The sequence below is a fragment of the Pleurodeles waltl genome, chromosome 7 (assembly GCF_031143425.1).
Source record: "Pleurodeles waltl isolate 20211129_DDA chromosome 7, aPleWal1.hap1.20221129, whole genome shotgun sequence".
Lineage (NCBI taxonomy): Eukaryota > Metazoa > Chordata > Amphibia > Caudata > Salamandridae > Pleurodeles > Pleurodeles waltl.
In genome coordinates, this window is record NC_090446.1 from 911,133,672 (window position 1) to 911,277,135 (window position 143,464).

The 143,464-nt window shown below is 43.8% G+C and overlaps 1 protein-coding gene across 1 annotated transcript; it reads right to left on the reverse strand.

Moving 5' to 3' along the window:
• Positions 1–47,851: 47,851 nt before the first annotated feature.
• RBM22 (RNA binding motif protein 22) lies at positions 47,852–110,396 on the reverse strand. The gene is made up of 11 exons (XM_069199560.1): positions 110,252–110,396; positions 91,742–91,795; positions 91,099–91,128; positions 90,815–90,947; positions 90,354–90,454; positions 89,981–90,156; positions 87,928–88,128; positions 74,394–74,558; positions 61,413–61,501; positions 49,921–50,055; positions 47,852–48,360 (listed from the first exon to the last, which is right to left on the reverse strand). The coding sequence occupies exons 1-11, from the start codon at positions 110,303–110,305 to the stop codon at positions 48,230–48,232; spliced, it is 1,269 nt and encodes a 422-aa protein (XP_069055661.1). The 5' UTR covers positions 110,306–110,396; the 3' UTR covers positions 47,852–48,229.
• Between the last annotated feature and the right edge of the window lie 33,068 nt (positions 110,397–143,464).

Consider the following 143,464-nt stretch of genomic DNA (forward strand, 5'->3'; position numbering starts at 1 on the left):
CCACTCCACCCTTCCCTCCTAGCAGAGATGGCTAATCAGGAAATACAGGTTACACCCCAGCCCCCTTTGTGTCACTGTCTAGTGCGAGGTGAAAAACAACCCAACTGTCAAACTGACCCAGACAGGGAATCCACAAACAAGGCAGAGTCACAGAATGGTTTAAGCAAGAAAATGCTCACTTTCTAAAAGTGGCATTTTCAAACGCACAATCTTAAAATCAACTCTACTAAAAGATGTATTTTTAAATTGTGAGTTCAGGGACCCCAAACTCCACATGTCCATCTACTCTCTAGGGGAATCTACACTTTAATCATATTTAAAGGTAGCCCCCATGGTATCTTATGAGAGAGACAGGCCTTGCAACAGTGAAAAACGAAGTTGGCAGTATTTCACTGTCAGGACATATAAACCACATTACTATATGTCCTACCTTATCCATACACTGCACCCTGCCCTTGGGGCTACCTAGGGCCTACCTTGGGGGTGACTTACATGTAAGGAAAGGGAAGGTTTAGGCCTGGCAAGTGGGTACACTTGCCAAGTCGAATTTACAGTTAAAACTGCACACACAGACACTGCAATGGCAGGTCTGAGACATGATTACAGAGCTACTTATGTGGGTGGCACAACCAGTGCTGCAGGCCCACTAGTAGCATTTGATTTACAGGCCCTGGCACCTCTAGTGCACTTTACTAGGGACTTACTAGTAAATCAAATATGCCAATCACGGATAAACCAATCACATACACATTTTACAGAGAGAGCATATGCACTTTAGCCCTGGTTAGCAGTGGTAAAGTGCTCAGAGTTCAAAATCCAACAGCAACAGGTCAGAAATATAGGAGGCAGGAGGTAAAAAACATTGAGGATGACCCTGCATAAGCAAAAAAGTCCAACAGATACAATTAGCAAAAAATAAATATGAATAAATACAGATGGTAATGCCCCAAAAAATAAATACCATAAAACCGGGAGCCCTACTTATATTGGACAACGTCTCCCATGATGCAAAGGAAAGGGGACTGATATCACAGGTCTATGTGTGAGAGTGTGCTGATTCTTACCTACTGAGAGATTACAGGCAAAGGACACTGCAGACAAGATTGAAAAAAAAGGCTCCGGTTTGTGGACAAGAGCCACTGGATCAGCCGTAGTGAATGTTAGGAGTAAATCAAACAGTTTCTTAGCCTTTTATGTTTCATCCTTTTAATTGCAGACCCCTCGATATAAGACTCACGCTGTCACTTAAGCACTAAGATGAAACTAGCTCACTAGGACTGGAACATGTGACAAAAAGATTTCACACAGATCCTTGTAATAGATTCATTTATCCACTGATCTATGCCACTATAAGTGGAAAGTGTATAATCTATACATTTACTCACAAATTGCTGCAGTAGGCGCATTAACCCACCGAGCTTTCATAATGAACAAGTGACCTGAGGGCTGCATAGATATCTGCAGCCAGTATGGTAGCCCACTGTGCCAAATCACAAGGACTAAAACTAGTAACTTGCAGATTACATTTAAGTCTCTACAACATGTACATTTTTCTCTTGTAATACCTTACTCACATTTTAGCAAGCAGCATACAGAGCCTGTCAAAACGTCTAATAGTGTTCTTTATATTTGTGTTCCTTTTCCTGTTTACTCTCCAAAGTCCATCTTGTCAAGCTCTGGCTCCCTTTTCTTTGCAGCATCTCCTTTCAGTTTATAAAACCTTTTTACATTTTGTTGATTACTCAATGTTCATTCTCCTTTTACACTATTATTTTACATTAACATTGTCTAGGTCTGCACCCTATGCTCGGAATACTCTATCTTTTTGATCTCTTAGCCTTCTGTGTTTTTGAGTTTTCTTTCTGTTGTCAAATCTTTTGCTTCCCATCCCCATTTCCAAACCCCTTTAAATCTCTTTTGTTTCTATTTTTCTGCTGTTGCTTGCTCTTGCCCTTCTTTTCTTAAAACAGGCTTAAAGCCCACTCATTACCTTCCATTACTTACCATTGGTTGCCTTCCAAGTCACTCTTAGTTCCTTGCTTCTCACTGATTAGTGCCCCCTCCTCACCTCCGGCTTCCTCCTGGGGTTTTGTGTTTGTCACTGTCATTGTGCATTGACCAAGTATGGCTTCCTGTCTGCAGCCAGTGTCCTTTCACTGGCTGCCTACTCCCTCAGGTACTCTTTTACATTTTTTTTTTACATGCACTCTAATATAGAGTGCAAGTGACTACAGTCCCTCTCCCTCACCACTGCACTCCTCTCATTGTAATGGCTCCCTTGTGTTGCTTCCCTTCAGCCCCCTCTTCCTGTCTATTGTTTATTCCTCCACTCCTACCACTGTCTGTTGTTTCTCTCCCACCTACCCCACCACGCTGCACGCTGTTTTTACATTATTTGGCACAGCATGGCAGGTTGCTGTGCAACATGGTTTAAAGAACAAAAAGGGTTATGACGCAGTCAACCCTGAGCGCATCATAGCATTTAATTTTCTTGCATAGGCAACACCTATTGGCTTTCCCAGTGCTTGTTAAGAATTGCTTACATTGCATTTATTCATGCAACTAAAATCTGCCTATACTGTTGCAAACATTCCTATTTTCTAATCATGAATCCATTGGCAAACTCCTAATTCGTTTTGCCCTTCCCTTCCACCTGCTTAAGAGCGCCCCAATTAAAATACCTTCAAAATTGGTGTTTTATGTAAGTGCTCTTTGTGCTCTCTGGCTAGCTTTGACTTTTATATTCTCCTTCTGACATCTAGTGTCTACTTTCTATATTTCACATTGCTAGGGCCAACATTTCAAAGTAACGTTATCTTTTATGAGATTGCTTAGTACCATAAAAATTACTTCCTGGTTAGAGTATTTTCATTTTGATGTCTTTCCAATGAAAGCAGTTAGGTTACTATCTGTTGAGGCTCTCATGGGGCAGTACTTAATTTGTAAATAAAAATGTGCAGTGTCCAAAGCTCTCCTTTGAAACACGCGGCTGCTGCCCAACGTTGGAAGGGTATGCTCAGACGTGGATCCTTTGCTCACTGTGCCACTGGATTCAAGCTAGCCTGGCTGATGAAGGAGTAACCGGTCCCAGTATGCTTGTTTCTGGTCCAGGGAGGACTTAGCCTGGCAATTCGGGCTGGACTGTTCCCATGGGGAACAGGGTCAAGACTGATTTGCATATGGCTGGGTCTAAACTAGGGTGCCATGGTGAGCAAAAGAACAATGGATTAAACCCAGAACTGTAACTGCGGGGTGAGTATTTGAAAAGATTCAACACTCCGTCCATCATCCTTTTGTGTTGCTAAAGTTGCCTTAATGGGGAAGGGTATGCCCAGACATGGGTCCCTTGCTCACTGCGCCACTGGGTTCAAGCTAGCCTGGCTGATGAAGAGTGATACCTTGAACCTGGCCCCAGGATGCTTGTTTCAGGTCCGGGGCAGACCTGGCCTGGCAGTTCGGGCTGGACTGTTAGCATGGGGAACAGGATCAAGACTGATTTGCATATGGCTGGGTCCAAACTGAGGTGGCATGGTGAGAAAAAGAACAAAGGATTAAACCCAGATCTGTGACTGGGGGTGAGTGTTTGAAAAGTTTCAACACTCTGTCCATCATCCTTTTGTTCAATTTAATGTGCGAGCACAAAATACTGAGGCAGATTAAACCTGAAGCCATCTCGGGCCTCTTTTATCCATTTACAGCCACTCCTTGCCCCTTTCGTTCACTCTCGTAGCTTTCTGCTTTCTCCCTGTGTGACACTTTTTCATTTTTCTCTTCCTCCGTCTTTCCCATGTGTCTTTTGCTCGCAGTAAATGCTTAAGGCAGAAAAATATGTGCCGAGCCCTGCACCGGAAACCACCTGTTCAAATTAAGTACTGGTTTTCAGCATTTCTACCTCAAGTTGCCAAGAATGTGCCATAATGCATCATGTTACGCCAAAAAAAAGTCGCTACAATCTTTGGCACGTCTTTTCTCAGTCTACCCAATCACATTGATTGCTGACTCAAACTTACCTGGATTGTGTGCCTGCTACTTTTCGCAGGTATCATGAATAAATTTCTGTTGTAAGTGGATGTAGAGGCTGCCACGTGCAACTTACCGAAAGAGTTGGGCTGGTATGAAGAGAAAATTAGATATTTCTTCTGCAAGGAAGGGCATGCGGTAGTGAAGCTCACATGTGAGCTTGTTCCTCCCATCCACATGACTGTGCCCTCACCTGACTAGCCATTCAGAGGACCGTACCTGTCGTGAAATTTCGAATTTATCCTCCTGACCATCCCACTTCCACTGACAAACATGGACCCTCTGAACCTGTGATGGCCGAAATAAGTTACCCACGGTCGAATACGCTGAAGAGCAATGGAGGTGGCAAAACAACCTTGAAAAGGAAAGCATTCCAAACCCATAGTTTATTGCTTTGAACATTACCTGGGCTTGAAGGTCACAGTGGTGCTTCAGGGTCACACCAAACCTAGTAGCACTAGCCCCACCAGGATAGTATCAGCCAATCAGCTCAGCCCAGGCTGCTTTGACACAGGTATTGACCTCTGGGAAGTGATCCTAGATAAGTACTGGCATGTTCAATATCTCTTTCAACAGGGCTGCCTCTTGCTTCGTAGGTTTCATGTTGCATTCGTAATATCATCAAATTTACCCCTTCCAGGAAGACCTCATATTTTGTTCTGATGAACCCGTCTACCTCCTTCTCTCCTAATTGTGCTCCTTTAACAAGGGAACTGGAAGATGCCCTGGTAAAATACTTAGATCCATATAACCCGACGCCGGTAAAAGAATGGTGCAGAGCTCCGCCCCGTCCCCTTCTGCTGGGTTAGACAGAACACTGGAGCATGGTCCTTGAGGCAAACTTCCAGGACTGTTCTGTGAAGAAGCAGAGCTGACCTTGGGGCTAAGACAGATTGCCGTCAGCTGCAGTAGGCAGGTTTAATTGCCACTGGAACCACCGGGCTGCAGGTGCCTTTTAAATGAAAGACCGCCCAAAAGCTCCAGTCTGTGGTCCTGTGACAGCCCTGGACATAAATGCAGTATTCGAAGCTCTGCATCTCTTGCATGTGACCTGACATTCCTTTGTGTAGTGGTAAATTAGCTCGCTATACTGGTTTAATCCTTGATGCTAGTGAGAGACCATCAAAAAATCTCATCCTTTGAGAGAGGTCCGCAGGAGGTGGCAACAACAAGCCGTCATGTCTAAAATAACTAGACCCTACTCTCAGATATTAGGCAGAGGGAGGGCCTGACCCATCAGGGGCCCCGGATGGATGAAACATGAGAAAGCTCTAGAATATGCGAAGGCATTGCATGTGCTGATTCACCCAGGACCACAGTGACTAGAGGACCTTTAGGACCACTTGTTGGATGGGTGACCCATCAGTGCAGGGTTAGACATGTACCTCTTCATGCTGCCAGCAAATCTGTTGCTGCTCCTGTGCCTTTCGGTTAACATCTTCTGCGCTGCATTGTTCTGATGATGTATCACCAATAGCACCAACAACAATCTCGTGACCTCAGGCCTGAAAGTGCCTGTAGGCATAATTTTTTACCACTGCACAGAAACTCCATCACTCTGGTATGAAAGACAGGGTCTGGACATTGGCCACTACTTTAAAGATGGACAAGGGCGTGTTATATCTGTATAAGTTCCGCATGACACCAAGACTTTGTTTACACGATAAAGCAACTGCTTTGCTTGATTTCTGAATTCATCAGGACCAGCTTACTACCTTGTAGACTTGGGAGTTTCAATAGATCTGCAAAGGATCCGCCTGCATGTTTTAGGGATTGACAGAGGGTTTGGACTGCAAAGCTGAAAGTCACGGGTGCAGAGGCCATGGTACATCTTGCTGCTCCTTTCCTCATCTTGATCTACATTTTAGGTTTCCCTCTGATGAAGGCTTGTTTTACAAGTCAGCTGTCCACCCGTAAAGTGCTATGCTGTCTTTTACAACCAGGTAACCTGAAGTGGTCCTTCTTTTAACATGAACTGACCATGACATAACTAACAGTTGGTGGCAGATGATTAAACGCCGTGGGCCTGTTAATCTGCCCCACGCCAGGAAGACTTCCTACCTGCCCTCACCATGTACGTTCATATAGCCTGTCATGCTTGTAGCCCATGACTGTTTGTGGTGTCTGTGAGCAGTGCTCAAGTACTTCAGAGGTGGGATTTCCTGAAGCAGGGTCTGCCCCGTTAGTAGGCTATAGCCCTAAAGGCTGTAGTATGTTCCATAGTCTTCAGTGCTCTACAGGGCTATGGTCTTCCCTTGTTCTCATCTCTTTTACACTATTTTTGACTCCCCGCAGAAACCATGATGCAGCCAAGTACATGTGTCTGCTTTGCAATCACATTCATTTGAACGGGTCCTTTCCTGTTCACATTCCCTGCACCAAGCCAGGGCCTGGGTCCAAAGAAGCAGAATAGAAACAACAGGTCATGGCCAAATGAATGGTCAAAGCCACACCCCTAGAAAAAGAAGATGGTCTTCTTGCTTATCCCCTACTCCCTTATCCTGGGCCCTATTCCTCCAAGATGTCAGGACCAAGCAAAAGCGTGACTTGGCAAAGGTCACATGGGACTTTATTACAGTAAAGGTGCACTGTCCCCGTTTGCTTCAGTGTACCTTTAACTCGGTGAGCTGTGAGCAACCACGGACAGTGTGCCTGCTATGGATAATGTGGTCCTACTAGAGAGCAGCGCATCGGGGAAAGACAGGCAGCAGCGATGCAGTTGCTCCACCTTTCACAGTAGGAGCGGCATGGCCTGAACCTTTAAGGAGGACAGAGATTCCCCCTACAGGAAGGAGCAGTGAGTGACTGCACCCATCTATAGAGAGATCTTTTGGGGGTTGGAGTCCATGGGACTCTCTTTTTCTCCTCCACAGGAGCGAGCGCCTTCGGTGGAAGCAGTGAATATGCAGCACCTCTTTGTGGAGCATGGTCAGCGCACCTCCCACTGGCTTCATTGCCTCTGTGCCCACATCAAAAATATAGTACAGCAGGGCAAAGTTTGTTGTTGGCAGAAAAGGAAATAGTCTTTTTATATATGTCCTGACTGAAGAAGAGATCTACAATTGAATGAATGATTCTAAAATTCTGGCAAGGGAATCCAGATAAAGGGCAGTTAGATGTACCCTTAAAACAGACTAATTAAACCATGAGCTAGTCGGATGGAGAAGATGGGGCAGAAATTGAAACGGGGGTAATGGAAGGAGAGTTTTCTTAGCTCATGACCACAGTGAAAAACAATTCCACTTAACAGCTAACAAAGCGAAGTGGTAGTGGAATGCGCACTGGCCTGTAGCATTTGCTTTTATTTCTCCAGCAGGCTTAGCAAACCAAATTCGAAGTCCTGAACAACCAACCTTAAACTGCCAGGATTGTATATTGTGATGAAAAGACTCTATTCCCAGCTGCTGATGAAGGAACATCTTTAACAGAATCAGTGGTTGTATCAATGTTGTCCCATGGTTTTGTAAATCAGTGTTGCTTTGCCTATGCTTGCACCACCAGAATCATTGTGCCCGGCCCCTTTACCATTTTGCACACCACACAGGTGGGAGAAACTTTGAAACCAACACAATTGAAAGTCTCTTGACACCCCAGACATCTCCTTCTCCTGGTGACAGGGACACTTGTATTTTGAATCATTGCAAAATGTTGTATTGAGGTTGAATATCATCAGGCGCTCTCTGCTGTCCATCTCCCATTTGAGATTGCTCTTGCACTGTCTGCTGAAGGTATCCATCCAGGTGTTGGTTACAGGAACCGGCTTTGCAGAAATAGCCACTCTGAACTTGAAAGGTCAGTGCCAAAGATCCCCAGCTTTCAGGGACAACGCAAGTGACCTTGTTGCTCACAGCTTACGAACTGAATGGTTGTTGTGTTGACTAGGCGTACCATTACGTGAGAGTTCTTAAGGGAGGCCTCACGGCACGTTGGACACCCGTACATCTAAGACTTTGAAGTGGAGTGTGGTTTCTCCTGTAGTCCAAAAACTACTTGCTCTCATGCAAGTCTTGGACATGAACATCACCAATCAATTAGGAAGGTAGCTATTGTGAGGGACAATTGAGTTGTGGATGCAGGCAATGAGTGGCCTGCAACGATATGGTTGCTATGGATCCATATCTTTGCAGCTATGGTGTGCCCGTAACAATATTGCTCCAGTATCTTCTGGCCTGTTGCCATTGCATGTTTAGCTACTGTTGGATTGGACGCATGGGACTGTGACACAGTAGAAGTAGCAGGATGCGGGACAACAAGCACCCTAAGAGCATTTTAAGTTTCCATTTGTGTCATTGGGTCTCTATGCTGACAACAAGAAACTTCGCATTGGTTACCTCTTTTGAAGGGGAGTAAGCTTGCCTTTCTGGTGTCACAATGCAGCCACCTATAAACATGTTTTTGAGAGATGAATAACGTATTTTTTGAGGTAGAGGGCAAAACTCAAAGTCAACAGAAGATGAGTGGCTTTCTGAATCTTCTTTACAGAAGACACTCTTTGCAAAGAGTCATCTATGTATGGATATATACCGCCAGTATTCATCTTCACAGGCGTATCACCACTGGTGCCGTGCATTTGGTGAATATGGATGGAACAATCCTCAGCCTGACAGTCTGAGCCTTCAACTGGTAGTGCTGCATGTTGACCAAAAAAGGAAAACAAAAGGGTGATGGGTAGAAAGCATGAATGAACCTCAGCCATGGTAAGTGCTCAGGCCGAATTCCAGTCCTTTAGTTTTTTGCCCAGTATGCCATTCTAGGCAGAAACCCGTGACATGCAAACCTGCCTTGGCTCTGCTCCACTAGGAGCAAAGCCAGATCTCTTCCAGATGGGAACACAAGTAACCCCCAGCAGGTTCCAGCCTGCTTAAGCCTCACCAGCCAGGTATAATGTGATTCGTATGGCACAGTGAGCATGAGACCACATCTGGACTTACCTGTCGCACTTAAAGCATCATGCTGAGAAAAACAATGAATTAACCTCAACCAAGAGAATTACTTGGGGCCACATTCAAGTCCATTATTTCCACTATGCCACTCTAAAGAGAAACCAGCCCTTGACCCTAAGAGAAACAGGACACCATGAACTTCCAAGCCAGGTCTATTCCAGATGCCCCAGATTGGATTGGGCCTACTTAAGCCTTGTCAGTGATATATAGCTTGATTTCTATGGCACAGTGAGCACAAGACCCATGTCTTGGCATACCTGTCCTACTTTGGGCATCACACAGAGGAAAACAAAAAGGTGATGTTTGGAGCACTTGAATTAATCTTAGCCACTGGCAATTACTCTGGGCTGCATTGCAGTCTGTAATATTTGTGCCCATTATGCCATTCTAGACAGAAGCTAGCACATTGACCCTGAAGCAAAGGTATTTCCTGGGACATGAATGGATGGTACTATCAAAATAGCCATCTTCCAAATCAATGGAAGCCAAGATGTTGCCACTGTTGATGAACGGTATCGTCGTCTTAAGTTTAATCAAGCAAAAACCATGTTCAGTCAGATACTTATTAAATTTACAGAGGTTCAATATTGGTCGCCATTCTCCAGGCTTCTTTAGAGGCATGAAGAAGCTGAAGTAAAAACCCTGACTATCATCACTTTCAGCACTACCTCTACGGCACACAATTAAGTAAAAGCTTAATGAGCTATTACAGCCACCCTTTCAGATATTTGTGAACCTTCACATCTGCAAGGCTTTTTTGAGGTGATCGGTGTGTGAATTCCAAGGTGTTCCCATGGTGGACAATACTGAACACCTGTCTCCCCGATGTTATGTCTATTCAGGGTCAGAGTGTAATTCTGAATCTTGCCACCACACCATCAGGGCCAAATGGCAGACATAGACAAGGGAGTCAAGGCGTGCTTTTGTCCTGCGACTAGGTTGGACTGTGCCATTTTTAGGTTCAGCATAGCAGCACGCAAGCGCTGCTTTTCCGACATGTTGGTATCTCTGGGGACTTTTAACCACACCCACCGCACGCCGTTTCACTTGTTCGTTGACTTGCCTTTCAAAAATCCTTTGATGACATTGGTAAATGATTTATGTTTGTCCCGCCTTGGAGCGATTTTGTTACCGCCTTGGACACCGACCCTGTTGCATGGATAATTGCACATTTGCGGATATGTTTGACTGAGGGCGAACTTCTTTTTCCGTTTGTATCTCTCCTTCGCGCACACGCTCATGGCGGCCATGGAACTTTGAATTGACTTGCTTATGTCAACTGTTTTACTTTACATTTTCAATTTAAGTGGCAAGAAAAGTCCAGTTAGGAATTTACTACAGTAATAGATCTAACTCGAGCAAACCCGAGAACCATTGCATTGCAAATGCTTGTTTCCCTGTTAGTTTATAGACCAGACTTGTTTTTTAAGGAGCTCTAAAGCCCCTGAGACTTGTTGATAAAAGAATAAGATCCAGAAGGCCCACACTGATGGTAGGACCAAAGAATTCACATCCTGATGTAGGTGACCTCCCAATGAGCTAAGTCTGTAGGTGGAATACACTTAGGGGCATATTTATACGCTGTTTGTGCCGAATGTGCGTCAAACATTTTGACGCACATTCGGTGCAAAGCTTACCCCATATTTAAACTATGACGCCCAACCCCGCAGACGTCAAAAAAACATCCATGTGCGTCATTTTTTGGATGCAGGAAACCGCCTTGCGTTAATGACATGCAAGGAAGGCGTACCCCTCCAAAAAATGACTTTAAGGCCCGTGCGCCTTATTTATACTCCTGCGTCATTTTGACACACAGGAGGGGGCGGCCTAAAAAAAAAAACTGCACACAGCCTGATGTGCGCCGTTTTTTAACGCCTGGGTGAGGGTAGTCGTTAAGGGACCTGTGGGCTCACTTCCATGGTCCCAGACCATGGAAGCAGTCCAGAGGTGCCCTTCCCTGCCCCCAGGGACACGCCCTGCCACTCTCGCCCACCCCAGGACACTCATGGATGGGGGGACCCATCCCAGGTAAGTACAGGTAAGTTGAGGTAAGTATTATTTTTTTATTTTTTAAAGTGGCGTGGGGGGCCTAATTTGGGCCCCACTACGTGCCACTGTGCCCAATGGCCATGCCCAGGGGACAGTAGTCCCCTGGGCATGGCCATTGGGCACAGTGGCATGACTCCTGTCTTTGCTAAGACAGGAGTCATTTCAATGGGGGTTGTGTGTAAAAAAATAGCGCAAGTCCGGTTTGACCCATGATTTTTGACTCAAACCTGACTTGCACCATTTTTTGATGCACAACCCCCATTTTGCCCTACGCCGGCGCTGCCTGGTTTGAGTAATTTTGTTTTTACTCTGACATGCCCGCAGCGCCGGCTAACGTCAATCCTTAAGTAAGGCGCCCGCATGGTGCATAGGAATGGCGTTAGCCAGCGGTAAAAAAAAATCCGCAAACCAGCACCGGTGCTGGTTTGCGTCAAAAAGTATAAATATGGGCCTTAATAGTATTGAAGTGTAACTAGGGACCAGGGAATTTTACGTCCAGTTGTATTGCCTATAAGGTGCTGTCAACCTGTTTTTCAAAAATGCTTTCACTCACAATTGGGTGTCCATGTTTCTTGTCTGGACTTCTGCATGGAACAAACAGTTTTTTGTTTTTTTTGTTGGTTTTATTTTACATCATCTAGAATTATGTACAACCGCTGCTTTGCCTTTAGGCTGAAAGCTATGCATCAATAAAACCATGTGTTGGCATGGGAATGTCCCCTGCAAGATAGATGGACGTGCACCTCTGTTCTAAGCTACCTAATTCTGAGTGATTCTGGTGTCTTGAATTTCTGTGGCTCCAACATCCACATAATAATTTATATGCACTGAGGCCTAGGCTTGAAATGACCCAGAGACCCGGAGCTTGGCTCCGATGTAATGTGGCAGGCACCAAAAGCATCCCTTTTAGGTGACAACACTACTTTCTGTGCCCCTGGGCCATGGGTATACCACCAGTCCTCACCTTCAGTGAGCAATGGTGCCATCATAACATTTCTGAGTCATTAGATGGGGGGGCAGGGCATTTTCCTGCTCCCAGAACTGTGTGATCCTGAACGTGTCATCACAAACAAAGAGGATGAAAATCCCATGCAGTCTCCAAGTCTCCTAATTAAACACCTAAATCACATGAAAGGGTGTTAAGTGACCCTAGGTAAGAGTATATATGGGGCACTAGTGTATTGGCCTGCAGGAATCAAAAAGATGTTTGAGGACTTGCCTCATTCACAACTTCTCGTGGCATGTTTCATCATTGGTGGTCCCTCACACCAGAGTAGGATAATACCACTCAGGTGGACTCAACTATACAGGGAGTTCTGCATATTCAGATTTTTCAAGACAAATACAGGGGTCCAGATCTAATGATTAAAAATACCTAATGGTGCACCTAAAAGATTTTTCTTTTATTAACAAGTGCCCTTTGTAGGATCAACATCTGCTTGGTTTAATGGTGAAATTAATGAAGAGCTAGTTTGCCCAAGAGTAAGCCAGAGCCACCCTGTGTGAACCTGAGCGGCTTCCAGTCCCATTCGTCACAGAGGAAATTCACCAGAGCCTTCTCTGATGCCATCACCACAGGGGAAGCTGAAGTACCGCTGCTGGCTATAAAATCACCATGGTTGAAGTCTGCATCACAATACCCTGGCCAGAGCGGAACAGACTTTCTACCACTGTCACTGGAAACTGTGTATCCTTTGTTGAGACCCTGTTGGCTGATGGAGAAAGGAGTAGTTGGGGGGGGTCACTGAGGACTGTAAGCACACCTGTTCATGCATGCCAAAGCACAACTGCATACATGTACTAAGACTCCCAGGCATGCATCGATGATACGTAATGGCAATGCCTGAGAATATTGACTAAGCTTTTGAAGCAGAATATTTCAACCCACACAACAGAACTGCTTAGACACAAATATGGACTGACCTATGGGACACAGATTGCAGGAAAGCTGCCCCATTTCAGTCATGATGAGCCTGTATTGTGATTAAATCGAACCTTTGTTCCGTTACTCTGTAGTATACCCCCATAGGTTCCATAATGATCATTGTAGGAGCATTTACCCTTTCTTTAAGATCCATATTATCTTTTGGTGGGGTTAAAGTACTTCTTGTTTCCAGAAGAAAACTACTGGTCTTGACGTTCACTAATTAGGTCTCTTGTGTTATTGTTGAGTTCTGAGTCTCTGCATCGAACAAAAGTAGTGTGAAGATGGAAGTTACTTCCTCGCTATCCTGAGAATCAAATATGGTATGGATGTACTTGCCCAAGTCTGCAGTGCAAGGCCACAAGAATTCAGTGGTCAATGAGCACCAACCACCCCATTGTTGCAGCCCAGTAACATGTGTGTCCCGTTGCCCCCAAAACACCATGGATGTATCAATTACAGCTGATGAAGTTAGTTCACCCTCTCCTGAGTACTTTTAATGTCAATCCTTTCCTCCTAAAGCAGTTTGTTGATGAATGGAGAGATGTTTGTCAATGAATGGAGAGATGTTTTGCCATAACTGCTTGCCCTACTGAATTACTGAAGCACTAGCAGCTATAAAAAAGAAAAGAAAAAAAAAGGAAACATGACTTCTCAATGGAGGATATTAGCAGAATACCTTTTGAGTATCCTTGCATAAGGTTGTGGGACAGGCCACTATCATCATGAGGGAAGACCTTAAGAAACGTCTCAAATCTTCATTGAATAAGGCTGCTGCAGGATGCTTGTAAGGTTGTTCCTGGTATTCATCATCTGTATACTCTCCTTTATCCTTGACCATCATCTTTGTGAGGAAAGCGGTTTATTACATGGTGTACTTGAGCAACCTGACCGTATAATAAACTGACTACCTCAACTAGGTCCAGTCAGATTCATTTGCTGAACCCTGGGTGGCTGTAACTCTGAGCAGTCAGGCTTTATCAAAGTAACAAGTGTAAATCGTTAACAAGTAACAAGACAGTTGAATATGAAGGAAATGCAACACAACAAAAGTTCGACACCAACTTGTAAACATAGGTTGTATTTTTACCTTTAAATCGATACCTTAATAGCCAAATTCCACAAGAGAGTTCCAGAGATATGAATTTTCAGAGGAACAATACATCACTGTTTTTTTTTCTTTTCTTTACTTAGCACAATAAATCATTGTAATGGACAACAATGGCGGTAAACTTTGTAAAAAAAAAAAAAAAAAAAAAAAAAAATTGTAAAAATTTAAGTTGTCAATTGCTACTTCAGTACACCTTAGGCAACCAACGCCAACAGTATGCAAGTCACAGGGCCCAAGGAGCGGCAGCTGGACAACTGACTCACAGTCAAAGCAGTCTCCAATCCAGTTCCAGGCTCTATAGGCGATCCATCATAGACTTTAATGGAGTGGTCCTAATACAAGGGATGGCGGATGCTGAAGATACTAAAGGATGTTGAGCCAGTGACAGGGTCTTCCTGGGGCTTCCCCTTTATCACGCATACTATGCACACTCAGCAACGGTCATGCATTCTTGGCTACAAACTCATCAACCAAATCAAACAATGGTGCAAACATGAGGTTCGATTATAGCACAATTAACTCCAATAAGGCATTCAGTCCTTATTGAAACAAGAATTAATCGACCAAGAATACATTTAATGCGCAAAATTTCAGCGTTGCCATCATACATTAGATCCAGAAGGACTCCACAGTCGCCCAGAAGGGTCAAACTCAACATTACAATAAACCCAAAAACACACTCTATGTTCACATAATTTACAATCTAGTCCTTATTCTCTTGTATCCTCTCCGTAATTCATGATGTGGGTGTGTCAAAATGGAGTCCAGACAAAAGTACACCCCAAAAGTAGTCAGTCAGGAAAAATAAAACCCCAATGTCCTCTATTTGTTTCTCCTCTTCGTACTGCCACATGGTCAGATCATTTAATCTTTTGTGGACTCCTCTAAATACTGTTGATGCGTTTCGGACTAGTTACATTCATGGCCTCCTCAGGATGTAACTGAAAAGAAAAGAGGCTATTTGCCCAACTCCTTCCCCCTGTTTACATGAACTTGCAATACCCTTGCCATGGAACTTGCTACAGTTGCCATTTGTGCAAAGGTTACTCAACCATCCAGTCCGGTTTAAAGCAACAATTCTTTCAATACCTTGAAGTATTATAAATAGTAGTCTAATTTAGAGGTTAGCACTGCTGGCTTGTCATGATGTAATCCTGTTCTCACCAATGAGGCTACTAACCTTTCTACAGTAAAAACAACAGTGTGGGGTTTTTACTGTCAGAATGTGTAAAAACATGTGTCCTGATTTTTAAAAGACAGCACCCTTCCTTAGGCCTACCTGAGGGGTGACATGATATATAAATATATATATTGTAGTTGAGTTAGTAGTGTAAAACTACTCTACCAGTCTGCAGTGGCAGGTCGGGAGGCATGCTTTACGTTGTCACACTTGTGGTGGCATAATAAGTGCTGCAGTCTATGAGGGACACTTTAACTTACAGACCCTGGGCACTCCTGGTACCATATAATAGGGACTTGGAAGTAAGAAAGTGAGGACAAAACTATTAAACATACACTTTTAAAGGTCAGGGTGCATGCACTGACACCTGGTCAGCAGGGCCCAGTGGGCTACCTTCTTCACACCAGTACCTGATAGCCAAAAAGGGGGGACATAAAGTTGGGGTGAACTTGCAAAAAGCCATTTCCTCACAATCCTCATCTTCATCTGTACCCTCTTCAAGCTGGCTTGGAGGCAACGCATGAGCAGGATGTTTGCAGAAGGCACAGTTGGGTGAAGAGGCTTTAGTTCTAGGGTAGGAAGATTAACTGTAGCAATAGTTTAGCAATTACTAACATTACTGAAAGAACTAACTGTAAAAAAAAAAAACGACAAGGTAGTAACTGACCTAGGGAAAACTGGTAGCAGAAAAGGAGATAAGACGGTCACTGTAGCTACTGACCGAGCTGCAACTATCAACTACCAGGGAAATGACAAGGCACACAGCTAAGAATGAAACAACAACACTGATGGTACCAATATCCATCCGTTACGATGTGGAGTTCCTCACGCCTCCTAGCAAAAATTGTACAGCCCCATGGACTCACTCTAGTGTCATATGCTGATGACACTCAAATCATCATGACCCTTACTCCCAATGTCAGCCGAACCGCCACACAATTCATGCCATTTTCTCTTCAGGAAGTCTATTAAGACATGGCTGTTCTCTATCTAGCCACCTCCACAGGCGTGATGTTTCGGCTTTGTGTCTCGTATAGACCAGTGCTGGGAAGCCTCTATGTTGGGGCAGCAATGCGCCTTATAAATCTTATAACATAACATGCAATGTTCTGCTGTAGCTCTCATTCTTGATCAAGGAGAAATAGCACAGTAAAGAAGCATCTAGGACTGCCATCAACTTTGAAACACAAGTCTGGCAGTGGGCAGCAACAATGGAGATGGCCACTGTCAATTTTAAAGCATATGTCGTAGAAGCCGGTTAGTCAGAAGACGAGGCAGCCAACATTGACTGTTTTTTCTTTTTGAGAGGAGCCTTTGGTGCAACGGGTAACACTAATCTTTTTGAAGACATACTATATGTATGCTTGTGAGACGATAACAGCACAGTTGTTGTCAGTACTTTAGTCACAGAAGTGAATGGGTGACCAGCAGTCTCAACCCAAGGCTCAGACTTTCCCACGGCCACCGTACACATTTGTGGGGGAGAGCACTTTTTTGCACAAGTTCAATTCAATTCAATTCAATTCAAGCTGTTTTTACATAGCGCACAGCTACACAACCGGACCTCCCAGCGCTTGTTGCAAAAACCCTCCCTGAAATACCTGCATGAACATATATAGCTAGAGCTCCCACTTAAAAAAAAGATGAGTTTTAAGAAATTTTATGAAGCAAACGTCCAACTGTTGGCTTCTAAGAGAGGTGGGGAGGGAGTTCCAAAACCTAGTAATAATATAAGCAAAAGAGTAGCTGCCACTTCTCACTTTTTTAACTTTAGGCACTGCCATAAGCCATTGATTGCTTGATCTCAGAGCCCTCCTTGGAGCATAGGGGGGTACTCACATACTCATGTTCTGGATAATAAGCAGGTAGCCCTTCTCATAGATGGCCCGATGTGAGCTAAAGAGAGCCTTAAACATGATTCTCTTTTGAACTGGAACCAGCTGAGAGCTACTAGGGCTGGTCTGGCTGACTGGTGTTTAGGTATTTTCTAAAGGACTCTGTCTGCTTTCTGGACCAATTGGAGTGTCTTAATCACGTATTTTGGACTCCATATGTAGAGGAAGTTCCCATAATCTAGACATGAGTTTATAAGATCCTGCACCGCTATCCTTCTGGTGGAATGTGGTAGCATGTGTACAAACCTTCTAAGGGATCTAAGAATGCCCAAACAAGATCCCCGAAGTTTACCAGTTCATCCATCTTGACCTATTGTTTCCAATAAAAAGTACCTCAGTTTTGTTGCCATTAAGTTTAAGACTGCTTGCAGACATCCAGTCTGTGACCTTAAGGTATGAATTGTTTGACTGACATCAGGAGTAAGGGCCATGATGATTTGAGTATCATCAGCATATGACACTAGGACGAGTCCATGTGACCGTACAAATTCTGCTAGGGGGAGTACGTGAGGAACTCTACATTGTAATGGATGGATAGTTGAGAAAAGCGAGCCTTCGCACACCTGGAAACTCTTGTTTCCTAATAAAAAGCTTCCACCACTAATAGAGCCCCCTGAAATTCCAACTTCCTTCATACTCTGGATGAGGGTAGGATGTGACAGTGTGGAAGGCTATGCTAAGGTCCACCATTATCTTTGTTCAATCTTAGATCAAGGTGGTTCAGTGACAAAGTTTCACTGTCTCTACCAATTGCACGGTCTCTGTGATAAGTTTAAGAGCAGAGCAACACAGAATTATCTTACACAAGACATGGTGTAGAAAATCTGACCTGTTTAGCTCAATGTTTCACAACCTCATTGAATGTAGTTGGGTTGCATAATGATCTGGACACAATACCATCATCAATCTGCACAGGAAGGAACACCACTAGCTTCCCTCCAAAACCATGTTTAAAAGAAGCCAGGCAAGAGGACATCCTCCCCCCCCATCATCCATCTTCACCGGAAGGGACATCATTGTATTTTACACCTATCTAAACAGAAAATATGAACATTTCCTGCCTTCTCCCTACTTTAGGCAACTCCTCAGGGTCTCTGCCACCTCTCCCCACCCCAGGCAGCACAGATAAAGGCTTTATCTGTTGATTGACAGACGCCTGTTCCCGTGAAACCTCCAAGGTAAGGTGTATTCATGTGCCTTACTCTGCATCCCATACTTTCAAGCCTGACAATCACTCACAGACCAAGGTGACACAAATACTTACATAGCATCCTCTCTACACATAGACCCACCTTTTTACATCTCACATTCACGAACACACACCCTCAAACTACAGATCACACTTCCCAGTGCTTGCCTCACCATCTCTCATCTTCTTGCTCCACATTCTACCAACACAGAGGGTCAACCCAAAAGAGAAGGCCACACCTTCATGTCCTTCAAAGAACTCTCCATTGACAAGCATACCCTCAACTCTCGCCGTACCAACACCACATCTGATGTCCTTCTAACAACCACAAAACTTATTTTGGAAACGTATGGGACTGTCCACGTTCCAACAACAAAACAAAAATAAAACACAACTGCAAGCCAAAACCTTCAACAACCTGGCACTCTAAAGACCTAGTCAGGAAATGCCCAGGAAAGAAAAGAGAAGAAAAACAGAACTCTCAATGACCTCATGATACTGAGGTCCCACCATGCAACACTCAAACAGCTCATCACATCAGCTAAAGCAAATTACTATACCATCACCATTACTGAAGCCATCAACAGAAGCAGAACACTCTAAGACAATCAAGTAGTTAAGGCTCAACTGCAAGCTCACACCAGTGCGGACTATCTCCAGTCTTTAGGATCAAATCCATGTAAAGTGGAAGCTTCACCTATTCTTATTTTTATGTCATCAAAGTATATTTGAAACTAACTTCCCCATTCAAATGTAACCTAATTTTTAAGTACATTCCTCATACAATGAGTTTTCTCTGAAAAGCTCAAATCTGGAACAGAACTCCACTACTCCCAGAAGCGGTTTGAGATCATATTTGGAATTAGGTAGAGGAACTTTCTTTATACATTTTAAAAACATGCTTCTTTAGGTTTAATACCATCACAAACATTTGCATGGCCAAGATATGTAACACGTTGTGCAGCAAACCTGTACTTGTTTAATTTAGTTTTTTTTTTTCCTCTAGAGAAACTAACACTTCCTTAGGCCTTAGATCGTGATTTTTTGCATCAAAAAAAGAATCCTGAATGCATACTGCACCCTGCATATCACCAAATGACTCCATTATAAGTCTTTGTAACACCACGGCAGCAGGCACCCGACCAAATGACATGCAGCAAACATCCAAAAGGATAACAAAAGCTGTTAATTATTGATTGTCAGGGTGCAAGTTCATTGGGTGATACGCTTAAGGTAGGTCCATAGTTGAAAAAAATCTAGCTTTCCAAGAGAGTGAAATCATTCATCAATCCTTGCCAACAGAAACTAACCACAGCAATATTATTCAGGCACCTCGGATCTACTGAGACAAACTGTCCCACTAGCCTAGTGTACCACAACAAAAGGAGAAACCCACTCTGATCGCTCCACATTTGAATTATGCTGATTTCAGACAATCTCATCTCTCTTATGTATGTTTTTTGAAACTGCATTGGCTTTAACCTAATACGAAGTGAAAACCCTTCAATTCGCCAATTCTGGTTTCAAAAACAGTAGGAAATTCTCTTAAAACATTTTTATCATCAATGTCACATTCAGTAAGAATGTGTTCATGACTACTTGGGTCTAATGCTATGTGAATACCTTGGTCTTTCCATCCAAGCACTGATGGACCATCTCAGTTGATATACAATTTGCAGGTGGCATTCCTATTCTTAAATTAGAAAATAATTACTCTATATAGCAGCATTTCTATAGGATCACCAATATAACTTTCTAGGTTAATATCAGTTGTTTCAAGAGAAGAACCAATTTCTGAATACAATTCTCTTCTCAAGCATGCTATACTAAGATCCACAATCTTCTGCTACTTGGAGCAGAAAGCCACCAAAAGTCATACAACACAAAGGTATACCCTTGCTACCACACTTTGTCCCTCATTATGACTTCGGCGCTCTTCTCAGAAGACTGCCGAAGCCACGAGCACCAGAAGACCGCCAGAACGACCATATTAAGAGTGCTGAAGGATTTCCGCCACAATTTGGGTGGAAATCCTCCAGTAGTCATGCTGGCGGTCCGAGGCGCATGGGCGGTTACACCACCGGTCCACACCGCCAAAAGGACTCCTCCAGTCGTATTACGACCTGTAATATGGCCTGGCGGTGTTCTGATGGCAGGGCGCTGCCGGCGGTGGAAGCGCCTGTTCCCGTTCCCTGCCGGATGACCTCCTCAGCGGACAAGGTAAGTCGATCGTCCAACAGGGAGAGAAGGGTGGGAGGGTAGGGCATGTTGTGTGTGAGTCGGCGCTGTCTGTGTGTGTGAATGTAAGAGTGTTTGAGTGTGTGTGAATGTAAGAGTGTTTGAGTGTGTGCGTATGGATGTTTGAATGCGTGTGTGTATGGGTGTTTGAATGTGTGTATGATTTTTTAAGTGAGTGCGTGTTGGAATGCAAGTATGAATGCGTGTGAATGAGTGCATGTATGGATGCGTGTGAGAGAATGTGTGCATGGATGCGTGTGAGTGAATGTGTGTATGTAAGTATTGGTGAATGAGTATGCGGGGTGCGTGTGGATGTGTGCATGTATGTGGGGTGGGGGAGCGGGTGCGGTACTAGAAGGGGGTGCTGTACTGGAAGGAGGGAGTGGGGTGCTGTACTGGAAGGGGGTGTGGGGGTTCTGGTATGGAAGGGGGGGGTGAGGGTGTATTAGGATTGCAGGGGGGATATGGGGGGGGGGGGGTAAGTCTGCTGGTGACAGGAAATACATTTTTATTCTTATGATTTCACCCGTACCCTTTCCGCCAGGGTTTTCGTGGCTGTGCTACCGCCGCGAAAACCCTGGTGGAAAGCCGACTCGTGATACCGCTAGCGGTCTTCAGTGGACTGCTGGGTCGGAGATGCTAACCACCGGCCCAGCTGTCCAACCGCCCTGGCAGTACAGGCGGGGATGTGGCAGTTGCCGGCCCGTCGGTGGTGAGATCACTATTGTGGCCCTGGCAGTCTTCAGACCACCAGGGTCATAATGAACGCCTTTATGTTTAACATCTCTTCCTTATCCTTTTTAACTACTTTACTGCTAGAAGAAATGCCATTCTCCTCTTTATCTGCTTATCATCAGTTGCACAAGTAATCACTTTTTTATTGCTCTTCCTCCGGCACCCATGTGCAAACTGACCAATCTGTATTTAAATCATTTTACACTTTCAACACATTTTATGTGTTTCACAGTAAATTGAATGCTTCAACATGACTGGATTACTGTTTTGTTATAACTTTGTGGATTTTTGTTCAAATCATGCTCACCGTTTTTCCTCTCTATACATTATTCGAGCTATAAATTTCTCTTCAATTTGAATTCAAATTTGCTAAAACTCTTCAATGCCAAATAGTCCTGCCAGAGAACTGTACACGAAATCTTCCACTCCTCAACTCACCAACAGCTGCCCACACAATCTCTGTAACATCCCACCACCTCACAAAGAATGTACATGAGTGATCATTCTAAAATACAGATAACATTACTAGATATTTAATCTTAAAGACACAATCATAAGAGACTCCCTCTCAGATAACCGCATCAAGATTCACCAATATGCGAAAAATGCACATCTCTACTTGAAGGTATTATCTGCTATAGACATTCCATACCCCAAGCACTGCCTGCACCTTATCAAGACATGGGTGTCCAGCACCTACCTGAAGATCAACCCAATCCAGATAGAATTTCTGTTATTTGCCAAGAACAAGCAAGAAATATTACAAACCTGACTCAATTATCTGTACCTTGATGTCTTAAGACCCAGGCTTTCACCGAATATCAAGCCACTTGGAACATATTGCCAAAAACAAAGATGACCTAGTACTCACTCTCTTTTCTAAAGAAAGTGAAACCACTCCTTCCAGAAAGCAATTTTAGAACAGTTATTCTAGCCCTCGCACTCACATCTGAATGATGGTAATTTCATGCTCCACGGCCTCTCCACAATTGCATCCCTTAAAGGCATTCTACATGCCAGAGCACGTCTCATCCCAGGCCAAAAGAAATATGCTCAAATCACCCCCATCCTAAGGGAACTCCATTAGCTCTCCTTTATGTCCCATACCACCTTTAAAACAAGCTGCATCATTTACAAAGTCATCATGACCAGTACCCGGTGCTTATCTTTTGACAAGCTCACCAGCTTTGGTGGCCCTCAAGTTCACCCGCAGCCAGACTGTCAAACTGTAGATTAAAAAGTGTAAAAAAGAAAAGCAAGGCAGCAGGCTTTTCCATCTGTGCACCTCGGTTACGGAATATTTTTTCATCCAAAAACTTCTACAATTTAAGAGAGTTAAAGGCACACTTTAAAAAAAAAAAAAAAAAAACTGCACCATAATGCGAATGCAGTAACAATCAAATAACCAGCTGCCTCGCCTATCGCTATTTGACTGTATGCTTGCATTTTTACGGTGCATAGTGGTCCACTGATATTTTGGCTAGGTTTGCACGACACAAGTATCACACACACAAATACAGACATTACATTTGGAGACTGTGTTCTTGTATTCAGCAGACAGGCACATCTGGAGGGAGCATTTGTAGCCGGTCTACTTGAAGCTGGCCCAGTTGTGAATTTACATACAGACATATGTGGCTAATGCAATGTTAAGTGGGTGTACATGGATACTGCTGTTTACATGTTGACTACGGAGGGTACACAGCCTGATGACCAGGAATAATTTAAGTTTGTGAACTTATGAAGAGTCCAGTGCTGGAGAAGAAGCATCCCAATCTAATGGTGTCTGGTATAACATGCACACGTAAGGAAGAAATCATTTGCTTGGTCTCTCTGGGATATTCATGTGGTTGTTCATCTTGGAATTATGTGAGGAGGTTCTACAGAGAGCTCATCTTTAGAATGTTTCTCTCTGGGGACTGCTTTGCAACGGTCACCCTCAGGAACACTCTATCCTAGTTTTCCTTAATGAAGAATTGTTCTATGGAACATTCGTCTTTGTGATGTTGTCCAGTCCTGTGCTAATATCACTCAGTATGCTGGGAGGAGGATCTATGTACAAGAAGTAGGATCAGACAGCCCCCTGCTGCCCATGGTGAGGTGCTTGGGACACCCACCTTAAAGGAAACCCCTATTCAGCCAGAGCCTTGTCAATTGTTTTAGATATTGGAGTCTAAAGGGTTGCTCACCACATTCTGCAGGGGACCACATCATTTTACATTATGCTACCGATCTCAGGCATTTTCAGGGCTGGTTATACTTCCTTAGGAGTACCTGGTGTAGTTTCCAGCAGTCACAGAATTATGGGTTCATATGCGGACGTTGAAATGGACAAAACCAAGGACTATCTCAGATCTGGAGAAAGGGAGAGAAGTCTTATAACTCTTTCAAGACAGGATACTTGATGTTATTGGACCGTTGCCCCTCAACTTCAAAGGTTTTTGACAAAGAGAGGTTGATTATTGGTGAGGGGTCCCAAGTCAAAAAAGATACTTCATAGTCTAGTGGGATTCCTCCGATGTCCTTAACACTGAAACGTGCAATGTCAACCAAGGACGGGAGTGGTGATGACACAGACGTCCATGACCTCAAGCCATCACCCATCCCACTAAGCTTCAGGTACTAGGAGAAGAAACAGTCCTCATGTGCTTTCAATGGCCATGAACACAGATGGGACTTTTCCCTTGTAAGTGCCCAATTCTCACAGCTTTGACCCTAGGATGATACTCTCCCAGTTATTCCACCTCTTGTAAAGCCTTTCCTAAAATATTTCACTCAATGATATACGAATCTGAGACAAACCATACAGACATCGTGTTCATCTTATCTGGATTTATCCACCAAAAAAGGTTCATGATTTAAAAAAAAAAAAAAAAATGAGCTAGTATGGTGGACACAGAACAGCGAGGGGGGGGTCCCCTCTTTAAAAAAAAGATGATGACATTATAAACTTGACAATTAAGACCTGTAACAACAACAACAAAAATGAGGTTTCAGTCAAAGAAACTCCTCGAAAAGGAAGGAATGTTCTGAGATCCTTGCTTCGTCAAAGGGAACAAAACAAGCACACACCTGCCCCTGCCAATGAAGAAGTGGCAGTACAATTCCCTGGAAGTGCTGTCTGTTCACATGTTAAACTCTGTGCTTAGGGGAACCGCAACCAGTGCTGCCTTCAGGAACATGTTCTGGGAAACTGCAGAGCAGTAGGCATCTTTCACCTTTAATTATTTCAGAAGAAATCCAATAATGACGACTCCTTAGTTTCTTGGCTATGAATAGGGTTTCAGTGGCGAGCAAAGTGCCATAAAACATTTTTTTCGATCTGACCAGAGACCCACTTGGGTACAAGACGACTCGGGTCAAGCAGCTTGTAAGGGCTTCTTGGGTATGAAACGGATAAAGAAGTTAAGACTAGACTTCATTTGTGCTTTGACAAAGGAATTAAGGCTTCCGCTGATTTGCCGAAAATCCTGTACCGAATAGTGCTGTAGACTCCATGTAAAGTAAAGTGGGCTATTTAAATGAAACATTATAAGTAGGACTCCCAGTATATTTTCCTGTCTACGTATTTATTTTCAAATATGAAAAAATAAAGAAAATAAGCTTTCTTTTGGGTGCTTATCAGCTACTGTCAATCAAGTGTTTTAAGTCAATGGCGGGAGAGTTTAAAAAAAAAAAAAAAAAAAAAGGACGTTCTAATGAAGCTTACACAACTAGCAGTAAAGCTTTTTACACTTTTCTGCAATGTAATTATTTCAGATGACTATCGTACTGTAAATGGCTGAAACTCATTCGACATTCAAACATGAGTAAACATTTGTTGGTTAAATAAACATGGAAATATACCCATTGCACTTCTATTTTTTATACTGAGCACAAAATAAGTATGGATATGGTTATGAGCAAAAAATAAAACCTGGATAATACAGACAAAAACATCAAAAAAGGTAAATACCATAAAACCGGGAGCACTAATTATATACTGGCCAGTCATTCACAACGTTAGAGAAGAACTCCTTAGAATCAGAGATTGATTGCCTTCGTAGAAAGAACCACTCTGGACACAGGGAGAGGCAAAGTTAGGTTGCAGGAACACTATTTCTACCAGTAATTTTGCAAAATACATTCAATAGGCGATGCCTTCAACTGCAAACCTTTGAAACTTTCTGTAATGTTCCTCAACAGAATAGGGGAAGCATATTTCCAGGAAGTATGAAAAGCACATCATACTTAATGTTGTTGTCCCTGCAGCTAAAATATGAGTAAGAGCCAAAACGAACAAGTTACTTACCTTTAGTAACACTTTTTCGTGGTAGAGACTATTTAAATGCAGATTCCTCACCGTAGAATATTGATGAGCTGTCAAACTGAATAGGAAAAAAAATCTTGAGTAGTACCTCTACATGTCAGTAAATGGCATTGAGCAGCTCAGTGACAATGGCATGCCCGGTGCCTATGTAGGTGCCACTCCAGGGTGACCTCAGTTTCTTTCACAACAATTTCCCCACTTAAAATGCGGGGCCATGACTGAATGATGGGTGACCAGTGTGCATAACAGGAGCTTTTGGGTGAAGGGGCCATTTTGCAGATCCTGGAGGGTCGGTCAAGATGCTGCAGTTAGTCTCTGCCAGAAAAAGTGTTACCGAAGGTAACTAACTTGTTCTTCTGGAAGAGAATTCTAACCGCAGATTCCTCACCTTAGAATAGATGCCCAAGCAATCATTCCCTGGAATTGAGCCTGCAAACTGGCTCAAACCAGGAAATCCTGGAGAACCAAACAGGTAAAATGCTAGTCTTGACAGATCCAACTGTCCATACAGTTCTGCTTTCTGAATTTGTGAAGTGACACCCACGTAACAGCGTGTCAGATGCGCAGGACAGGTACTCCATGAGCAAACACAGTTGTGGCAGCATTGGCCCTTTTGAAATGGGCCAGCAAGCCCTCAGGAAGCTGCTTCTCAAAGGTAGTGCATTGCAGATCTTGTTGCAAAGTACAACCCATAGAGAGATTGTTATATTCTGCACAGCCCTGTCTTTTTTTATGGCTACTGTGAATCCAATAAAAAATCTAATTATCCACCCGGTGGTCTTAGTACGGTCAATGTAAAAAGAGAGAGCTCCTTTTGGATCCAGACGGTAGAGCCTCTGCTGTGCCGTAGAAGGGTGAGAGAAAAATTTTTGACAGCATGATGTTTTGGCCAGCGTAGAATTGAGTCATCACCTTCAGTAGGAACAAGGCATAGTTTGCCCTGGTAGAAGCTGGTTTATTAAGGGTTCACTAGAACAGCTTGAAGCTCACTCACACTCAGGGCCAATGTAATGGCCACTAAGAAGACAGAAGAGTCAGAAGTCTCAGATGACAGGTGTCTAGTGCCTCGAATGGAGAGGCCATAAGAAATGTCAGGACCAAATTAAGATCCCACTGGGCATTAATAAAGGAGTAGGATTGTAAAAATGTTGCAGGCCCTTAGGTAAAAGTTTCACAACAGGTGACTTAAACAGTGAGGGCTGATCTACAACTACGAAAAAGCCTACATGGCAAGAGGCAACCTTTAACGGTGCCCAAGGTAAGGCCTTGCTTGGCTAACAGCACAAAGAACAGAATGTCAGACAGATGAAGAAAGTGGATCAACATGTTGTAAGGAACACCAAACCACACATTTGCCCAGTAGCAGGCATTTACAGTTTTTATTGAGGGATGCCTGACTGCAAAGATGACATTACAAATCTTGGAGGAAGATCAAACACATTCAACTGTTGCTGTTCAATCCCCATGCATGAAATTGAAGTATGTGCAGGTAGGGATACAGGAGCTTGCCCTGCCGAGTTCATCCCCAAAGGGCAGCCCGATCGGAGGACAGATGATCACGATCAGTAGTTCGGGATGCCAAACTTTCCTTGCCCTGTTCAGAGCCATTAACATTACTTGGGCTTCCGCCAAAGTTCTCCCCATTCTCGTAAGAGACCTTGCACCATCTACGGTTGTAGATGCCATTTGTTATCCACAAGGCATCGAAGGCTGAGATTTTCTGCCCTCACATTTAGCACTCCTGCCAGGTGCTGCACAAACAGGAAGATATCCTGGTGCCCCAGCCAATTCCAGAGGTGCAGGACCACCCAAAAAGGGTTCACAACCCCATTCTGTCCTGTTTGTTGCAGTACTACATGGCAGCGATGTTGTCCAAAAGACCAGAACCAGACTTCCCCTGATGGATGCGAGGAAGGCTTTCAATACCAATTAGAGAGCCCTTAGCTCCAGACAATTGATCTGGAGCTGAGAGTCTGCTGGAGACCAGAGTCCTCTGATCTCTACCTCTCCCAGGTGGTTGCCCTAGCCCAGAAAAGATACATCAGTCGCGACTGACAGCTATGTGTGGGGAAGAGAGAGAGGGGTCTGCTGCTGATCCAATCACAGTTTGTTAACCAGCACTGCAAATCTTTTGCACTCTCCTCCAAAATCTGGCCCGGTCGGAGAGATTTTCCTGGTGTGGTGTCCACTGGGACTTCAGATCCCACTGGAAATACCGCATATGCCATCAAGCGTGCTTCACCCAGTAGCCTTATCGAATTCCAGGACTGAGGTTAAAACATTGGGATCATATCCCGATTGTCTGGGACTTTTCGCTCCAGAGGGTAGGTGCAGAACTGCACCGTATCCACATCTCGGATGAAAGGGAGAGACTGAGAAGGCATGCTAATAGCCAGCAAGCGCTGAAGGTTTAAAATAGCTTGGAGGTGGGAGATGACTGCCTGCGGTGAGCCTGCCTTCAATAACCTATTGTCGAGGTAGGGGAAGATCAGAACCCCTAACCACTGCAGTTATGCTGCCATCATTTTTGTGAACACCGGAGGGGCAACGGTGAGGGTGAAGGAGAGCACAGCAAACGAGAAATGCTCCTGGCCTACCATGACCCGCAGGTAAAGCCTTTTGGGCCTGTAGTACAGGAATGTGGAAATATATGTCCAGGAAGTCCAATGCTACTAGTCTCCGGGGTACAGTGCAGAAAGAACGAGAATCAAGGTGCGCATCTTGAATTTCCCTTTCCATAGAAAGGCGGTGAACGGGCTGAGGTCTAGGATAGGATTGAGGCCTATGTCCTTTTTCGGCACCATAAAGTGGCGTGGATAACAACCATGCCCTAGTTCTGATGCTGGCACTCTCTCACAGGCTCCTTTGGCCAGCAGAGCCTGCACATTCTGACTGAGCAATATGAGATGGTCCTCTATCAGCCCTTCTGAGGATGGTGGCAGGGTAGGCAAGGATCCTAGAAACAGAATGGAATAACCCAACTTGTCTGAGGTTGTTGCTTTCCAATGAAGGACAGATAAGCCTGCTGGCCTAGGGGGTAAGGTGGGAATTGCAGACATACATGGGAGCCCCACTTGTAGTCAGAGAAGAGGCAAAAGGAGGATTGTTGCTGTTGTAGGAAACGGATGGAGAAGCCTAGGGTTCTGGCAGTGACGGGATTCTCCTTAAAGCGCTTAAGTGCCATGTTCACCTTCTCAATTAATAGGCAGGAACCGCCAAAGAGCATGCCTATCAGGAAAGAATGGACCGCCTGTGAATACTCTGTCGATCTCAGCCAGGCATGGCGGTGGAGTGCCATCACTGAGGCCATAACCCTGCCTAGGTGAGTTAATGGTGTCCAGTCCGCTTTGGATGGTGAACTTCGCTGCCTCCCAGCCCTCTATCAGGCCTGGTTGAAGATGACTCATCCCTCTTCGGGAAACATGGGCAGAGTCCAATAAGGTGTGAGTGTAACCGCCCTCTTTGACTCGCTATCCAATAGTGTACTAGGGACTGTACTTGGGCTATGTTTGGCCATTGGGGCCTGCACCACCAGGCTCTCGGAGAAGGATGCTTGGTGAAGAAGGCTGCGTCTCCAGGGTAGGGTGGTGGTAACGGGCAATCGCTCTGGAGCGAGACAGACGACTGGTGGGACAAAGCAGGTACTTAAGCAACCAGACGGTGGATACACAAGAATTGATTTGGCATCCTGTTTGTATTCCTTTCAAGTTGTACCCCAGTGTTATATGTAAATCCAACAGGTCTGTCAAGTAGAATGTGACATTCAAACAGGATTTGACACTGTGATATCAAAAATGGATGCTCACAGCCCAAACCTTTTCAAATGCTAAATGCCAATCCTTGAAATGAACAACAGAAAAAGAGCCTAAGGCTTCTACCTCCAGAAGAAGCTGAATTTGTAAGGGAACTTGTATAACCATCCAGGTCTAAAGAAGGGCTTTAATCATATTTTATCAACAGTGTATGCCTCTGCCCCATCCTATGAATTAAAGTAACCAGTCTCTCTAAGTCGTCACATAAAGCTAGCAATTCCTGGACATACACTTGCAAGAACCAGGATCTACCTGCTACCATTCCCAGCCACAATCTTAGAAAAAAATCATCAACAGAGGCCTCTCCGAATACCTTAGCGACCACCAACTCCTTGACAGCACTTTGTCTGTTTACAGACTCAACCACAGCATGCAAACTGCCCTCTATGCAGCATCTGAAACTGTATCCAACCCCCTGCAACACCTACATAATATCTGTAGGAAGGTACCCATTTTTGACATGGTCACCCCCACTTTTTGTATCATAATTGATGCAATTCTGACTGAATTCCCAGGTCCCCAGTGTCAGATTTCTTTCCCTAAAACTGTGCAAGTGTTATCCAATTGGCAATACCCTTGGCACCCCTGTAACTCCCTGGTACCTAGGGTATGGGTACCAACAAGGGTCCTTAAGGGCTGCAGCATGCATTGTGCCACACTAAGGGGACGACTCCCCCTCCCCCCACCTAGCACATGCAGACTGCCTTTGCAGGCTGTGTCTCTTGGCGCAGGCAAAAGTGAAAACACAACATCAACAAGCTGTGTGCCATGTCCCCTAACTCTGCGTGCAATATATGTAAGTCACCCCTACAGCAAGCCATAAAGCCCTAAGGCTGGGTGCATTATATTACATGCAAGGACATATTTGTGAGAGCAGATATGCCCCCACTATGTCTTTGTCGATTCTTAGACATAGGGAGTGAACAGGGAAGCCATTTTAAGTACATGTACTGGACACTGTTCAATACGAGTTCCCCCAGCTACATGATGGCTTCACTGAAAATAGGGATGCTTGGTATCAAACATCTTATATTAATAAACACTCACTGATGCCAGTGATGGATTTATTATTACATGGACCCAGAGTGCACCTTATAGGTGCCCCCTAAAAAACCTACCATTTACTTGGGGTGCTGGCTGACTAGTTCTAACTAGCCTGCCACCACTAGACAGGTTTATGACCCCCAGGGGTGAGAGCCTTTGCACTTGGGTGGACAGGAACAAAGCCTGTTCTGGCAGGGGTGTTAGCACACCCCTCCCGACAGGTTGACATGCAAATTTGCATTCCAAGGAATAGGGGCTTGAAAAAAGCCCACTGCCCTTGGTATGTAGATCTGGCTTCCCTCAAAGGCTAGGATGTGGACCTCCTGCCCCAGGGCCCATTTGGAACCTGCACAGGCGGGAAAATTAGTAGTCAGAGAGGCATACCCACCTTTCAGATCAGTCCCACCCCTAAGGTGAGCTGCCTGATGTGGACACAACTTTTGAAAGTCTGCCATCTTGGTGATGACCGAACTAGGAACTCTGGGACAGGGTTATACCCACTTCCCACAGGAAGTAGTCAGATAGGGGATGTAGCGACTCCAGTGGTAAGTAACCCAGTATTTAGGATAGCCCCCGGTATCAGGTAATAAGAGTCCAGCTGACCTACGTAGAAGGACACAAAGAGCCGCAAAAGCAAAGACTGAGGAAGAAGCATTTGATTTCGACCCAGCCCTGCTGGCTGGTCTGCTGCTCCTGACGGATTGCATCAAAATCATCTCGTCCTGGAAGCTGTTGTGCCTCCAAATGCCTGGGAGGACTGCCTGCCTTTAACAAGAACCCAGGAACTCCTGTGGTGCAGCGGGGCTGCTTCCCTGCATCCTGCAGGCACCCCAAAGGACCTGAGTGGACTCCGGACCGCAAAAACCCGAAACGGAAAGCACCACTATGGGTCAGCGGTGCCAACGTTGTCCCCCAGCACTCTGGAGACAGAGCACACCTTGGACTTGTCCACTGTGGATTCACCAACACAGCCTGCAGCCAATGTTCACAGACCCCCTCAACCGCAAGTGCTCCTGGTAGAAAAGACCTGATGCCTCAAGACACCTCTGCACCCGTCGCCCCTGGCCCTGGGAGAAGAGGACCTAAGGTGTCCCACATCCCGAGCACCTCAAGATTTGAACTCACTTGTTGATTCATCTCGACTGAACTCCCTGTCCAAACCTGCAGCCTCTTTTCAACCGGACCGATCCCCATTCACTAACACTGGGCACCTGACTCTCTACTGCACCACTGCACCCGGCTGCCCCAGTGCCACCCGGAGTGACCTGTTGATGTGGCCTTGGACTATGCCCCATACTCACCTTAAGTCCAGATCATCAGTCCCATAAGGTGCTTTACTATACTTGTATGCAGTTCTTGTTTTCCCGCGACAGGATAACATTGCCGCTTCTGAAAAATACAATAAGCGTAGACTTTTTGTAAAGAAATGGCTCCCTGTTGCAGTTACCCCCCACTTTTTGCCTGATACTGATGCTGACTTGACTGAGAAGTGTGCTGGGACCCTGCTAACCAGGCCCCAGCACCAGTGTTCTTTCACCTAAAATGTACCGTTGTCTCCACAATTGGCACAACCCTGGCACCCAGGTAAGTCCCTTGTAACTGGTACCCCTGGTACCAAGGGCCCTGATGCCAGGGACGGTCTCTAAGGGCTGCAGCATGTCTTATGCCACCCTAGGGACCCCTCACTCAGCACAGACACACTGCTTGCCAGCTTGTGTGTGCTGGTGGGGAGAAAATGACTAAGTCGACATGGCACTCCCCTCAGGGTGCCATGCCAACCTCACACTGCCTGTGGCATAGGTAAGTCACCCCTCTAGCAGGCCTTACAGCCCTAAGGCAGGGTGCACTATACCACAGGTGAGGGCATAGATGCAGCACTATGCCCCTACAGTGTCTAAACAAAACCTTAGACATTGTAAGTGCAGGGTAGCCATAAGAATATATGGTCTGGGAGTCTGTCAAAAACGAACTCCACAGCTCCATAATGGCTACACTGAATACTGGGAAGTTTAGTATCAAACTTCTCAGAATAATAAACCCACACTGATGCCAGTGTTGGATTTATAAAAAAAAAAATGCACGCAGAGGGCATCTTAGAGATGCCCCCTGTATTTTACCCAATTGTTCAGTGCAGGACTGACTGGTGTCTGCCAGCCTGCTGCTGAGAGACGAGTTTCTGACCCCATGCGGTGAGAGCCTTTGTGCTCTCTGAGGACAGAAACAAAGCCTGCTCTGGGTGGAGGTGCTTCACACCTCCCCCCTGCAGGAACTGTAACACCTAGCATTGAGCCTCAAAGGCTCAAGCTTCGTGTTACAATGCCCCAGGGCACTCCAGCTAGTGGAGATGCCCACCTCCTGGACCCAGCCCCCACTTTTGGCGGCAAGTCCAGGAGAGATAATGAGAAAAACAAGGAGGAGTCACTGGCCAGTCAGGACAGCCCCTAAGGTGTCCTGAGCTGAGGTGACTCTGACTTTTAGAAATCCTCCATCTTGTAGAAGGAGGATTCCCCCAATAGGGATAGGAATGTGACCCCCTCCCCTTGGGAGGAGGCACAAAGAGGGTGTACCCACCCTCCGGGCTAGTAGTCATTGGCTACTAACCCCCCAGACCTAAACACGCCCTTAAATTTAGTATTTAAGGGCTCCCCTGAACCTAAGAATTTAGATTCCTGAAACTACAAGAAGAAGAGGACTGCTGAGCTGAAAGACCTCTGCAGAAGAAGAAAAGAAGACACCAACTGCTTTGGCCCCAGACCTACCGGCCTGTCTCCTGCTTTCTAAAGAAACCTGCTCCAGCTACGCTTTCCCCAGGACCAGCGACCTCTGAATCCTCAGAGGACTGCCCTGCTTCAAGAAAGACAAGAAACTCCCGAGGACAGCGGCCCTGCTCCAAAACGACTGCAACTTTGTTACAGAGGAGCAGATTTAAAGACCCCTGCAATCCCCGCAAGAAGCGTGAGATTTGCAACACTGCACCCGGCGACCCCGACTCGACTGGTGGAAAACCAACACCTCAGGGAGGACCCTCCGGCGACTCCGAGACTGTGAGTAACCAAAGTTGTCCCACCTGAGCCCCCACAGCGACGCCTGCAGAGGGAATCCCCAGGCTCCCCCTGACCGTGACTGCCTGACTCTAAAATCCCGACGGCTGGAAAAGACCCTGCACCCGCAGCCCCCAGCACCAGAAGGATCGGAACTTCAGTGCAGGAGTGACCCCCAGGAGGCCCTCTCCCTTGCCCAGGTGGTGGCTACCCCGAGGAGCCCCCCCCTTGCCTGCATCGCTGAAGAGACCCCTTGGTCTCCCATTGATTTACCTTGGAAACCCGACGCTCGTTTCTACACTGCACCCGGCCGCCCCAGTGCCGCTGAGGGTGTACTTTTTGTGTGAGCTTGTGTCCCCCACGGTGCCCTACAAAACCCCCCTGGTCTGCCCTCCGAAGACGCGGGTACTTACCTGCTGGCAGACTGGAACCGGGGCACCCGCTTCTCTCCATTGAAGCCTATGCGTTTTGGGCACCGCTTTGAACTCTGCACCTGACCGGCCCGAGCTACTGGTGTGGTAACTTTGGGGTTGCTCTGAACCCCCAACGGTGGGCTACCTTGGACCACAATCTTAACCCCGTAGGTGGTTTACTTACCTGCAAAATCTAACAATACTTTACCTCCCCCAGGAACTGTGAAAATTGCACTAGGTGTCCACTTTTAAAACAGCTATTTGTGTTTTATGTGAAAAGTATATATGCTACTGTAATTATTCAAAGTTCCTAAAGTACTTACCTGCAATACCTTTCAAATGAGATATTACATGTAGAATTTGAACCTGTGGTTCTTAAAATAAAATAAGAAAATATATTTTTCTATAACAAAACCTATTGGCCTGGATTTGTCTCTGAGTGTGTGTTCCTCATTTATTGCCTGTGTGTATGTACAACAAATGCTTAACACTACTCCTTTGATAAGCCTACTGCTCGACCACACTACCACAAAATAGAGCATTAGTATTATCTCTTTTTGCCACTATCTTACCTCTAAGGGGAACCCTTGGACTCTGTGCATACTATTCCTTACTTTGAAATAGTGCCTACAGAGCCAACTTCCTACATTGGTGGATCAGCGGTGGGGTACAAGACTTTGCATTTGCTCGACTACTCAGCCAATACCTGATCACACGACAAATTCCAAAAATTGTCCTTAGAAATAGATTTTTGCAATTTGAGCTATTTTTCTAAATTCTTAAGTCCTGCTAGGGCCTTGTGTTAGTCCCTGTTTAGCATTTCCTTTTAGAGTTTAAAAGTTTAGTAAAAGTTTGAATTAGATTCTAGAACTAGTTTTTAGATTCTTAAAAAGTACTCCAACTTTTAGAAGCATAATGTCTAGTACAGATGTGAATGTGGTGGAACTCGACACCACACCTTACCTCCATCTTAAGATGAGGGAGCTAAGGTCACTCTGTAAAATAAAGAAAATAACAATGGACCCCAGACCTTCCAAACTACAGCTCCAGGAGCTGTTGGCAGAGTTTGAAAAGGCCAACCCCTCTGAGGATGGCAACACAGAGGATGATGATAGTGACTTGGAGGGTGATTCCCCCCTACCAGTCCTATCTAGGGAAGACAGGGCCTCTCAAGCCCTGACTCCAAGCATAATAGTCAGAGATGCTGGCTCCCTCACAGGAGGGACCAACCTCTCTGAAATCACTGAGGATAACTCCAGTGAAGAGGACATCCAGTTAGCCAGGATGGCCAAAAGATTGGCTTTGGAAAGACAGATCCTAGCCATAGAAAGGGAAAGACAAGAGATGGGCCTAGGACCCATCAATGGTGGCAGCAACATAAATAGGGTCAGAGATTCTCCTGACATGTTGAAAATCCCTAAAGGGATTGTAACTAAATATGAAGATGGCGATGACATCACCAAATGGTTCACAGCTTTTGAGAGGGCTTGTGTAACCAGAAAAGTAAACAGATCTCACTGGGGTGCTCTCCTTTGGGAAATGTTCACTGGAAAGTGTAGGGATAGACTCCTCACACTCTCTGGAAAAGATGTAGAATCCTATGACCTCATGAAGGGTACCCTGATTGAGGGCTTTGGATTGTCCACTGAGGAGTACAGGATTAGATTCAGGGGGGCTCAAAAATCCTCGAGCCAGACCTGGGTTGATTTTGTAGACTACTCAGTGAAAACACTGGATGGTTGGGTAACTGGAAATGAAGTGCATGACTATGTTGGGCTTTATAATTTGTTTATGAAAGAACACATTTTAAGTAACTGCTTCAATGAAAAGTTGCATCAGTATCTGGTAGACCTAGGTCCAATTTCTCCCCAAGAATTGGGAAAGAAGGCAGACCACTGGGTCAAGACTAGGGTAACCAAAACTTCCACTGGGGGTGACCAAAAGAAAGGGGTTACAAAACCTCCTCAGAAGAAAAAGTGGGTGACACTAGAAACAAAGAATAAGAGTCCTCAGTAGGCCCCCAAAAACCAGACCAGGTGGGTGGGCCCCGAGACACAACACAAAACAAAGGTGGGTACCAGGGTAAGAACTGGGATGCCACTAAGGCATGGTGCCATAACTGTAGACAGGCAGGGCACCACACCAAGGACACTTCTTGTCCCAAAAACAAACCCCCTAGCAAAATCCCAGGGGTGACCAGTGTAGCCATTGGGGATGACTCCTCAGATGAGGAGGTCTTCATAGCCTTCAACTGGAAAAAGGGCCCAACAGGTGAGTTGGAGATTCCAGAGGGAAGTAGACACTTCCACCACCTACTGGTGAATGGAATCCCAGCCACTGCCCTGAGAGACACTTGTGCCAGTCACACTATTGTGCATGACAGGCTGGTGTTCTCAAACCAGTACATCCCAGGTGAGATGGCCAGAGTAAGAGTTAGCCCAGACAGGGTCACTGATAGGCCTGTGGCTTTTGTGCCCATAGAAGTGGGTGGGACTTTTAGCTGGAGAAGGGTGGTAGTCAGTACAGACCTCCCCCTTGATTGTCTCCTTGGAAATGACTACCCAGATGTTAGTCAGAGCCCAAAAGAGGAACTGGTCCAGTGCCAGTCCTCTCCCAGGGATTCTGGAGGTGCTGCCTCTGCAGTAACTGCAAGTAGGCCCCAGAAGAAAAAGAAAAAGAAAACAGTGTAGGAAGGGTGGACAACCTTTAGCCAAGGTTCCAGCAAGCCAAGAAGATTCTGCTCCAGCAGGGGAGAACTCCAAAAGTGGCACTGGTAACGTCCAACCTGACCCTCAAGAAGTCCTGGCTGGTCAGGCAACTGTTAAGCCTGAGTGGGTGGCTCCTCAGCTAACAGAAGAAAGAGTGGAAGAAGGGTGTTTACTACAAGATGTGGTAACCCCCCACTCTAATACAGCAGACAGGCACCCTGAACCCAAAGAAGCCTGTAACTTAGCCCCTTCCCTTGTAGGTGAAGAGCTAAAGGTGTGGTTCTGGGCACTGACAGCTGTCAGTGGCCTCTGCTGGGTGTTAGCCTTTATGGCTGCACTATCCTTGGCATGGTGGTCTGACCCCATGCCAAATAGCAAGTTAGGCCCCCTGACCCTGTTGGTCATGGTGGGGTTACTCCAGCTTTGGGTAACCTCTTTAGGTAAGCTAGGGGTGACCCTGGCTAAGATAAGATTAGCAGAGGTGGATACCTCCAACCCCAAAATAGAGAGAATGGGTGGAGACATAAAAGACACAGACAAGAGGCAATTCAGACTAGGTCCTATCACTGTGGAAGTGGGTCAGTTCTCCAGAGGGAATGACCTGAACAGGAGGATGTAAGGCAGAGTAGGCCCTGCAACAAACCAGCCTATTTCCTCTACTCTTCCTCGCCTGACAGACTAGGAAGACTCTTCCAGCTTTGGCTGAGTCTCCTGGCCTGTGGGCTGGGGGGGGGGCTTGTGTAAAGAAATGGCTCCCTGTTGCAGTTACCCCCCACTTTTTGCCTGATACTGATGCTGACTTGACTGAGAAGTGTGCTGGGACCCTGCTAACCAGGCCCCAGCACCAGTGTTCTTTCACCTAAAATGTACCGTTGTCTCCACAATTGGCACAACCCTGGCACCCAGGTAAGTCCCTTGTAACTGGTACCCCTGGTACCAAGGGCCCTGATGCCAGGGAAGGTCTCTAAGGGCTGCAGCATGTCTTATGCCACCCTAGGGACCCCTCACTCAGCACAGACACACTGCTTGCCAGCTTGTGTGTGCTGGTGGGGAGAAAATGACTAAGTCGACATGGCACTCCCCTCAGGGTGCCATGCCAACCTCATACTGCCTGTGGCATAGGTAAGTCACCCCTCTAGCAGGCCTTACAGCCCTAAGGCAGGGTGCACTATACCACAGGTGAGGGCATAGGTGCATGAGCACTATGCCCCTACAGTGTCTAAACAAAACCTTAGACATTGTAAGTGCAGGGTAGCCATAAGAATATATGGTCTGGGAGTCTGTCAAAAACGAACTCCACAGTTCCATAATGGCTACACTGAATACTGGGAAGTTTAGTATCAAACTTCTCAGAATAATAAACCCACACTGATGCCAGTGTTGGATTTATTAAAAAATGCACACAGAGGGCATCTTAGAGATGCCCCCTGTATTTTACCCAATTGTTCAGTGCAGGACTGACTGGTCTCTGCCAGCCTGCTGCTGAGAGACGAGTTTCTGACCCCATGCGGTGAGAGCCTTTGTGCTCTCGGAGGACAGAAACAAAGCCTGCTCTGGGTGGAGGTGCTTCACACCTCCCCCCTGCAGGAACTGTAACACCTAGCATTGAGCCTCAAAGGCTCAAGCTTCGTGTTACAATGCCCCATGGCACTCCAGCTAGTGGAGATGCCCGCCTCCTGGACCCAGCCCCCACTTTTGGTGGCAAGTCCAGGAGAGATAATGGGAAAAACAAGGAGGAGTCACTGGCCAGTCAGGACAGCCCCTAAGGTGTCCTGAGCTGAGGTGACTGACTTTTAGAAATCCTCCATCTTGTAGAAGGAGGATTCCCCCAATAGGGATATGAATGTGACCCCCTCCCCTTGGGAGGAGGCACAAAGAGGGTGTACCCACCCTCAGGGCTAGTAGCCATTGGCTACTAACCCCCCAGACCTAAACACGCCCTTAAATTTAGTACTTAAGGGCTCCCCTGAACCTAAGAATTTAGATTCCTGAAACTACAAGAAGAAGAGGACTGCTGAGCTGAAAGACCCCTGCAGAAGAAGAAAAGAAGACACCAACTGCTTTGGCCCCAGACCTACCGGCCTGTCTCCTGCCTTCTAAAGAAACCTGCTCCAGCGACGCTTTCCCCAGGACCAGCGACCTCTGAATCATCAGAGGACTGCCCTGCTTCAAGAAAGACAAGAAACTCCCGAGGACAGCGGCCCTGCTCCAAAACGACTGCAACTTTGTTACAGAGGAGCAGATTTAAAGCCCCCTGTAATCCCCGCAAGAAGCGTGAGACTTGCAACGCTGCACCCGGCGACCCCGACTCGACTGGTGGAAAACCAGCACCTCAGGGAGGACCCTCCGGCGACTCCGAGACTGTGAGTAACCAAAGTTGTCCCCCCTGAGCCCCCACAGCGACGCCTGCAGAGGGAATCCCCAGGCTCCCCCTGACCGCGACTGCCTGACTCTAAAATCCCGACGGCTGGAAAAGACCCTGCACCCGCAGCCCCCAGCACCTGAAGGATCGGAACTTCAGTGCAGGAGTGACCCCCAGGAGGCCCTCTCCCTTGCCCAGGTGGTGGCTACCCCGAGGAGCCCCCCCCCCCTTGCCTGCATCGCTGAAGAGACCCCTTGGTCTCCCATTGATTTACCTTGGAAACCCAACGCTCGTTTCTACACTGCACCCGGCCGCCCCAGTGCCGCTGAGGGTGTACTTTTTGTGTGAGCTTGTGTCCCCCCCCGGTGCCCTACAAAACCCCCCTGGTCTGCCCTCCGAAGACGCGGGTACTTACCTGCTGGCAGACTGGAACCGGGGCACCCCCTTCTCTCCATTGAAGCCTATCCGTTTTGGGCACCGCTTTGAACTCTGCACCTGACCGGCCCTGAGCTACTGGTGTGGTAACTTTGGGGTTGCTCTGAACCCCCAACGGTGGGCTACCTTGGACCCAAACCTGAGACTTGTAAGTGATTTACTTACCTGATAAAACTAACAATAACTTACCTCCCCCAGGAACTGTGAAAATTGCACTGTGTCCACTTTTAAAACAGCTATTTGTGTTTTATGTGAAAAGTATATATGCTACTGTAATTATTCAAAGTTCCTAAAGTACTTACCTGCAATACCTTTCAAATGAGATATTACATGTAGAATTTGAACCTGTGGTTCTTAAAATAAAATAAGAAAATATATTTTTCTATAACAAAACCTATTGGCCTGGATTTGTCTCCGAGTGTGTGTTCCTCATTTATTGCCTGTGTGTATGTACAACAAATGCTTAACACTACTCCTTTGATAAGCCTACTGCTCGACCACACTACCACAAAATAGAGCATTAGTATTCTCTCTTTTTGCCACTATCTTACCTCTAAGGGGAACCCTTGGACTCTGTGCATACTATTCCTTACTTTGAAATAGTGCATACAGAGCCAACTTCCTACACTTTTGAAACCTGAAAGTATTTTTCTTGCAAAACGTACTTATCTGATCGTATTGATTCTGGTACCTAAGTATATATAAAGATACTTGTTATTTTTGTAAAGTGGTGTGGATCTCCTTATTGAGTCATGTGTCTCATTTATTAAATGTATGACTATGGTAAATGTCGACCATTCCGCTCTCTGATAAACCTAGGGCTGCTCGGCCACACTATACCCTAAAAGAGCGCCTTGGAATTGCTTGAGCAGAGGTCCACTAGGATCCTGCTTGAACCAGACCCTCTTCAACGCCTGCATGACCTCTCTAGCCAACATGTCTGCTATGATGACATAAATGTCCTCTTTTACGGTGACATATAACTTATTCTCTCCCTCACAAACGAAATGCCCAGTAAGAGGATCAAGTTCAATGCCTGCAAGACTGAAATCGCCCACTGGATGAAGACCAACTATCTGAAGCTGAACACCGACAAGACCGAAATAGAGATGTTCGGGAAGAGCATTTCACCAGGGGACTCCACCTGGTGGCCAAAAAAGCCAGGACTGACAACACCAAGAACCTCAGGATCGTCATCAACAGCAAACTCAACATGGCAACTTAAGTCAACACCGTCATCGCCTCCTACTTCAACACCCTGAAGATGCTGAAGAAGAATTTCAACTGGCTCCCAATCAGTACCTGGAAAACTGTCACACAACTCTGTCACAAGCAGGCTGGACTACGGGAACACCCACTATCCTGGGATCGATAAAAAACACGAAACTCACCAGAGGGCTGCAGACCATTCTGAACTCAGTTGCAAGAATCATTCTCAACCACCCATGCCACATTCACAACATACTATGCCTGAAGGAGCTCCATTCGCTACACATACACAAACAAGAATAATTCAAACTCCTCACCCACACTTTCAAGGTACTACATAACATCTGCTTTAACAAATCTTCGACAACTACACACCTCCAGGCTCCTGCTTGCACAAATCCCATACACAGGGAAAACCAGAGCTGGTGGTCGAGCCTTCCCCTATGTCGGTCTTAAAAGCATGGAATGACCTGACTCTATAGATGACAGCCTTTGCCTGACTTCTTGAATTCTGCAAAAAGCTGAAGTGCTGGATTTTCCAGAGGTCACGCTAGGCCCTAGGTGTGGCCAAACTCACACCCGTTCAGCACCAGAACACCCTACTAGGCGACAGCACATTCAACAAATCTGAGTAACAATTTCCACATGGGCACAAAAGAGACAGTTACTAATTAGGTCCATAGTTCCAATAAGTCTGACCTACCATTAACAGAAAAGGACAGGTTTCCCCCTTATTCAGAAGGGGTTACACAGAGAAAGTAAGGCTGAATTTCTGCATTCAAACTTCTTTTTCTACTCGAGGGTTTCACTCAGAAAGGAGCATTTATTAATGACTTGTGCCACCAAAGCCAAAAGCATTGGAATTTGAAGAGAATAAACAACTAGGATGGGTCTAGATTGTGACTAAATTCTGGGTGGGCATTTTGGTAACATTTAAATCATTTTGGGTGTGATATTTTGGATTTCTTCATTTAATTTATTTGTGATAATTTCAGATAATAAGCGTCAATTGTAATGTTACTGGATTGATTTTTACATATCTTTACATTTATTTACATGCCATTTATCTGGAAGGGTTTTGAAGGGCAAGGAGAGGAAGAAGTGAGTGATGTGGCAAACCTAACCTAATGTTCAGTCCCAAAATACCACCTCATGGCTCGACCTTGACCTGCCTTTGTGGCCCCATTTTATTTTTCAATCTTAACTTTACAAATTCCTGTAACAAAAAAACAATAATGTCTGCTGACCTTGTGCTGGCTGGGAGAAGTGTTCAAAGGAGGTCAGCCATATTAACCCATATGTCTGACCCACGAATAAAGTATTGCAGAGTAGACATTTTTAGATGAAATGTTCGCCCGTGAATTGTACATTTTCAGTCATGTATTGAGTGAACTTTAAAAAGAGATAAAGAGAAATTCAATGTTCAAAATATTAGATATGTTCAGTTTTCAAGGGGCTCCCTATCTTGATCTACTTGCAGCCAGTTCCGGTATTTCGGGTAACAGCACACCGTGTTTAATAGCATTTAATAGCTAAAACATGAGCTTTAAAAAGAAATATATAAATAAAAAAAAAAATAATAAAAAAAAAAAAAAAAAAACAGCAAGTACAATTTGTAAGGCTATAGAAAATTCTTAAGGTGTTACTCATGACGTCGGCCAATTGCCATCTGGGAAGGTTAACAAATAAAATATAACAATGAACATTAATTTTTGTCAAACGTTTTGACATTCCCAAAGTCTCTCACACGTTTTGGATTCTTGGTTTACAATAGATTTTTAAGTTCACAAAAGGGTTTTATTGTAAGAAAAAAGTAACAAAGATAATTGCTTTTGGACAGATCGTTCAAAATACTATTCTACCCAATTCAACTTGAAAATTTTGGCTTAAATATCAGTTTTGACTATTTTCGTTGGCGGACTAAGGGGGAAGGGTTTCCTAGAAGCGGGTGGTGAAGTGCACCACATTAAATAGCTGGAAGACCATTAATTACAGTGCATTCTTCCTACAAGATCCAGTGCCGGATAACTCACAACCTTCAAGTAAATCCTCTTGCCTCCTGATAATTGGAGAGACAGCTAGAGTAAGAAGGGCACGGTCATAACAACTTTACTACATTATATTTTCTCCACCAATGAAGAAGGCAATCCAGATAACCCCAAATGGCGGGGTAGATTTGAAATCTGTATTATTGCATTTGTATTGCTTCCTACCACTGCTGAGGTGCTGAAAACTATTTGCAGACTGGTATCAATCTACTCCGTGGAAGTGCTATGAATGGAATAGCTTGTGTTTCTCATAAGGACTATATAACTAGTGCTTCAATGTTGTATATACTTAACAGAATTGTGCTTAATCAATTTCGGTCACTGGACCTCTATGGGAATTTGAGGTGGAATGGGAAGTAGTGTTTGAGAGCAGTGATGCCTATGTGGAAAGTGTTTTGGGGTCACCCAGGTGTTGCATGAAGAAACCCAAGGCAGGTGTAATCTTGCACCAATTATAGCATATGCTACGAGGAGCCCGCGAAAGAAATGGGGAGGAGAAAACTCAGATATAGGCATGATACAGTTCCCATTCTATATGCTCTGACGAGTCAACAAAGGAGCAGCAAGGAGCAATCCCTAGTTGTGGCTAATAGATCAGCAGTCAACCTCTGCTCAGAGGAGCCAACTATGGTGTGGAAGTTAGTTATAAATCTCTACTACTAGTTCTTATACAACCAGACATAGTATAAGGTTTGCCAGTCTGTCCAGACGCTGCAGAGGAGCAACCCTTAAGAATGGAAATATTACAGCCAGCCATATTATTTTCTCAGGGAGACCATGCAGGAGTTGCAAAGGAGAAAAGCCATAAACATGAGCATTATAAAACCAGATCGTCGTATAGGGCATGGGGAGAGAATATACCATACGAATGGCATTATGGAAGAGGTTACTTACCATGTAAGCATCTGTTCATAGTTTGTAGCGCTGTGGATTCACATGCTCTGCATACTCCTGCCATCTAGTGTTGGGCTTGGACACTTGCAAGGTGTTTTTCTTCAAAGAAATCTTTTGAGTCACAAGGTATATAGTGCTTCAGAGGAGGCACATGTGAATCTACAGTACTACACTCTACAAACAGCTGCTTCCAGGCTAACATTTTCCATTTGTAGCATGTGCTAATGTAGGTACAGATGCTCTGTATAGACTAGAAGCAGTGGATGATGCGGATATCTGAAATAAGGTCCTTAAGAAAGTCTGGTGAGCCAGAGACTGTTGCTTGGCTAATATATCCACACACTAATGCTTATTGAAGGTGTGTGGGGTTGATCAAACCGCAGCTTTACACATATCCGGCAGGGGAATATTTCCCACGAAATGCATGGTTGTTGCATCCTTTGGCCTAGTGCACGTCCTGTGCATGACAGGAAGGATTATTTTAGCTTTATGATAACAGCTCTGAATACATTTGTGTGTCCATCTAGCAATACCAGCTGCTTTTAGCTATAGGAAGGCTCTTATAAGTCTATGAACAATTAGTATGCTTTGCAAAAGGGTTTGGTTCTGTCAATGTAATACATGTATGTATGTATGTATTTTAGTATTTATATAGCGCGTTCCGGCCGGAGCATCAAAGCGCTCGCAAGAGAAGACTGAAGTTAACACGGGAACAACCAGGTTTTAACAAGCCTCCAAAAAGCCATCAAGTTTTGTTCCTTCCTTATGCCCAGGGGGAGTGAATTCCAGCATCTGGCCACTTCTACCGTAAATGCCTTGTCACCCCATCTGGCTTTGCAGGTACGGGGGACCTGAATCAGAAAGGATCCCATAGATCTAAGTTGCCGTTTAGGTCTATACCAGCCTAGTCTGGAAGATAAATAAATCAGAACCACTTCCCTGTGTAGCCTTATAAGTCAGACGTAGGGTTTTAAACCTGATTCGGCTCGCCACCGGCAGCCAGTGCAGTTATTTCAGGCTGTCGCTAGCCGAGGCTGAGCGCTGAAGATCCATTACGAAACGAGCTGCAGTATTCTGAATTAGCTGCAGCTTCTTGAGAGATGACTTATCTAGATTAAGCATTAAGGCTTTGCAATAGTCCAATTTAGATATGACCAATGCTAACATAACAGATTCTCCACTCCTTCTGCAAATAGGGGAGAATTTTTTTCAACATTTTCAGCGTCCAAAAACTAGTTTTAATAACATGATTAACCTGCAGCTTGAAAGAAAGAGTACTGTCAAAAATAACACCCAGATTTTTAGTGGCAACAATAGGAGCAGGTACAGTACCGCAATCTGTCGGCCACCAGCAAGAATTCCACAGACCCTTAGCTGATCCAAAACATAAGATTTCCATTTTGTCGCTATTTAATTTGAGCCAATTTGAGCCCATCCACCTATTAACCTCTAGCATACAATTTTTAAAACGGTCTGCCACTTCCTCCCAATTCTTGGATACAGGAATGATCAATTGTGTGTCATCAGCATACGAGGTTGGCCAAAAACCAAAAGTCCTAATTAGTTTAGCTGAGGGCGCAACATACAGATTGAATAGCGTAGGGCTAAGAGAAGAGCCCTGGGGGACACCACAGGGTAAATGGTAAGCTGAGGAAGTAAAGTCCCCACAGTTCACTCTAATTGACCTATCTTTAAGAAAAGATTTGAAAGTATTTAACGCTATGTCCCGAATCCCTGCCTGAGAGAGGCAGGATATCATAATCTGAGGTGAGATGGTATCAAAAGCCGCAGATAGATCTAACAGAACTAGTATGGCTCCATGTCCCTCATCCACCAATCTACAGATTGTGTCAGAGGTGGTGATGAGTGCTGATTCGGTACTGTGTGCCTGTCTAAAGCCATGTTGAGAGGGATCCAACTCCCCTGAGGTAATTAAAGAAATCAGCTAATGCCTTGTTAATGCGTCCTAAGAGCACATTAAACATCTATGAGGTGTAGGGCTCTTTCTGCTTTCAAGTCTCATTGATTGAAGATGACTGAAAGCTCTATGATTTGGTTGAGATAAAAAGGGACCACCCTTGGGAGGAACTATGGGTTAATTCTGAGTACTAATATATCTTTAACAAATTGAATGGAGGTCTGTAACTCACCAATATGCCTAAAAGACATTATGTCCACAAGAACAGCTACTTTCCAGGAAAGGTACTGAAAAGGTCAAGAGACTAAGGGCTCACAGAAAGGTCCCATGACTCTGGTGAGGACTACGTTAAGATTCCATGATGAAGCAGGGGGAAGCCTGGAAGGGATGACCCTTTTAAGGTCATCCATGAATGCTTTTACAATGGGTATGAGAAACTGAGAAATGTTCCCTATTTTGTGTGAATACAGATGAGGCTGTTAAAAGTATCCATAGTGAAATGTAGGCCAGTCCTGCAGATAAAGCAAGCAGCATATTAAATCCTTGTCGGAAGATGGCTCTCTATATAGTATACCAAAATGAGGTATACTATGCAGAGTCCAGTATACCTTATTTTATTAGCGAACAGGGGCTTGCTTTAACAATCCCAAGGTGCAACCGATTGATGCTGAACAACCACTACAAAAACAAAGAGGGAGAAGGAGGTTGTGGGGCTGGGTTTGTCCTCCTTATAGCATATATAACATTACAACAGAGGCCCAGCTAAAAGAATTACCACAGGATGAATAAGAAAAAGGATTTTTCTGTTGGCAAAACCCTCACCTACCAGGGTTACCCATTGGTGGCATACTTCATCATTGGGTTTCTTCCGTTCTGCTACGGAGCGGGGCATGCTACTACCTACGGGATACGTGGGAGCACTGATGTAGTCTAATCAATGTGAATCACAGGAGGGATAGGAGTGGTGAGGTCTTGGGTGAGTTAAAATACCTGTCTCCTAGTAATTTCAATGATTTAATAGATCTCTTGGAGGTGGTATGATTAAAAAGGAGGCTGCGGAAGTGGGGGATGTAATGTACAGGACTTCCTATTCTACATGTTTCGGAGCCTTACCCTTAGGCTTCTCTTCAGGACCAAGGTGGACTCAATGGTGCCACTTCCAGTTTGACTACCTCTAATGAAAGCATAAATAATACATGCTCAGTGATACTGTGCAATTCACCTAACTAATGTGGTGTCATAAGATGATACCTATCGTTTATGGTGTCCGTCATTGATACTCGGTCATATTTGGACTCACACATCATAGCTCCTCCGGAAGGGGTGTGTACTTGTAGTCACACTTTCGTCAAAGCGACACTCCCGCTCTGTACATAATGCTCACCTGCCCAGGGTCTGAATCAGAGCACGTACTACAAACACAGTGAACCATTCTATTCATTTCAAAGAGTCAGGAGCCAACCCAGGATTGGCTGAACAGAAACCAAAGAAATGTTCAGGCACCACATTTGTGTTAATCAGTCCACCCACGAGCTACAATGGTAGAGTTCATTGGTGTGAGACACCGAAGCAAGAGGGTGTCAGTCAGTGATTTTGTGGAGGTAATGCATTTAGCTTACTGAACAACATGTGGAGACAGATTAAGGTGTGTGGGTGTGAAACAGTACAGGGAGTCAAGCACAACATCTATGCCCTTCCAGGCAAAAACAAGGATGACACTACAAGAAGATATCATTAACCTATCCTCTCACTACCTAGATGCCCAAGGATGAACACCTTGGGAGGAGTGGATATATAAAGCAATGCAGTTCCTGGAGAGGGGCGGTTGGATTGGCAGAAGGACATGCCAGCCAGTCTGAAAGGAGGAGTGAAACAAGAATTTTTTTTTTTTAATTGAATCACTAAAAAAGGAAGAACAAAAGGGTGAGGAGAGGCAGAAGATGCCTACACAAAATGAAACTTCACATGATAAACCAATAACAATGTAATATTTTGCCATATAAAACTGATGCAATTCATAAAAAAACATTTCTTACGGCATGGTTCACAAATCAAACTATTTCAAGATGACTGAGGAAAGGTCTGCTAAAAGAAGGGTTACTTTCAGTGCTGCAAATAAGCGTACCGTTTATATGCATCAGCTTCTGGATGTAGCATGATGCAGAGCACAGTAACACAGGGAAAAGCAAAGGCAGCCCAGGTGGCTAACTTGCGAACACCAAATTACTTTCACAAATTTATAAAGAAAAATAACCACTGGAAGTGAGAAGGAAACCTGTCTTAGTCAGGGATGAAAGACTTATAACAGTGCCAAACCATACACAGCCAATCAATTGTCTATGCGCCATTGTATAAAGTGCCTGCAACTACAAGATTCCTGAAAAATGAGTTTAATCACAGGATTTTGTAAATACAGCCATTTTGTAATGTTTACATTAAAAAAGTAACCAACTCACAGTCTTCAGTATTTTTCACACCTATGGCCTGGCCTTAAATACAGGAGGCTAGCAACAAGCTAGCAAAAGTCAATGCAGTGTATCTAGCAGGTATTAAACTTTCAGAACCACTGTCAAAGATGGTGGCAGTATTAGCCTCTCCCAGGCCAAGTGACAGAAACATCCTATACTGCTGGTAGAGATGGCCTGCATGATTTCATGCTGCGACCAACAAGTCTAACGTCTGCTTCCAGCAGACCACTTGTGGTATGTTCCATGAAGTAAACGCACACAAATCCATTCCTCATGTTATTGGGCTAGGCACTGGCGCTCTTGCCAGCATTGGCGCCCATGCGCTGGGGGTCTTGGGAGGGGTAGTGAATAGGACCAGGTGCTCTCATGAAGGGAGGAGGTGGTCCCATGCGGTGGAACATATGCGGTCCAAAACCTGCAAGAGACAAGGTGACAATCATGAAATTCCACATACAAGCCTACCTTATAGTAACATTTACTTTGCCAATAACAGGATACATCATTTGCACAGCTACATCCCTAAGCTTCCCAACCCAGTCACACAACTTGTCCACCATCCATAATGTCAGCACCCAAATGGCTTAACAAATGAAGAAAGCTATGCACTGTCTGCTGCCTACATTCTCTTCCCTTGCCATGTGGGCAAGACGATTCTGACTGCTTGTTTCAAGACAATTATATTCTTTTGTCTTCTGTTTGCTCTCTCCATCACCACCCATTAGTGAAGACCTTGCAAACTGTCCAATCATGATGTGATTGTTTTGTAAGATGCCAAGATTTGAGGGTTCAAGCAGGTACTTTGTAATACGATGACAAAGTGTAGGACAGTCAACTAGTAATAGAGGTACCTGTAGATTTGTGTGTGTTTCTGTACTATAGACGTACTCAATAAATTGGTTTGAAACAATTTATTATACCCTTCTCTTCCAAACTAAGCACAACCAGCAATAAGTCATCACTAGAAGACGATACATTTGATATCCATTTGCTACATACTTCTGTTCAAAGATCCAAACCATTATTCAAATGCTTGCCTAACTTCTCAACTACAACCTCCATTCCCACTTTCACTGTATCCAATTGTATCTTGAACTTTCAAAAGCACAGATCACCTGTATCTATTGCACCACTAATTTTTCTTGTTCCTCTTCAGACACCTATCTCTGCAAATCATCAAAACCAGATTTCTTCTGCCACTAAAGCTTCTTCAATTAGTCCTTTCAAAACAGAGGCAGTGCTGTACAAATTCAAAAATTTCTGAGCTATTGTACGTGCCCCATCCAACATTTTTCCTCTCTGAATTTGGCTGCTAAGTCCTACTAAAAGAATCTCCCAGTATCTCACCACCACTCATTTCTGCATTCAACATCAAACAAAGTTTTAAATTTCGCTCTCAGTCCACAGTATAATTTTTAATTGTAATAGCCCAGATGATCTTGCAGGTCATTCCTACATGTTACGCTGCTTAACAACTCCCCCATTTAACATTACCACTTACGGTACTCCTACAATTGAACCCATGCTTAAAATTCACAGCATGCAATAGACACGGTCTAAGGAATAAGCAGACTGCAATATCCAACTTAAGTAGATCGACTGGGAAAACACCATAACCGTGCAATCCAGGAAGGCCAATGCAGTATACCCCCATAAAATTGCTAATGTAAGCATATACAAATGCTAATATATATTTTGCACTTTCCTATCACTCGAAGTGGGGTACAGATGGTTGGAAGTTGTTAAGCATGTGATTCTACAGTAAGTCTGTACTGAAAAAAAAGTTGGATGTAACTAACTTCTCATATGCAGCACAGCAATAAACATTTATAAAGTCACATGCTCTGCAAATTTGTATCTGTGTCCAATCACTGGACTGTATGATTATACACAGAATGTTAAATTACGGCAGTGCTGTGCCTTCCACTCAGTGTCTGCAACTTTGTATGATTAAACCCGATGTAGGAAATAGACCAACCAGGAGGAGGAGGGCCGATGCCCGGAGGTGGAGGCAAGGCAATGTTGACAACGGCAGGGGCACTGGGAGGGAGGTTGAAAAAGTTGGAGGGAGCTTCTTCTTCTTGCACTGCTGCTGGAGGAGGAGGAGGGAGAACTGTGGGAGAGAAGAATGCACTACATCAGAAATGTATAGGCAACATAAACATCAGACACCTATCCGCAGCACTAATAGAGAGGCAGAATGAGTCCCCCCCCACCTTCTTGTTATGCCCCACCCACCCCAAGATACTAAACAGTGCAATCCATCCCTCTCCGCTCAGGCAAAGCAAAGGATGGGAGCTCATGATCAATTTTGAAGAGAGACACGAAGGTTCTAAACTGAATCTAATCCCAAATTAGAATGTTCCCACTGACTTAACGGTGGAAGACTGTGCAGCTGATGCAAACACCATTTTGCAACGATTGTATAGACAAAGGCTTGCATAGTCCTGTAAAGTTCAATACTAAAATCCAACAGAACTCGCCAGTGTCCCAACTGGCTGCTTATCTGATCTTCAAATACGAGCCTACAAGCAAAGAGACATTAAAATAGAGTTTTCATGGGATGCTGTTGAAGCAACATCCCCAAAAAACTCAGTTGGTGTTGGACACCACAGAGTAATTGCCTATGATGCAGCAAAGCAGATTATGCTACACATTATGCTACACTGCAGCGTGATCCCATACACACACAACAGTCCCTGGTGCAACCTCGGCAACTTATATTCGTTACTACTCTAAAAGGTATCTGTTATTTTGGCAAATGTACCCTATCCAGTGCCAACAGATTTTGGTTCACTTCCGATATTTTTCAATATACAATTTGCACATTTCCTTTCAATAAGGGAGAAAACCCATTAGCGTGCACAAGTCGAGAGAGTGTCTCAGTTATAGAGATTAGAAACTTCTGTACAAATCCAGTACATTCAAATCATGAGCCACTTACCATATAGTGCAAAAACATTAAGACTAGAGGCCAAGTACAGCTTAAATTGAATAAGAAATAATTCAGATGCGTGGTAATGCAGAACACGTTATCAGTTAGCATAATCAGGACAGATTTTCAAGAAACTACAGCTACAATTAGTGAATTGCATGCTATATGGATAGCATTAACCATCTACACCACCCCCTTCTAATCAGACCTTCACAGATTTACCTGTGATCAGACCTCTAACGCAGCAACGTTTCTTACAGTTGACAATTCCCTCCTCCTTGGGGGGTAAAAACTAACCAGAGTTTCATAACTCATTAACCCAGTAGACAGTCTGTTTCTGGGCAATTAAGACTCTAGTATATAAAAGCATATAACAACGAGTGGAACAGTAAAATAGAACAAAGCGCCTTACTTATGATCCAGGTGGGCACGCCATACTGGTAAACTTGGACTATAGTTCTATATGCATATTTTGCGCCAGATATAAAAATGCACTGAATGATGCATATAAACCATGATGTATTAGAAATCTGCACAGTAAGGTATGTAAAAGCAGTGAGAAAATTAAAACATACAGTACTATCCCTAACATTGCACTGCAGTAGATAATTCCTAGTAAACTGACAAAACAATATACAACTACAGACTTTATAACATTGCCTGCTTGCAATGCACCTTATTTTTATTTCCCAGTGTCAAAATATATTTGGCACACAGATATCCAGCATATCACAATGAAAATGAAAAGCGCTTAGGTGAGAGTCGAGTTACGTGCCAAGCATAGGTCCAAAAGTGGTTTCCTTTCAAACTATGGATTTCACTTGGATTACTACATCACTAATAATCTCAAACGGGTGTCTCAGGATGGAGTAAATATATAGCCACAGCATAAGTCACAATTTAATTACTTGTTGAGTAGCAAAATTCAAATGCACCAGCAACTATGTTCATATCGTAACCTATGTTCCCTCCAAGGTGAGCGCCTGGGCGGCCACGCACACAGCAATCAGTCTCCGTGCAGGGGGCACACTGGAGCGCACATTTCAAAGGAGCGACCTTTAAGGTCTAAGTGGAAAAATCTTGCAGGTGAGAAATGAAAACAAAGGAGGCTAATTAAACCTGAAAAGCAAGTATTTGCATCTGCCGATGGGGTGATCTCAATCATATTTGGAAGCATTTAACTTTTATTGCAGTTCAGAACTCAAAGACAAACGCTGCCAAATACGATGGAGATCACCCCATTCACTGATGCAAATGATTGCTTTAAAATATTTTCAGGACTCTTGCAGGGGCGCTCCTCATTTAATTTTTTGCTTGCCCACCTATACAAAACTTTGGAGTTTAATGACATATCCCATGTTAAAAAACAAACCAGAAATCTATGTGCAAACTAAATCTCACTGTAGCGTGCAGCTGCCTTTTCCAAAAATGTCATTCTTTGTGTTCTAATCTGTTAGCGAAAAGAAGTTCAAGTATGACATTTTGGAAAAGGTGGCTGCAAGATTCCACACTGTATGCACAAAGAGGCCCGCCAAAATTTGCTGATTCCTTTCAACTTCACTGCACACTACAGTGAGATTTCCCTTTCCACAGTTTTTTTTTTTTTCTTAAACATGGGATCCCAAACTTTTGTACAAGAGGGCGAGCTAACAAATTAAAGGGGAGAGCCCGTGCAAGAGCCGGGGCTTGAAAATATTTAACAGGGAACTCTACACCAATTCTTTAACATGTGGAAGCCTTGACATTAATACATTAGCTCATAGCACCGCATTGAGAAGTACTTTATTTAAACATGAACCATGAGTAAACTAGGAGGCAAAGCAATTTCCATGTGAACCCTGTATATGTGACCCAGGTTATTATAGAACGATATTATAGTCTACTAAATCAAACATAGGTTTTTGTACAACTGATATTTTGAACACATACTTGAAAGTGCTTTTTACGCAATAATGAAGAAACATTAGTTTTGCTAAAATAAAATATTTGCCTAAGATAACACAATTTAAGTGGGGAAGCCACGATTTAGAGAGGTTTCTTGGTGTCTCTTTGTACAAATCAGGAAGTAAATGGGTATCTATTTGACTTTCCTTATGTTAAAGCTTTCTCTTTACCTCTTTGTGCACTTTTCCGCAGTTTTCATATAGCATGAACACTACCCAAAGGCATAGGAGCAATTTACATGTGCACCAGTTACATTACACAAGGTCACCATTTATTGATTAGAGGCATGGGGAGAGTAAGTGATTTGCCCAGAATCATAAAAGGTTAAGTTTACTCTGAGACTCCAATCCGATTTCGCTGCTCCAAAGTCAACAACACTGGTTATAACACAGCATCCAGGGTACATGAGGGGAAGCAGGCAGAAGCAATGTGAAAGCTTGCCTCGTTATGGGCATGAGGTTCCAAAAGCACCTTGAGCTAAGACAGAACCTTCAGGCTCGAGCTTTCAGTGGCTCGCCCACCTAGAATGTTTTGTAAACATTTCATTATACCACTAGAAGCTACTATTCTTAGTTTAACCACCCAATAATACATATATATAAATATATATAAAAAACTGAGAACAGGTAAACATTTGATTGTCAAGAGAAAGGAAAGAAAATGTATATAAATGTGTATATATACACCGACAGAGTATTTTCTTTCCCTTATCATGACGGTCGTTTACCTGTATTCAAATTGAAATATTGCTATTTATCTTGATGTTATTCTCCTTTTTGTCAGTATTGAATATTTGTGTTTGCTTTTTGTCAGTCTCTTTGTAAAGCGCTCTGATGCCTGTTGGGCCTTCTGTATGTTAGAAAGAACTACAAAAACAAAAACATGCACTTTTTCAGATCATTCACATTTTTTATACTAGTGGAGCATTGAATTCTACATTACTACATCAGCTGAAAGCTTTACTTAGCTGATCCGTTAGAAAGGTTCTGAATTTAAGATTGAGTTTTCAGTGATCTAATAGCATATTGTCATATGTGTTTAACAGTACCCCATCCTCTTCATTGACATGTTTTTGTCTAAAAACTTAAAGAGGGAGAGAATGTATAAGTACTTGTATGACATTGCAGCACAGTTGGGTATTTCATATTATGACACTCCGAACATCTCCACTGCGGATCAGAGTCTGATTTAGTTTTGGAGAGTTATGCTGTCAGTATCATGCAGGTGTAAGTTCTTCTACACTGTGACTTTTGGTGACTGGGTGAGACTGGAGTGCTATACCACATTCCTCATTTGATAAGGATGCCTGTTGCCCCGCAAATGATGGGTGTTGTAGATAGCCAATAACAGCAAGTGCTATTGGATTAAAGTATGACTGATTTTGTCTAAGCATCATAGTGAGTAAAATAAATATTAAGTTGGAAAGTGAAGACAAGTGAGTGCCTTATCACAATTTTGTGCTAATTCAGATGCAAATTTTAGAACCCATAATTACAATTTTCGTGGATTGTGGTGAGTAGGCAGTGTACAATTTGCACTCAGGAGTTGCAGTCCTCAGAATAAGGAATGAGTGCAAATAGCACAATTTTACAGAGACTGAGGTGTGCAAGGTATTATTTTGCACTCTAAGCCCCAAATTGTGCAACATTTTCCTTGGCATAAACTAAGGGTGCAAACCCATATTTCACAGAGTTTGCACCAAAGCTGTAAACCCAGTTCAGGAACAAATGAACATTTGCACATGAAACCGCATTAGCTGCACTCAGGTAATTAGGGCTTGAGTGAGCCACTGACTAAAAACCCCATAGGTATATGTGAACCCATTGTGGGGTTAATAATAAGACACAAATCAATGGGATTTATATTTCGGCAGACGGGATATCTTTCACCTTTGTGACACAGTAACACGTCCGCCAAGATCTAAATCGTGCACTATGTTTTCAAAATTTTCTTGGGGCTAATCTTTTGTTAAGAAAGGTAAGCTCACTGGCTTTGTTTCCCTGAAACCCAGCATTTGGCATTGTCCATGCAGGCAACAAGCAGTGGCAGTGGGATAAGCAGTCTGTGCAATGGGAGAAGTGGTCGAGGTACCCTAAAAATGTGGGCATCTGCGCACACACATATTTATATGTACACATACATATATATATATATACACTACATACACTTTTTTAAATTTTTTTTACACAAAATAAAGATGGCATCTAAGGTTGAGTTGACACCCTGAAGATGTTGCCCACAGTACTTGGACCGTGAGAAGTTGAGTCTGTGCTCTGGGGGTGTCGCAGAAAGAAGCCTGGGTAGGGGACGTGCTGCAGTGAATTAGGAAAGGACCATGTTAAATTTAACAAAACTCCTCTCTGGATCTTCTGTTGGACTGCAAAGATTGGATTATTGCATGAGCTGCATGACACTCTCTCTGAAGACATTATACTGTTCTTTCACCCGATTACCCAAGAGGTAGCAGGCTTGCTTGCATAATGACTAATGGTAAGTTCCATTTGCGCATACATCTCCGAATAATGTGCACAAAGCCACTGCACTGCCACTCACCAAACAAAGTAATTAGAGGGAACATTGATCGTAACCCACAGTAGAAGAATCAACCGGTGCTTCCTTGAAATCCCACATAATGAGACGAAAAGAAAATGTTTAGCTTTGTAAGCCAATGCATTACTGCAGGGACAGAGACCTAAAGCCTGGTTACAGTTTTTCCATTCCACAACGGACTCCCCAAGAGGAAGAGCTTCAAGCCTAAATCAGATACACAGAGACAGCATCTGTGGCAGATACATAAACTTAACATATGATCCACGTTTGATTTATAATTTACTGTCGCAGTAACTCTTGGTTATAAGTATGCGAAAGGGCAAAATCTAAACTGAAGTGCCGACTTAGTCATAGAATCTTGTACTTGTCAATTTGCTGTCACTATTATAGGCAGCATTGGGAGAATGCCTCAGACAGAGGAAGCCCATTCATGAATGCTACTGGGAGAGTGTGAGCGTTTCTAAGTACTGAGGCAAGTGAGATCCGTTCTGGAAGCCCCTGGTTTGACATGCCACAAAATGGAGGAAGAGAACAGCTTTCATAGGCAGTGGAAGTATACTGCCTGCATCCTGTGACCGGAGGGTGGAGATACAGACACTAACGTGAGGAGGATGGAGAAAGAGCTAACTTTTTTATAAGTTCCAGGCAGACTTTGTTAGCAAGGGATTGCTGAGTAGTTCTTCGTGAACACTACCGTTTGGTTTACGGCAGGGGTGAGGAGATGTTGTTCAAGGTGAGGACATTTCTAGGTAAGGCCTGCCCTATTGTCTGTCCCTGATTACTACTTCAGAAAGGAGGATTACAGGTGAGAGAACTCTCACTTCATCGTGCCCATGCTTTAGGAGCTCTTTCTTAGAGCCGCCCCAGTTGCTTTACTTTTTCACAAACACACTATACAAAAAGGCTTTCTGGAGAGCAGCCTTGACACATCTGAAAGCGAAAGAATCCAAAATGATGCAAAAACACAAGATCCACATCCACACCCCCTAACTCGAAACTGTGTATCAAAGTGTGACTCAAACTAGCCCACTTTGTTCCAGTCAGAAGTTCTTCATGAGCAAGCGAGTGCTCTGCAGAGTACTTCAAGGATTGTGCGATCAGGGCTGGTGTCTGCCTGACAGCCAATCTCCCTGAGGGGAGCGGACATTACCTGAAATCTGCACATTCTGCTGAGGGTTTGCCTACTGCCTGGAAGTCTTCCTGCTGAAATGCAAGGAGTCTGCCTGGCCCTTCAGGAGAGACTGTCCAGGAGGAGAAGCACAGCCCATTCCTAGCACAAGGAACACCCAGAGAATGTGGACTACTTAAGAGTAAAGGTAGAAATTACCTGTACTGTGGACGTGTCCCCCTATACTATTCCTGCTGGAAACAGCACCCAGAAGTGAAAAAAAAGTAAACAAACATAGGGAATGGCTGTGTAAACCGTATGAGGAAGATACACACTTGGTTTATAGAGCACAGCTGAGAGTTTACAATCACTTGCCAATGCCAAGACATCCAATTTGTGTAATGCTGTAACATCTGCCATCTGTCCTAAAATGTTATTTCACGTGGTTTTAAAATCCTCCAATACTGAATGCACAAATAAATCTATCTCAAAACACAGTTTGTGATAAGTTAGCTTCACCCTTCACTAGGAAAAGTAAGGGATATCCATGATAGAAGGACAGCAGATCTTTGAAAGAAAAAAAAAAAAGAAAAGAAGATTATGAACATGCTGTCCTTAATTTCCACAGCATTTATTAATCTTTTAGTATGATCACTATCTACGTTATCTGAGATAGATGTAGACAGCTAGTTAGTTTCTCAAACATCTTGATCCCCTGATTATATCTGCCTAAATAAGATAGTTAAGGCTAATTCAACTGCTATTATTCCTGCAATCCCCACTATTCTGAAATCTTTAATAAAATGCAAAATTGCCACTTTTGAAAAAAACTCAATAATGACCTGGTAAAGTTAGCTAATTACAGACTCTGGTCTCTACTTGCGGACAGTCTCCAAGATTGGAGAAAAATTACTTACCCCTTGTAAGGAAATGCCTCCTTGGCATGGTTACCCCCTGACTTTTTGCCTTTGCTGATGCTATGTTTTGAATTGAAAGTGTGCTGAGGCCTGCTAACCAGGCCCCAGCACCAGTGTTCTTTCCCTAACCTGTACTTTTGATTCCACAATTGGCACACTCTGGCATCCAGGTAAGTCCCTTGTAACTGGTACCCCTGGTACCAAGGGCCCTGATGCCAGGGAAGGTCTCTAAGGGCTGCAGCATATCTTATGCCACCCTGGGGACCCCTCACTCAGCACAGACACACTGCTTACCAGCTTGTGTGTGCTGGTGAGAACAAAACAAGTAAGTCGACATGGCACTCCCCTCAGGGTGCCATGCCAACCTCACACTGCCTATGCAGTATAGATAAGTCACCCCTCTAGTAGGCCTTACAGCCCTAAGGCAGGGTGCACTATACCATAGGTGAGGGCACCAGTACATGAGTACTGTGCCCCTACAGTGTCTAAGCCAAACCTTAGACATTGTAAGTGCAGGGTAGCCATAAGAGTATATGGTCTGGGAGTCTGTCAAACACGGACTCCACAGCACCATAATGGCTACACTGAAAACTGGGAAGTTTGGTATCAAACTTCTCAGCACAATAAATGCACACTGATGCCAGTGTACATTTTATTGTGAAATACACCCCAGAGGGCACCTTAGAGGTGCCCCCTGAAACCTTAACCGACTATCTGTGTAGGCTGACTAGTTCCAGCAGCCTGCCACAACCGAGACATGTTGCTGGCCCCATGGGGAGAGTGCCTTTGTCACTCTGAGGCCCGTAACAAAGCCTGCACTGGGTGGAGATGCTAACACCTCCCCCAGGCAGGAGCTGTCACACCTGGCGGTGAGCCTCAAAGGCTCACCCCTTTGTGCCAGCACCGCAGGACACTCCAGCTAGTGGAGTTGCCCGCCCCCTTCGGCCACAGCCCCCACTTTCGGTGGCAAGGCCGGAGAAAATAATGAGAACAACAAGGAGGAGTCACTGGCCAGTCAGGACAGCCCCTAAGGTGTCTTGAGCTGAAGTGACTCTAACTTTTAGAAATCCTCCATCTTGCAGATGGAGGATTCCCCAATAGGATTAGGGATGTGACCCCCTCCCCTTGGGAGGAGGCACAAAGAGGGTGTACCCACCCTCAGGGCTAGTAGCCATTGGCTACTAACCCCCCCCAGACCTAAACACGCCCTTAAATTTAGTATTTAAGGGCTCCCCTGAACCTAAGAATTGAGATTCCTGAAACTACAAGAAGAAGAAGACTGCTGAGCTGAAAAACCCCTGCAGAGGAAGAACAGAAGACACCAACTGCTTTGGCCCCAGTCCTACCGGCCTGTCTCCTGCCTTCCAAAGAACCCTGCTCCAGCGACACTTTCCAAGGGACCAGCGACCTCTGAAACCTCTGAGGACTGCCCGACTTCAAGAAAGACAAGAAACTCCCGAGGACAGCGGCACTGCTCCAAAAGAACTGCAACTTTGTTTCAAGGAGCAGACTTAAAGACCCCTGCAACTCCCCGCAAGAAGCGTGAGACTTGCAACACTGCACCCGGCGACCCCGACTCGACTGGTGGAGAACCAACACCTCAGGGAGGACCCTCTGGCGACTCAGAGACCGTGAGTAACCAAAGTTGTCCCCCCTGATCCCCCACAGCGACACCTGCAGAGGGAATCCCGAGGCTCCCCCTGACCACGACTGCCTGAACTCCATTTCCCGACGGCTGGAAAAGACCCTGCACCCGCAGCCCCCAGCACCTAAAGGAACGGAACTCCTGTGCAGGAGTGACCCCCAGGAGGCCCTCTCCCTTGCCCAGGTGGTGGCTACCCCGAGGAGCCCCCCCTTGCCTGCCTGCAACGCTGAAGAGATCCCTTGATCTCTCATTGATTTGCATTGAAAACCCGACGCTTGTTTCTACACTGCACCCGGCCGCCCCAGTGCCGCTGAGGGTGCACTTTTTGTGTGAACTTGTGTCCCCCCCGGTGCCCTACAAAACCCCCCTGGTCTGCCCTCCGAAGACGCGGGTACTTACCTGCTGGCAGACTGGAACCGGGGCACCCCCTTCTCTCCATTGAAGCCTATCCGTTTTGGGCACCGCTTTGAACTCTGCACCTGACCGGCCCTGAGCTACTGGTGTGGTAACTTTGGGGTTGCTCTGAACCCCCAACGGTGGGCTACCTTGGACCCAAACCCGAGACTTGCAAGTGATTTACTTACCTGACAAAACTAACAAAACTTACCTCCCCCAGGAACTGTGAAAATTGCACTGTGTCCACTTTTAAAACAGCTTATTGTGTTTTATGTAAAAAGTATACATGCTAATGTAATGATTTAAAGTTCCTGAAGTACTTACCTGCAATACCTTTCAAATGAGATATTACATATAGAATTTGAACCTGTGGTTCTTAAAATAAACTAAGAAAAGATATTTTTCTATAACAAAACCTATTGGCTGGATTTGTCTCTGAGTGTGTGTTCCTCATTTATTGCCTGTGTGTATGTACAACAAATGCTTAACACTACTCCTTTGATAAGCCTACTGCTCGACCACACTACCACAAAATAGAGCATTAGTATTATCTCTTTTTGCCACTATCTTACCTCTAAGGGGAACCCTTGGACTCTGTGCATACTATTCCTTACTTTGAAATAGTGCATACAGAGCCAACTTCCTACACCCCTTAATTGGCGGGATATCTGGAAGAATATAATTTCCTTGCTGATAGTCCAATGGAATTTAGAGCAGCACTGGGAACAGAAGCTGCTTTAATATCAGTGGTGCATTTTTTCTAAAGGAAATACAGATTGCAGTATCATGACCAGACTCATGCTATTTGATCGATCAGCCGCCTTTAAAGTACTGGATCACTTGATACGGCTAAGTGGTTAGAGGTAATGAGGTAAGAACAGCTAGAAAAAGCTTTGGCTCCTTTCTACAAAATAGAAAATGCTCTTTGACGTTACTTTCTTCTTGTTGTGACGTTGTTACATCTTCATGTGGTGTACCTTGAGGTTCTTCTGCATCGAGAATTATCGTTAAAATCCACATTTGACTGCTAGACAACATTACCAGAGATTTTTACTATAGACTAATTTCTTATGGGGATGACGTCCATTTTATTCGAAGATTTGACAAGGGATTCTGGACCTAACAGGATACCTTTCAGCAATCTTGAGTTGAATGAATTTCAATTTCTTGAGACTTACTGGGTCCAAGACCCAGGTTCTAGTACAAGACATAGGAAACCCATGGTCTTCTCATGGGTCTACTAACTTGAGTCCTCCCCAATGCCTGCTGAGAAAGTAAAGACCCTACAATTTCTGCTGGATAAGTCCTTGGTTCTAGCAAACAATTTCTGCAGTTTCCATATGTATCCTCTAACTTAGAATTTTAAAGTAAATTCTTTCTTTCACCCCTTGTCATCTCAGAGCCTTAGTGAATAATTCAAAACTAGATTGCACAGATGCCTGCTGTATGGACGTTTTGGCTTGGATTTTGCACAGGCTGCAGATGATACACAATCTTGCAGCAAGATTTGTTTTTAAACTTCACAAACATGATCAGGTCTCGGAGGCCCAGAGAATCCTACACTGGCTCCCAGCTGAAAATGGAATATAATATAACGCTATTCCTTTATAAAACATATCATAGGCAGGTGTCCTTGTTTTCCATAGGTTGCTTGTTCTTTTCAGTCCAGCAAGGTAACTACATTGACAGTTTAATGCTTGCTATGGCAAGATCAGGCAGGCAGCCTTCCAATTTGATGCTACTCCTATATGGAACCACTCTCTCTTCAACTACAACATTTTTCAATCATTAAGGAACCCTCTGAAGTTGTTTTTATTCTGTAAGGGATGCATAAGTTATTGATCTGTCCTCAGGTAGTTCTAGCATCGTGAATAATGTAAGCATCCATATGCATTTCATAGATAATCTCATCATTCATTCATTCATTATGGAGCTGCTTCTCACTTGTGACCTGACCATGAAACAGACCACTCACCTCCTGGCAACCCTGGGACAGGTTCCAGCCTTATCCCAGACTCTGTAATACCATCTCGTTCTTTCTCCTTTCCTCTGGCAGCCTGTGACCTAAAAAAAAATAAGGCAAGAGAAAACAGCTCACTGGAAGGAAATAAGAAAGCACTTCAGAATACATTTGCGCATTGATACGCCATGAGTCCCCTGTGCCTGTCTAGAATGCCCAGTTGTAGAAGCTGAGACAAATAAGGAAAAATGAGACTAGAAAGAAATATCTTTAAAGCATGTCTATCCATACTGATATATTATACTATTTGAAATTGGTTGGTCAGACAGAATCACAGGCATTCATTGCACCCCCCCCCACCCTCCTTGTTTAGTGTAAAAACGGTATGAGTGACTGAAATGCTCAAGCTGTCACAATGAGCTTGGGAGTGTGAGTGAGAAGACTCATGGGACATAGACCCAGAAATGGCATTGCTAAAATGAACTCAGTAACTGCACTCTGAAATCCTGCCTGTACATCTTTATTACTGGTCTTTCAAGCTTCCATCTGAAACCTGATTTCTTGATTCAGTATTCCTTTCGGAGGGGCAGTATCAATGACTCCCAACAACTACAGGTTCATGGGGAAGCAGAACATGGGCAACAGGACATAGATTTTTAATCACCTATAATTCACATATAAAAACTAATAAACTGGGTTGTCCACTATCCACGCCACTGCCTCCCTTTCCCAGCTTGATTTGCTCAACTCTCTTTGGTAATCCCACTTTACTGAGAATTGTCAACAGTTTCCTCAAAAGACTGTCATGCTCAAAACTGTTCCTTCCTCAAAATAATGTCATTTTGAAAATATATGACCTGACCTGCACCCTCAATCAAAATGCCTGGCCTTTCTACATATAAATATCTTCCTTCATTGCTGGACAGATAACCAAATGTCATAAAGTGTCTGATGCTATCCAATCTAAAACATCTGGCCCTATTAGAAAAAAAAACTTTCCGTTTATCCTTGCTACCTCACATATCTTGTCTTTTTTCCCCCAACCACCATGCTTACACTACTATGACTAGATTCTCTACTCTCACTCTTATTATGTTACACTCTCGCTTATTTGGTTGAGTATCAATTCTTTTAGTGCTCTGCACAGCTTTGCCTAATAAAGGTAAATGCACACTGAGAAGTTTCTCCTGAATTTTATAGCACATCTGCCCTATTAATTAATTGGTTTCTGATAATTTTATCAAGTTAATCTTTCAATCTACAAGTGGATGCCAAAAGACTGATACTTATTGTTCATCACACTCCCCTGATAACTGCTCTCTGGACAAGAAAGTAAGTCTCTTTAGTACCACATTTACGATGGCTCTAATGTTTTCCTTTAAATCCCTCATTGCCAGTAATTATTGACGATCTCCTTAATGTTCAAGGTGCATATTATCATCACTGAACATTTCTCTGTTAGATATTGGCAACTTCTTTAACACCTTTCTTCTCTAGACTACCAGACTGTCCGAACAACGCCAATTTACTTTAGGAAACAAACATTTTTAAACCTACTGCAAGCAAGTTTCAAAAGTGTCTTTCCAGCCCTTCCAACACATTGATGACTCACATGAGGTCTCAAGAAAAAAGACAGAAGGGGGTAGTGACTCCATTATGTACATATGGATAGACAAGACACAATAAGTACCAAAAATGTCCATGGTCCTTTCACTGTTAACCATTACTTAATTTTAAGTCTCGACTGCAGACACCTTTCAGTGGCTTGTTTTGAAAAGATTTCGTGTGGACCAGATCAATAATTTAAAATAAGCTTTGTGCCAGCCCACTGCTTACCCCTGGTCAGCTTTTTGTCACTCTTCTTTGCACGTTCATTACTCAATGACTTTCCTTCCTTGTCTTGCGTTTGTCCCTCCTCTAGAGCACAGCTTCTATACCACTTATGTATTTATATTTGTACATAGTGCAACATTTACGCACATGGTATCCTGGTGCTAAATAGAAATTACCATCATACTCATCTAAAAAATGTATGGGTTATTAAAAAAATACGTCTTCAGATGACATCTAAAGAATGTATGGGTTACTAAAAAGATCGGTCTTCAGATGTTTTCTAAAGTAAAGATTGGAGATTAATTTAAGTTGGGTGGTAGTGAATACCAACATTTTTCACAGTAATGGTAGAAAAAGCACAGCCACCAAAATGTGCTTTGGAGATGCGTGGGATCACAAAAAATGTTGGCAGACAGAGGTAAGAGTTCTAGCATTCTTTCGATCGGATGACTTTTATCCTACTGCTGCTCACACTCAGGACCAACCTTTTTCTTTTTCATTCAGCACTCCATGAGAGTGCATGTGTTTTATTGCTCTCTCCACCCCATATAAGATAATTAGATGTCCTGGATTTCCCCTGCCAGTCCCAGTTTTCAGAAAACTATCCCAGTGTCCCACATTTTTCTCAATTATACATACATGTTCTGTTTTTGGCACAAAGTTCAAGTCATTCTGCAAAGCAAACCTGAAACATGCTTGTTTCAAAATGAGTCTCTAAAGTCTGAAACAACTTAAATAATGTATCTTTTTCTTTGAAGATGCACAGGAGGAGGTCAGCTGATTGCTCCAAGCAGAAGGGAGACTTGGGTATCGGGGATTGGGACATGCAGGGGACAGCACTGGGTGGAGGTCATGCAATAGCTAAAGTTATGTAATAGTAGCCTTGTAAATTAAGTGTTCAAATGAACAAGGGAGTTAGAACGGTTATCAGTGTTTGAAAGCCACGGTCACATTCTGTGTGTTCTACTACTATGTCTGGATTGTCATGCCTGTCTCGGTTTTTGCTTCTCAAAATCATCCGGTCTTCGTTGCAACATGTAGTGGTATTTCAGTCACATCCCAAACACTTGCGCTCTCAGAGCTGAGCGACATGCTTTCCTTAGCAACAGGTATATTTTTGACAGGGTGTGATTACACAGCAGACTCTGAGATGGTTTTGTTTTCTTTCCTGCATTCAACATGCATGTATTAAATCTCAGACCTTAGCACACAAAAGTAGGATGTATGGCACTGTGGGATGGGCAGGCTGCTGCATTTACAGCAGTAGAGGTAGAAGGTGACTGAAAAGGAGAGGTCCCTCCTCCTGGAGCCACATAGACCTGCTCCCTGAGCTGCTGTTGAGCATCAAAGCTGTTGAGCTCTAGCAGTTGGCATTTTATCCAATTTCTAGTCCTGTGAAAAATAAATTAGGATTGGGAATATGTTCTCCTAAAATTCTGACACTTTCTAATTGTTTTTAAAGTCTGTTTAAAGTTCCCCGTGTGAAAAGTATTCGAAATATAAATTATGCCTTTTCTTAAGACTGAAAACATTCAAATGAATGTATAGTTTTGGTACACGTTAATGTACATTTGCTTTTCACCCAGTATTTTTAAATATTTTTTATTTTCCCTTTTTTGTGACAGTGTGTTATAAACAAGCATTGGAATAGCCAACGGCTTGGCACTCGCATTACAAACGCTTGACCTATTACTGTTGCCAATGATTGTTTTTTACTAGTTTTTCTTGTTGCTCTCATGGGTTCTACAGGCAGTTGGTGCTATGGACTCAGTTAATTGAATCTACATATATTCCTTCCTATCCAGTTAAGTTGCTAAAAACAGACTAATCCTGGAAAAATAAATATCTGCTATACCCCATACTGAGACTGCAAAGCCAAGAAAAGCGTCCGGACAATGCCTAACTTCAACTTCAGTAAATTCAGATATACCTGAAGTGCCGGTTAATATTTTAATTCATCCTGTAGATGGCGATATCATGCCATAAATTGGAGGGCACACACACTTGTCCTCACTATGCCTGTGATGATGTCCAAAGTGCTCACAACAAGCAGTAATTTTGCTGTAGGCCGCACCCCAAACATCCTGCTCCAACACTTTATTATAGGGGTTCTGACGGAGCAGAGTAACACAGGGTTTATTGCTCTTCAGTTTCAGAGGTTCTCTTACCACTTTAACCCTCCTCAGGTAAACTTCGCCAGGCAAAAGCTGTGTGAAGCGTTCCTTGTTCTATGTTGTTGCTGGAAACGCTGACAGATATTCGTAACTAGGCACTGGCAATGAGTAGATGTTCCATTTCCAGTCATAGTTTGATATAACATCTAACAGCACCACACCTCAGCAGCTACCAGCATCTAGCATATTTTCCACATTCTAGATTGTAGCCGAGAGCGGCATGCAAAATATATATACCACTATCATGTAACACAAGGAATCGTCTATTTTTTCAAATAGGTGGCACAAGTATCTCTAATCAAGTTCACTTCATTGAAGTAGAACTAAACTTTCATAAAACAGCATATAATTCAATATATTAACCATAGACTGACAAAGCTGAGGACACCAGTGTTGTTATATTTTCAAATATGCCCAACAGTATTTTTCATATCTGTCCTTCCATAGTTACTTTACTGGAAGCACAACAAAGACATTTCATGACTAGTATATTAAAGATCTCTGCTTTTGAGTCCCGGTAACCAATGCCTGGATTAGCTCCATGGGCTCAAGAAGCAAAACAACTAAGCGCCTGGATAAGATGGTGGCTCAATAGAAGAGCTCCTGCAGGAGCACAAGGAACATGTCCCCTCCTGCTGACATCAGGGTCGCGTGGGGGTGTCACACAGCAAGAGACGCACACACCCTTATGGAACCATCAACTCAGCTGAGCTGCCATACCGGGATCACCACGACCTAGACCCCAGCTAGCCGGCTCGCCTGCAAGGCCACACTGCCAACACCCCTGGTCGAGGGGCCCCATCACTGCCACGCCCGTGTCCCTAGGGAGGCTGTCACCACTGTTCAACCACTCAGACATCTCAAAGGGCTGGACAAGGATTGCACTGCCCAGGGCCTGCTCCTATCTGGTGCCCCGCAAATGGATGGTGCCCAGATAACAGAAGAGGCCGGAGATGGGCCCCACCGCCGCCCGCCGCCGCCCCCCCCCCCCCCCCCCCAATCGGATACTGCTTCTGAGGGCCGTGGAACCCTACGCTGCCACCTGCGGCTGCCCTAGTCATCAACAGCCTCTGGGGCACAAGGCCCCTGACAGACTACACGATCCCCCAAGGGGGCAGATACAGGCGCTTGCGGCTGGTGTCCTTCCTTTGCTCCTGAGACTGCGCAACGGCAGGAGGTGAGGGGACATAGACTATCTTCTGTGAGCCTGGGGGCTCTTTTGCAACGCTACCCTCCTCTGCTTTCCTGCCTGGTTCACCTGGATCACAGGGGCAGTGGCGGCCCTTACCTCTACACTACACCACACCACACTGACCTATAGTGTGGTGACTGCGGGCGACTGTCTCCACCTTCCTGCAAGTGGGCTTGGTCATGATGCACTGCCAGAGTACCAGGGGCCCATGAGGCCTGGGAGCTTAATGCCTAAAGAGGCGCCATCGCTATTCATGATCTAGGGGTGTGCCTGCCCCTTCTTTGAGACGCGCCCGAAAGCCCTCACCTGATCAACACACCTTGGCTTTTCCGAAGATCACTGGCACCTTCAGCGGAAACTGGTGGAGTTGGAGGACCACTCCCACAAGGATAACATTCGGATCGCCACGTTGCCAGAAAAATTATATGGGGGTTGGGGGTAACATCATGGGACTCCTGGCCGGCCTCTTCCCTTCCCTGCCCTGACTGGCCTGTCCTTCAGTCCTCCCTTTGAGTTCCAGATGGCCTACAGGGTCCATTTACACCGTCCGTTGCCCCAAGGAGGGCCTGAGGCAGATCATCACCAACAGTCCCACCAAGTGATCCAGGTGGCAAAAAAGTGGCTTCTTTCATATGACGGACACAAGATCTTCCTATCCTAAAACTTTCCCCTGAAACTTGGGTCACCCGTCAACGCTTTAACTACACCCTTGTCTTCAGCAAATGGCATTTGTTAAGGCCTTCTTGCCTCTGCAGTCATGCTGATCACCCATGATAACAGATCAACAGAATTAATTGATCCTGGACAGCTGGAAGGGTATTTGAAGGCGATTGTGCTTACTAACATGGACCAGGGACCCTCTGCAGACTCCACGGACGCACCACCACCAATCCAGTCACTTGTCTTCTCGGGGTCCCTCTCTGAAGAACAACAGTGCATGGAGGAGATCACCAGACAATGGTCGGGCCTCGAAGATCCGTTTCCCCACTGCAAGGACATGCAATCTCAGGACAAGTACCCCTTGAAGCCAGCAGCCCCTCCAGGCAAGACCTCATGCACCTGAGTCCCTGCGGGTCAGGTCAGTTTACTTTACACCAGGACACACCATCACCACTCCCAAGTCCCCTGATCTCCACGGTCACTCACCAACCGTCCACTACTTGCTGACTTTTGCTTTTTTCCAATATCCCACACCATGGCACCCCCTCCATCCCCAGGGAACTCGCAATATACACCTACTGCCCCCAGTGCCTTGGCCTTCCCCCTCCAGCCTGTTGAAAGTTAGTTTGCTCTCCTCGACAGGGGATCCCATATCCACTGCCTGTAGTCCCTCTTTCCTTCATCCAGTCCCTCTCGTTTCTCTCACCACCTTCTCCTTAGACGCTTTCCAGTAGGGTTTCATTTCCTCAAACCAACCCCAGACAGTGATTTCACTGAATGTGAATGGCCTCACTCATTACACGAAATATAGGAAGATCTTTAGTTATACCCAGCCCCTGCATGCCGATATTGCACTTCTGCAAGAGACACACATTTCAGATGAGGAGAGCCAGAAACTTCGCAGGGATAGGGTGGGATGCGAGCACCATGCTTGCAAAGTCCGGACGGGTGTAGGGGAGGTCCCCTCTGCCAAGCTTTACTTGTGCAGAGTGGACATTTTACTGGCTAAGCATCTGCCAGCTAGGACCCTACAACAGATGTGGCACGACCTGCACAGTCACTTTGTCCTTTGCAAGGTCTCCCTCTATGATCAGGTCCTTCTCATTGGCTCCATTTACACCCAGATTCAGCAACACCCCAGAACCAAGGTTCTCCTGGGAGGGAAGGGGGGGCCGGAACATGGTTCCAGACCATGTTCCTGGACAAATCTGACCAACCCCTGTACCACAATACTATGGGGAGAGGTCTCTCAGCGACCTGGTGACAGGTTTCTCCCTGACAGACCCATGGAGGCTGCTCCATCCCACTGAGAGGAACTACTCCTACACCTTCGGAGTGCATGGCACCAGTTCCTGAATAGTTTTCTTCCTTATTGTTGCGGTTCTGGTCGGCCACCTGGTGGATGCTGAGATAGTCCCCTCCCAGTACATAATACCCTTTATATCTCTTGTGTAGAAACGTCTCTTTTCCGCCTCTAACAGAACTGTTACGAGCGAGGTGAGAAGGCAGGCAGTCTTCTGGGGCTGGAGCAACAGGAGGCCTCCCGTACCATGACATTCGGTGGGAGGATGGCAAAATCCTCACCCACCCACTAAATATCTGAGAGTCCTTTCGGACCTGCCAACATTGAGGACTGTCACTTAATGTGATCCCCTCACCTCACGGTCGACCAGGGCCTAGCCTTGGAGGTGTAGTTCACCCTGGAAGAAATCCTGAAAGCGACTGATATGCACTACATCGAAGACATGGGAATGTCAACACAAACGTGTTTGCCAAGGTATTGGGCAATTGGCTCCTTAGTGCACAGGAACCAGGTTGGGTTTGTCCCCCACCGCACCTCGGCGTCTCACCTGGGGCTCCTATCACACATCCGTTGGATGTTTCAGCAGGACAAGGACAAGAAGCTGGCGGTGTCCTTAAGACGCCAAGAAGGCTTTTGACAGGGTTGAGTGGGATTACCTTTTCCAAAGTTGTGGGCTGGGCGCAGTGTTAGTCTTGTGTCCAGAGGAAATATTACCACCCCACAGCTGTTGTCACCTGTAATGGCCAATCTTCTACCCTCTTTGAAATCCGTCAGGTTACTAGCCAGGGTTGCCCTTTGTTCCCCCTTCTTTTTATTCTGGCACTGGAGCCTCTGGCTACCGCAATCCGCAATTCCCCTGGTATAGATGGCATCTCCCTTCTCAGCAGGGAACACAAATGAACTGCATGCTAGTTATATTCTGGTTACACTCACCCACCCACCCAGATGCCTCCCTGTGAGCCCACGTTCCTCTGATTAAACACTTCTCTTCTATCTGAGGGTAGAAGATAAACAGGAGTCAGATTGAGGCTCTCCCACTAAAAGATTCCACCCTCCCAACAATCCTTGCAGTGCTCCTTTTTCAATGCTCCCCTTCCTCTATTTTTTTATCTCGAAATAGACCACGTGGGAGGCAATCTGGACTCCCTCCACTTCTGCATTCCGGAAGCTATTGCATGCTGGTCGCAACTGGGTCTCTCTCTCTCTCGCTCTCTCAGTCTATCGGGGGGTGGGCGGGCTCCTAAAAGTTATTGTGATGCCATGACAGAACTATGTGTTTTATATTCTTCTTCTACGCATCCCAGTTTACCTGATGGCTGCTTTAGAGAAGACTCTAAAAACCTTTCTGTGGGGCGGCTGAAAGCCAGGGCTGAAGTTGGACAAGCTATATGCAGCCACTTGAATAGTGGGGCCTTCGTCTGCCAAACATTTGGCGCTGCTGGATGGCATCCCAGCTGGCGCCACTCACATACATTATCCATACCACCCAGGACATGCCCAGCTAGGTGCCACTGGAATACTCTCTCCTCTGCAGTCTCTGGAGCCTTTGTCTATTGCACATGGAGACTGCCCCCAAGTCTATACTGTCATACCATGCCTGGAGCGTGGTCGCCAGAATGGGGTGTAAGCCACACCACCTGCTGGGGATCCACTCCACCATTTACGCCCAAGCCCCGTTGTGGTTCAACGCCTCTTTACTGATTGGGGGAAAATCAGAGCCTCACCGGCTGGAGTTTGCATCTAGGGGGATAAATCACTCAGGGAGCAGCACGATTTTCAGATGATACATTTTTGGGACTACTAATGCCTGCAAAGCTGCCTCCACCAGGCTCTGGGTCCCTCCCCCACTGGAACTGCACCCTCCCCCTGAATGACTACCTACAGAAAAATGGTATCTAAAAGGGGCTAAAGGTGAGCAGCTTCTGGACTTTACCAGGTCCTGGTGGACAGAGTCTACTCCACTCCTCTGGCCTGATCTGTCTGGGAGTGGAGAACAGATCGGTTACAGCTCGAAAACTCAAAGGTGGACTGAGATGACTTGCTTGAGGATCATGATTGCTACCTCAAAAAGGCCCACCTCAAATTGAATTACTTTAAGGTGCTACATCGCGGACACTGGTCACCATTCCAGCTTCATAGGTCCTCTCTTGTTCTGTCTGTCACATGCTGGAGGTGTTGCTCTCTGGATGGCAACATCATTCATCTCCTTTTGGACTGCCGTGCTATGGCAGCCTACTTATCCTTTATCACCACCACCACCACCACCACCACCACCACCACCATCACCAAGCAAACTGTGGCTCTCTCCAAAGATCTGAAAGCTCAGACTGCTCTCTCGCATGACTGCCAAATGCCCGGCCATCACGCATCAACACTTCAGATGGCTGGCCTCTGCACTGGCTACTGCCAAGATCTGTATCATGAGGCTCTGGAGAACACCCACCTGTCCGACCCCGGGTGACTGGTTGTGCATGTTGTTTCAAGGGGCCTCTTATGACCAGATAATTGCCAGACTCACTGACCATTACGATAGATTCCCAGAAGCGTGGGGACCTTTTCTTCACAACCCCTGGCTGTCGAGACGCCAACCCCTCCCTGGCTAGTTCCCTCCCCACCACCCCCAGTCTGGCTCACTCTGCTCGGCCTCCCATGTCCTTACGCCATTACCTTGTATCCTAGTGCCCGACCTGGCCAACTCCCCAGTCCTTGTCCTTACCCTTCCCTTGCTTCACTCATTCGCCCTGACACCCTTGCACCCCTTCCCCCCCAGGGCTTTCAGGCTGCCGACCCTGTTTGACTGCTGCAGGATTGGAATTCCCTGTCCTGTTTGTCTGCCCCTTACCCTCTAACCCAGTATCGATGGAAGTTGATCGTGACACCACGCTCACATAATCTCCCACATCCTTCCCCCACACACACTCTGAAGAATTGAATTCTGGAGCCCCGTCTACCACTCAACCCTCCCCTCACCCCCTTTCTTTCCTACGCCTCCTTACAGTCTGCCCCTTTGAACGGCTTTTCCCTTACTTCCGCCCCTCCTCCTTTCCTTCCTTATCCCTCCCACTGCACTTGACATGGGGCCTGGCAGATCCTTCTTGTTTTCTCTTGACCCTTGGCACATATCCCCGGCAATGGATTAGGCCCTTCGGTTGCCCTCTGCCCAGCCCACAGCCCTTCCAGCAGTTTTCCTATTGTTCTATTGTATCTTGCTGTATTTTGGTTGTACTTTCATTTTTAGGTACGGAGGTTACCTGTGCTCATACTATGTGTCATTCCTGTTTCTTTCAATAAAGAAAGTTTTTTTTTTAAAAGAGCAAAACACTGAAACATTATCTAAAGAAGAAGAAGATACACAAACAGCACTACCAGGAAGCACTGGTGACACAGACAGGAATATAAATAAGGATCCGTGGTTCTTGATATTTGGGGCTTATAGGGAAATATTGAGGCATGCAGGAGATCACATGATAACATCTCATTATTGGTATGTTTTAGGAGACGTAATAATGCTTTAAAACTCTCCCTTACCCAAAGCAACTGTTTTTTTTTCTTCAAACTGTGTAATACAATTATGAAAGTAGCCAATAAAGGTATAATTTTCATGAAGCTGTTGAAACACTATTTTTAGATATGCTTTGAAAGAAAATGCATGGCTAATAAATATTTCTCTCTGTTCCTTCAAGTGGCAAGTGCAGAAATGGGCAATTTCATGATGTAGTACTGGACAAGTAGGTTGGATGTCCAGAGCTTGTTCCTGTAAGACCCTGAATAGGCCTGCAGTTATGCAGAAAATGTATGGCAAATTTTTTAAAGGGCATAAGGTGTAATACCTGGCATGTTCTAGCTCATATGGCTCCCGAAACTGCAAATGTTTTGGTACACACAGGCTAATTTGAGCTCCTGCTACACAAACTCTTATTACAATCTCTGTGTCAGCTTCTGCTGTACTAGCAGGCAACAGCACCTTGTCTGAGCCTTCTCAAACCCACATCAAAGACTAACCCTGATACAGAGGATTTCGTTTGTGACTACAGATATGAACATTTTCGTACAAAAATAAACATTCTGCACCTTTTTTAAATGGTATTTTCCTATCCATGGCTAAACTAGGCCTAAACTCCACCTCGAGTTCTACTGCAACCATGATGTGGCTTAATTTCTCCTCATCAGACGTAGCACAGTGTTACTGTTTTAATGCTCTTTGTTGTTCTCGAAGAACTCCGGAAGAAGCCTTTTGCTATATTCAAGGCTCTTCCTCTCTGTACTACTGTAGGCCTTTTCATAAATTGAGACCATCATTGTTTTGAGTGTGACTAGATTTGTTCGGACACATCCAATGACATCAGGTCACGAGGGGTTGTTGAATATTGTTGTTTTAGGATGGTGCTTGATGATGCTCTTTTATATTTTGCTTTTCATTTGTCAATTTGTGAAATTACATATGATCCTGTTATGCTGACACTGCAATTTTCCCTGTTTATGTTCAATACTAGGGTCCTTTTTGGAGGTGAGCTATGAGTCTGGTTTACCAGACTTTAGAGAGGAAACCTGCAACAGTTTATTTCTTGCTTAGGACTTAGAAATATTTTACTCTGAGATTTGATTTTTGCTGCATCTGAGCGTTAGCCTAATAATGATTTACCCTGCACTTGACTATTATTTCTGCCTTCTGTAATGGTCTTTACTTAATAACCCTACATGGTATTGAACTTAAGGAGAAGGGGTCAATAATTATTTTCTTGTTTTGGGGCTTTTTTTTAATTGACCATGATGATTAATTTGGTACGATTTGGTATTTGCAGGGGCACACTGCCTCATATTGTTTGAGGTTACTACAGTCTCTGATCCTGTGTAAATCCTAGATTTTCAGATTCGATACTGTCAACAACCCAATGAGGAGAACATTTAATCAAGTGGCTAAATTGTGAACTGTGGAACTAGAATATCACAGTTCCAACTCGAGTTTAAAAAATAAATAAATGATAAAGCGGTTTAGTTAAGGGTAAATTACTTTTCCCCCTCTTCACAGCTGATCTGCAAAATATGGGAGTGTTTAGGAAAAAATTAAACCCCTCCCTTTCCCCCCCAAAAAAGTATTTAGTGCTAGATCTGAAACTGCGTCTTTCCAGCTTCACCGCATATATATCCCTTAGCAATCCTTACACTCCATTCCATAGTTCTTAGGCTTCTAATGTTCGCAGGCGAGGTCCAAAAAGCCAAGGTTTTTTCCAACTGCCCCATAACCTTTAAATCATGAAGTTTGCACGCTATCTGTACAACCTCATGTCCACATAATACAGCAATGTTACAATCAAAGAACATGCATAGCACACCCAAGACTCTGCTAACATATAGGGCCTCATTACGAGTCTGGCGGTCAGTAGACTTGTTGATGGCGGTCGGACCACCGCCAACGCAGCGGTCTGACCACCACATTACGGCCCGACCGCCAGGGAATCACAAATCTCTGCCAGGATTGGAGATCCCGGTGGTCTGGAGGTGGTGAAGGTCCTAATCCACCAGGGTTTCATGGCAGTATCACTGTCATGAAAAGGATAGTGAAGAAAAGGATGCAGGGGAGCCCCTGCACTACCATGCACTTGGCTTGTTCAGTTCAGGCCCCCCCCCGGCCAGCACCCTCGCAATGTTGACTGTCTGGTTTGCAGACAGTGAACACTGCGAGGGTGTTAGTGCAGACGGGGGGGGTAGCCTGTGTGGTGGCAACCTCCACATCGTAAGTTCAGCAGATGGTAAAAACCACCCAAACTCATAATGACCCCCATAATCTTCTGAATAAACAAAGAGGTATAATGAGCAGCCAGAACAACACTCACCTGCCCCACTTGACATTGAGCCGGCGGCCATTTACAATCAGCTTGTTGAAGGATTTCTCTGCTGCCAACTCTGCTGCCTGTCGTGTTGCAAACTGGATGAAGGCACACTGCTGCCGCTGTACCACAGTGATAGTGCGTATCTCACCGAATTGGTAGAAGTGATTCCTGAGCAGAAACAACAACAGAAGAACATTCTGGTAACATTATTTTAATTCCAAGGGCATTAGACACCACACAATTAAGTCATGCTGAATCTTGGAAGTCACTTTGACAATAAAGACAACTCAAATTGCTAGCTATTTATCTGCTTAAAAATGTTTGGGGGGGGTTTCGAGAAAAGCTAGACTATTATTGCCAGTTAACCATGAAAGCATTCTCTCCAGGAAAGACCGGTATCTGCTTGAATCCACCAACAGAAACTGTGATTCAAGAACTGGACAGCTATCTTGCATCAAAAGGTGAAGAATATAGGCCTATTTAATTGACCACAAGCTCTCTCTTGCTGTTGCTGCAATGGTCAACTTCCAATAAAGGTTTAGGGGCACCAAATGCCCAAAACACAGTTCATTTGAAACACATCTGCGTAAAAAAGTTTACATGATTCATTAGGCCCATGAACGTATTTTCCCTATAGTCCATTCACTGCTCTTTTGGCCTTTTCAGAGAACACTGAATCGCAGAGCATTCAAATCCGATTCATTTGCATCAAATTCTAGATGAAATTCAAGCGGTTGTCTTTAACTTAAAGTCTAAGAAGCCGGCACCACTCTTTGTTGTTTTTTCAAATCACGGGAAGTCTGATTCATACAATAAAGAATTACAGAAGAAACCCAAATGTCCATGTAAACATGGGTATCAAACTTAAAGTTGAAAAAGGCATTCATTATGGAAGTCCTGTTAAAAGAAAATGTAAAGACAACAGAAGTTTTCTGTCTGGAATTAATCTGAAACACAATTTTGAACATGAGACAGAAGAGATCGGTCACGAAACACTATTTAGAAAGCAGAGTAATGAGTATAATATAGTTAGGTTCCACCCAACTGGACAGAGATTTAATTTAAGATTTTAAACAGTAGCAAAAACCATAAGCAAAATGAAGTGAGTAGGGAAGAAGTTTCACATGAAGTCCCCAGTGAAAAACCATAACCATAGAAGTAAACAGTGACAAAAATAGTGCGAATCAATGGTACATTGGTATATGCAAGACAGCCTTATTAGCATAAAACGTAAGACAACACTGGACAGTTCCCACAGTGTGAGGAATAAGGTACAAGGTTTATGTTGGTGCTAACAGCGTTTTGACCCTATGCCAGATGAGAGGGTCTCTTCAGGACAGATGATGGGGAGTTATAATCTTCTTTGACAGAGCCTGCCTGCAGTGTGTAGCTACTTGGCTTGCTGCTGCCGGAAATTCAAGAGAGAACCCGGTCTTCGGGATGGCAGGAACATAAATCACAAGGCACAACAGCACCCAAAAACAGCCCCCACATCAGACTGAGAAGAGCCCAAAAGGGAGAGAGTTGCGACCCCCATACAAAAAAGTCCATCTCTGGTTGACAACAATAGGTGGGCAGCTCTTGAGGGGTGGGGAAGACTGATGTCTCATGACGAGGATGTGGACCAGGGGGGAGACCGAGAGGATTGATCCCCACCCCGATGGTCACACAGATGGCATCTGACATGGATATAGTGCTCCTGCATACCCCAGATTTCTTTTGCTAGGATTATTTTGAGGAGCAATGCTGTGCGACACACACAGGTGACTTGGACATTCCTCCGTGGGCTGAGCTCAGCTAACGGTCACACTTGAGCTATAGCTGTTTATTGTTCACATATCGATTGTTAGATGTAAAGGAGATACAGACACGTAGGCACTGGGGAGGCGGGCAGTTTTAGGCCTGCAGAGAAAGGATTTAAGGAAGGGGGTGAGAGGTAGTTGGAGGTTTGCGGATACATGTATCCATTGCCTGTTACACAGCAAAATACGCACAATGAAATACAACCAAGATCCATATGGTGGGTACCTTAACACAAAAGTGCACAGGCAGGCTGGACCTCAAGATACTCTCCTGGAATGTCAACGGCCTGAGAAACGGACTAAAACAGGGGATTGTGGCCAAGTATCTGAACCAACATGACCTGGACTTGATTCTGCTGTAGGAAACGCGTCTGGTAGGCAGTAAAAGTTGGCTTCTCAATTGGTTTTGATACATACTGCTGGCACATGCTAGGTTTTTTGCGAGATCATGGGTGGGGGTCCTTGCATGTAAATCCCTGCCACTGCACATTACAAAAGGCTGGGTGGATGCATTAGGCTGTTAGGCAGAAGTGGTTCTTGGAACGGTATGGGCATAATCAAACTGGCATCCTGGTATTCCCCCCCCAATACGTCTGGAAACAAATGGGTTGGATAAGCTGGGAGAATGGATAGCAAAGGTTCCCAAGGCCCTTGTAATACTGGGAGGTGACCTAAACCTAACAGTACAGAGAGAACTATACAGTGTATCTGTGCTAGAAACGCATTCCAGACCTTATGCGCGTTAACAAGAGCTCTTGGATGTGATGGGGATGGCCGATCAATTGAGGAAGAAACATCCCTGGAGACTGCAGTACTCAAATGCATCCAATTCAATGCACTCCAAGTCACGAGTGGACTATCTGCTGGTGCTGCATCAGAGTGGGGGAAAGGCGGAAAATTCACCCAGAGGTATATCTGATCAGCCCCTCTTTGTCACGACCCTGCAACCAGCAGAGGTTCAGCCACAGGTGCATGAGGAAAGACCCTTGGGAGCTGATAGACTGGAATATGCAACTCAGTGGAAGTCAAAAATATAATCTCTCAGGAAAACACTGGGTCGGTGGACTCTAGAACTAACCTGTGGGAAGCTTATAAAGCATTTGTGCAGGGACACTAGATTGCTCATGTGACTGGGAAAAGGATGGAGAGGAAGAAAGAAGTCAGGAAGAATAGGTTGGTGCGGGGAGAGGCAGAGAATGTGGCTATTCCCACAGTGGAGCTGGCACAAAGTATAGGAAAAAGTTTAGTTATTTGGCCTAACACCAAGCAAGAGCATAGTACAGAAATAAACAGGGCATGCTTTAGGAAGTAGATAACAAGGCAGGAAGTTGTGGCCTTGGCTAGTTTGGAGACAACGACAAAGATAGATACAAAGGTGATCAAAGGGAGAGGGACCCCGGAGGAGATGAGGAGATGTCAGGTGACATTGAGCAGTCTTTCATAGTCTTCCTGAGCTGCCTGAATTGCTCAAGACCCGTGGGGAGCTGGGAGATTTAGAAGGGTTTATTACAGATGTCCCAGTCCAGGGAGGGGGCCTGAAGATCCCTCAAAGAGAATATAACATACACAAAAATCTCGGAGGCTCTGATCCAGTTGAAAAGCAAGAAATCCCTAGGATTCTCCTCCAATTTTTGTAAAAATATTTGAAGTCCTGCATCGTTGGCCCCCTAAGGTCAAGCTTAATGAAACCAAGAACAGGGCATACTATCCAGAGACCTGCGGCAAGCCAACATCATTCTCATCCACAAGGAGGGGAACCCTCCTAAGGATTGTGCCTCTTCTAGGCCGGTAGTGCTTCTTAACACAGAAATCAAAGTTTTAGCAAAAGTACTAGCGAATTGCTTAGTCCAGGAGGTAGGGATTTTAATCACCCTGGAACTGTTTGGATGCTTGGCCCTTCGAGATCTAATGGGGGAGCTGGTAATATTGTTTGCTCTGGATGCTAAAAAAAAAAAAAAAAGCATTTGATTTGGTATAATAGCCATATCTTATGGCAGTTCAATCCTTTCTGGCGTGGGTTGGGCTGCTCTATATGGATTCACTGTCCCGGGTTAGGGTTAACAGCACTGTCTAGAAATAATTTATACTAGGCAGAATGTCCTCTGTCCCGCTTGACTGCACTGGTGACATGGATATGGGGGAGAAACAATGGTTAGCAGCCAGAGATGGGAACCAATCAGGAAGGTGTAATTTCACTATATGATAGTAACATTCTTTTAAATTTGACAGATGGAGGTTCAGAGAATCCTGGAAATTTTCAGGCTGTTTGGCACCTACAAAGCACCTAACTGGAGTAAATCCGCAGCATTTTCCCTGACTGGGAGGGGTTTGCTGCGATCTCCCAACCTGCGGCTATACTACTGGGCAGTTCAGTAATTGGTTGCTAATAACGCTGCCTTAGCGATAAAACAGGCGCAGATAACCTTGCACGTGTGTCCTCTTGGGTCCATATCCAGCCTTATGGGACTGGCAAAAAGATCCCACTACAGTGGTGAAGATAGTTTACTCTTCCAGCCCGGCGTACACAAACACACAGTAAGCATTAAAGGGGCTACCGGGAGTGGAAGGCTTCAGGAAATGGGACTTTCGGGGTATCTCCAAGATAGGAGATGTTTGGCAAGAAAGTGATATATTACCGTTTCTGAACTGCAGGAACAGGCTAAAGTGACAGAAAATCAATTCCTCAGGTACATGCAAGTGAAACATATCATACTATAGGGCTCAACTGTGCGATATTGCAGAGGAGACACTGCTGGAATACAGAGTCCTGGGAGCCCCTCAACACAAACAGGCTTTCACATAGATTCACAACACACTGATTACCAATAGACTACTACCCCTTGTTGCACTGAGGAACAAACTGGAGCAGGACTTGTGGAAACTGGAGGACAATGTGAAAAAGGAGGCTTGTCTGGATCCCAGGGAGGTGCCTATAAAAGCAGGATTTTGGTTAGTTCAGCTCCTAATACGTTATTGGGCATACTTTACAAGAAACAGGTTATTCAACATGGGCAAATCTGAAGCTGACTGATGCCTTAGAGGTGGTTAGCAAAGGGGCAAACCACTTCAGTCTGTGTGGGGTTGTTCATGGGCGCAGGGGCACTGGGAGAAGGTTTGCTGTAAAATATCCTCTATCATAGACAGTACTGCTCAACTGCTACTGCTGCTTATTTGGGGAGAACGAACATTGGAAAGATACACACTTCTGTTTAGTACTGTGGCACCAATGGTGCCAAGGTGGGTTATGCTCTGCTACTGAGGGGGGTGAGGTGGGTAGGGGTGGAGGGGGTTGTTGGGGAGGGGAGAGTGGGGGTTGTTGGGGAGGGGAGAGTGGGGGTTGGATCAGTCCCAGAGGTGACAGAACAGGAATTAAACTTAAAATGGTGCAGGAGAGCTGAGGAGTTGATCTATAGGACCCATGGATGCCACACGAGTCCGAAAAAGGTTTGGGCTCTAGGAGAAGTGCAGAAGAGCTGAAGTGAGATGAGAAAAGAGGTCTGGTGGAGATAATGCTGCACTGGTGGTAATGCAACCACCAGGGTTGAGTGGGAAGCCAGATACAAGTAAACAAGTGGAGGGAGGTTGTGTAGATCTACCTAGGTTCCTTTTAGAGGTCATATGGATGCAGAAAGAAACAGAACTTTGATTGTGGGCCTCGTCGTTACAGTTTGCTCTTCTTACATTTGTCTATTGTTTACACAAGAGTAATAAACTTAGCAAAAAAATTATTCTGTTACTTCTGAAACTGCATTTAACTACTTGTGAACAGAACGTTCTCAACATACTTTCTAAAACACACAAACATATGACTGAAATAATCACAGTTAAAATGTATAGAAACAGATTGCATGTATCACAGGGAAATGAGTAGGCTTGAAGGCTGAAAAGGTCTTCAAGGCAAGTAACAGGCCTTTGCAGACCTGTAAGATAACATGCTAATATATTGGAAAATGTAGTTCTCCAAAGCACTGGTGCTGTATAATATGACTCTGAACAACGTGTACAATACTAACATGGACAAAGGTACAGGGCTAGAACTAGCCATGTCTGAAAGGGCACACTAAAAATCAAGGCTCTGTAAAACATATAGTGCCACTGAGGAGCCTTATGCTGCCAATACAGAGATAACAGCATACCCTGGGTGGGGAATACCTACCTAGTTTTACTGGATAGGCATGCAAAGAGCTGAATCTCATCACTATAGTAATGACTGAATGTAATAATGCCTCCTCCCTTACACAAGCACCAAGATGTACATGTCGTGATGTTAACTGAATCTCAGTTAAATTCGGTTTGAGGGCTGACCGGGAGTTGGAGGACAGTATATTACACCCATTGAGAGGAACAGCACGGCGAGCTATTAAATAACTTCTGCCCCCAACCCCTAGTGGAAGGGATATATGGTATTCCAAGAAGTGGGGTGTGTACTTTGAGGCCCAATAGATACATCCTGTGTACTCCAGGTAAGTATGTGTTTATCATGTGGAAACCTATGGGATTGGGTACAGTAAAAAAAAAATAATAAAAAAAAGGTATAAAAATCAATAACCAACTGAAATGACAAGGAACCAAGGTAGCTTTGACAGAAGCTATGGGGAGTAGTTCGAAGTCAAATTGGAGAGGGCATATACAGCACACACACATTTTCAATATATGAAAGGGGGGGGGGTGGAGACAGCAATTTGGCTCAGAGCTGGATTGACGTTCAAACTGGAAGAGACAAGGCTGGACACTGAGTGACACTAGGCACTGATCACAGGGAAACTAAATGGGAGACCAATAATATTGGGTTGAGTGCATTCCCCTAATATAGGCCAGGCTTGCTTCCTAGGCGAGTTATTACAAAAGCTGGCAACCTGCATATATATCCTGTGGGTTATCGGAGGTAACGTTAATTGAGCCTTAAACATGGATATGTGGGTTATCGGAGGTAACGTTAATTGAGCCTTAAACATGGATATGGATCGCACAAACAGTCCGCTGCCAGGCACGCCAGAGGTCCACGATGTAAAGGCATTGGAAAGGTGGTTAGTGAACTGGGGCCTTATTGATGCCTGGCACAGCAGAAACAAAAGCATGTAGGAATAATCCTTTTTATCCATTGCACACAAACATAATATTAGGTTGGATTGCTCTGAGGTTCCCCAAACAGTAGTCTATCATACAACCTATAAAAATAAAACCCTATCTGACCATGATCCATAGGAGGTGGCCTTGAAGTGGGGCAGGGAACCTACTTCAATACCTACATGGAAATTACAACTAGCATGGCTGGAAGACACAGCGTTTAAGAGTGAGTTGTGGAAACTACTTCCAAGGCAATGAGGATACAGCTTCTTTTCTGACCACTGGCAGGGAAGCTTTTAAAGTTGTTATACGGGGAGTGTATATACAGACTATAATTGGGGCAGGAGAGACAGTGGAGACAAGCCTTACACAGATTGAACACAGATAAAAGCATTGATCTCAGACCCTGCATTAAGTGGGGAGATCAGCAGAGAAAGAGAAAAACAAACAGGCATGTTAGATGGCCGCCAGTGCATAAATCGGGTAAGCCCCATTGCTGAACAAGAGATAAGACAGGAAATTTGTTCTTTAGCGCATGCAAAGACACCAGGGACGGATGGGCTACACATCGAGTTTTATGCTACCAGTGAATCGATGTTGGTGCCCAAATTACTCAAATTGTGTGAAACAGCAAAGAAAATGGGCTGCCTCCTGCCTGCAACCAGAGAACCGTTGGTTAAGTCTATATGTAAGCCAGGCTGAGAGTTGTCAGAAATGGCCTTCTCTTGACCATTGTTCATACTAAAACACAAAACATAACATTTTAAGCTAAATACTTGCAGAGAGACTCCTCTCGTTACTACCTGAACTAATTCACACTCATATCCCATGTAGGAGTACTTCCCTCATTTGCAAAGGTTCTATCTAATCCAAGAAAAATCCTGCACAGATTGGCCTATTTCAGTGTGCATGGCAATACACAGAGGAGGCGTATGATACTGTCAGGTATGAATAACTGGATAAGTGTTATATAATTTTGATATTGGTGAATTAATGATTTCATGGATCAAACTCCTATATGTTGGACCCACAGCCAGATCATAAACAAGGTGGCATATATCGGAGTTACATGAAATTGAAAGGGGAACAAGATACGGATGTCCGCTTTCCCCAGTACTGTTTGAGCTGGCTGTAGAGCCTATGGTGTCCAAACTAAAACAAAGTGGTCCAAACTGCAGGATACCACTAAAGGACACAATACACACCATGTCCCTCTACAGAGATTACATAGTATTATATATGTGAGATATGCAAGGACAGACCAGACACCAATAGCTAAAACAATGTAGGAACTTGGGGAGGTTTTGGGGCTGTTAGCATACTATAAGTAGTTCTGTGGTGTTTCCACTGAGACAGTCACAACCATGGTGTCCGGTTGACCTGAGTGGCCAAACACAATGTTGGGAGCCTCACACCTTTCGATATTTAGGTATACACATATATTACAGGGAAGTAGGTGTGAGAGAGAGCAATGTAAGTAAACCAAAAAGATCACTAAAATCACAGGTGGCATTTTGAGCCATGTTCCCACTTTCAGTGGCGGGGCGAATAGCAGTGGCCAAAATGGTAGCGCTCCTGCAATTGTTATGCTATTTCATAAATATACAATACACACTTCCAGCACATATTTTCAGGGAACTGGAAACACTATTAGGATCCTTGAAATGTGGAGCAGGAAGGTGAAGGCGAAGAGTGGCCCTGCACAAGTCTAGTTCACAACCACGCTGGGCTCTCTCACCTTTAAGAGAGCAGTGGGAAACTGCAGGGAATGACACAAGAGACACTTATATTTTTTTATGTTGTAGATGGTTACTGTCATGGAATATCAGTACTGGGAGGTGCTGTGGGGTGGGGCATACACAATTTTACTGATCCCTCCAACTCGAGCATGCTGTAACATCATACCTAAGCAACATCGGGGAAATACCAGATTTCAGCCCAGTGGAGGCCAAACTGACCACGACTCAGATTCACATACAGAAAGAGATTACGCAAACCTACTGAACCTTTACGATTAATTCCACAGATATTTTTGCTCTACTTTGAAAGACTTGAGAGGGCGGCATGGGTAATTTATAAGAGGAGGAATAGACGTTTGCATTAACCACCCCACGTGAGGTAGCAATCAAACAGATTCAACTTTGTTCTATTTGAATATCTGAACAGAATATACCTGAGCCCCAAATGACTCTGGTGCTCTGGACATGGGCCTAGGCCAGAGTGCCTACACTGCAGTAATGCAGTAGCAGATTCCTTACATACCATTTGGGAATGCATGATCCGTAAACTGTTTTGGGAGAGAATATTTAAAACCCTGCAGAGGGTACATAAGAGACCAACAGAACCTAATGCAATGATCGTCCTACTAAACATGCTGGAAGATGAGGGCTTCACAAGGGCTTTAATAACCCTGTTGAGACTGGGGCTAACAATGGGGAAGAGAGACATAGCACTGAACTGGAGATAGATGACACCACTCAGTGTGATCCACTAGAGATGTGGTATGGACTAATGTTGAATACTTGAGCTTCCTGTATTCAAGGCCAAGGGATGCCCCCATAAGCATGGCAAAATCTAGGACAACTGGGAGGAACTGCTGACAAAGGAAGGAAGATTCACCACCTTTCTCTAATTTCCAGGGTTATGCCTTGGGTCGAGATCAGGTACAATGTTTATGCATACTGAACATTTATCCAAGCGCTACATGGTTGATGCGCGTTATCGACATTAAGGCATCTTACATGTAATATCTCTATAGTGTTCATGTAGCATGGGGATAAATGCCTCTTACGTGATTTTACTGCATCAGATAAAAACTCAAATATAATTAAAAAATTAATTAAATCGAAAGCTGAGTAAAGGGTAAAGGAAGACAAATGGAAGGAATGTTTATGCTTCTAAGGGAATATAAATTTGGTAAATCGCTTAGACACCAGTCTACCTTAGTGCAACAACGTTTGTTTATTAAAAAATAAGACATTTACCACATGTTTATTCCTGGTTAGTATTGCAAGTCGGTGTTGACTTTAACCAACTTATGTGAAATTACAGCCTCTCTGCTTTGTCATACAAAGAATGGTAATCAGAAAGAAGATTTCTAGAGCTTTGCTGTATGTGACAGGTAGCATTCAAAAGTTATGAAGATATTTTTAGTCAAAGTTGACAAGGTAAGAGTTCTTACCAGCAATAACAGCTGCTCAATTTCAAGAGAAGTTGAAGCAACTAAGGTGAGGAAAATAAGACTACTGCAAAATACTTTCATTTGTAGTAACATTCTAGACATTCCTGCATTTAGGATTTAACATTATTTTTTGACTAGCAAATTATCATTTAGCTTTTGATAGGATTATTCCAGGTCCGCTGTGAGGAGGGGAAAACAGTTAAAATGGCAACCTCTTTTTGGCAAACACTAATCCAGACAGGAGGGTTAGGTTCTACCGAACAGAAAGAGATACTTTAAATAAATTATTTTTCAACGGTCTAGCTGGATGTCAGCAGCTAGATAGGAAAATGAAGAGTTGGAAAGTTTTCATATAATATTAGGTGAAAACAATGACGTCTTAACAATGTATCCAGTGTTTCACTACATGGTCCCCTAATGAACTATGGGTTTTGAAAGCTTTTATGACAGTGACTAAGATGATTCTTTGTAAACAGAAAGTTACTAGTTATGCTATTGTTGTTTGGGTTAATAAACTCTCTAAACTTGCTAGACTTACAAGAGGGAATTTGATGACTATACACACACACTTCACCGCTTTCTAGGATTTAAGAAAACATTTTAATATTCTATAACTGAAGTCTTACTTAACAAATCCACACATAATGAAGACATAAGAAGTTGCCGAAACACTGTTCCGTATTAGTTTAAATTCGGTTTAGATATGGTTTTCTGATCACTAATGTTAGGGATATATACCAAGTGTTAATGTATGATATAGTATATGAAACATTAAGTACAGAAAAATCCAGAACATTTTTTTATTAAAAAAATCTGACCATGTTGCCAGGCCAACATTATGGCTTCTCAATGTAAACATGGCTTACATCAACAACTCCAAGCATAAGCCTACAAGCCAGAATTAACTAACACTCAAATTGTAATGGCGATTCTTTTGCATCAAAAACAGAATAGTTAATCTAACAAAATTACAAGTGCACCTCGACAGAGAAGGAACATCTTTAATAGCACATGAAAGGCAGAAATGTTTTTTGTAGTAAAGTGCACCTTTTTAACATGGCACCCCCACTTTTTGCCTGGTATTTAATGCTATTTTGACTGAAGTGCACTGGGTTCCAACTAACTAGGTCCCCAGTGTCAGATCTCTTTCCCTAAAAAAGCAATTGTTCCCCAACCTGCAATACCTTTAGCACTCCTGTAAGTCCCTAGTAAATGATAGCCCTGGTACCTAGGCAATGGGTACTAAGGAGAGTCCGTAAGGGTTGCAGCATATATTGTGCTACCTTAGGGGACCCCTCACCATACTCAAGCAGACTGCCACTGCAGGCTGGATGACATGGTGCAGACAAAAGTGAAAACCTGACATGGCACACATGCAATATATGTAAGCCACTACTACAGCAGCCCTTACTGCCCTAAGGCAGGGTGCATTATACTACATGTGAGGATATATCTGGATGAGTACATATTCCCCTTAGATGTCTAAATCAATTCTTAGACATTACAAAGTGAAGAGGGAAGCCTCCTTAAGGTACGTACTGGTCAAAACGAGTTTCCCAGTTACATAATGGTTTCGTACCAAACATATCGTATTAATAAACCCACACTGATTACAGTGACGGATTTATTAATACATGCACCCAGGTATCTTAGAGGTACCCCCTAAAACCTAGTAGTTCTTTAGTGTGCTGGTTGACTGGTACAGTCCAGCCTGCCACCTGTAGGTGAGAGTCTTCGCTCTTGGAGGCCAGAAACAACACCTGCACCGGAGGAAGATGTTCACACCTCCTCCAGCAGGATGGCTAGGGATTCAGCATACCAAGGCCACAGGCTTCAAAGTCCCTGCCGCCTTCGATATGCGACCCAGCATACCTAAGACCTACAGGATGCCACCCCCTGCCCTGAGGCCCATTAGGAACCAGGACACATGTGAAATGAAGTAAACTAGGAGGTGTGCAGTACACTCGGGTCAGACACACTCCTAGTAGAGCTGTCCGACGTGCTCCACTCTAGGAAAATGCAGCCTTCTTGGTGATGGCTGAATTAGGAACTCTGGGACATGGTTATGTCCAGTTCCCACAGGAAGTGACTGTATAGGGGGTGTAGTGACCACAAGGGTAAGTAGCCCATCGGCTACTATCCTTAACTCCTCTTAACGCCCCTAAATTTAGTATTTATGTGGCCCCCTGAAACCAGACACTCAGATTCTACCGACCTAAGAAGGACACAGAAGAACCATGAAAGGCATGAACTGAGGAGCAGCAACTGACTTGGCCCCAACCCTGCCCGCCTGCCTGCTGTCTTCAACAACTGTACCAAAATCGACTTATTCTGCAGCTACTCTGGCTCCAAAAGCCTGGGAGGACTGCATACACGTCAATGGACCACCAGTATCTCACATGGAGTTGCAGAGCTACTGCTCCCTGTCCCAGGCACCCAAGAAGAACCGTGAGAGACCTGGATGGTGGAAACCCCAATCCCAAGAAGACCCCTTCACCCCAGCCCCCCAGCCAGCGTTAAAGTGGGTCAATGGTACCAAAAGGTCCTGAGACCCTCCAAAGCTGAACCCCACCATGGGATTGGCAAGATTTGTTTCCCTTTCGCTGTCTGCAGCCTCCTTTGTGCAGGAACAAGAACCGGGAGGAGTCTTTATGACACGACCCCGCCGGACAAAGCACAAATGCATACAAGCACCCCAGCTCGAGTTGCTGTGGACTGCCGGGGGCCCTGTGTGCCCAAGACCCTTGAGACCTGAGCCACCCTTTGGGTTCAGCCAGACTGATCACCCAGACCCATTTGCAGCCTCTTTTCCCCAGACCCATTTCCCATTGAAGTGAATGGGACACCCTATGCCAGTGGTCTTCAAACTTTTAATGCAGCGCCCCCCCAGTTGAAAAATAAAAATCATTGGACCCCCCTCTCAGAATTGTTCACAATTATTTTATAAAGATGGCAATGTTTAAATAGGTCTAAACCTATTTAGTTAAGTACTGTTACCTTTCTAAAACTACAATAACATGCTTCTGCTTAAAACACAGGCATGTTAGCTGTATAATATTTCTTTTTCCCAGAGTTTGGCACCCCCCCCCTGGGATCACTTGAGGCCCCCCAAGAGGGGCCCGCCCCCCAGTTTGAAGACCTCTGCCCTATGCTGTAAAGCACCTTTGCACCCAGGCACCCCAGTGCCTCCCAAAGTGACCTATGGGTGCTGCCCTGGACCTTGCCCCATACTTACGTTAACTCCAGAAGAACAGTCCTGTAAATCACCTCCAAGTGCACATATATAGTATACGTTTTCTTTCCCACAGGATAAGATTAGGGCATCCAAACACTGAAAAACACCTCTGCACCAGAATGTCCCAGTGCCTCCCAAAGTGACCTGCCTTGGTATTACTTTGCTCATGTATCATCACTTATAGCGTTCAAATCCCAGGGTCTTTTACCCAACCTGCCTCGGAGGCGCCATTAAAAATGAGTCATCTCTTACCTAAGCTCGTTCTCCAAGATCGTATCACCTAGCCCACCAACGTAGAGAGTGGTGATAGTCTTATCATCTGGTGGGTCCAGGCGTGGCATGGTAGATGCTCGCTTCAGAAGTTTGTCTGCCACAGGGTCATTGATTCCATAGTAACGATCTTTAATGTTCTGGTCTGCCAAGGGGTCATCAGGATCCGTGGGCTTCTCGTGCCTGAAAAGTAAGTCAGGGTAAAGTCAAACAGGGGATATCTACTATTGGAATAAAAGTAAATGTGCATGGATGTTGGGGATTTATTTATAAAAGGATTTCTTTGACAGCTTTAGGCCGCCTACTCTCAGTTGTCGGGATGTACATATCATTATTTAACACTCCATCACCTCACAATACCACTAACCAAATATCTGCCCAACCTCTTCCTTCCTATGACCAACTCAAGCTTCAGAACCTTTTTTCATGTATAGAATTCAGATTGACACACCTAAAATCTCTTCCTTATTTTTATTCCCAGGTTGTACCTGTGACACAGGCTGTACACCACTACCATATAAATATAACTACAACTGAACAACACCTACCTCATATTTCTAAACTGTGCTCTAAACACCCTCCTCCATTCGTGCAAGTATCATCTACCCACCACTCCCACTTTGTCATATGCATATTTCTGCTGCCACACTAGATCTACTTCTCTCATAAGCTTAATGCTTGCTCTATTAATCCACAGAAACCCTTCTCCTACTGATCCTTATGAGCTCAAGTGTATTGAACCATTTCCATTTCAGTCCTACTCAACACAGTTCACCTTCCCTTAATTTTAAACTTTCTTCACCCAGTCCCTCTATAACCTCATGACTACAATGGTTATCACACACTATAAACTGGCTCTACATTGCATCAGCATGCAATCCTTTATCTAACAACCACATCTCTAGCAGAAACCTACTAGTGCCAAATAAGAAGGAACATTAAGGGTATTTGCATTCCATGTCTCTTGGTGTATCCTCATCTTAGATGCACTATTTTTAAAATCTTGGAAATACTGTGTGTGCGCATGGGTGCCTTTCAACCACAAAAAGCCACCAATGGGCAGACAAGTAATGATGCATGGCAAATGAGGGGCACTGGATGGCCCTTCCTAAACAATATCTACAAGAGCAGGACCTCAATTGGTAGAGAAGGAGAAGGGGTGTTTCTCAAGGTGTAGAAAGTAGATACTACACCACTTAAATAGCCAGGTTGCAAACATGATGGGGCTGGGAACAATGCAGACTGGCACAACAAATGCCCTTCCAACTGCTCCAAAATCCTGTGACAAGTAGGAAGACCACAGTTATTCTGTCACATTTCACAAAGTAGAGAATACACCGGTGACAGAAATCTTCTCAAAGACCACCTCGATTTAAGAAAAACTAGGTTTATTTACAGCAGCCCTACAACTTCATGTTTCTTAAGGAAGTGGATTGCCCATTGCACAAACTACTTAAGGGAAAGAGTCAGAGAGGAATTCAAATAGGAAGGGTATCATCTGTTGAATCTAATAGGGTCTAGTGAAGTGAAGAACTGAAACCGAAGACTATCAATTTCAGGTTTGGTGATTTTGGTCATTGCCACGTTTCAATAGCGTTAACTCCCTTCAATCGTGTGTACAGAGTAGATGAAGACTTCATCACCCGACCCATCACCCGCATTCACCTCCCTCAATGAAAATACAAGTAAGGAAACCCCACTCACAAGGCTCACCCTAAAACATGGAAGGGAAATCAAGTACAAGAAAATACCATTTACTGCATGCTGAACATGTGAACCAGAGAAACATATATGCAAATGATTCTCCTCATCTCTAATTGTGCAGAAACCATCTTTAAAGGACTATTCTCTTCTTGTTCTCTAATGACCTTTCTATACTTCACCTGAAAAGATGCTCCTTACATGACAGGACAATCCTTCACTCTCAACTGCTGTCAAGGTGGTGAACTTCCAAAAAATGGCACAAACCTGTTCTCATATGCTGCAGACGCAGAGGTCATGCCTCTCCTCTCACCCGACCTAAAAATTAACTTACCGATATGGACACTCCTCTCCTCGCTTGCATTCACCCTTCACCCAGAAAGAGCAAATGTGCGGCCGGTTGCGTTTGTAGTATGGAGTAGTGCGGGCCAGCTTCAGAAGCATGTCACTGGTCGTTGTTGCCTTTCCCCCAAGGCCTCCTATGGGCCTTGTACCATCAGAGTTCAAAATCTGCATAAAGTATCAAGAAATTCAAGTAAATCGCACAGAAGAACCAGAGGGCAAGTAAGGAAATAGGCTCCTCTCCTCCTCAACACGACCTTATCTCACCCCACCCATCAGATTAAACCAAGAACAGATTCAGCCATTTAACCTCACCCTCTTAGCAGCTTTATAAAATACAGTCAGAAAACATCTTCATACTGTACCTCGCGTTCCATGTTTTGTGTGTAAAATTCTTTATTTACATCCGATTTGGGCATATCATCTTTAAAGGAGATGCCAGCATCACGGACCTGAATAGGTAATCCTACAAATCAGGAGAGATCAAAGGATAATTTCAGAACAAGCCTTGAAAATTCTTCATTTCCCATTGTACTTTTTTGTCCCTGCAACGTCAAAACGGAATCAGCAGTGCCAGTGTCAACACTTCCATCTTCACTACTGTTATTTAAGACCAGAAGTGTGCAAAAATGATACAGGATTGGAGGTAATCACTGATAATTAAATTACCGATTTCACTTAGATTAACTGTTTGCAAATGAACCTAAGGATAATGTGGAAATCTAGCATGGATCTGGTGTACCGTCCTTCGACAACAGTGTTTAGACAAACCCACATGATAAAACCTTGGGGCACCATGAAGGTGAGGATACAGCCTAGCACATACCGTATTCCAGGTCCAACAGGCAAGTCTGACACACATTCTTCAGCTTACTGCATGTCTGGCACACTTCTGTTTTCTTGAAGCGCATGCGCACACCGGGGCACCATCGGAAGACAGTAAATGGGCGGGCACAAATCTGCAGGACAGGTAGATGCCAAGTATTACACATTTATCCACCAAGCTGAATATTAAGCATCAGATTTCACTGTGGAATACAGGCACATTCCTTACAATGCAACATTTAACCACAAATAAACAATTTTCTTTGTTGCAGAGACAGAACGTACCTTGCATTCTTTGCCGTATTTCTCTTTAGTCTGCAATAAGAAAACAGATTAATGAAAAAGAGACCGAAATAAGTAGTTTAATGCCATCATTCCAAGACGTTCCTTCTATGCAATAAGAACATTCTGTGGGGCATCCACATAAACATTTCTCACAGAAAATGCCTAACTGAAAGCAGACAGTGATTCCGGACTACTGTGGTTCAGAGCACATTGCAGAAAATAAATAACAGGAGTTCATGTGTTGCAGTTGGAAGGAAAATGGGTAAGATTTATTGGGTCTGGCTGTGCTTACCAGGCATCAATATTTATGTATAAATGTGCTAAGTATGAGAGAAGTGGTTGGACATGGTGGCTTAGTGGCAAAAGGTTTCTGCACAAACACATATTCACTTTCTAAATAAGAAAAGCATATACATTCAAGTTAATCCAACAAACGTGCCTATCCGTCAGCCTACATAGCAACATTTTTAAAGCAAACCTTCAGTGAGAGTCTGTTTCAGGAGTGCAGAGCAGGTTGTCACCTCTCATTTGTACATCCAGCCTGACATGTTCTATAATTGGTCACAAAGCAGATCTCACCAACAATAAGAAAACAATAGACAATCAAACATTCACGAGAGCTCAATATATAGACCCCACCTACCATACGAATGTATGGGTTTTCACCAAGGCATGTCTGGCACAGGATTGGAAAGTCCTGAGTGAAAAAAAAAAACAAGCAAAAATAGGGTTAAGACTTGTCTCTTTACCAGTCAACCAACAATTAATTCAATCACCTGACTATTAAAGACATTTTTATCTCCAGACTTGCAGAGAACTCTTAAGCAGTCAGCTGTTGATGAGTTGCGACCCTGCAGTATGGGACAATGGCAATAGTATTGCTGAGGTCTTCGTGACGTAAAGGATTAATTAAGGAAAGTGCATTCTGGCTTCATCAACCTACAATCATCATTGCGGAGTAGAATAATTGCAGTAAACCCACAGAAAGCAACATCTCAGTGAAGTGCAATTAGGAACAAGAGAAATCTGAATTTTGGAAGCTACTGCAAATGCTATACCCTCATCAGGGCTGAGATATTCTTTTTGTGAAAAAAGTCCTTAAGATATCATATTATTTATTGGATCTGTTATATCTGTTGATAGATTTAGATTTCTCTTTTCACTAATATAAGTTTTTTTTTTTTTATTGCAGTTGAAGAAAAACAGTCTGTACAATTAAGGACACCAAGTGAACGGATGGATTATCTAAAGTCAGTCTTTTTGACAGTGGTATGAGGCTGCTATAAGCAATAAATTTTAGAAGCTTTCATTTACGTCAATGTAGATTGATGATAGTTGGAGAGAAATATGTATCCTTTATGTCAACAGCCCCACCTTCAGCGACACCGTTCGGGCTAGACCACCATTGTTTTTGTGTCCTTGTTGAAAAGGCTGAAGACAAAGATGCAGGTTTTTTTTGCTAGCTGGAGTACTTTATTCACATCTATTTTCAAAACTTGATTCTAAGCTGAAGAAACTATTCATTAGGTTAAGATTGTGTTTTATTCTTACTCCATTTTTAAAAGGGGAGTGGAGTATATGAGAATCATCAGAGAGAAACAAACATTGTTCTAAGGGAGAAGATTCTTGAGGCACGTAGCCCTTTACTGTCCTGTGTATTTATTTTTAAGAATGAAACACTTATTACGTTTCACACAAAAATTAGGAACACACACTTGTTCAGAGTATGCTTATAAATCAAATGTTAAACTTAAGAAAAGACTAATGAAGATTCGACACAGTCCGAACTCAATCTCCAAAGATCTATCATGATTCCAGTGATATGCTTCTCTACATAAACATGTGGAAAGGAACGACTTATCATGTAAGATCTTTTCCAATAAAATAGTGCAGTTCAACCACTGGAAACACCTTTGGCACCCCTGCAAGTCCCTGGTAGATGGTACATCTGGAACCTAGTGCATGGGTACTAAAGAGGGCCCCCCGAAGGGCTGCAGCATGTATTGTGCCACCCTCAGGGACCCCTCACCTAGCACATGCTGACTTCCATTGCAGGCTGTGTGTCTTGGTGCAACTATAAGGGAAAACATGGTATGGCACACAGCCTGTGTGCCATGTCCCCTTTCACTGCATGCAATATATGTAAGTCCCCCCTACAGCAGGCATTACAGCACTAAGGCAGGCTGCATTAGATTACATGTGAGGACATATCTGCAACATGCTTTGTTGATTCTTAGATATCGTGAGTGAACAGGGAAGCCACGTTTGAGTACATGTGCTGGACTCTGGTCAGTAGGAGTTCCCCAGCTACATGATGGCTTCACTGAAAAGAGGGGTGTTTGGTATTGAACATCTCATATTAATAAACCCTCACTGATGCCAATGATGGATTTATTCGTACATGCACCCAGAGGGCAACTTAGAGGTGCCCCCTGAAAAACCTACTATCTACATTCAAAAAAGAAACCTCTGATCAAGATTGGCATCCCACCTCAAAACACTACCATACAAGAAAAAGACAATAGGTGGTACATCTTTCTCTGTTCAAGAGGCCAAACTGTGGAATACATTACCCCCAAATATAAGATCTATGGATAATTATCATCTTCAGAAGACTACTCAAGAGCTGGCTCTTTCCTGCATAACAACCATGCTCAAACAGAAATCATTATAAACATGTATTATTTCATTATATGTATATATATATCTAGATATATGTATTTCACCATTTAAATACTGAGGAAAGATTAAAAATAATGAGATAAAAGTGCACAAATAAACTAGCTTCAAATACTGCAACTCATAAGTCTGTTTATAATATACAACAGAAATCGCAATAGATTATATTCCTTACTATGTACTCATGTATCTTTATATGTATTACTTTAGTCGTACTGTACAAGAGGAAAAGAAAAAAAGAAAAAAAATAATCTCAAAAGCTTTACTTTGTCTCACCATCACCTTATACCTCTATCAATCTATCCTCCATCTCCACTTTCTGACTCATACCAAACCCATTCTACTACTATGATCTCTAAGATAACCCTTCCTAGACTCTTACCTTCTCTAACCCTCCTGGCTCACTCCAAACCTCAGTTTACTACTATGATCTCCCCAATCCCTTTCTACATACTCTTCCCTCCTCCACTCATCCCAAACATCAACTTGCCACTACAGTCTCCCAATTAACATTTCTGGATTCTTCCCTCCACTATACCACCATTATTCTAGTCGATCCAACTAACAGATTCACGTCCTTTGCTCAAATTAAATGATACCTCCCTATACGAATACTGTATGCATATTCCCCTATACTAATCCACCACTAATCCTTCTGGGTTACGGAGTGGTGTTCTACTCGCCAAAAAGCGCTGCAACGCCTTGTTAGGGGTAGTAGGTGCTATATAAATACAATTACAATATGTAATTTACTGTCAATTGTTAGCAAGCTTTGGGAAAGCTAATTGGCCTGGGTTTAATGAGCCAGAGTATGTAGCATTAGTTCATTAGAGCATGACACAAAGGAGGGAGCAAGCAGAAGTCGACTCAGGGCTATCCGTGTTAGGACTTACTGCATGTTAAATGCAAGCACTCAAGGCGACATGGAAGGCTATACCCAAAATGTCAACAGCATTAGGAGAGGGATGGATACTTCACTGCACTGAGCCAACATATGACTGACGAAGTCTCAAGCCAGTGGCTGAAAAAGGCTGTTCGAAAAAAAGACAATGGATGTAAGGGGAAAACCAAAAGTCCACCTGGGGACAAAAAGGTCTGGCCGACAACTGGCCAGACAAACCACCGATCTAAAATATCAGAACTATACAGGATCATACAACATATCCCCTGAAACAGTCAAGCTAAATTATTACAGTTCTCTGGAATCCTGTTAAAACTGATAAAAAGATTTGATAGCCTACCTACCAATTCTAGATGAGGGAATTAAAACACATAAAAATTGCATCTTTCCGAGTTCTTGCATCACTTTTGTTAAAACTCGGTTTCAGATTATGAACATGCAATGTAGAATACTGAAAATATACAGATTATATGGCTCAGATCTCTTTTGTGCATGCCACACTCTCGACAGACATCCGACTTCTCTGGCTGAGGAGTCCAAAATGGTTTGAATTCCAATAAATCCATCTGCTACAATCTCAGTTTTAGGAATTGATGAGAAATAGATGTACATATAAATCCTAGATATGTCTGTGGTTTCCGACTTGAATAAGATGATGACAAACTGTGTTTCCTCCATAAAAATTCCTCATCTTCTAAACATGAATGTTTCCGTAGAATTTTTAAATAATACCTGAATGAAGAATAGGACACTGGTCTATCTAAATAGAGTAATGCCTCCAGCGAGGCTTAATATAGCTGAAACAAAATAACTGATCACAAAATGGCCACAACGGGCTGTTGGTTGCAAATGTATAGCCATACAATGTTTTTTTATTGATGCCAGGTTCGGCACATCTCACTCTCTGGCAGCATTTTAAGAATTTAGTTTTAGCCACCAATAACTGTTTCAACCCACCAAATTCAAGACAAATGTGATTATTTTATATTGTGCAAATGAAAATCATTATACAATTCATTTTGCATCAGTTATTGTGCAAAAATCAAGAATAGCTAATATTTTCACTAGATCACTTATAGTATCAAATGTAGAGGTTGGCTGTCCAGTTTGTAAACAAGCCTCCCCAGTGTAAAAATAAGACTGCTGGCTCTAATTTATAACACTGCTTCAATTTCTGCTCTGATGTTCAAACCACATAATTCCAAGCTATGACTCTTTTAATCTTACTACTTCTAATGTCCCAGCTCAATTTCTTAACCTCATTGTCACCAAAAACTATAATCTTGGTTTAGATACGATTCATTTTTTATCCTAGTTAAATTTGTTTGAAGCATTTGTAGCTCACTGTAATCCCATCCCTGTATACGAGAAGATAACAGTATCATTCGCATATTGCAACAAGCCCTGGCAATGCTAATTGGACGGGTATTCATTGAGAGTACAAAGCTGTTGGCTTTACCAGTGCTTGTTTATAAAGCATTGTTTAGAAGGTTTTTAAAAAAGCATTTCAAAATAATGGAGGAAAGCAAATACATATATTAAGATCTCACAAATTTACCCCGATTTTCAATCTTTATAAATAGCATGGCTTATTTGTCAAATACTTTTCACTCTGGAATCTCTGAAATAAAAAGAATACAGAAGTTTAAAGGAAAGCGCTTGTCAAGGCCTGATTTACTTTCCATATTTTTTTTTTTTTTTTTTAAATCAGAAGTAAATCATGTGTCAGCCACTTAGTCCCTGCTGTAGCCCAGGGAGCCAACTGAAGGGATTCCAGGGAAAAAGGCATCTCCTTATCAGAAATGCTAATTGCACCTTCTGTTTTAAACACCAGCTGATCAGCAATAAGCCCTTCCCCAGCACCCTAAGAGCATGTGTGCATCAAGCCTTGAGCGCTTGTGCAATATGTGGGAACGTAGGAAATAAAACAATCTCAACCCTTCCAAACTGCTCTTTTGTTGCACCCTGGAAAAAATACATACTTGTTTCTGTGCTTTACAGACTAGGTGGATGGGGAGAAACACAGGATGTGGGGCGGGTATCTGAGGGAGGGAAGCATCACAGTAGGAAGAGACCAAGAAAACACATGCTGCATGGAAAAGAAAAAAGTAGCTCCCTAAATGTAAGCAGTGGGAGGATACAAATCATCCAATCAAAAGGATGGAAAAGAAACTATGCTCCAAGGAAGGGTCAAACACAAGAAGGAGAAGAAATCCCCCTGAATGAGAAACAAGCAAATGAAAATATAGCCAACCATTGGTAAATAATAGGCAGGTTGCAAGTAAACTGTACATTTTTGGCATGGTCCACAAGAGGTTTTGACATACAGATGGGTAAAATCTGTCCTGATAGGCAAGTCCTAAAATTGGTAAAATATGAGTACCGTGAGCAAGGGGTTAAGTGGTGAACAAACTAAAGAGCAATGGTGCATGGACACATCCTTGATTTAGAACAAAATCTCAACTTCTAACTTCACCTGTATCCATGTAATGTGATATAACAGCTTAATTGACCACAGCAGGGGGATCACTTATTCTCCATTTTGTCAGTTTTTAGCACAAACAAGTTCAATCAACACAGTTAAATGCTGATTGGTAAACCATGAACCGTAGAAAAATTAACTTTTTTACTTTTGAATAGTGTAAATTATTAAAGCACTAGCCACTGTATTATCAATATTACTGCATGCTTATCAGAATTTTGTTTACAATTATGTATGATTTATTTTTCAGTGATAAAAGCCTACAATTCATCCCACAGACCTTTGGCAAACTATTTGGCCTCTACATTCAATAAAGCTATCATTCTGTAGTTCTCTGGCTTTGCAGATTCACATCCTGTATTCACCGTTGTTAAAAATCTCTGTCAATTGTGTGGCCCAAGGGGGATTTATGTGATTTAAATACATTTGTAAGCATACCATCTGAGGAACCAGGGGGGCACAATATAAATTGCTATATTTAATTATTTTTTTCACTTTCTCTACTGACCACACGCTATTCAGTGGCTTTCGATAGACTTCATTATTCTGTATTTTGACAACATTATATAAATGAACATTTAATGTGTTTCATTTGATCCACTTCTTCTGGAAGTCAATTATATATGTTTTGTCTGTTTACCTTTAAATGTAGAGGGAAATAACTGCCAAGACACACAAAGATAATAAAGTGATGTCTGTATGCAGGGATATAGTGCACAATTAGCTGGTAGATCAGGATGGACCCATTCACTGACGGCATAAAGTTCAAACCATGAACCTCAGCTATAAAGGCTTCACTTCCACAGTCCCTTCTACGATTCTGAACAATAGCCTTGGGAAATTCCAAGATTTCAGCAACCTGCTCATCATCGTTATTCTTAGTAGCCACATTACAATTGTATTCCCCCGGAACACAAAAAAAGCAGCTAGATATTGATAAAACAGTTATTCAGCACAGTTACTATGTTCTTAAACATTTTAAAATCATTTGTATGAATTATATATCTATTGATAATTAAAATTTCAACCTGATATTTTCAAACCTTGCACCAACATTACTGCCTGCAAAATGGATATTCCAAGGCAAAATAGAGTTTTAAATTCAGCCTTTCAGAGACCCATGTCTCCTGTAGGCAGGTGAGATTACATTATATTCAGGGAGAACATTTTTTAGAGACAGCGCTACAGTGAACAGTTAGCATTTTGACTTAACATAAAGCAGACAGACCAAACCAGCCCCGGCCATTAACTGCCAGCTTAAGCCAGCTCATGGTCTAAAACAATCCTACTAAATACATTTCTCACTTCAGAGGAATCATTTCACTAGTAGTACATTTGATTCAAATCAATTTCATCTAGCAGTACAGTCGTGTGCAGAACAAGCTGCTGTCTTAGGATTTCAACTACTCAGGGTGTGGACCTTATTTGATTTTTGTCATTTATATCATTATTGCTATTAGGCCTGACCCACGCAGTGAGTAGTACATTTGGATATTTTGGCATTCTAGTTTTATAATGGTGTAGGAGGCTGACCTGGTTTGTAGTGGGTACCTAAGGTACTTACACCTTATACCAGGTCCAGTTATCCCTTATAAGTGAAATGTAGTCAGTGTCTAGAAGCCAGGCTGTCTAGAGGTTGCTATAGGCAGAGCAGCCAAGGCTGAACTAGGAGACATGCAAAGCTCTTGCAATACCACTGAAGTCACACAGTACTTACACACATGAAAGACAGTACTCAGTGTTACAAAAATAAAGGTACTTTAGTCACAACATGTCAAAAATACTTTGGGTACTATATTCCCTTAGGAGGTAAGTAAATTACACAATATATACACTAGTAACCAAAAAGAGGTAAGTAAAAAGTCAGCAAATGTGTAAACAGTGAAAATCACAATAGGTTGCAATGGGCCTAGGGGGAACACAAACCATATACTAAAATAGTGGAATGCGAAAGTTGGTTTCCCACCTAGGCAAGTGTAGAGGGGTGCTGGGAGTGTAAGAAAACACCAAAGGTAAGTAAAATACCCCACCCCAGAGCCCAGGAAAGCAGGGGTAAAGTACAGCAAGTTTCCTAAAAAAAACAAAAAAAACAAAAAAAAACACACACACACTAGAAGTCGTGATAGAAGATAATGCAAGAAGCAGAACAGACTGCAAGACACCAACCATTCCTGGACCTGAAAACCTGTGGAAGAAGGGGCCAAGTCAAAGAAGCACTGAAGAGTCCAGGGAGAACAGGAGCCCCGGCTAACCCGGATGAAGTGGAACCACTGGTGGGAAGACAAAGTCAGTATTCCACCAAAGAAGACAGATGCAGAAGATGTCCCACGCCGGGTGGATGAATGCAGTTTTGTTTGCGTCTTTGGATTCCGCCAACAAGCCTTGGCCCCTCCATAGCTTGCGCTTAGCGTAAAATGGTGCTTCCGGGACCAGGCGGGACCTGGTGGCCTCTACCCGGGAGAGGGAGACAGAGGGGTCTCTGTGCAACTCAGATAGCCCTCAGATGACCAGGCAGTGCACACAGGAGTCCCACAGCACAGGGACAAAGGAGGTGCAATGGAGGCCCACGCAGCACGACACAAGGGACTCCCACGCCGCCGGAGAACCCCTCAGGAAGCTGTGCGTCACAGGATGGAGTGCTGGGGGCCTAAGCTGTGCTGTGCACGAATAACTTCTTGGAAGGTCGCACACGGGCCTTAGTAACTGCAAGTCACACGGTGCACGGGGGTACTGTCCTGCATGAGGAGCCATGCTCTCACCTCCACCAACGTTGGACAGCTGGACGGTGGGACTCCCGAAGTCACTTTAGTCCACCACTCATGTTGCTGGATCCACGCCTGTCGTCTGGAGTGGGGACCCAAGCCACCGGTCATCGCTGCAGAGAGGTGCCTGCTGAAACAGGGAAGTAACTGTCACTCCACGGGAGATTTCTTCTGTTCTTCTGGTGCAGGCAGTCCTCGGAGGCTGAACGACCTGGAAACTGTTGCAGTTGCTGGCAGGCACGGAAGATAAAATGTTGCAGAAGTCATCTTAGCTTCTTTGTTACAGTTTTGTAGCGTTCCTGGAGGAGTCAGCCGTTGCTCCGTCGGTAGAAGAGGAAGTAAAGGATAAAGAGGAATCCTGCTGGAGTCTTGCAATCCGAATCTGAAGAAACACCCAGAGGAGAGAACCTAAATAGCCCTGAGAGGGGGATTGGTCATCTAATCAGGTAAGTACCTAAATCAGGTAAGTACCTATCAGGCGGGGCTTTGACGGCACCTGCTGGCAGTGGCCACTCAGATGCTCCCAGAGTGCCCCACCACCTTGGAATCCAAGATGGCAAAACCCAGAGTCACTCTGGAGGAGCTCTGGGCACCACCCCTGGGGTGGTGGTGGACTGGTCACTCCCCTTTCCTTTGTCCAGTTTCGCGCCAGAGCAGGGACTGGGTGTCCCTGAACCAGCATAGACTGGATTATGCAAGGAAGGCAACCTCTGTGCCCTTCAAAGCACTTCCAGAGGCTCTGGGAGGATATACCTCCATTGCCTGTAACACCTATTCCCAAAGGGACTGGGTGTAATACCCCTCTCTCAAAGTAAATGCTTTATTCAGCCTTCCTGGGAATGCGCTGCTCAAGCCCTAGGAGGCCAGAAGCCTGTCTGAGGTGGCAGCAACTGGGAGGCTGCAGTGAAAACCTCAGAAGGCTGGTATGCCAGTACTGGGGGCCATAGTGGAGCCCCCAGAGTGCATGGGATTGTGCAAACAATACTGGAATAGGTACTGGGGTACAATTCCCAGTTGTTAGACACCTTACATGGCCATATTCGGGGTTACCACCATCAAGCTGTACATAGGTATTGACCTATGTGTAGTGCACACTTATAATTGCGCCCCAGCACTCATAAAGCCTGGGGAAATGGGCCTGGACACCGTGGAGACACCTCTGCTAGTGCAGGGGTGCCCTCACACAGAGGTACTTTGCAACCAGCATTCAGGGTTTGAAGGCCTGACATATAGGTGACCCGGTGCAGTGAAAATGGCTGTGAAATAGTGCATGCACTATTTCACACAGGCTGCAATGGCAGTCCTGTGGGAGCCTTTTTATGGGCTCCTTATGGATGGCAAAAGAAGTGCTGCAGCCCATAAGGATCCCCTGGACCCCCAATGCCCTGGGTACCTTGGCACCATATACTAGGGACTTATAATGTGGGGCCAGTATGCCAATTTGAAGTGAAATACTGAGTTACTAGTATGCAAGTACAAATTTGGAACCAGAAAGAGCTTAGGCACTGGAGTTCTGATTAGCAGGTCTCCAGTGACACAGTCAAGCATACTGACAAAACCAGTGAAACTTACTGACAAGTAGGTCACAAACCATAAGCAACGGGGTCCTGACTAGCAGGACCCCAGTGACACAGTCAAAACACGCTGACAAACAGGGCAAAAACGGGGGTAACCAAGCTAGAAAGAGGCTACTTTCTCACAAATGGTCATTCCCAATTCTCAAATAAACACTTTTTGGAGAAGACAAGTAACAGGGACACAGAATGTTATCTTAGTATCTTCTTTATCTTCAATCCCATTTTGCTTAACAAACTGAATAGTCTTTGTCAGCACCGGTCACATATATTGTCGCACAGTAGGTGGCAAATAATTTTATGAGGTATACACGATTTAACGCATTATGATGCGTATGGGAATTACAGGGAGTGCAGAATTATTAGGCAAGTTGTATTTTTGAGGATTAATTTTATTATTGAACAACAACCATGTTCTCAATGAACCCAAAAAACTCATTAATATCAAAGCTGAATATTTTTGGAAGTAGTTTTTAGTTTGTTTTTAGTTTTAGCTATGTTAGGGGGATATCTGTGTGTGCAGGTGACTATTACTGTGCATAATTATTAGGCAACTTAACAAAAAAAAATATATACCCATTTCAATTATTAATTATTACCAGTGAAACCAATATAACATCTCAACATTCACAAATATACATTTCTGACATTCAAAAACAAAACAAAAACAAATCAGAGACCAATATAGCCACCTTTCTTTGCAAGGACACTCAAAAGCCTGCCATCCATGGATTCTGTCAGTGTTTTGATCTGTTCACCATCAACATTGCGTGCAGCAGCAACCACAGCCTCCCAGACACTGTTCAGAGAGGTGTACTGTTTTCCCTCCTTGTAAATCTCACATTTGATGATGGACCACAGGTTCTCAATGGGGTTTAGATCAGGTGAACAAGGAGGCCATGTCATTAGATTTCCTTCTTTTATACCCTTTCTTGCCAGCCACGCTGTGGAGTACTTGGACGCGTGTGATGGAGCATTGCCCTGCATGAAAATCATGTTTTTCTTGAAGGATGCAGGCTTCTTCCTGTACCACTGCTTGAAGAAGGTGTCTTCCAGGAACTGGCAGTAGGACTGGGAGTTGAGCTTGACTCCATCCTCAACCTGAAAAGGCCCCACAAGCTCATCTTTGATGATACCAGCCCAAACCAGTACTCCACCTCCACCTTGCTGGCGTCTGAGTCGGACTGGAGCTCTCTGCCCTTTACCAATCCAGCCACGGGCCCATCCATCTGGCCCATCAAGACTCACTCTCATTTCATCAGTCCATAAAACCTTAGAAAAATCAGTCTTGAGATATTTCTTGGCCCAGTCTTGACGTTTCAGCTTGTGTGTCTTGTTCAGTGGTGGTCGTCTTTCAGCCTTTCTTACCTTGGCCATGTCTCTGAGTATTGCACACCTTGTGCTTTTGGGCACTCCAGTGATGTTGCAGCTCTGAAATATGGCCAAACTGGTGGCAAGTGGCATCGTGGCAGCTGCACGCTTGACTTTTCTCAGTTCATGGGCAGTTATTTTGCGCCTTGGTTTTTCCACACGCTTCTTGCGACCCTGTTGACTATTTTGAATGAAACGCTTGATTGTTCGATGATCACGCTTCAGAAGCTTTGCAATTTTAAGAGTGCTGCATCCCTCTGCAAGATATCTCACTATTTTTGACTTTTCTGAGCCTGTCAAGTCCTTCTTTTGACCCATTTTGCCAAAGGAAAGGAAGTTGCCTAATAATTATGCACACCTGATATAGGGTGTTGATGTCATTAGACCACACCCCTTCTCATTACAGAGATGCACATCACCTAATATGCTTAATTGATAGTAGGCTTTCGAGCCTATACAGCTTGGAGTAAGACAACATGCATAAAGAGGATGATGTGGTCAAAATACTCATTTGCCTAATAATTCTGCACTCCCTGTATAGTCTGTGAGCACAATTAAACTGTTTAGGTTATCTTCCTCAGTTAGGGTCTTTGGTGGCAGGGTGGTACTATTAATTTTACCAATTCTAAATCCATTCTCACCTTCTCTCATTTGGCTCATCTCACTCCCTTTTTAATGTCTTCCATATATACACGCATGTCAGTTTGTCCAGATGATTAAATCATGCAGTCCCAAAACCAAATGTATACTGATGATACTCAAATCAAACTATGGGCCTCATTATAAGTTCGACTGACGGTTTGCACCATCCGCCGAACCTCCGATGCGAGATTGATGCCACGCTGGCTACCTCCCCGCCGGACCCATTAAGAGTTTCCTGCTAGGCGGTTTCCACCCACCAGCCTAGCGGGAAACAGGCTACATACATCATTGTCTCCGGCTCGTAATCGAGCCAGCAGCAATGATGTAGCCAGCAGGGTGCACCAGCAAAGCAGACAGTGAACATTGTGATGGTGCTGGGCAGGGTGGCTCCTGCACTGCCCATGCCAAGCGCATGGGCAGTGCAAGGGCCTCTGTGGTGTTGCTGCCATGAAAAGGCTGGCAGAGAACAAGGTTGTAACCCGCAGGGCAGCGCTGCATGCAGCGCTGCCCTGGCGGATTGGGATCTCCCCCACCTCCAGACCACCAGGATCCAAGATCCTGACGGAGCTGGCGGTCGGACTGCCAGGGTTATGTGGCGGTCGGACCACTGCATAGGCAGCGGTCCAGACCTCGACTGTGAGTGTGGCAGTCATAAGACCGCCACACTCGTAATGAGGCCCTATATGTCTGAAGGATAATTCAGACTGTCCAGACAGGATCATGAAGTTTGATAAGTTCCTGTCATTGGCACTAGGCCCAGCCACACCAGTGAGGTACCACTTGTATCAGAATACATAGGAGAATGCTGGGTGGGAAGAAGTGTGTGGCTCTGTGCAGACTACAAAACTTTCCATCACAGAAATGTGAGGAAAATGTGTTTTCTTTTTTTAGTCAAGGTTTGAGGTTTGCTAGTTATTTTGGGTAAAACAATTTGGTGATAGACACACAAGCCACCCCATCCTGGATTCCCCTATGTGTCTAGTTTTCAAAAATGTACATGTTAGAAAAGATTCCCTAGGTGCCGGCTGAGGTAGAGCCCAAAAACCACAGCTACCCACTTTGCAAAAAAACAGGCCAGTTTTGGGTAGAAAAATGTGATGTATCCATGTTGCGTTCTGGAGGCTTCCTGTCACGTGCACTAGGCCTACCAACACAAGTCAGGTACCATTTTTCTTGGGAGACGTAGGGGAACACAATACTAGGACAAGTGTTATTACCTATTGTCTTTCTCTGAAAATGTAACATAAGGTGTAAGAAAGAAGCAGTTTTGAGAAATAACCTCCAATTGACATGCTAGTACGGGTACCCACAAATTCAGAGATGTGCAAATAACCCCCGCTTCTAAACTTAATTTCTTGTGCCCATTTTGGAAATACATATCTTTCCTTGATACCTACTTTTCACTATTTATATTTTACCATATGAATTACTCTATACCCTGTACACAATGAAAAACGATTGCAAGGTGTAGCTCAGTTACTGGCTCTGGGTACCCCAAGTTCTTGGAAAACCCACAATCCCTATATATCCCCACAACCAGAAGGGATTAGCAGGTGACTAAGTTGAGAAGTTAAAAATTAAAACGTCACACATGCATGTTTTTTCCTACTAATTTTCAATATTTCTCTATTTCAACACTTGGTTTCTTTGAGAAAACCTTAAAGGATCAACACAAATGACCCCTTGCTGAATTCTGATTTTTTTCTAGTTTTCAGAAATGTATAGCACTCCAGGATCCACCATGGATTTCATACCTGTTTCCGCCACAAACTGGAAGGAGGTTAAAAGCACAAAACAAGCATTTACAATGCAATTGGTCTCGCATTTGCTTTAGTTAGGGATACTGGCGCTGTAAATGCATTACTGGACTTTTCTTGCTGCATAATTCCAGTGGCCCTGTATATAACTAAAGAGCTAGCAGGCCTACGGGAATATTTTATTTCAAACAAGGCCCTTAAAACACAAAGTAGTCAAAGCTGTAAAACAAAAGTTCCAGCCATAAGAGAGCCTAAAAAGGCACTGAATGGTGTGAGGGGTTATTTTTGTGGTCACCGCTAACCTAGTGTGGGGATCCAGCGGCAATCTAGACAGAAAGAGCACGTTCTGATGAACGTTTAGAGGGTGGTCCCATTGTCCTAGGACCACCACAGGCAGAGTTATGAGCAAAACTGTTTCGTAAAAGGAATCCCCTGCAAAACATTATGGGGCGAGTTTCCGCAAGTGAAGTGAATATTGGAGTATTGGCTCTCTGTGCAGGGAGATCCCTGTTGAGGATTTCTGTGTTTTTTGCAAAAGCATTAACCAATTACAAGGGATTTTTGAAAGCCGTGGAGAGCGGAGGGGAGAGGCAAAAGCAAAACTGATATGACCCCGATTAGGTAACAGTGTGAACAATGTGACGAGCGCTCCAACACTGCTGATTGAGTTTGTGCTGGTATCACTCTATGAAACTTTAAAGTGCCATAGCTACTTTAGAACGCAATGTGAAGAGAAGAGTCAAAAGAAAAAAGTAATTCACCCGCACTAAAGTATATCAGCAATCGTGCAATAATCCATGTAACAGGGTCAGTCTGCAAGGAGTAGCAAATCAGCCTCAAAGCAGGACAATCGCAAAGCATTTACCAATGACATCAAGGGACTGCTTTGCCAGACCTAAGTAGCATTGGGCTACAGAGTGGAGGGGTGAGATGACCAGGATTGGGATGGACTGTTTCCATGAGGAACAACAGGGTTAGTACAAATTAGTGCTATGTGGTCCTCTGTCTAGAGTAGCAAAGTGAGTGAACAATTATTAGTTGGAATGCTACCTCAAGAGATTGCCAGTGGTTAGACCATTTCCCAGCAACGGTCTTATCACCTTTTCAGCGTTTGATTGCCAATGGTATGTCTGTAACCCTGAAATTGACACAGTTTTCTAATCCTACTAGTGCCAATGTTTGTGAATTCCAAACAGTAGTAAAGTTGCAAACAATCAAGAAGTACTTCTGTGGGAGCAGATTGGCTTCTTTCGTGGTAAACCAGTCAATAGATATATTTAAGATACTGATCCAAAAAATAAATAAGTTAAAACCTACTATTGAAATGAGAGTGACAAGAAAAATCATCACTGACACATCAGACAGACTCATGGCCCGAGACCCAACTAACAAGCAAAGAATGCATTTATTTGCTGAGTATCACACCCCAGATACCTCTGTGAAGCTACACCCCTGCTTAATGCTAAGAATTAGCTTAATATTATTTAGGCCAACCTTCTGACTTCTGTGGACCCCCCCACTTTGGCATTACTGGAACCCACGGACCCCCATTGAATCATTACTGGAATCCGGAGACCCCACACTGACTCAATACTGGAAGCTGAAGATCCCACCCTAAACAGTGTTGATGATGTGAAACACAAAATAACACACAACAAACATACATCAAACTTATACACAAATGATAACCCATTTTATTAGGAAGGTTGGAGCGTTTCTAAATTCAAAATTCCATTGAAGCCACACATTGGCCATACTACATACTGCTTGATGCACCCACACTGCTTCCACAAATCAATCTGAGGATACTAATTTAATTTTTACCCTCCAATTTCAAATTCCATGACATTTAAAGTACATTTTAACATTTTCACTTGTACATTTAGCCACTTTATTTGAATACACTTTATTCATTTATTATTTATTTTTCTAAGCAGTTGCAGACCCCTCAATAGGCTTTTCGGACCCCCAGGGGTCCACAGGTTGGGAACTACTGATTTAGGCGACAGGATAGCTCGATCAGTTAAACGCTTGTCCTTGAAACATGCCTTGGTCTGCAAATCACAAATTTGAAACCCTGGCTCGCCCAGTTCAGATTTGCGGGACTCAGAGGCAGGTAATGTGAGCAGCACTAAACTGGGTTGCATTACAAGTTGCTTGGGAAGAAGGCATGGTAGAACTGCACACGGGATTATGATACCATTATGAGTTTTGGCATCTGAAATGAGAATACCATGCTTAATGCAACTTAGACAACATGGCTTTCCAATTTTTCACCAAAACTCTAGCCCAAATACCACATTTATTTTCATCTGTTTTTTTTACAGGTGAATATGTGCTTGTAAATACATTGCCACTTGTAATTAATTTTTGACCGTAAATGGGATTACCGGCCAACTTGTAATAGGCCTCTAAATTGAGTAATAATAACACCCAATAAGCACAGTGCTTAGAAACTGCAGATGTGCTGTATGAAGCACCATATGTCCTCCATCACACAGTTGAGCACCAAACCCCATGACAGAATAGGAGCACCACTATGGTCACTTATTCAAGTACAACATCGATCCAACCAAGCACCCCCCATCAACTTTGCTAGCCATCAACTTATGAGCTTTGGAGAGTCGCAACAGGGTCTGAGGCACTGCACAAATGAAATTACATTATAAGTTATTACCATTTAAATGTTTTTCAATACGCATACTACAGCTCTGAATTACGAAACGCAGTAATGAAGAAACATAGATCTCTAATGTAGCCAAGAAAAGGTGAACTGTGTTTTATGTTGATCCTTTACGAAGACCATACCCCAACAGAAGTGCAGGCTTAGCATGCACATGCACCTGTTACCTACAAAACATAACATGAGTCACTTGCGCAACAACCAAGCATTCACAACATATGTGCACCATGAGAAATTGCAGAGACTACCTCAGATGTGGAGCAGACAAATGCCATAGGTGTGCCGCCTACCTCTATGACCTATGGAATGAAGAGACGAAAGGATGCTAGTGGGTGGCGCCCTTGCCCCCAAAGTACGTCTTACGAAGTGGAGAGTATACCAACTGCAACAAGGCACTCTGAAGTAGCAGGAATGCCAAATGACAGCACATTGCAATACTCTCTAATAAATAGTGTGTAAAACGGCAGAGCCACATCTGCACTGCAGAACAGCAGTAGGTGCATTAGCAGAGTTGTATGTGAACCCTAATATTGCAATAATGGGTTGCTTCAGGTCAGGATATGGGGGTATAGACAGAGCAGTGTCCCGGCCCAGTGCTGGAATAACAGAAAGGCAGTTGGTGAGGAATGAGAAACGCTGTTTAATTCCCGGTATTGGAGTAATGGAGTGCTTCAGGTTAGGGTTTAGGTGACTGACAGAGTTGTATGTGGGTTTCAGTACTGCAATAGTAACGGGCACACAAGGGCAGAAATGAGGTATGTTAATGGAGCTATGTCTGGAACCTAGTATTGGCTTGCCACTGTTGCGGATTGTTAGCCTCAGGGTGCCCTGGTGAAGCAATGAGTGAGGCCCAGTATGGGAGTGGCATTGCCTCTGAACCACAGAAGCAAGGGCGTGCGAGCCTTAGTCATAAGAAGAAATGTGCACTGAATGTTTGAATTGATGGATTCTGACGGAGCTGTGGTGGTTCCCATCAACAGTGGCACTGGATGTTAGACTTGAGGTGCACTGGATGAGCTGTGTTGTGCTCTTTTGGGTTCAGTATTGGCTTGGCAGTGGGATTGACTATTAGAATTGAGCTGCTGTAATGGAACTGTATGTGAGCGGGGTCCCAGAATAGGAAAGGAAGTGACCTTGCTGGGGTAGAACTGAGATGCACTAATGGAGCTGTGCCCGAGGTCCTAGTAGTGGAACAGTAGAGTGTACTGACTGTAAGAACTGTGGTGCACAGGCACACAAAGCGTGTGGGGTTCTGGCCCGGCTGAGAGCTTGGAGTGAGTGAACTGGGGTGCACTGATGGAGCTGCGCCCGAGGTCCCAGTACTGGAGCAGCAGAGAATACGGACTGCAAGAACTGAGGTGCTCTGGCAGAAAGCATGTGTGGGGTTCCTAGCACTGGCACGGCTTGGAGTGTGTGAACTGAGGTGCACTAATAAGAGCTGTGCCCCAGTTGTTAGTAATGGAGCAGCAGAGAGTACAGACTACAAGAACTGAGGTGCTCTGGCAGACAGCGTGTGTGAGGTTCCTGGCACAGAAGAGGGCTTGGAGTGTGTGAACTGAGGTGCACTGACGGAGCTGCACCCTAGGTCCCAGTACTGGAGCAGCAGCATGTACTGATTGCAAGTACAGAGGTGCTCTGCCAGACGGCATGTGTGGGGTTTCTGGCACTGGCACGGCTGAGGTGTTGAATCCTTTCGATGTCTAAAAAAAAAAAAAATGCCCACAAACTTGATGTGGCTAGCTTATGTGGACAAATAAAGTTATGGGGGCCTAAGCGCTAACTCCCCCAAATAGCCCAAAAAAGGCTTAGCAGCGAAGACATTAAATAAATCTTATCATGTTATACTACGAAAATGGGATCGTAAACAACTTTACTCTCCTACGCAGGTACCTCAACAGAGAGGGCGACGCACATCAACCTCAAAGATCAGCAAGCCCTCCGCAGAAAACACCAAATACCCCATCCAGGACGTTGCCAACGAAAATGGGACTCATTCATGCGAGTACTCGGTGACTAGAAACTCTCTTGTATAGCACCGTGATTTTAAAGAGACACAAAATCTCGTGAAGGCACATTATGCAACGGAGTCATGGCATCAAAACACAGCAAATTAAAGAAACCCTGCCCAGTGGCAACGCTATCCTCCTTAAGGGATGACAATATTCCCCTTGTTTCTACGATGGGATACCTAGTTACCATTGGCCCCAGGGATCGTTGTCAATGGGGTTCTACATACAGAGCGAGGCCAACAACCCCAAGCACTTCCCTGTTTGTCCCCCCTCCCTCCGATCCACAGACATACCGCGTCTTCCCAGTTCTGCCGGTTGTAAGTGTTCGAACCCAGGGAAGTCGCCATCTTGGAGTATGCCACTGCCACCTTTCCTACGCCTGCGCAGACCGCCGTTATCCCATAATGCAGCGGGGGACCCGGAAACACAAAAACACAGCCGCACTCAGAGCTCTAAATAATGCCTAGAGTGCTCCATTCCTACCGTAATGTACCCCCACCGAAGCCATGATGCTAGACAGACACTCTTAAAACGTTTCTTTCCTGAACTACTGCCAGTGGTAAATCGATTCGAGAGAGGACCAAAGTAAATTGAGTCACCTTATTGTTTAGTCGTATTTAAATATTGTTGCTACCTTTCACAGCGAAAAAAAGCGCATTTGTGTTCAGGTTTTAAGATTCTGCAAAGGACCGAACAAGAAACATTTTTAAAAAACTTTCTAGGAAACACTCTGTATTCGTTTCTAACATGACCTTTCTATTGTTAAGTATGTCAAGGATGATTATGGCATCAGTATAACACACTTTACAGTGTTTTTTTCTTGCTGTTTAAAGTATGCAATAGTAAGGGAAAAGTACCGGATTTAGGTGATTTACTAATTTTTGAGATAATAAAATGCAGTACACGTTGGTAAAAAAAAACGCCAGGTGGCAACACTAGTGACTATCGTGGAAATATTCTTTAGCCTACAGGGTTTCATTTACCTTGCAGTTAAATAGTGCTGATAAAATGTTCCTCGTATTTCTAACACAGTATTCTTATGGCATTTAGATATTTCTTAGTACCCCAGGTAAGGCATTGAAGCGCTGTACGTCAAAGTAGCACACTATTGCAGAACCCACGGTTAGTGGTGCAGAAGCATTTTAATCCACAAAATATTGGGTGCATATGTAGAAATAACACGTAGGCCTCAACATTTAGAGAAACGCATTTCATTTCTTTCTTCGCTGTCAAAAAGGCAATAGGCTGTCAAATCAGCATGTGTTTAGTTAAAGAATGTATGACTATGCATCTTTCATTTTGTTTGTTGTTTCTGACCTGTGTCAGGAATTCAGTTTGAATACCTATTGGAATATAAATGTATTAAAATAACAATAGACTAGTTCAGAAGTAATAGAATCTTTTAACCTTCACACATATATGTAAGTTCATTGAAATAATAATGTTGTAAAATATTTAATTTAATGTCTTCAAAATGTATTCCTTTCGAATGTGAATGCGTTTTCCTAATAGAAATAATATGAGAAAGAGGCTAAGCCATTAAATCATGTATTGCACTAACCTATGAGCTTTTTATCTCACATTTAAAAGGATTGGTGAGTAGTCCTTTCTTAAGATAGTTTAGACAACGGAAGTGCCCTGTTCCCAGGATGAGAGTGTTTTCTGTTGGAGGAGGCGAACGTGGACGGTAACAAATAATGCAGCTTGTAATGTGAAGAACTTATAAAAGTGTGTGCTCCTAGAGTAGGCTGGCATTCTTTCCTTGGTGATTCTTCCCTGGACACTTTGTCATACTCTGTGCAGAGCTGTTTTGCTGAGACACTTCTCAGATTCATTTCTGAGAGACCCTTTTAGTTCCCTGCCTGAATTTATGCTGATTTGAAACTTTACTGAGTTTCTAAATGCTTTCACATCTTTAAATCTAGAACTCTTTAGAAGTTCTAATCGACTTTTCACTTCCCATCTCTAGAAATTTAGATAGGGATTACTTACATGGAACACAGACACACTTTATGCTTTGTTTTGTATTTTACTAATGCCTTGATTAATATTTAAGAACCTTATCAGTAAAGAGACTTATTAAAAGATTATAATAAACATTTTAAACTCGTACCAAAATCTCATTATTGACCTCCTAAAAAAACTTAATTGATTATTGATGAATTAGTGAAAGACCATTTGCAGCTTTTGATTTATTCTGTGTACCTCAAATGTCATTTTTTCTCTGTTGGCCTGGCGCAGAGTGGGGACCTTTTGTTTTCAGATGTGTGGGTAAGACTTATACCCTAAACCAAGATACTATTCTGAGTCCCCGCTCCACCAGTGGTTAATCCAGTGGTTACTAGTAGATATTGTGCGCTCAAGGAATTTATTTCATGCATTTACTTTGGGGTCTATGTAGTAGATTAAATTAATAAGAGATGAGATTGCTAGTGGGCGCTATGTGAATGCAGGAAAATAACTGGCAGGATTAATAGGCTAGCGGCCCTGCCAAGTAACACATATCCGGGGCTAGACTAATGCATTTTAGTGGTGGCATCTACATCACTGCACTTAAATGTATTATTCATGCATTATAGAGCCCCCTGAACCACTCCACGAGGCGTGCTCTAAGAGGAGCTGCATTTAAGCATCAAGCGCCCTGGTGGTGAGTGTGCTGTGCTAGCCAGATGATAGTGTGCTCTCTCACAAAGATATTGGTGTCTCTGTCTTCTTTAATTCTCTTTAATAAGTGTTCAGATACCATCAACAAACTGTGTAGGCACCGGGCGGGCCAGGAATGATTATCATCACCAACATCAAACCGAGCCCGGCTCTGTGAGTGAGTGAGTATACCACATGATCTTCTAACAATTCCGGGCCTGGCAGACAGTTTGGCTCGAGGGTGGCACCTGTAGCTGTCCGGCTCCGTGTTAACATCCTGCTGCACAGTGTTGACCCATTTTGTCTGCAGTTCTACAGACCAGAGACTCGACCCGAAGGTATCGGACTGCTGCTTTGTGAAGACGTAAGCCTGTAAAGCTTAATCACTGAAGGTTGTATTGCGTCTCATATTAATGTTTGAGCTGCTTACCTGGACTCCAGCTTAATAAGAAAGATACCTCACCTCTTCCTCAGCTTTATATTGGAAGCAGGAGTATTTGTAGCTTTCCAAAAAGTTTTATGCAAGCTGGGCCTTAATTAGTCGGACTGCTGGTACTGTAAGGAATGTACGCTGCTTGGTCTCCGTGCACCCAGCTCTCCATCCTGTGCCCTCAAAGCTTGAAAATGGTTTGGCTACTAATATGAACATAACAGATGAGTGCATATTCTGCATGCTCGTCTTGTACCCAAAAAGGACCTGCTAGATGCAGCAACAGATCCTTGACTAAACAATAAGCACTTCATAACAGGCCCAACGAAGGGTGATCACAGTGATTTACAAAATAATGCACTCATTAACAAAGGCCATAAGCCTGCATTTTATTAAATGTATTTTATCATTGATTGGTGAGTTTGGGCATGCTAGTGTCCTTGGGGGAGCGTGTCAATGGTTGTGAGAATGTATTAATGGGTGCGCATAGATGCATATATGAGCACATTCATGGATGGATAGTTGAGTGTTTGCAAAAGTAGATAAGGTACATGTGTCTGTGAGTGCATGGATGGATAAAAGTCTGGATGAGTGCACGGATGAGTGAGTGTACAAGAATGAGTGCTACATATATAGTTTAGTGGATGAATAGAAGACTGTATGGACTATGGATCGTGTATGGAGTGATTACTAAGCACATGAACAGATCAGTGGATGAATAATATACAGGTGTGCCTGGATGGACAAATAAGGGATCAAGTAGATGAGAGAATGAATGCTAATATATGGATTAGTGAGTGCATGAAGAGATAAGTGCGTGGATGAACGAGTGAGTGAGTTATTGAGTTATTGAGTGGATGACTGATTGCATAATGTTGCCCTGAGTTACAGTTTGTGGCAGAGGAAGCTGAAAGGTTGGAAGGTCATGTAAGAGGTGGCAACCCACACCAAACAGATATGTATGTAAAAGAACTGAGCAGACTATTCAGAGGCCCAACTCACTCGGATGCACCTTCATCCCTCTGTCAGAGGAACTATTGTCCTGCCAACCACCACTCGTCAGGGGTTAGACTAATACATTTTAGAGATGCTGTCCTTACAAACACACTGGAATGTTAATGTCACACATAATTATTGCTCTAATATTGTCAGGATTGAAACATTTTCAATTCCACTTAATCACAACAAATCATTTATTTACTCATAAATCTGATATTACTAACAAGCATTGGCAATGCCAATAGGTCTGTCTTGCTTTATTTATATGTTTGTTGTGTGATCTGTCTGGACGCAGTGATGCATAATTCACAGAGCAGTACTCAAATACTCATCATTGTTTTCATTTATTCATGATAGTGTCATTTGAAGTGTCACACATTTGACATTAGAATGTCACTCATACTCCAACTGAAACAATAGAAATGTCACACATAAGCAGTCTAAAAACGTGACAGCTGTGTGATAATGAACATTACTTATCGTTAATTTGCAGGGCAATCGTTTTCAAAGAAGGAGAAGTCATGATCTATCAAAGTAGGCATGTGCAGTTTGAAAAAATATAGTACTAGAGACTGAATAGGCTATACTCAATGAGAGGAGGCATGAAAAGAAGGAAGCTAAGGCGAGGGTCATATGAAAGGAGTGACAATCTTTCGGCCAAGACAGCATCCAGACGCCATCTGTTTTGTAAAAAAACACTGTTCTTTAAGCATTTAACTGATTAGAGACAAGTCCCAACGACAGCAATAACATTCGCCGCATCTTCCAGTACTTGGGCAGTAATTTGAACTTCATGGATAGCCTGCCTTACCCCATATATGGAATATGGATGGAGAAAAGCAGTTTGATTCAGAGATAGCACAAGGTACTCTTTGATGATATGGAAACTGGTCAGGAGTACGACACATCATTGTATATAGGTATTGCTGTTAAGACTGCATCACACAAGAACTGGTCAAGACAAAGTTTGCTAACGGACACTGGAATCATTGGCAAGCCCCTGTGGGCATCAGTGGGAAAGTGAGTGCAAATCCAACATGGAGAAAGATTTAACCCTTGCCAGTATCTTTCCAGGAAGTGCAGGTAAGTGTTTTCTCTGTGAATGTAGTGATGAACGAGCTGGGGGGCAATAGAAAAGGAACAATAACCCTTATAACCTTTAACACATGCTTCTACTTACCTTGACAATGTACCACATGAAGAACCAAAAGTCCAAGCTGAAGTTAAAGATGAACAGCCAGATGGATAGTGGAATGCAGTAGAGGCTGAACTACATATTACTGCGAACAAAGCAGTTAAGAGTGGGTCTGGGAACATTTCATTATGAGACAGCTGGTACTACAAAGATACTGGAGTCCCACCTTGCAGCGCGAAGTATGATAATTTCATTCAGCAGGTCCAGAAGTAAATGTCTTGAGTGAACAGAGGGGCGGCAAGTGCAGAACAGTCAATATGCAGAGGTGCAGGTGCTCAGTTGCAGTGCAGGGGCATAAACCCAAACAGGAATCCCACAACACTTTAAGGCAGTGACGGTGGTGAGCAGCACTGGGTAGGGTCATACCAGCAAGGCTGAAAAGTGGCCTTATACTGATGAATCTTCTCGAAAACCCATTAGGTAACACAGTCAGGCAGGGCAGCTCTGACCTGAGAACAAAAACTGCAGGGACAGCAAATCAGTTTCCTGACATACTGCAAGACCACATCATAATGCAGTTGTAGGTTCAAGGCGGCATGTGAGGCCGGCGTATTGCAAGGGAGTTTCATGGGATAGCCCTTTGCAAGGGACTCAGGTTTGTTTTCTGCAATGCAATTGTTCAGATTGACATGAATATCAAGGATAGAGCATCAGACCATAACAGTTGTGCCCAGAACATATCTTGGCTAGCTTGTTTCTTGTAGTGGAGGTGTACCTTTTTTAACAGAGAATCCTGAGAAGTATAATAAGCAGAGCGAAAATGCTGCTAAATCCCTAGAACTTTGCATACTTCCTGAACTACAGAGGAGACAAAGTAGGCACCCGAACTGGAAAATAAAGCACCTCAGTAGATTGTACTCTACAATGATGGTATCAGCATGCACTCAGTGGTAAGCTTCAACTCGCCCAAGTCCATCTAGAAAAGGACAAAGGGGCCCCAAGGAAGTGGGTAGATGGCACAGGTCGTCTTGATTCCTTTTCCAATCTTGTGGGTTTGGCAGATGAAACAGGAGTGGCAATAGTTCAGGGCAGTAGAAAGAAAGAAGGTTGCATACCAATGGATCACTGTGCCACGAAGCTGGCACGAAGCAAAACATTCCTTTCAACATGGGAGATATCGTGGTATAGACAGACCAAGTTGCGGAGCAATAATTTCAGTACCACCACTCACCCAATGATGTCCCTCCACACTCCTTTAGTGTCATTTGTACAGTTCTTTTTGATGCATGCCTGACTTTCAACATCAGATGTCTGCTTCAGTAAAAAAGATGTATTTTTAAGAGTAGACACGGGAAATACATCAGTTTGCAAAACATACATTGTAACTTCACTGTTCGGAGTTAGTGCAGTTTTCTGGCAGCTTGGATTACAACCACACTCCTTGCGATACATCATCTAGTGTGCATTGACGAAAAGCACATTATAGCGACGTTTAGGGTCAGAATAAGAGCATTCAGCAGATTTTGAGTATGCATTGATTTCTTAATAGGGGTCCACGCAGAGGTTAGGAACACTTATTGCTTGGACAAAAGCCCAAAATAATGAGCGACTCCAAATGCATAGTTGAAGACTGTGAATATGGTGACAGTCCTTTTTGCAACAAGAATGCTTGCTCGGGATTAGGGCAACAAGCCTGGCCACTTGGACTGGGTAGACCTGGGGTAAAACGTCAACTTTCCACAATCTTGTGTAAAGTACATGTGGCAGATCCTATAACAAGATCGCCAACTTGATTTCTGAGGCAAGAGCCATCCACAGATTAAGTTTGTTGTTGGGTAATAGTGCATCTATTAGATCAATATGGGGTTTGGTAAGAGGTTCGGTGGCTAAACAGCAGCTGTGTTTCACTTTCTTGGGTAGTGGAAACCAATGAAGCAATGACAAAGAATCAATAGGCAAATGGCCTTTTCTGGTTACCCTGGTTCTGCACTAATACTCCAGGGGCATAGCCTTTATGTTCATGATAGTACAGCATGAACGATTTATCATGATTAGGAAGCCCTTGTGCAGGTGCAGAAATTAATGCCAGCTTCATCTGCATAGAGGCTTACTCTGCCTCCTCAGTCCAATATAAGGGCTCTTGGATGTCTTTTTTGCCATAGGTTTTGAGCAATCGTACCATGGAAGCAAAGTCCAGAATCCACTGTCCACAATCTCTTGCCATTCACAAGAAAGTGCATACCTGAGAGATGGTTACAGGGCAAAGTAACTTACGGATATCTTCAGTTTGGTCAGCCAATAGATGGCACTCTCCAAGATGTCATTACCTAAATATACTTTAAAGCCTTATTTTGGATTTTAGCCACTTAAAACAGCAAAGAAGTGAAATCCACCTTGCATTGTTCTAAGATGGCAGACATAAGCAACAAATGACCAACATATTGTACCAAAGTGGAATGTTTGGGGAAGACCAAGGTGTCCAGAGCTTGTATGAAAGCTTGGGAAAGATGGACTGTAACTCTGTAATATCCACTAAATCTGAATGTGAAGAGAAATGTACACTCTTCATGAATAGGGATGTGGAAGAAGCTTGAAAAAATACCTACCACGAATAACCATCGGGCAGTAGGTGAAATGCAAGACAGGTGGTGGCGGGGTTGGGCAGCATAAGGAAACTCGCTAATGATAGCACAGAAATTTTGGATGCATCTGTACACATTAGTCTTGTTCACCTTTTTTTTATAGGATGTGTAGGTGTATTTCATCTGCTCACACTGGGACACCAGTACGGGCTTCCCAGCAGTCCTGGTGCTGCCTTCATGCTAAAAAGCAGCATCAAGATTGGTCTGAGCAGGTTGGACTGCCGCTCACACTCAACACAGGCGGGCTGGAGAAACCTAAGTGCACATGTGTGTTTGGCCGGCCTGAGATGGCCAACTAAACACACATGCGCATTTAGGTGCACTCTCTCCTCCTCCCCCCTCCCACTTCCCACTTCCCGTAGCCCAGCCTGCCCCTCCCATCACATGCTGCTGGCTGAGCCAGCAGCTGAAAGATAAAACGATAAAGAAATATCCCCTGGAATATTCATGCTCCTGCAAAGGTCGACAAACTTAACTGAAAATCCTTAAGCACAACCTCTTGCCTCGTCATTCCTTCCTAAAAGAGACAGAATGTTTAGTTTCCTCAATTGACTCCCAAATCGAGCCCCTGCTCCACTCATTGAACACCGTGCATTCACACATACATTTATTTACATGGTAGGCAAGGTGGCGCTACAAATGACATTTCAAGAGCACTGTCAACCTGCTCTGAGAATATTTAATTAAATTATGTCCTGATATTATGTTACTGCATAATGTAGCTCTGCAGCTTATGGTGAAAGTTGTAGTTTGAATAATGGAATCATGCATAATTGTACCCATGGGGATTTAGTGTAAACAGGCCTCAACTAGACCAGTTATCTTCGAGCCTCTGGCTAACTCACCAGCTTCAAAACATACCTAATGTCATGTGCACGGTATTCGTGGAATGGGGAGCACTGGGTTCATGCATGTATGTATGTGTGTTTGTTGTAGTATTACCATAATGTGAGCACCTTGGCTGGGACTATAAATGGAAGGTATCTGGAATATGTGGGGGAGAGGATGTAGCGCAGTGGTCAGAGCAACTGCCCTGGGAGATGGAGATCCGCGTTCGAGCCCCAGCATTGGCACAACATTCTGTGATTCTGGGCAAGTCATTTAATCTCCCCTTGCCCACGACAGCGCCATGAGACCCTCATGGGTGATAAGCCTCACTATATAAATCTACATTTCTTTCTTTCTTTCATAAAGTAAGCAGGTTTTTTGGGCAGTTGGTGTAAACTCATATTTTACAGGATCACAGGCGCCCCATCCTTGTAAACAACTAAGAAATTTAAACACACTTTGTTCCTCATTTAAAGATTTATTGTAGACATCCCCCAACCAGACGAGTTGCCTACTAGTAATTGGGGCAACCGCCAACTTCTGATTATTGAACTATTACTTAACATCTTTATAAATTACATGTCTGCACTCCACATTCTGTGCCTACACTCTTCTCACTCCACAATCTGCTTCACAATAGATTACACCCTGCCTTCCTTGTTCTAGCCAAGCCATTCCGTCATCTGTTTATCCGCTATTTATGATTGTTGTTCAATTTAGTGTATAATTTTATTTGCATTTGGTCACTTCTGCAGTCAGAGGTCTGACTGTTGCCTGGAGTCTTGAATGGATTAGTTGGGCATCATCATTTTGGATGAGATGTACTTATGATTGTAAAAAGTGCCTGGTGTGACTAGAGACGCTCTTGACTTTCGCTGCTGCCTGAAGATGCTTCCCTGTAATAATATGATGTGTGATTAATCAGATTGTCTACCAATCCTCAGTTTAGCTCTGGTAGTTGGAGTGAGGTGTGCTTAAAGCTTAACCCTCTGTGTGCGAGGGTAATCTGCCCTGACAGCTTCAAGGAGAGGGAGGTATTTGTGTGTATGATGTTAACTACTGACAACCTCACTTTGGAGTTGTTCAACTGGAAGGCTCCAAACCTTCCATTTCTTCTGGCTTTAAAGATTTCAATGACGATGTGTGATTTGTTGTGTACTTCTGCAACTCCATAATAATTAGGGGCCTTGTCAAGGACAGGACAATGCGAACATCTCTGGAGTGCTCTTATAGATTGCCTGAAGCAAGGGTGACTCCTTGTAATCACGTTTATGAGATGGCCTGTGTAAAATAACGGATACATTTTTTTAATTCAAACACAAGTTGGAGACACTTAACCTAAGTCCTTCATATTTAAATTCTTCTTTTTTTCTAACTGACAAGTCTTTTGCTTACAATATAAATGATGTTGCAGAAGCCTAGGCGATACCATGCCACATGCTCCTAATGTTCCTCAAAAGTATTAGAATACACCAGAATGTTATCCAAGTACAGCAAGGCAAACTCATTTAAGATAACATAGAATGCCAAATCCATGAAAAGCTGAAATACTGAATGCCATCTTCCACTCATCCCCTTTTTAGTTATGCAGCAGAAGAAAACACTCCTTGCAACTTTAGTTTGTTAAAGGCACAAACTCGATGAACAACTGATATCTATCCTTGTTTGTGATCTTATTTGACCTTCTATAATTGATGCAGGGTCTTAATTCTTGATGTTTTCAGTTACGAAAGAGGTGCTCCAGGAGGCAATGAAGATGGAACAATCAACCCATTTTGTGAATGATCCTTTAAGTGCGTTTTTAAGATTTCCTTCTCTTTAAATTTAGACAGCAAATAGCCTCGGGTTCTGTCGTCAAAGCACAATTATGCTTCCTATGAGGAGGAAATAAATAAGCTCCAGGCTCAGAGACAACAGGAGAAAAGGCATGGTACTGCAATGGCTCAGAAGACAGTTTAGCCACTACAATCTTAGATGCAGCATCTCCTGATTAATCGGAAGGTGTCTGATAACTTCCAGATGCATAACCATGGTAGAACTGGGATAATAAAGCCATGGTGCAAGTTCAGCAATTGAAATAAAAATTATGCAGCTTCATCCAAAGGATTCCAAAACTTACAGCATAACTGGGAGGGGCAACACAATAAAAGTTTAACACCTCAGTATGATGTCTTCATGTGGGATAGGTGATTGGTCCACCTGAAACCTCTTTCTCTTTATGCACCTTTCTTGCAATCGGTGTTCAGTTAAAAGTGCTAAGTCTACAAGTTCAGCTACAGAAGTAGGATGCTGGGACTGAAATAACCCATTCTTAATATCATCTCTTAACCCACAATGCAACAAAGTCAAGAGAGTCCTTTCAGCCTAGGTAGCCCGTGGAAGCCAATTGGCCAAAACAAGTCATATAAGTTAAAGCGTCCATTGGTTTTTGCTGAATATTGCATGAGGTATCTGATAAGCAGTATTCCACGCCAGGTTGTTCAAACATCTTCTTGAAGGCTGACAAGACAATTTTAAGGAAAGCTAAACATACTTCAGAGTTGGTTGCTAATGGAGGTGCCCCCCAAGCCAATGTAGTACCAGTAAGACAATAATCAAATAGCCCACTTTGGTTCCAGCATGAATAAACTTTATTTAAGATGCACCATAAGAGAATACAAGATCTCTTGTAACTTAACTGGATCCTCAGAAATTTGTGTAGAGCACTTTAAGGGGCTACTGGGATTCAGATTGTGAAACTAATGTCTGTTTTAGTGCTGAAGTATCCAGGTACAACTGCTGTAATTCTTGTACTGGGTCCTAAGTAGGGTCCATGGTACTACAAAACCTATGGAATCAGTGGTGTTCCAATCTATCTAGGACTATTCGCTAAGTAGGTCAATATAGTAGGGAATATTATATCGGAAATATGACACATTTCGCTTTTAGAGGATCACTGCTTAGTAGGAAAAAACACACAGAGGGGAACAAAAACGAATCTGAGACTGTGTTTTTCTTCATTAAAGATGTAAATTATGTTGGTAAAAACAGGACACCAAACTCCCCTTGTTATCAGGAAGGGCAAAGGAGGGCGACAGGTCTAAGGTCAAATGATTCTCTAGGAAAAAAGATCCAATATGCATGAGGGAAATATGAGCACACTGTGTGTTAAACATCAAACAAAAGACAACAGATAAAGAGGTGATATTTTAGGAGTTTTTGGATGCTCTCTTGGAATCAAGAAAGAACCCTAATCTGCTGGTTAAAATCAGAGACAAAACTTTATAACAAGAGGGTGATAAGCACGGCAAAAATGAGGGAACAAAATGTGATTGAAGCATCATGCCGTTTCAAGGTCAGTCACGTAAATGTCTCAATTATGAAGTAACTAACCTCACACAAAGAAACTATGCATCAGCTGGCATTGATACTTTCTAATGACTTTTAATGAACAGACCACCATCTTGAACAGGTCATCTTATAAGGCCAAACTCCACAATCTATTGGCAATTCAATCATCTGATCTTCCACAAAGATTGAGACCAGGTTTGCCATTCTGCACGCTGTATGATAGCGTGAAGCCTGCCTCCACCTGCACTTTGTACTCTTGATAGCCTGTAAAAGAACTCTTCTGTTTCTTCTTGGAGAAAAAGCAATGGCACAGCTACAGCAGCCACAAAACTGACAGTAGATACCTGTGGCATGCTGAAGTGTACTATCTTGTAGTGTATAAGAGACCTGTCCCATGCATGGTCTCAGGTAGGCCCTTGCTCTTTGTACAGTTCCAAGCATGAGTGTGGCAGGCCTGATGAACATGTTTTACCCATTCTGTGTCTAGTTAATTTTCCATTTCACTTATGTAGGAAGGTAGCCTCTTTCTAGCCTTGTTACCCCCACTTTTGGCCTGTTTGTGAGTATATGTCAGGGTGTTTTTACTGTCTCACTGGGATCCTGCTAGCCAAGGCCCAGTGCTCATAGTGAAAACCCTATGTTGTCAGTATGTTTGATATGTGTCACTGGGATCCTGCTAGCCAGGACCCCAGTGCTCATAAGTTTGTGGCCTATATGTGTTCCCTGTGTGGTGCCTAACTGTATCACTGAGGCTCTGCTAACCAGAACCTCAGTGTTTATGCTCTCTCTGCTTTTAAAATTGTCACTGCAGGCTAGTGACTAATTTGACCAATTCTGATTGGCACACTTGAACACCCTTATAATTCCCTTGTATATGGTACCTAGGTACCCAGGGCATTGGGGTTCCAGGAGATCCCCATGGGCTGCAGCATTTCTTTTGCCACCCATAGGGAGCTCAGACTATTCTTACACAGGACTGCCACTGCAGCCTGAGTGAAATAACATCCACGTTATTTCACAGCCATTTTACACTGCACTTAAGTAACTTTTAAGTCACCTATATGTCTAACCCTAAGTTGGTGAAGGTTAGGTTCAAAGTTATTTAGTGGGTGGGCACCCTGGCACTAGCCAAGGTGCCCCTACATTGTTCAGGGAAAATTCCCCAGACTTTGTGAGTGCAGGGACACCATTGCACGCATGCACTACATATAGGTCAATACCTATATGTAGCGTCACCATGGTAACTCCGAACATGGCCATGTAACATGTCTAGGATCATGGAACTGTCACCCCAATACCATTCTGGTATTGGGGGGGACAATTCCATGCATCCCCGGGTCTCCAGCACTGAACCCGCGTACTGCCAAACTAACTTTCCGGGGTCTCCACTGCAGCTACTGCTGCTGCCAACCCCTCAGACAGGTTTCTGCCCCCCTGGGGCCTGTGCAGCCTTGTCCCAGGAAAGCAGAACAAAGAATTTCCTCTGAGAGAGGGTATTACACCCACTCCCTTTGGAAGTTGGTGTTAAGGGCCTGAGAGCAGTAGCCTCTCCTCGCTTCTGGAAATGATTTGAAGGGCACAGATGATGCCCTCTCTGCATAAGCCAGTCTACACCGGTTCAGGGATCCCCCCAGCCCTGCTCTGGACAAAGGAAAGGGAAGTGACCACTCCCCTGACCAGCACCTCCCAGGGGATGTGCCCAGCGCTCCTCCAGTGTGTCCCAGACCTCTGCCATCTTGGATGCAGAGGTGTGAGGGCAGAATGGACAGCTCTGCGTGGCCAGTGTCAGCAGGTGACGTCAGAGACCCCTCCTGACAGGTGCTTACCTTTCTCAGTAGCCAATCCTCCTCTGTGGGCTATTTAGGGTCTCTCCTGTGGGCATCTCACCAGATAACGAATGCAAGAGCTCACCAGAGTTCCTCTGCACTTCCCTCTTCAACTTCTGCCAAGGATCGACCGCTGACTGCTCCAGGACGCCTGCATAACTGCAACAAAGTAGCAAGAAGACTACCAGCAACATTGTAGCGCCTTATCCTGCCAGCTTTCTCGACTGTTTCCTGGTGGTGCATGCTCTGAGGGCTGTCTGCCTTCACCCTGCACTGGAAGCCAAGAAGAAATCTCCCATGGGACAACGGAATCTTCCCCCGGCTAACGCAGGCACCAAACTTCTGCATCACCGGTCCTCTGGGTCCCCTCTCATCCTGACGAGCGTGGTCCCTGGAACACAGGAGCTGGGTCCAAGTGACTTCGACAGTCCAGTGGCCCTTCTATCCAAATTTGGTGGAGGTAAGTCCTTGCCTCCCCACGCCAGACAGTAATCCTGTGTACTGCGTGAACTGCAGCTGCTCGGGCTTCTGTGCACTTTTGCAGGACTTTCTTCGTGCACAGCCTAGCCCAGTTCCCCAGCACTCCGTCCTGCATTGCCCAACTCACTGAGTTGGACTCCGACGTTGTGGGACCCTCTTTTGTGACTCTGAGTCGACCGCTGTCCTCAGATCTTCTAAGTGCCTGCTACGGTACTTCTGCGGGTGCTGCCTGCTTCTGCGTGGGCTCTCTGAGTTGCTGAGCACCCCCTCTGTCTCCTCCTCCAAGGGGCGACCTCTTGGTCCTTCCTGGGCCCTAGCAGCATCCAAAATCCTCAACTGTGACTCTTGCAGCTAGCAAGGCTTGTTTGTGGTCTTTCTGCGTGGAAACAACTCTGCATCCTCCAGCACGCTGTGGGAACATCTTCTGACCAAAGGAGAAGTTCCTGGCACCTTCCTTCGTTGCAGAATCTTCGGCTTCTTCCACCCGGAGGCAGCCCTTTTGCACCTTCATCCGGGGTTTAGTGGGCTCCTGCCCCCCCTGGACACTTGCGTGACTCTTGGACTTGGTCCCCTTCCTTTACAGGTCCTCGGGTCCAGGAATCTGTCTTCAGTGTTTTGCAGTCAGTTGTTGTCCTTGCAGAATCATCTATCTCGACTTTACTGTCTTTCTGGGGTAGTAGCGTAACTTTACTCCTACTTTTCAGGGTCTTGGGATGGGGTATCTTGGACACCCTTAGTGTTTTCTTACACTCCCAGTGACTCTCTACACACTACACTAGGCCTGGGGTCCTTTCGTGGTTCGCATTCCACTTTTGGAGTATATGGTTTGTGTTGCCCCTAGGCCTATTTCTCCCTATTGCATTCTATTGTGTTCTACATTGTTTGCACTACTTTTCTAACTGTTACTTACCTGATTTTGGTTTGTGTGCATATAATTTGTGTATATTATTTACCTCCTAAGGGAGTGTATCCTCTGAGATACTTTTGGCATATTATCACTAAAATAAAGTACCTTTATTTTTAGTAACTCTGAGTATTGTGTTTTCTTATGATATAGTGCTATATGATGTAAGTGGTATAGTAGGAGCTTTGCAGGTCTCCTAGTTCAGCCTAAGCTGCTCTGCTATAGCTACCTCTATCAGCCTAAGCTGCTAGAACACCTCTATTCTACTAATAAGGGATAACTGGACCTGGCACAAGGTGTAAGTGCCACAAGGCATCCACTATAAGCCAGGCCAGCCTCCTACAACTAGTCCACATATTTTATGTTTGGAGTATTCAACCCTGTTTCAAGATTTTGGGAGGATGTGCCTTCATTTTTTCTGAGATTGATCAATGAATTCAGGCCTGCTTGATTAGGAGCAAATGTGGCACAAATTCTAGCTAACATTCCATTACATTGCCAACGTTTTAATGCGTTTTGTACCACTGAAGAAGAGGAGATTTCATATGCAAATCAGTCCTCAGCCCTAAAATTGGTAGTCTAGTCTGTACTACCAGGCCACGTCCTTCCCGAAGGGACCAAAATCAACCCAGAATAAATTCAACAGCTATTGTACAGATAACTGTGTAACCTACTGTGGAACTTACGTCTAGACATACCAGAGAGAGCAAATTTTGATTTATTAAAATTGTGTCCAATATTATGAACATTTTCGCATATAAACGAAAAAAATGCAATTTGGCAAACTGTGTATTCATGTGCTTGCTTCAACTAGGCCCAAACTAGGCAAAATCTCCATTCTGGATTCTAACGCAGCCATGATGTGTGTTTTCATTACCCCTCTCATCACTTGCAAAACAAGAATGGCAAAGCCAATAGGTCTCTGCAATCCGAAAGCTGTAGGCAATGGCAAATTGGTTATTGCATTTGTGTACATCAATAAAAAAATAGCCCCAGAGCCATACACAAATGCATTAACATTGCCGAAGCCTATAGCTCTGGGATTGCCTGGACCTATTGGCTATTTGATGTATTATTCCATCTTCCACAAGGGACTATTTTACATCTGAAAAATACTCTCAATCATTACACTGTTTGCCACATCCAGTTTTTAATCTCATGTATGCATTCTAGAGAGAATGCATTTTTTTATTTTTCTTCTTCAGCACTGAAAAATACGTAGGTCTGTATTTAATGAACTAAATAGCATTTGTGAATGCAAAGCATGCCATGCAACGAGCAGTTGTGCATAACATTATTCACATTATTTAGAACATTAAAGCTAGACCTCTTGGATTTGCCAGTGATTGATTCAGATTGAAAGAGCTTGGAGTATCAGCAAAAAACTATGTATGTATGAATGTATGCATGCATCTGTGTATGTGTGCGTATGAATGTATGTGTATACACGTATCTATGGGATGTTTGCATAGTGCTAAACTCACTGAAAGGCAACTGAGTGCTTACAGGGTCAAAGGCAAACATACAGCCAAGGAGTGACAGGAGGGAAACTAGGTCCAGCAAGAGGGAGGTGTAAGCAGACCCAGTGGGGTCTCCATGCTTACTAGGCACACAGAGGAATGTGACATACAGTGGTTTAGGTGCCAGTCCTGGGATCTTCAGAATCTTAAAACAGGAACTAAGTATTTGGCATTGCTCACCGCTTTAAATGACTTTATACTGCTATTTGTGTTAGTGGCATAAGGGCAATAAGTGGACCAGGTCTCCTCGAGCCTTAAACCCAGCAATAATAAAAAACAGACATTGAAATGGACCATAGTGGGCCTTATATTCAAGTCAATAACTTTACAGGCAAAATCACACTGACCGAATTCTGAACAATTATTAAAAATATTAAGGTACTCCGTGTCAGTGATGTGGCTTCAGTTTATATTTAACATGGTTAACATTATCTTGCATTCCCAAACAGTGTTTGCTTTTTCCTGAATGGTGTGTTTATGTATTTTTACAATAAGTGTTGTTTAGAATGTAAACAAATTCAGATAATAACTCTATACTGCCCTTCCAGATCAACAGTATGTCGTCTGTGTATCTCTAACTATGTCAGTTGCTCTGTTATATATCTGAATGCAATAATAGAAAGCTTAGAGAGCGCCATATGTCAGTATGGGAAGAACAGACGTTTACTTTATATGTATAAGGTACACCGTTAATTACAAAGAGCATGTTTCTTGGAAATAATTGGCCCATCCCCCTTTTAGAGACCCTCCATTTTTTATTTGTTTCACCTAAAGCCCTGCACAGCATACTTGCACAGGCAGCAATACTTTTGGCATTGAGATATTAATCATTCATGCCCAACCGCCCACACACATACAAAAAACATACATATATACACGCACGGAGGGGACGACGCAGCGCTCAGAAATTAAAACATAGCTGTGCCAAACCGAGGGAGTGCAAGATTTAGGAGGTCGGTGGCCCCCCTGAGGGCCTTTGTTGTGGGAGCACTTGAGAAGGAATGGGTCTCCTGCTGGGCTAGTGCCTGCTCAAGCCGGGGAGGGGGTCATCGAGGGCGGTGGGCAGGGAGGGTGCTGGTTGTCGTCACTGGGGGCTCTTTAGACCTTTACACGGTCTGTCTCCGTCACGAGTTTCACAAAAAAGCTATACAAATCCGCCAAGGAGCCCAGAGATTATAGTAACCTTTGTGGTAAATGCTAATTTCTTCCCGACATGTAAAATGTAGACGAGAGCATGATTTATGTGAAAGGTGGAAATAAGTACAACCAAGGCATGGACTGCCAGAGACCTGGAGCAGAGGGGTTCATGCAGGAGCAGGGGCACTATTAAAGGATCAAATTACAAGCTGCTGGGGAAGAAACAGGAGAAGGGGAGAAGGACAGACAGGGAGGGTGCAACAGGCAGACTGTCTGAATGCTGCAGGGAGAGAGCTCTGCAACTAAATCAAGCTCGTGAAGTGGAATGCCTAACTTTTATTTTATTTTTTGTAAGGAATGAAACCCTATAAGCAAGTTACCCAATGAAACAGAAACCAGAAACGGCATGAGGAGGTGAATAATAAAACCGATCTGTGAAGGAGAAGAAGAAGCAGGGTTAGGATGGGTGGGAGGGACCTTGTAAAAACAGGAGCACTTGTATGGAGTGACAAAACACAAAGGAAAAAGTAGCTCCTAAAATGGGAGGAGTTGGAGGGACACAAGAAATTGGGGCAATCTCAGGTGGGGGGGGGGAGGCTGGGGGCTAAACACAAGAAGAGGCATGACCATGAATGCCATGGACAAATGGGCACAAAGGATACAGGAGCGACAATAGAGCGAGCAAATAGTAAGTCTATTGGCGGGCTGAAGCCCACAGATTAAAAACTATATATCTCTTCGAGACAGCGCATGCACTGTCTTGCTGAGACCTAAAAATGTGCTCTTATGAAATGCTCTGTGTTAGCAAGCTTTTCTCAAAGAACTCTGGAAGAAGTATTTTGCAACATTAAGGGTTCTTCCTGCTTGTGATTCTGTAGGTCTATTTATAAATAGGATGTTTTGTCATCGTCACAGGATTTTTGGCACACTTGTGACTGAGGGAGGATTAGCCTTTTCAATCATGCCATAAAAATCAACTTGACCTGCACAGTGTGGGACACTTTGCCATCTCCACAGGACTCCAGGTCCCAAGATCCAACTGTTGCACCTTTGTGTGAGGGGGTAGGAGCCCCTTGAATCGTGCCATAAAAGCACCACTTGACTCTCACAGAGCAGGACACTTTTCTATCTTCACGGGACTCGACTTCCCAGTATTCATCTGGCGTAACTGTACCTGTGCCTGAGAGGGGAGGAGCTCCTTGAATCATGCCACAAAAGCACTTCTTGACTCCTGCGGCATGGGACATGTTGCCATATTCACAGGAATATAGGACCCTGGATTAATCTGGCGAACCTGTGCCTGAGGGGACAAGGCCGCTTCAATTGCACTATAAAAGCGCTTCTTTGTCACCACAGCATGGCACGTCACCACACAAAGCCTGGAGGAAAGGGCAGACCCATCTTCACCTGGCAGAAGCGGGGCTGGGATACATCCCTGATTCTACCCACTCCGCCAGAGGTGACACAAGTATTTACCCTAACTGTACAATCGCCTTATATGGTGAATATGACTTTACTGGCGGGGTGATTATCTTGTTTAACAAGAAAAAGTTTACTATTTACTTGCTTTTAGGATCGTGTTCTTGTTTTAGTTTTTAATGCAATTTTATGAGATTGACTGTAAAGAGTTTTCTAATCGCTCATAATGGCCCAGCAAAAGTTGGTTGATCCGTCACAATAAGCAGTTTAAATAGCCTAGACGCCTAGCAGAGATCTATACACTTAACGAGATAGTTGTGCTCATTGAAGAAGTTGAGACGATGCTTGGACCAGATAATACTACAACTAAGAGTTCCATGTGCCTGGCAAAAATAACTTGTTTGTATAAGAAACAACAACAGAACAGTCATCTGAGTGCTCTAGAGCATTTCAAACTATTTTGAGCAAAACACAGACTTACTTTGCAGTTGCTGGTAAATCTGTGACCCATATTGAGGCTGCTTCTGCTGCTATTAATCTGAAAGTGGCCCTAATTCATCTACCAAGCTTACCCAACGAGTAACTCCTGAGCTACTTGGAAGTTGTGCAGCCCAGCCTAGTAAATAATACGTTTTTGCCTGGTTGAATTAATATATACAGTATACACCAAAATTGAAAAGTGTGTATTAGAGACGTAAATGTGTGTATTTTCAGAATTTATAAGCTGATGTTTGGAGGAAAATGCTTAAATATACAAAATATATTTAAAATTGATACTTGAGCAATATATCATGCAGCATTGTAGAGGTTTATTTCTATTGTTACTACCTGACAGCCAGGTGCACAGGAACGTGAATTACTCACATAGAGGCATTCTACATTGTCAAAGCCCATGCTGCACTACTTCTAGAAAACCTGCCTGATGAACTGAAGTGATCACTGTTGGTAATCTTGCATATGGTGGGCACTAAAGTAATCTAGTCTGACATGGTCACTATTACAACTCCTATTACCGAAAAGGTTGGAGACCATGCTGTAAACCAATCTTTAAATAGTCTTCCATGTCCCACTTGTCTCTGTCTTAGCAGGATGTGCTCCTTATCTTGCTCTAAAAGATTTGCATATCTTGCAGCACTGATTGCAAAGGAACATAATGCATTTACAGCCAACCTTAATACCAAAGTCATCCAGGGAGGGCCCTTTAAATTCTAGGTTAGGCAACCTAGCTAGTCAATAAAAGAAAGTGAAAAGCCTGGTTCAGGTCTTAGGGCCATATGTACAAACACATTTTCCCATAGACACAGAATGGGTAAAACCCTTTGATACATCTGGCCCTTAGTACCTAGGCTTCAGGAAGTATTGGCTAGAGGACAAATGAGTAGACCTCACTATACTCTTAGTGATTTCAAGGTAAGCATGAGGAAAGTTGTTTCTTGTCCAGCTGCTTCTATTCAAAAGTGAAAGGTTCTGTTTGAAACAAATTCATACCCTCTTCTCAAAGATAGTAATCGGCTACAAAGGAGTGCCAGTCTCTCCTCCTGTGGTGCGACTTATCCCGATAAATCCCACATGTCAAGAAGTAAAATGGGGACATTGTATGCCGTATCATGGTAGCCACTCTGCTCCACCCCGGAAATGTTACTGGGATGATGAACGGTCCCATGAGAAGGGGTATGCTAGGAGACAATTAAAACTTTGGCATACCCCCAATCTACTTCCAATGGAGTGATAGATTAGTGGGTGGACTCTCCTCGGGGGCAATTGTTTATATGACCAACATGCCAAACTTGAGGAAACGCATGATGGAGGATGCTGATTCACAGAAAAATAAGGGAGCCTATTGGATAAGAAACCAATGTCACTGCTATTCGTTCTGATAATACGGGAGACCAACATATATTAAGGAGATGGAAATTGTTTGATTTGGTTAAATATTAAATAGACCCTTGTGGACCTAAAATAGGTTGAGGTATTGGTGGCCCCGGAGAGGCATGCAAGGTTCCCTCGAATGACTCTAATATCCAGTTTAAATTAAACCCCATTTTTTCTTCCGGTGATAGGATCCCCCCCACCCCATTTTTCTTCCACATAATCTTAGGGCCACAGGGAATTCCCCTATAGGCTGAGCCTAGTGGCTACAGCACAAACCATGCTGACTGACTGAATCATCAGGGGGTCCCAATGGATGGTTCTTCCCAAATCTGAAGATCTGCCAGTGAACTTGTTGTGTGACCCAGTAGTAGTTCCACCTAACTGGTTTGGTGCCTGTCCCCCGGGAAGTCTATTGGGACGGAGTCCATCCAGAGGACGGAAAACAAGAAGTTCCAAGCATAGTGAACTTTCCTTTCCTAAAGCATGAAGGAAGCTTGAATTTCTTGTCTTTGAAAGTGGTAAGGGTGTGACAGAAACTTGTTGACCCTTTATGGCTCAATTTAATTGATCATTATCTATACATGTTCCATGAAACTTAATTGACTGAGCCCATCGATAGGCTCAGATTTTCTAAAATGTTTTTTCAGTGCTCTTTCATTCTTCATGTAAGTCTGGACGGCCATCTAATGGACTAATTATTTGGATTAAAATATTGTTACATTTCTGCATTAAAAGACTTTCTATCGACTCCCTGGATATCCTTGGTTTGAACCTTTTAGGAGGGAATGGGCTCTTGTTGAACTTATATAGCATTTAGAATCACTCTTTCTATTGGAATAGTCAGCTACTTTTGTGCGCTGGACTGTGGCCTGTCAAGCCTCAGAGAGAGGCTTTTCTGTATGCTAGCAGATGATTATAATGTCACATTTGAGCCATCGGACTAGACACACCTTATCACAGAGAAGGAGGAGGTTGGAGCTATGGGTATCCCGCCCCTCAATGCCATTTCATTTTCACTCTGCAAGGTCTGAGCCATCCAACTAGCCTAGCTGGCATTGCCCATAGCTTTCGTGCATGCAATGTCTGATTATAATCAGACGAAAATAGACTGTTCGCTTTTGATAGGGGGCGCCATAGAAGGAGGATAGATTATTTTCCATTGGATATAGTGCTTTGGGACAAAATGGGGATTTTGTTGTAGAACCTAAATATATTGCACCTCACTATGAGCAAAACTTTTATCTTGGTTTTCCCTGTATATAGTGGGCCATCTTTGGTGGGACCCCTAATCAGAAACAAAAGCAGAGCAATCAATGGCCTAGCGTGTTAACTAATGTGAAGGCGCACACACACATCTATAACTCTTTCTATTCAGTTATTGCCTTTTTTGCCCATCCTCAAAGATGGTACATTCCATTCTCTAAGGTCCACTGCTCCCTATTCAGCTTATTGAAGGGATATTTATTTTAGCTCCTAAGATCTCCTGCCCCAATAAAATCTAGGAACACACCATGGTGCCTTGGTGGATGTCTTGAAGTTAAATCCCAGCTGAGATTAGCAATCAAATCTCACATTCCTATTTCCGTATGATTTGCCAAGTCCCATTATAGTAGGACCCTAGACATAAGCAAATGGAACTGAGACACAGCTAATTAGAAAGACCTCATTGAGGCATCAAAAAGAAGAGATATGTCTTCCTTTTGGCATAAAATGCTTTCCAGGAGGGAATTACCCTTCCACACCATATTATAATTCCCATTATTTGAGTGCAGAATTTTGCTAATTTGTATTCCTGCACTAGTACAACTGATTGCAGGTTAACTGTTAATTCCAAACTCTAGTTACCCATCCAGCACTCCTGTCATTTCCCCTGCCGATACCCAGGACTCCATAGAGTCTTTGAAATTAGGAAAGGCACCAGGCCCAAACAAGATCCCGGGGGATTGCCTTCATTCTGATGTTTTGGTCTGGGCTCAGCACATACATTTACTATCCAATGCCATATCTGCTGCAGCAGACATCCCATACTCCTGGTATGGGGCTTAAATTATTACCATTTATGAAAAGGGAGATAGGGGTGTCACCAGCAACTATAAGACGATCGGTTTGTTGGACAATGTACAACAGGTATTTTGCAGGGAAATCTTGATAAAACTTGAACGATGTTGAGCAATGAATGGGCGAGCTCAAAGTCTTATCCCCTTTCCAGACTGGTTTCAGAGTTACAGTCAGTACTATTGACCAAGCTTTTGGACTGTCTTTGATTCTGTGGAGGCACAGTAAGCTAAAGAAAGATAATTTATACATTGGATTTATGGACTGTAGGGCAGCATTTGATTTTGTCCCTAGACGTCTTCTGGGGGAATTCCTCAGGTACCGTGGTGTTTCTGCAGCGTTACTAACAACGATAATATGGCTTCATAAAGACAACCATGTGCAGGTACGCTGGGATAGGCAGGGTGAGCTCATTGAACACATCCCTGTCTACAGATGTGTGCGGCAAGGATGAGTCTTAGCTCTTACTCTTTTTTCTCTACACATAAATTATATCATCAAGGGGTTTGTGGACTGGACATGCAAAGCACCCAAAATAAACAGTATACCAACCCTGGCCCTACTCTTTGCGGGTGATGCCCTGCTAGGATAAAAAAAAAAAAATAATGCACATCAACATTTGTTGACCAAGTTTAAAGCCTTTTGTGATTTGAAGAGCCTAAAAATCACGCTGAAAAGATCTTTTATGGCTGAAATCACTCTGGAGACTACTTGCTTGGGCAGGGTGACACATTTGACTATATGGGTATCAGGATCGACATTAGACTAACCTGGAACCTCCTTACTGAGAATAGTGTAGGGCCACAGTACTTCATAGGGCTGCAGAATGTATAGAGCAACAATCTCTAAATCTGTGTCTTAGAGGTCTACAGGACTAGGGCACAATATGCTGCGCTCTATGTTGCAGAAATATGGGAACCAATAATGTCAAGGTGCTGTCTGTACGGGAAAACGATTTTGTTAGAAGTTTATTTAACCTACCCCAAAGCAACCAGTGTTGCCCTTATTCTTTGGCAAGGCCTTAAAGAAAAAGTGATCAACTTGAAGCTAAAAGGCCTTTATTGTTTTGGGTAAGACTGTGATAAATAGACAAGCTTATTCCATATACACAAGGCCCAGTAGAGATTTTCAGTCTTGGTACCGCTGTAATCTTGCCATGGCTTCGTCATGTAAAGTTTTGTTTAGGTGCCCTGGGACTGGAAAGCATTTGGCTTGATCCGCACACTATAATTCAGGCCTCTTAAAACATATATATTAGAACCATGCAGTGGGCCCATGGCATTAGAACACACACAGTGGGAGTGTATCCAGCAATTTTCGGAACTCAAACCTTCCCCGTCTTTCAAAATGTATATGGATGAAATTTTACAGCACCAGGCCAAAATGCATTTTATAAAATTCCGCTTTGGTATTTTGCGAATGAAGAATTTCATGTATAAGTGGAATCTTGTGTCACTGAGCATGTTTTATTCTTATGCCCAGTATATCAACATACCAGAAGGACATGGATTTGTCCTTAATGTCTTATTCTAGGTTTAGGCTGTATTTTCCAGCTTTCAAGAGTTTTGAAATCAGACACATGTATTTGAATATTGGTTTGCTTAAGCAGTTTTCTGTTTTGTGTTTGGATATGAAGGAGGCAATTGGGGATCTATTTCTAACATAGCCTTAGAACCCGCCGTAGTGGGCTCTACCGGCTACTAAAGGCCCGAGCCGAATGCGGGTTCTAAGGCTATTAGAACATTCTGCCATTAGAGGGCAGAATGTTCTCCTAAACAAAACAAAGGCTTCACGGAACCGGAGGGGATTAAAATCCCCTCAGGCTCCGTGAGGCTTTGTTCATAGCTGCTGCTGTGAACAAAGAAGATTGGAATGTTGGCGCTGCGGGCTTTTACCGGCCAGTAAAAGACAGGAGCACTCCATTATTTTCAATGGAGCTGCCAACGTTCCAATGTTCTATCGGCACGGGCCTTTAACACGGGAGCGGGCCTTTAATGGCCGGTAGAGCCCGCTACAGCGGGTTCTAAGGCTATATTAGAAATCCATCCCCAATTGCCTCCTTCATATCCAAACACAAAACAGAAATCTAAGGCTATAGTATTTATGAAGTCATTTTTTTAAGTGTTTACTACACGCTCTGGTTGCTTTAATTCTGCGTTTTTAAACAATTTCACAATATTTTGTAAAGGTTGTCCATTTGATATATATCAGTGCATAAAATGTACTTTTATTTTGTGCTTTTTGGGGTAATGCAAAGAAATAAACATATCTGAATTTGAAATGAGATTGTCATTGTTTGAGTGTAACTAGATTTTAACTGTCCATCCGATCACGTTAGGTCAAAGGGAAGGATTTTAATATTCAGTTAGGGAATGGGATTAAGATGACACCATTACATTTTGTTTTCTGATATGTCAATCTGTGAAATTAAATCTAGTCTGGTTTGCGCTGACTCTTTGAGAGCAGAACTATATCAGTCTGTCTTTTGATTTGGAGTTGGAATATTTCCACTCTGAGCCTTGACTTTGTCAGAGCTTTTTGCTGCACCTGACTGAGCCTAATGATGATGCCCTATACTGATTTATTATACAGTTTGACTGAAAACGCAGAAACCCCATGTTCTTTATTGACTTAAACAGATTTAATTGACTATGGTGATTTATTTGCTGTCAAACCTTATCTGCTGGAACACATTGTTTCATATGCTCTTGAGGTTAACACTGTGTCCGATCCTGCGTAGATGCTTTATCTAGATTATAAGATAGCATTAACATACCCATTCCAATGAGGGTGACTCAGTGTGAAACCCAAAATGTGATAGAGAATGCTTGAAATAATCTGAAACTCGAAATTACGCAATGTAGTGTTGCACTCCATTTGCTCGCTGTAAAAGTCATAGTAGCAAACTAACCTTATGGAAATCATTTTTTGGCCTCAAACCAGAAGGCACAGTCTGGCTCACACTGTTGTGGGAGTAGGGCTATATATATATTTAATGGGAAAAACTTGTACCTTAACCCTCATTCATGTGGTGTGTTCTTATTTAATGTACTAGTTACTTTCTAGATTATCACACACAACCCTCCAACCCAGTTCTTTTGTTACCCTGCCAAAAACCCGATGCCCCCTCACTACACACTCACATACGTAATCTTCACTTCCACATACTAACTCCTCAGATCTAAAAAACAAAACAAAAGAAGGCCCACTCGAAAACCCAAGCCCCGAAAATCATGAGAGTACGCCCCATATCCTTCCTTCCTGCAAGGTAAACACTGTTTCGCTTCCTCAAGGGACAAACAAATCCTGGCTCTGCAGAACTTGCACTCTGCATTCACATGTGCAAGAACACTGTAAGGAAAACACTACAACAATAGGTGTACACTTTAAAGCACCACAGGAACTCAGGGGAGGTACCTAGAGACTCACAGGGTGTCAGTCAGAGGCCAACAGCAGGTCCAGTTGCAACCAGTCATCTGGGTACCTCCTATAGCCACACCAGAGCTCAGCCAACTTACCCTTGAAGTCCACTTTATTTTCTCGAGTATACAAGGGAGCAAGCCCCATCCTTAAGGGCTCCTCTCTGGTCACATACAGCAGGCCCATTCCTCTTCTGATCTTCTACAGGCTCGGAAAGTGTTCTGAAGTGTTTGCCTGGAGATGCTGCATTTATGCCTGGCAGTACCTAGAGTGTGAATTGGCACACTCTAACCAATGGGGCCAAAAGTTTGCAGGGTAACCCTACCCTCTTTTACAACAGCTTCTGTTTGCCTTACTGCACACCGGCCCAAAATGCTATTTGTCAGGGCATGTTCAAGATGGCAAACGTTTTCGCCACACTAACCTTTGGGTCTGAGGGCTGGGGCAGTGAGTAGGAGTGTATTATGGTACTCTGGTGTCCTCCAAAATCTATCACTTTAATCCAGTTTGAGACTAGCACTGTACACACAATAAACCCAGAGCCATATACCTGGTAGGACACAAACAGGGTCCTCCAGCATTCAGACAATGAATACACGATAAATGTCTTGGTATCCTGTTCTCTCTTTCAAGTGTACTTCAAGTGTTACATGTACCTCAACATACCTTTCAAGCAGGATTTGAAACTTTGCCATCAAAGATGTCCACATCTGTGGAGCTGAAGTTTAGATGAGTCATCTCTGTCCAATCAGGTCAACCTACTGTTCGATGCTTGGAGGCATTTCACACCAATTCAAGGCTGAGCGCACAGGCAAGCTACACATACCAATTAGGAATAGGGCAATTCAACCATGTTTAAAAGGGGCACACAGGTACACTAAAACTAGTTACTAGGAGTAAAGCGCACAAAATATAAGGGCTAGCAAAAAATCGGAGGGAACAATGCATAAAAGGCATATTTCATACAATAAACAATGACACACATCCAGTTTGCCATCCTGTACATTATCAGTTAATTAGCTTCATTATTCATGTCCTATTATAACTATTGTGAGTAACTTATATATCTACTTTATAAGAACACACAAATCAGAAGGATATAATCAAATGAAATTACCAATACACAAATAGTTCTAATTTACTAAAGGTAAATAATAAATGAACTACTCCGCTCCTGCATTTTCAAATGTTTAGAAAGGTAAAGTAGTAAAATTGGAGGCTTAATCACAACTATCACATGGATATAATTTTGAACTACGAGAATATATAAGCAACAATGGATATAAATGTTTTGAGTACTACAACCTAAAATCTCATTGTATTGTAGCGGTGAGCAGTTCTGCACATTAAATGAGTCTGAGCACATGGAATATGCCCAATATGCCCATATAGAGTGTCTACGTTTGAAGATGCAGTACACTAAGCTGTAGGCTCTATACAGGCCTGGAGGGGATAATGTCAGATCAGACTTTCTGTCATGGTTGCCTTTACCTAAGAAGATATGTAGGGAAGCCAATTTGAATTTGAGCACTAGAGGTGGAGACAAATCACTGTTATATAATTGAAGCTAACGAGGTGTGACCAGTTGCTGTAAGCAAGCATGGTGTTTTGCAAATAGTGAGGAACTATGCCATACAATGTAGGTCATTGGTTAAGAAAGCCATTTGCACTGTTTTCAGCATAGGTATGTGTGGCAAGGGATCTTACCACACATACCTGTGATAAGATGAAAACCTTCTAAGATTATTAAGCCAGCAACTATGTTGGCTAGGTATGGAGGTGATTGTTGAACAAGTGGTTTGTGCTTGTTGCATCTTAAATTCAAGTGACAAAGGTATGAGGACATACGTGGCACCAAACGAACCAGTAAACTGGATGGACAACTCTGGTTAAAATTGGCTATGGGCATAGTGGGACTGGTTAAGTTGCATGAGAGCTATTGCTGTGGGTCTGCTAATAGATTATTTTTCTAGGTGGCTGAAGGGTGATTTTGGAAAGAATACCTGGAATTTTGGAGAAGGTCTTCCATCAGGATAAATTCCTGGCGGAATTTGTTGCTAATAATGGGCTTGAAGCAGTATTGCCGCCCACGATCCTATTCGTTTTTCCAAAAATGTTAAAAGTCTTCTGTATGTATATATAAAGAATTTATATAGCACAAACCTAGCCAAAAGGCAGTAGAGTGCTGTATATGGGCACAGACAAGCATAAAGGAAATCAGTAATAGGAGAAGCTGGGTTGCAGACGCTTAATGCATTGTGAGATAATGTTCTCTAAAGAGGCGTGCATTCAACTGTTTCCTAAATTGGAGCAGCCTTGGTGTGGTCCTAATTGATATGGCGATGTTGTAGGTCCTGGATACATAGATAGGAAAGGCCTGCTGTATTTTTCTGTTTCTTAGTCTGCAGTCTGATGGTGGCCTGACTGCAGCTATGTCGAAAACCACCAGAGATAGTGAGCTTGCCCTCAAGATAGGCGGGGTACTGGTCGTGATGGCTCTGTGAATGGTGCAGCTCGTTTTGAAGATGGTGACGGCTAGCAAGTAGAGAAAATGAAGTTGCTTCAGTCTGGGGGTGATGTGATTATATTTCTTCAGGCCCTGAATGAGACATGCCACGGCATTTAGGATGCCCCTAAGGCAGCGGTCTTCAAAGTTTCTAAAGCTGCACCCCCTGCCTCCACAGTAAAAAAAAAAAAAAAGTTCTTACTGCCCCCCCAAATTATTCAATATTATTTTATTAAATTGCCAATGTTTAGATACATCTAAACATATTTAAAAATTACAATTAAGTTCCTTTATCCCTTTTAAAACTGTAATAAAATACTTGATTGCCAAACACACTATTCTGGTCTGCCAGGCCTTACTAAAGTGTAAATGCATCCTCAGTATGAGTATCAGTATTGATCGGGGGAGACGTTTGAGGAATATTTGGAGTCTCTTCCCCTTGGACACCTACTCCCAACCAGTACATACATGACAAACGATGTTAGTGATGGCCCATTACGAAGTGATTAGCTGACACTCATTTTTTTAACCTAAATCAAAACACTTTTATCAGCATGATGCTTCTCTTAGTCAGAGCCTGGTGCCCCTGTGGGATCAATTAAGGACCCCCCACCCTTCTGGAGGGAGGGGGGCCCCCATCAGTTTGAAGACCTCTGCCCTAAATGGTGGCACTGTGAGTGTGAGGCCCTGGAGTAGGGCATTACCACCATCCAGATGCAAGAGTACGAGGTTTGAACAACAGTAATGAAATAGCTTTCCAGAGGCATGTTTTCATTATTATAGTTTTTAAATCATTTTTCTCAGGCAATGAAGCAAAATATAAAAATACGGCGAACTAACCCTCATCAGAGTTCCCTGGGTTACATAGATAACTTTGCTAGGTTCACATGAAATGTGGTACATGTAGTCAAGGACTTACAGACGATACAGGACAAGCATGCAATTATGGCAGTGCCGTAGGTATTGTGTCCGTGCAGTCCTGGGCTGGGGAGGAAGACCCTCAATCCATACAAAGAGCCAAGTATCCACAGAATGGGCTCCAGATGTCCTTGTGGGGATTTCTTCTAGGCATCAACGCTCAGTAATCCTCAAGAGGTTCTTGACAGTACACGGCATCCGTAAGCCAATCTGACAGTCTGGGGCTACCTCTGCAACCCCCAATGGACCTCAACTCTTCCTTTTTCAATGAGTAGCAACATTGCCATCAAGGGGCAAACGCCTGTCTGGCTATTTATGACAAACCCCAGTAGGATGACAAGTAGGGGTCTGGGTATAGAGTCTGCCATCACCAAGTCTGTGCAGTCCAACGTTGCTTTCCAGTAGTCAGCTATTTCGGGGCAAGACCAAGCAAGATGTAGCAAGTCAGCTTCTGCATCCCCGCAACTCACTTCCAGCACCAGTCCCATCCTTTGTAAGGCTGACGGCATACAATATATGCAGTGTAGAAATGTTACTTGGCCTCCGTCAGGGCATACTGCATGTCCGCCTGCCACGTTGATCAGAGCTCTGGGGGTCAAACACAGGGGGCTTTTCTTGCATTATAGATACAAGCATGTGATTCGTCTCTTAGGGGAGGGTGTGGTGAGACAGTCTACAGGATGCAGTGTTGCAGGTTCACAGGGGAATGAGCTGTGTATGACTTAACAGGCGCTGCACAGTCGACAGTAGAGGAGGATGTCTGGTGGCGAACATGAGGTGCAGGTCCCGCAGCGACAACAATTTGCCACCTGGGTAGAGGTTGCTCATCTTCTCGAGGCCCAGCTGGTGCTTTGTGGACTAATCGGCTGTGGGGGGCAAGTCTGGATTGTCAGCAAAGGGGAGATTAGCAGAATAGAGGCTGCCGGGTCTGGCCCAGGGGCAAAGATAGTACCAAGCTCAGGCAGTGCACTGAACTCTGTCAATGTCCCTACGTGGAAGTCCAGGAGTGGTGCAAACTACGGTGTGCAGTGGACAAGCGTTTGCATTGCACTATGCAGTAGGTATTAGGTAAACTAAATAGTGTGCTTGGGAGAGGTAATAATACAATTTAGTGTCAGGGGTGCACACACTCACACCATTCGTTCAAAGGGGAGCGTCAATATCTCCCAGGCCAGCTGTAGGTGTTGGCTAGCACAGGTCAGCTGAATTAAGAAGGACTGAAGGTACTTGTCCAATGCTCTGGCGAGTGGAATGGGGATCTTAACAGAGACATTTTGGTAGCACCACCATTTTTGCAATGGCGGCGGGTGAGCGACTGAGGCAGTTTAGTCCATACCAGGAGGTGCTCTACAGCCACTACGCCATAGTTCTTACTCCAGAACTGGATCATATGTCTGCTAAAATGAATCCCTAAATAGCAGGCGCAGTCCATTGACCATGTAAGCGGGGGCGTTCTGTGCACTTGGTGAGTAGAAGGTCATTGAGTTGTAGCTGATTTTTTCACATTAAACATTTTTTTCCAAAATCCACTAAGTGTGTGGAAATTATCAGCACCCAAGAAGAGATATTCTACTGTTCACGGATGAGAGGGAGTCTCATGACTCCCTTATAAAAAAAAACAGAGAGACGCAATAAAAACGCCTGCAGGATAGCTAACAGATTCGTTTAACATTCAGTGTGTTCCCTTTTGTAGGGAAGGAGCATAAACAGTCAATGGAATGTGCAGCCACCAATCCTCTACCTCAAAACCATTTCCAAGGTCCAGAGTGGCGAAGACATAGGAGAACTTTAAAGGCATCTGTTTAGTTTCCCACAATCTGTGGAATTAAAACATCCTCTCAGATGACAGTCACTGCAGCCTGTTTTCCACATTGAGGCCAAAATAATTTTTGAGCCACTTCCTCTTTGCATCACACTTCTCAAAGTTCGATTGCTATCTCAAAACCAGTGAGCAACGTAAGGAGTCCACTGCCTTACCCACCATCTCAGAATATGGATGCCGGGGAGTTTCACGGCTCAAGCTACTATTACATATAGCTGTGATACCCTTAAAACCAGGGAAGAACCCCGACTTCCATCTCATCATCACCTGCTGTGCATATATGGGGGAGGGCAGCATATCCTGCACGTAAGAGAGACAGTAAAAGTTGATATAATAAAACTGATTATGTACATAGTAGAATGGGTGTAGGACAAAGTAAGACCATAAAAAAAACACAGAAGACATCAAGATTATATGCTTCTTTACCAGTGGAATTATGTATGATATGAAGGCTATGAAGGCACCTCAGCGGATCCAATTTAGATATACTGTTATTTTCTGGTATATAACTGTGGTCACTGGCCCTGAGAAACAAATTTCCTTATATGATCTAGTTGGTAATCTGCAGGGTCTGACGTGTGGGCCTAATTTTTTGTTTTTAGTTTGGGAACCAGAGCCCACAAGTGAAGTAAACTACCACATGATCAAAAACTGGATGCCAGAATTCCATAATAATATGTTGAAGTCACTTTCATAAATAAAGGCAACCTCACCACCATCTCCAATTGCTATCATGGCAAGGTGATACAGGGATAGATACAGCAGTATTTGACTCTTTTACAGTCCTAAAATCATTCAAAATGCAGTATTGATGAAATCTCTCACATATAAAGCCTGCTTAGAAGGTGATCTACAATAAAAACATTTTTTTTTTAAAAGAGAGAAATAGGGGAACTCTAGGCCCAGGTCACACAGTGTGTGATGCTACTAGGGAGTAATTTAAATACTTACGTGGAACGACACAGCTAAGGGAGTTCCCTCTCTTACACCAGCTACCCACTGGACCACATCCCAAGGTACTGAAAATATAATATTCCGGATTGATTCACCACACAATCACAGTGTTTATGAAACCACAGTAAAGCCTCTTTGATGCTAAAAGCCTCAGGTTTCAGCAGCTCTTCTGGATGGTCTGTCACTAGTAAGGTCAACTTTCAAGACCCAAACCTTGTGTCTGCATTCTGGATCAGTCTGACCAGCGCCTGAGATCAGTGACTGTCCTATGGTCCCACTTCTTGGGAAAGAAGATGCACCAGATCTGAACATGTGCCTCATAAACACCTTGATGATTATGTGGGAGAAAAGAGTTTAAGTCTCCAAAGATCACTGGAACCTGAACAATGCTGATAGAAAGGGTCACACTCAACTGTATTTCAACCCATACTATGAGAAAGGAACAAATAAAGCAGAAACTGGAGTTTCTGGGAAAAGACCGGCCGCAGGCCATACTGAAGGCATCAAGCCTACTCTACTTTTCTTCACGGATTATTTCTATAACCTTTTGCATCAACGAGTACTAACAAAGAACCCAAACAAACTACAACAAAATTTGTGCAACAGAGAAAACAGATGCATACTAAACAAATATTGCAGTGTCGTGAACCCCACTTCTCGCGGGGG

Coding starts and splice junctions, on each gene's coding strand:
- RBM22 (XM_069199560.1), bottom strand. CDS start 110,305: ATGGCGACTTCCCTGGGTTCGAACACTTACAACCGGCAGAACTGGGAA. Junction 91,129..91,741: donor AAAACCCATACATTCGTATG/GTAGGTGGGGTC, acceptor TTCTTATTGCAG/ACTAAAGAGAAATACGGCAA. Junction 48,361..49,920: donor CATCGGCCCTCCTCCTCCTG/GTTGGTCTATTT, acceptor TGTCTCTTGCAG/GTTTTGGACCGCATATGTTC.